Genomic DNA, 144,179 nt, shown 5'->3' with positions numbered 1-144,179 from the left:
TACCCCTACTTTCACCCATTTCCCCTTTCTATTTCTTTTACCCCTATTCCTTCTCTTTAATTATAAGTATGTCTGGTAGGCCACGTCTTGGCAGGATGGGGGAAGAGGCGTTGGGGGGCTTCATCTGGCTGGTGACACATTTTTTGCCGCTCATGATCCAGGCAGGGGGCAGGGTCATACAGGGGTACCCGACAGAGGCGCGCAGAATCCGGTGGGGAAGGTGCTGCATCACCTGCAGCGTGTGTATGCCAGCCATAGGAGTGACCACCAGCTGAAGCACCGGTGGGCTGACCTCATCACCAGGGAGCAGGATCTCTTGGACCACCTGGGAATCACGATTGGTGGCACTGTTGGTGAGTATGACTATTGTTACTGTGCACAAATGAATGCTCTGTAGTGACATCAGTGGATTAGTGCAATGTCTGCCAGCTAACTTGATGACTGTGTGTAATTTTGGGGACATATATGGGGATCATTGATGCACTATGGCAAGGATCACAATTGCTAGCTGTCAGGTAGCACATGCTCAGCAAACTTACAGGTAACTTTACCATGAAGGAAATTGGTGCGGCCTTTCTGTCAGCACAGCTAACAAAATAGGAGCCAATCATGTCTATATGGGGTATTATTGACAGAGAAGTACAGATGTACCAACATTTAGGCGAACTATGTTGATGCAATTGCTAGACTGACTTTAGAATCACTACATGATGCTGAAAATGAGTGCTGCCTTCACGACAATTTATAATAGCAAAGTGGCTCAAACATTGGTCTCATGTGAGTCCGGTGAGTGTGGAAGGAAAGCGTTCATAGAAGTACTATGAATGTGTGGGATTATTGTGTTTCTTAATCTTTTTTGATAAATGTCAGTTCATGATTTGAATACATCGTGTAAAGGTGTAAGGTGCCCTCAGCTAACATCGTAAGATGTTTGTTGGAATCGGTTGAGCCACAATCCAAATGTGCATGGCAGTCCAAGTGTATGCACATGGCTTTACATCTCCATGGTTGGTGCAAATCACCATAGCTGAGCCACATCAATTGACTATACTGTAACAACAGGATGGATTACAGGAGTCCCTACCCCTCCCTCTGTACATTGGGCCTATGTGCAATAAATGTGTCATGGCCACAAGGCATGTTTGACTGGTAATGCAGTCCTCAATTCACCAGGCGTTGGATGTTTCTCTTGGATGCACATGATGAGACGATTACACTCCATATTTTTTTGTGCTCACCAATTATGGGGCAAGTTTGAAACCACATGATAGTTAGGGCCAATGTATGTGTGCAGATATGTGTGCAACTGTCACAGGAGACCCATGCTATGTACAAGTTGGCCGTGAAATATCAGATGCAGTTCCATCATGTCTGAATGGCTGCCATTTACTTATTCAGCCTACACATTGTAAATGATACTGAAAATGTTGCACTGTGCACAGATTTTGAGCACATTTCTTCCCTCCATACCTTACAGGTGGACTGGCGCCCTACACTGTGGGAGAGGTGGCGACATTTGAGGACCCCGACCACTACAGTAAGTGTTGATATGTCTGTTATGTGTTGTGTTTGCTGGTTATGGACTCGTGTGAGTTGGACGCATAGCAAGGTGTGATGCGTTGGGCAAGTTTTTCACTTGTTCCATGAGTGGGAATGCAGTTTTCACATGTTTTGAGTTAGCCAATGCGTATCCAATGGTATCATGTAGGGATTGTAGGACATCCCTGTAGGCCCCACTGTGAGTACAGGGGATAGTCATGTCTCTGACACTTGTATCACCAAGAGTCGCAATGGAAGTCAGACCCTATTTAGTCAGCCTGTCAGACCCACATTCTCTAAGATTGGTGGAGCTAATAGCTTCCCAATAGACATCTGCTTCACTATTTACCTACGTAATTTTGAAACAGTAGGTAGAACCTCCTAGCATCATTTACTTCCACATGTAGTGCATCAAGTCTGTGGAACCTGAGTGTAATGGCCTAGGTGTGCATGCAATTCATGATCATGGGTGTTCTAGCAACTCTGTGTCTGATGTAAGTAAGGCCTCACTGGAAGTATATGTTGTGTACTAAGTTCTGATTTTCCTGACATGTCTGACCCTTTGAGTGCTCTAGGGTTTGCTGACTCCAAAATGTAGATAGACCTTACCTGTGGTGTGTCTGTAGAGACAAACATGTGTGGATTAGCCTATACACTCCTCGGTGTACATGTTGGTGGCAAATTATAGTTGTGTATCCACCGCCCCCCTCAAACACGGCCATGGGTTTGTGAATGGGGTACCTAGTATTGATGCGACCAGTATGTTACACATACCTGTGAAGAAGTGACGGTTTGGTTGCATACTAGTATACAAACTCAGGTTTGGCACTTTGTACCATACTGGAAAGTCCAGTTACAACTTGCAGACCATGTGGGTTTGGTTTAGTTTTGCTTTCCGTACACTGACATTTGTATCCCAGCCCTTGGTGGAGGATATGCAGCATGATTCTTAGATGTTAACTGTCAGAACTCAGATTGCAATTCAAGGCCAGTTGTTACCCATCTTGTGGGTTATGAATGTGCTTTGTGTGATGTGACCTTTGTTGTCTGGCCTGCCATGTACTTCCTCAGGGACATTCGATGCTCTGTATCGTGATATGAGCTGTTAGAAGTACAGTAGATGTATTGTCTGATTAACTTGCTGTGCTGTTTCACACAATGCAGTTACTAATGTGGCATATCTGCATTTGTCTTCACAGCAGCTAACATGACTCCAGACCAGGTTCGTGAATTTCAGCGTCAGGCCATGCGATACCAGCACATCCTGATGGTGGAGTCGGGGTTCCGGAGGATGGCCCGGCGATATCGCCATGAATGTGCCTCCGGGGCATGGCGAGCCTTCCCACAGGGTGGGCCTACTGTGCCCACCACAGCCACCACAGAAACAACCACCAATCTGAGCCAGGTGGCCCCACCCACAGCTGCCTCTGTTGAATCTACATCTGCTGGACTTCCTGGCCCCAGCATTGCCACCGGTGCAGGACAGCCCACACAGACCTCCTCCACCGGTACCCAGACTGCCACTGCTCCAGCTGTTGACCCTGCAGCCATCAATAGACTTGAAAACACGATGGACAAAGTGCTGCGCAAGGTGAGCCACCTGAGCCGGGACGTGCAGCACATTAAACGGCGGGTCAAGGATATCAAGAGGACCCTCCGGAGGGCCAACCTCTAGACAGTTGAATAGATGGACATGATACCCTCCCCTCCCTCCTCTTTCCTTGTTCTTATACTTAGTGGGCTTAGGGGGCTTAGTGTTAGGTTAGTATAGGCTGTTAGTTTAGTCAGTGTTAGTGGGTGGTGGGTAGGGGGTCCTGTTTGTTTCTTTTTGGACTTATTACATATGTGGGTGGGTGGTTTGGGGGGCTATGTTGGGGTTCTTGTGTGTAAAAAAAAAAAAGCAAAAAACATTTTTAAAAAATTTACCGAAAAAAAATATATTTGTATAGGATAGTATAGTATGTGTTTAGGTTAGTATGTGTTGTCCTCCATGTGTTCCGTCTCATAAGGGGGTTGGGGGGTAGATGTTTAGAACGTTTCGTTACATGTGATAAGTAAGTGTAGCTTAGGTTAGTTAGGGACAGTTGTGGGTAATGAATATTCAGGGTAGATTAGAGTAGGTAAGATTTTTCCCTCAGTTTCTTCATCTATGGTTAGCTTTTAATAAATATTTGGCTACCCCTTAATAGAATGTGTTGAATGGTACTTCATCGTGGGTTTGGATTCCGTGTACATCTCTTTTGTACTATAACATCTGTGTCCAATGCTACAAACAAATCCCAACTGAGCCTTACGATTGCCAGCTAACCCAGAGCTACCTTGCAAAGTGTCTACCCTTTGTTGCAACCACCAATCACAGTTAATATGGATGACAATGTGTTTCTGTTGATAAGTGTGTTTTCAAAGTCACTAACAGTGCTTCCAGACTTGATATTGGGGAAACAGTTTTAGGTCTGACTGCAGTGTGATGATCATGCACACCCTTATAAGATGAGTTCTCATTGGCAATCTTGTATTCTTGTCTTCATGACCCTCATACATCATTTGTGACACAGTTCGGCATGATTACCTATTTGTATGTTAACTCAGACACCTTCATTTGTGCAGTTTTTTTAGTGTTTACTTAGATTAGTGTGGCATGCTTATTGTGTTATTTTTGCACGTTGACAACATTTAGCAGGCACTATTTGATGACTTAGTTATCCCCTGAGGAAGCATTCTTCTGTCCAACACAGCATGGTGGTGTATGGTTTCTCACTTCATCAGATTATTCCCTCAGGATGGGCAGAGTATGATGCAATCATGGTCACTGTGCAGATTTCTCTAACTACATAATATCTGGACAGTTGTATTGACAAGCTACGTTATTTGACAGTAGGGACATTTCAATTATCTACTGCACAGTTAATATGTCACATTACCCAGAGACAGATTTGTTGTGTAAGTGCTATTTATTGAAAAGTGCTGTAGTGCTATATGTACATTGTCCATGATTGTGAGTCCATTATAGTGATTTCTTCCATTGTAATCCAACAGAAGGGTTTACCAAAATGCTTTTGTCATGCTGGGTTTGCTGTTTCAGACAGTGCAGAGGGACAGACTTAGCCAATGAGTAGGAGAAAGACAATCACTGGGCTGGGTGACAAGAAATACAGTGGTTTGCAGAACAGTGCTTGAATACAGTTGTTGCAAGACTGGCAAGTTACAAAGCGCAGGACCTTGGTAATTGTTGGCCATGTGGGAGGGACTAGTGCTTCCGGGTACTTTTCCTTGTGAATGTGATCTGTTCCATCTCTTCTTCTTCTGATGTGTGTGTTGCCTGCTTTGTCCTTGTTGTTGTTGGTTGTGAAGGGTCAACACACACCTCAGTGTTAGAAGACATCCCGGTCGCTGCTCCCTGTGAAGGTCTTAAGGGCAGTACTGCTGCAAGGAGGGCCTGCTGGTTCTTGAGAATAGCAGCCACATCACGATGGTAGGCAGCCAGGTCGGCCCTGAAGGGTTCAATGTTGCATTCGTGCACACGTTGACAGAATTGCTGTTGTAGGTGTTGGGTCAACTGTATTACAGCTGTGCTGATTTCCTTCTGGGTTTTCTGCAGTTCCTGCAAGATAGATGTTAGGGCTTGCATAGCTGCTGCCTGATCTGCAGATGACATCATGCACGAACGCACCCCCTCAAGGCTGGCTGCCATATTTTGCATCCCCACCCGCACCTCCTTGGGCAGCTCCCGCTGTACTCCAACTACAGTTCTCTCAAAGCTGGTGCCAGTGTCGTCTGAGTCCTCAGCTGTATTGGAGCTGGTAGGTCTTACAATTGGGGTGGTGGGTGGATCCTCTGCGATGGCTGCTTGTTCTGTGCTCCTCCTTGTGACTGAAGGTGGGGTCTGGAGGGTTTCAAGGACCTTTTGTGTAGTCTCTTGGGGAATGTCTATCGGCTCGTCATCCATGTCATCAGGGAAATCTGGGACAGGCATATCGACAGGAGATCCATCTTCCTCTGCAATGAAACAGGGTATAATTAGTGTGTCTGTGTTGTGACAATTTTGACGTAATGTGCCTGCCTTTTGATGAATTCACTTTGTGATCTTGTTTTGTATTAATATCTGCAGTCCTTCAGATGGGCATTGTTTCAGGCCTATGGCCCACCTTTGTGTCACATGTATGTTATTGAGTTATCAGACTTGTCAGCCTCATCACCTCTAGGTGTTGGTTTATGCCAAATAGAGAATTGCCACCTTCACTGGCTGTGGGTGTTCTGATGGCCCTGGCAGCAGACTTAACTATCAGGACCTGCCCCAATCCCTGATCGTTCACATCGACTTAAATGTAATTGACATGTTGCATATCCTATGCATGGCAATGTTATGATCTGATATGGATGTTGACATTGTTAATCGGTCCTGCTGATGTTGGGTAATGTGTGTTACATTGGATTGCCCTGATAGTCGTATCAGTGTACTATTTCATCCTCTGACTGTGCAGGTGTATTTCAGTGACCAGTTACATGTGTCCCCTCCTCAATGCTGTTGTCTGAGCAGTATGACATTTGTGATGTTGCCTTGTTACCCAGGCACAGGATGGACCCTGACATATGCAGCATGTGTGTGTCCTTAGTGCTGTGTCGCTCCTATTGTTGTTTACTTTGGCTGATGTTTGTGACAACTATGGGCATTGACATTTGAGTGTACTGGGGCCTTTGTCTTGTTTCAGGAGATTGTTGCAGATGTCATCCTCACCCCCTAATTTAGGTATGTATGTTCCATGGGGAGGTTACTGCCATTGGCAACTTGAGCTGCACACAGATCAGAGGCGGTAGTGGCAACTGTTGTCGCAGTTACATTGCAGTTGTCGGTTTGGCTAGAGGATTGCTAATAGGGCCCTAGTTAATGTAGGAGGTATGTTGGCTGACGAGTGCCAAGATGTCAGTTAGACGTAGTGGCCTTCCCTCCTGTCGTGGCTTTCCCTTTGCTCCATCGTTGGCATGACAGCATGCCCCCATGGGACTGTTGTTGGTGTTGTGTAATGGTGTGCCCCAGGTCTTCTCAGAACGGGCCATGCCACTCCATATATATGATGACTTACATGCAATGTGTAGTAGGTATTCCCCCCCCGGTTGCAGTTGACATTATTGCATTATAATTCCCCATGCAACTTACCCTGCATGTGCGTTGTCTCCTGGTAGTCTGCGCTGTCCTGTCCTTGAATCCCTGTGACGATCTCCTCAGGGATGACGGCTGCGACCATCTCCTCCATGTGGTCCAGGGCCTCCTGGTGTGCTGGACTCCCCCTCCAGTCTGCAGTACTGCCTTCCTGTTCCTGGCCATCTTTTCCTTGGTCCTGCGTTTGCAGTCATGCCAGCGTTTCTTGCACTCGATAACTGTTCTGCGTACTTCAGCCACACTGTTAATCTTGTCGACAATTTGTTGCCATATAGCCTCTCTCCTACTGATTGGCAACTTTGATGTGACAAACAGTTGGTGCTGGTGTTCCGTCACCTCTTTAACCAGGATTTCCTGCTCCTCTGCATTGAAGCGACACTTTCTTTTCTTCTTAAAAGTGTCCTGGTTCTTGTGTGGGTCCTCCTGGCTGGTTCCTGGTCTGCTGTCATCTTCCTGGGGTCTGTAGTGGCATCTGGGATCCATTTTGGCTCTCCTCTGGTGAAATGGCTGTGTTCGCTGTGTTTTTTTACGCTATTGCGTCAAAAAAAAGGCGCATATCCGGTTTGCGGTGTTGTAAATCGACCCACAGACATTCCCGCCGCGTTAACGTCGTTTTCCTTTACGACTTGATGCCGCGGTGTGCGTCAAAAATAATGACTCCCACCTGTTGTTTGCGCCGCCGTGCGTCAAAGTATAAATATGACGCCCGCACGGTGCACCAAAATGGCGTTAGCCTGCGGTAATATTTTTGACGCAAAACTGCGCCGGTGCAGTTTTGCGTTAAAAAGTATAAATATGGGACTGAAACGGAAAGGTAGTGGGCCTAACAGACAGGCCTTTGTCAAATGGAGGGGGTGGCCTGAGAAATTTTACAGTTGGGTGCTTGACAGTTCACTGCATGGTGTGTGAGTACTGGGTGGGCTCTCTGAAGGCTGCAATATAGAGACATCATTTTATATTATCTTGCCATCCAACGCTTCGAAGGACATTTTCCCCTACAATAACATTTCTAATTATACTGTCAGGACCCTTTTATCAAACACTGCGCTGAAGATTTTATGCAATGGTTGGGTTGTAATCTCCCAGCAAACCGGACTATGCTAGGTTGTTTCACAATGATTGTTTTATCATTTTTATGGTCGCTTGAGGTAGAGTATTCGTTCTCCAGATCCTTTAGACTTTCAAAATTGATTTTGAAGCTGTTGTTTTCATTTAAGGTGGTACCTTTGACTTTCCTACATACTGCATTGTTAGAAGTTCTGTAAGAATAGGTCTTGGGCCCAGATTACATCAAATGGACTATGTACTCATCCTTTTCTAGCTCCCTGGTTAAATCGCCTAGATAATCACCGAGTTGGGGATCTTCATCCCCTAATTTTCTCACAAAAATAACTTTTTGTCATTGATAAACTCACAGCTGAACACCTGGTAACACAGCGCAAAAAGATATTTAAACAGTTCTTGATCTCTGTTGATGGTCGTGTTTGACAAGTTTGTACACTGTGAGAACTTTCCCCATAAGGAATTAAGGTACAGTTTGGCTAATTGTTGTCTGGCGGGATTGACTTTGATAAACTCAGGTCTTATGCATATACCCTTGTGAGCATAGTAATTATCGATGTATTTTTGCTTTGAGGACTTGTTAATGCACCATTCTGGAAACCCCAATGCCTCCTGCTTGTCTATGAGAAATAAGTGAATATAGTCAGAAAAGAGTTGGGTTGTATGCCTCTCACGAGGCCAAATTACGTGTATTTTTCCAATTCTGTACCCTTTCTCTAGGGCCACCTGCGCCTTAATACTACACCACGTCCCAGTGAGCACCCTCTGCTCCTCAGTGTGTCTGCACTTGCTAGTCTCTTTACTTTCAGTGCACGTTTGAAACAGGGGAAACATTAGCTTATCATTGACTCTGTGTTTTAGTACGGGAAAGTAAAGCCCCCGTGGTGGGTAGACTTGACATTTAACTAACCCAAAGTATTTGTCTATGGCTTTAAATTCCCTAAATATGATGTTGGGGGTAACTAGGGGCAACTAGGGGTTCTAACTTTGTCATGTTTACAAATGGAGAAAGATTTGTGAAATCGTAGTAATTTATCTTATTCACCATCTCCCACCGCCCTGTACAACTATATAGCGCTTGTACGACCCCCAAATAAGGGGTCGCTGGTCTTCAAAGGTTCGGGTAACTCATTGCTCCTAAGGAAGGAGCAGAGTTCTGCATCTGCTGTTAACATATCTAGCCACTCATGCTCCCAGAGGGATATCAGAACAAAACCGCAGTTTTCAACACATTGCACCTTTAAAAGAGTACATCTGTGCAAATGCTCAAATTTGGTACCCAACAGCTTATTAACCTTTGTTTGTAGCAGTGGGAACAACCATAGTAAAAGCAACTATTGTATTCAGAGGCCGTTGGCTTGCCATTAATTACAGCGTACCTATCTAGGAAATAAGGGCCTGCACAGTATTCTCCACCCTGTAAGGTGTGTTGGATGAAGATGTTTTCCTTGTCAAAAATGTACCTGAGCTATTGAATAGAGGGGGTAGAATAACACTTCTGTTTACCATTATAGAGGTCGGTGGCACTAGAGCTATGCTTTCAGGTTATAAAAACATGTGCTTGTAGATAGACATACACAAGGAAGCTAATGTGACACATTGAAAAGGGTCGATGTACTCTATGGATTTTGTCATCCTGGGTTTCAGAACATTTTCTTGTTTTGTCATCTCTACAAGAACATATCTGAAGAGATTGCAAACTTTTTTCAAGATCATTACATCTGCTGACAGCAAGCTTTCATCTCGGTTTGAAAATGAAACTCCTTTACGTGGCTTTCACTATACCACTGTAGAAAACTGTCTTTCTCCTCCAGCATTATATACTCAACACCGTAGCTGTCGGGAGGAGGCATGGGACCCTCCTAATCCTGATTCATCCAAGTGTTAAAAAAGTGGGAGAAATAACCTTTACAACCTGGAAAACCAAAGGCTTTTGGCAACTTGTTCAATTTGATGGGCAGAAAATTCAAAGTATCTATGAACCCTATATGTAAAGGTACAGCCCTTAGCATTTGGAGCCCTGGGTGGTGAGTTCTACAGACATCTTTTCACAAATCATATTTTACAAAATATAGGACGAATCATACGCTTTTGAGTTATGGGCCATCACTGTATACCCTTTAAAAAAAATTCTGATGGAATGTGCTAAGGAATTCATTCACACAAGAACAACCTTCAAACTCCCAGTTTTAATACTCCCAGTTTTAATCAGAAGTTAGATAGTGTGTGAAAATATAGTTGGGCTGGTGTACTCCGGTCTCTTGGGTACACTCTATATCGAACACTATGTAGTCTTCTATTTTGGTCTATGCTGGCCTTTAGTTGTGTAACACATGTGTTCTGTTCCCAGAGGAAAAGACGCCTTACACCAGGGGCATTTCATAGCTTTGCATTCGTGATCGGTGGCTGTGTAGCACCCGCACCCCGCACAGTCTTTTTTAGGGATGCACTGAATAACACCAGTATGTATGTTCAAGCAGTTTTGCGAGCAACGGAACAGATTACATCTAGGACATCTCACCTTCTGATCAGAGACTATGATACAGCTGTCCCTTTGACATGTTTTACAATGCATTGCACACTGATGAGCTGTCTGTGTATTGTAGATGTGATCGCAATGGGTGCACATGTAGTTGGCTCCTAGAAAACCCTTCAGGTTCAAGATACCATGAAAGTAAGAGAAGAGTATAGCGAATGTAAACTTTCTTACTTTTTACAGGCTCTCCAGAAGTGAAGTACTTCCACGATCTGCTGTAGTGAAGAACTTTTACAGTGATGGCAAAATTGTTCTCAAAAAGACCCAGTTCTCCAAAGCCTACCAGTCTGTCTGGAAGTACTTCAAGTGCAGCATGGGCTTCAACTGCTCTAGACAGGATGACTGCGTCGGTAGTGCTGCGATCCATTGGTAACCCAGCAACGCTAGCCGCCAGACACATGTTGGTCGTGGCAGTATTAAAGTTGAGCAACCACCTCTGTATTTTTTTAATAACTTTACTGTAGAACATACTCTTTAATGGTCTGGAAATGCCCCCTTCATGACCCTGAACAAGGAGGGTGAGTATTCTTTAGGTCCCAAATACTGCTATTTCTGCATTACTTTGTAAAACTTTATAGAGATTTTCTAAAATTTTCACAGAGTCAAACACATCGCAGGGCGTTCACCTGGTGAACAAGGGGCTGTCAATAGCATGCCCATGGAAACAGAGCAAAGAGAAATCGTTCAGGCCCAAGTCATGTAACAACTGCTCTAAGAGCATTTGTACAGCCTGGTGAATAGCAAAAAAAACCCTGATCAGATGAGTTTTTGCATTCTAAGTTGACAAACTGTCTGACGCTCTCTAAAGACACCATCTCTGAAGCCTCAGATTGGGGGTTTGCGTTAGATGTTGAACTCTCCAACAAATCATTTTGGAGGGGCTGAGTCTGATTCTGAGGCAGTGTATTTTTAACCCTCCTTGTAGCACAAATTCTGATTTTCTTTAGATTAATGATTAAAAGCCTACGTTGCTTAATGCTATTAGCCCACTTTTGTTTCTTATTGGCCCACCCGTTTATAGACAGCCCCCCGGAGCCATGGTAAACGGTCGTGGGAGTATTTGCTGATGATGCCTTCCCCTATTGCCCAGCTACAGCCTTTACCTCAAGACCGTCGGTGTATCTAGGTCTCTCAGCTTTGATCCGTGAACGCTTGACACACCTGGAGGGCCTGCAACCCTCCTTAAATTTGAGTTTGCGGATCCAGTCTGTGGCATTTTAGGATGCGCTGTCATGGTATTTGGAACTTTTAGGTCCTGTCTGCAGGGTTCTAACTTCTTTGTAGCCCTGCAGACGCGTAAGATCTGTCATGCGTTAGTGAGGATGTCTTCTACCTTCTTTTTATATTTGGAACTTTGGACTGAGTTATTAATAAAGCTGGAAACCCCGTTCTTTAGGGAGCACTGCAGACCTCGTCAAGATGAAAAAACCTCTACATCTGCAACGGCTGATTCACACCTCTCTTCTGCATGTTTGTATCCTCTGGATTATCTCCCTCTGTACATCCCTCAATGGTTGGTTCTCAGTTTCTGTCCTCCACAGTTTTACGGCCTTAGAGTTCACATTGGATTTTAGTTTTCTGACAACCTGGTGCATAATTTTCACATATGAACATAGTACAGCTTTTTGGGCTAAAACCCATATTCCAGGGCATTATCACAGACAGTAGGGGTGGAACGTATATTGCCCTGAATCTCCCCGAGCACCATTCTTGGGCTACCAACACTAACACTGTTCTGAAGGTATGGAATAGAGGGATGGGGGGGTAAAAAGAAGCAGTTCCCAATCTGAACACCCAGCAGAGTATCTGACGCCTTCTCCTGATGATGCCTCACCGCTATACTCTGTTTCAAAGCTTTAATCCTGTATTACTGGAGGGGTATGTTGAGGAGGGTAATGGAGGTTTTACACTTGACGCGGGACTGGTGGGATTGTACGCGCATGGAGGTGTAACCGGTGACACAGGATATGGTGAATTTAAATGTTGCTCATATTAGTACTGTGCAGTCGAGAAGTAGGAAACACTGGGACTGGGAACAGGTGGCTGGAGCCCCTCGGGGTCTACATTAGAAGGAACATTGTGAATGGCTATGGCTCCGGCTGGTATTTCAGAACTCGCTGGCTCCCCTTTCAGACCGTTGAGAAACCCTGAACCTCCATAAGGTGTGTCCATTTGGGAATTCTTTTTTTCAAGCCCTTCATCAACTAGGGTTCGTGAGATCTTTATATGCAGTTGTGGCTCAGCAGTTTGCTCCCTGAGAAGCCCTATACATGCAGAATACTGGTTGGGCTGGGATGATCGTTTTCAAGCCCATCGTCCCAAAGGTTATATGAGATATTTATTGTCCGCTTTGGGGATCTTCTGGGGAGCACCTTGACATTCACCCTCACAGCTGAACACTTACCTGCATGAAGAGTATGGGGACCTGGCTGTGCTGTAACTGTGTTTTTTAGGGATAGCTCTAATGGGACGGTTTGTAGGTCCGGGACCATGGGTTTCTTCTTTTTCTTTAAGGAAAGACAATTTGACTTTGGTTTGTTTAGTGTGAGATTTACCTCCTGGTTTTTACATGTTCCTGGCTGTTGTGTGTCTGCTGCCGGAAGTGTGAGCCCTTTGAGGTCTACACCCCAGCCAAAACTGGCCTTCCTGTATGCATGTTCATTGTATTGCTTGTTGGTTTTGCTGGTAAAGCAGTGTGGGGGTTAGAGTAGCAAGTGTCTCTAGGGCCTGCATTTGCAAAGCCCGTGCACTGTTTGTTATGATGCACTGGGCTCTCTCACCGGTTGCTGGTGTTGGGTCATCTTGACGAAACTTTGTGATGTACTTTGTCGACGTACGCTTAACGTTTTTTTGGTACTCCAGCGCCGGTCTTTTGTGTTGGCTCTATGATAGAAACAAAAAAAAAATACACATTAGAAAAAAAAGCCTAAACAACTCTTTACAACCTTATGATTGTAACCCCCTGTCTAACTATTACTTTACTTTTTTTATAGCCCTTACTAGATGCTAGAGGAACACGCTGCTCGAGACAAAAATACCTTAAGGTTCTTTTGGTGCTATATTTTGTAAAACACACTTTCTTTGCCCCTGTGTGGAATCCCTTTCTTTATAGTCTGTCCGTTTCTAGTCCTAGAAGACTTCCTTTTTTTAATGATATCACAACCTTTCCAGGACTCATTGAGGCACCAGCCAACGCTTTTGCTCAAGGTTCTAACTTTTGCTGAGGTTTGGCATAATTGTGAGATTCCAGGGGCACTGTGAAGAAAAAATTAATCACTGTCACGTTTCCAATTTAATATACCGCTTTAGCACACTTTCAGAGGGCACAAAAGAGTCTTGGAGGGTTTTGGAATGTACAAAACTGTCCCCATTCTTAGGGCTCATGGGATAATTTTGACACATCATTTATACAAGCACCCCCACCCTATTTTTACCTTTACGCTGTCTGACACTGTCTGATGCGTCTTAAGACTCTAAGATTTGTTTTAACATTTCAATACCTATCTGCACTTCCACCTCATAACCTGTAAAAACACACACATAAGAATAGATCTAAAAGAAAAAAGAACTACAATGTTGAGACAACAATGTTAGCAACGGTCTCAGAACTATAGCACTCTAAATATATGTGCATTGCTGAAATTCAACCATTTCCTCGCGGCTCCATGTTAATTCTGGGAGATCCTGTGTGCAGAGCAGACAGATTTGCTTTAAAAACAACTCTAAGAAACAGCACTTCATAGCTGATTGAATAATTAAAAAAAATATTCTAGACATGTTGTTTCACAATATAATAAATCTTGTAAAGTTGTTGGAACTGTCATTCATTGTAGCACAAAGGGCTAATTATGGCAGGGACTTTGAAACTTTGCTAAACACTTCTGGCATCTAAGCACAGGGACTGCGCTAGATCCTTAATTCCAACATTATAGAATTGCTCTAAGCATATTAGAAAGAACTCCGAATCAAAGCTTGCATTAAACACATACTGTTTTTCTACACCTCCTGCCCCCAGGGCCTGCTGCTCAGGGTTTTGGAAAACACATTCAAAGCATGTTGCTGACCTTTAATCCCTGACAAACCCATTGTTTAAACAACAGATTTTATTTGTACATTTTTGTAAAACACAGATTTTCATGTAAGCAATGTAACACAATGAAATAAAAGATGTGGCTCAGCTACTGTGCCCCCAAGGGCCTCTCTGTAAAAAATTTAGACTTTTACATAAGCCATTTACAGAATTGCTCAAAGCATATTAGAAAATCAACACACATTTTACATCAGAGCAATTTGTGCTATTTCACACAGAACATTAAGGGCCTCATTATGGTACCGCCAGTGTATTATGACCTTGTCGCATTAGCCACAGTCATACCGCCGGCCCGTCCAATTGACCGCCAGGCTTCCCCCAGGCAGTCATAATCCCCAACCACCAGCCTGTCCATGGCGGTAAACACCGCCATGGACAGGCTGGCGGTAAGGGGGACTCGGGGTGCCCCTGGGGGCCCCTGCATTGCCCGTGCACTTCGCGCATTTCACTGCCTGAATTTTCTGCAGTGAAATGCACCACGGGTGCTGCTGCACCCACTGCACATCAATATTGCCGCCAGCTCTATTATGTGTTATGTATAGTGTTTCCGTCCGCTGGCCCAGCGGAAAGGTCATATTAGGGAGCCACAAATACCGCCAGCACTGGCGGTAAAGTGGCGCCCGCAGCTTCGGCAGTCTTTTTGTAAGACTGCCGAAGTTGTAATGAGGGCCTAAATATTTACAAGTAAATATTCAACAGCTAGAGTCTTCAGTGCAAAAACCCCTGGCAAACCGTAGTTTAAACAACAGATGCTATTTCATGTGGCCTGCAGCCTCTTAAGCAGATGCAACACAATGAAACAAACAGCATGCTTCAATGACTGTTCCCTCAAGGGCTGCCTTGTCAAAATTTACACTTTTACATAAGCCTGTTACAGAACTGCTCAAAGCATATTAGAAATAACTCCTAATCAAAGCTTGCACTAAACACATATAGTTTTTCTTTCTACACCTCCTGCCCCCAGGAAGATTTTTCCTTGACAGGGACGACATCACAAGTTAAGGCCAACCTCGCTGGAGCCCTTTTTGGATACATGGCGCGGGAGGCCTTGGTCAAGTTTCCTACGTTCAGACTCCTGGGGTGGCAAGCAGATGAGTGCTCCTGTCCAATCCCATGCAGGCCACTCCCCTCTTGAGTGACCACTTCTTAGGAAGTGTGACAAAATCAATCCCAGGGAGCAACATTCCTCCAAAATCCAAGATGGCAAACGATTCCCTTTACACACCCCTTTCCAGGACTTTCCTAATCTAATCAGGGGGCACCTGGTTGTCTGGAGCTGCAGGAAATAGGGGAGGTACAGTTGCTGTCCCAAATGTCCTTCCCTTCTTTGAAGTCCAGTTTTGCTGCTCTCCCCCCATCATGTTCTACCATCTGCTGAGGCAGATCTCCTCCCACCAGATGCTTCCTGTTTTTTCAGCCCAGTCCACTCCACACCTCATCAAGGCAGACTGGCTCAGGCTACTTGAGGCTGGCCAATCAGCGAAGGGGACTACAGGGCCGAAGTTGGTAACTTTTAGCAATAGTTCTAAAACACTTTCCAGGTACAATATATATGAAATTCAACATTGGCACGTTGTTGGATTTATTATACTTTTAATTTTATACTAAACTTGCCATATTTATCTCCTTCCTATAAAAAATAAGACTTTATTGTTTTAAAATAAAGTCTCTCGATGTTAGCCTATGAAGCTCATTCACTACAATGGGGAAATACAAATTTGGCTATTTTTCCCTTACCAGGACATATAAAACATCTTTTATATATTCCCTGCTTATAGTTACACTGCACCCAACCATGGGGACACTGAGGGCTTACCTTAGGGGTGTCATATGTAAAAATAAGGTACCTTAGTACTTTGAAAGTACTTTTACTTTCAAAGTCGATTTGGGTTAACTTTAACTTAAAAGCAGCCAGCAAAGCAGGCCTGCCTTTAAGATGACAAGGGCACCGCAGAAGTGTACCTATCGGTGCACTATCTATGCTGGGGTCCCTAAACCTACATGCCCTACAATATACTAGGGACTTATAGGTAGGTTGATACAGCCAATTATACTTAGCCTAATTTGCATACTCAATTTTACACAAAGCATTGGCCCTGAGACTGGTTAGCAGTGCCCAGGGCACAGTCAGAGTCAGTAACCACCAGTGTCAGTCAAAACATTTTGGAGCGAACAAGGCAAAAAGGAGGGCTTTACTACACTGCCTCACAGATGAAAGGTCATCAGCTAAGTGGAAAAAACTGGAAAGGCCACCTGCATTGGCATGGGTAGACCCAGGTCCACTTTAAAGTCCATCCCCTGTAGGGAAATTGATCACCTCAACAGTTTTGGGTTCTCCCCCTTCATCTGCATGAGCCATCTGAGAGGTCTGTGGTCAGTTTGAACATGGAAGTGCATACCAAACAGGTTTGGCCTCAACTCCTTCAGGGACCAGACCAAAGCAAAGGCCTACCTCTCAATGTAAATGTAAATTAGCACTTGTATAGCGCACTACTCACCCGTTAGGGTCTCAAGGCGCTGTACTCATACCACTATGGAACCCCTCCTGGCTTTTCCCTGTGAGGCGCCCACTCCTGAGCACCCCCAGGGTGAAGCCAGGCATCCAAGCGCTGTTGGGGCCGTTGTGGAGATTAAGCAAGCTATTGCCCAGAGTTGCAGAGTGGGACCCATGAATTAGATTAGGCACCGAGGCGAGAATTATCTGGTCAAGGGGAATTGAGCCCAAGACCTGCCGAAGCGGGACTTGAACCCTGGTCTTGAGCCAGATCTCTGCTTCAGGGTCTGCCGCTCTAACCATTGAGCCACACTTCTGACACTTCAGTTTTGCTCTCTGGGGAGTAGCCACCTGCTGATGAATACAACTGGCTGATCCTGGCCCTCCTCAATCCCTCTACCCACACTGCCCTAATACCTTTCTCTCAAACATCTGTTTGCACAATAAAATGTTTAGCGTAGTCAGGGGCCAGGAGCACTGGTGCTGAACACATAGCCTCCTTCAGAGAGGCAAAGGCCTTCTGACACTCTGGGGTCTGCATAGCTTTCTTAGGCTGCTTATTGGAGGTGAGCTCTGTCAGAGGGGCCACAGTGGTCCCATATTTCTAAACAAACCTTCTGTAATACCCAGGCAGGCCAAGAAAGGCCCTGACCTGAGTCTTGGTTTTAGGAGCCTCCCAATCCAGGATGGTCTGGATTTTGGGCTGGAGTGGTTATACATAGCCTCCACCTACAAGGTGGCCTCTGTACACCACTGAGCTCTTCCCTATTTGGCATTTGCTTGCTTTGATAGTCAGGCATGCCTGGAATAGGGCCTGAAGCACATTTCATAGGTGGACCAGGTGATCCTCCCAGGTGGAACTGAATACAGCTATGTCATCTAGATAAGCTACACTAAAAGATACCAACCCAGACAAGACTCTGTTCAGCAACATTTGGAAGGTGGCAGGAGCATTTTTCAAACAAATCAGCATAACTCTGAACTGAAAGTAGCGCTCTGGGGTGGAAAACACTGACCTCTCCTTAGCTCCTGGATTTAGGGCAATCTGCCAGTACCCTGAGGTCAGATCAAATGTGCTCAGGAACTTAGTAGCCCCCAACCTGTCAATGAGCTCATAAGCTCTATATATGGGGTGAGCATCAGTCTTAGTGACTGCATTCAAACCTCCATAGTCTATACAGAATCTTAACTCCTTCCCACCCTGGGGATTAGGTTTCGGTACCAGACCCCTGGACTGGCCCAAGGACTGTCAGAGGGCCCAATTACCCTTAACTCCAACATTTTAGCTACTGCAGCTTTGACGTTGGCTCTGACCTGGTCTGACAACCTATACAACTTGTTTTTGGCAGGTAAGCTGTCACCAGTGTCAATGTCATGGACACATCAAGTGGTGAGTCCAGGGGTCTTTGAGAACAATCCAGCATACTGCTCCAGCACTTGTCTGCAGTCTTGTTGCTGCTGTGCTCTTAGCTTGGGGGTGAGTACTACTCCCTACATTGACCCATCTTGCACATTGGTAGAGAGGAGGTCCGGCAGAGGTTTACTCTCTTCCTCCTTTCCCTCATCTGTGACCATAAGCAGGGCCATGTCCACCCTGTCTTGGTGTGGTTTAAGTCTGTTGACAGGCAGGATCTGATGGGGATTCCTGGGGGTGGGTGCAAAGGTCCACCAGATAGGAGACCTCATTCTTTTTCTCCAGAATGGGGTAGGGCCAGTCCACTTGGCCTGGAGAGCCCTTGGAGCCAGAGGCTCCAAAACCCACATCAACTGACCTGGATAGTACTCAGGCATAGTAGCCTTTTGGTCATGTCAGACCTTCCAGGTCGCTGCTTGCCTTCTTCTTGTATTCTGCCAATGTGTAACCACAGGCCTAGCACATAGTCAAGCACATTCTCCTTGCGCTCTTTGAGAGGCTTTTCCCAAGACTCTTTCACCAAACATAATGGGCTTCTTACAAGGTGCCCAAACAGTAACTCAAAAGGGCTGATTCCAACCTTCTTCTGGGGTACCTCCCTTTAAGCAAACAGCATGCACTGGAGGAGAACATCCCATCTCCCCCTTTTTGCCAGACAAACCCTATGATCATGCCCTTCAGGGTCTTGTTAAATCTTTCCACCAGACCATTAGTCTGGGGATGAACTTAAAAGTAACACCACATTCATCCCACATTGCTTTCAAAAAGGCCAACGTAAACGTTTTGCCCCTTTCTGAGAACACCTCCTTGGGAAAGCCCACTCTGGTGAACATGCCAAGTTGGACCCAAGCCACTGTGGGAGCTGTGACTCTATAGGAGTACTGCCTCTGGATACCTAGTGGTGTGGTCTACTACCATCAAAATGTATCTATTGCCTGAGGCCGTTGATGGGCGCAGGGGACCAACAATATCAATCCCCGGGGGTGGAGCTAAGATGGTGACGGAGACGGATACTCTTTGAGAGAGCTCCGCCCCGGCCCGCATAATATTCATATTATTTACCCTGCTTCCCCCATGGTTTGAGGGACGCAGATAACTGGCTGAAGGGGATACCATTTGTCACATGTGCTGGAGGGGACTGTGAGGAGCCCCCTTGTTCTTCTGCTGGCTCTGGGGGGTGGATGACTAGCCCCCCCAAAGTACTAAAGCTGTGACTGCATTTGGTGGCAAAGGGCCCTAGAATACTGGTGGGAGCCTGTGGAGGGGACCCCCTTGGCATCTGGTGGACCCAAGCCAGAAGATGCCTGGATTGCGGCAGCCCTCCCCCTCTTTACTTCGGTGGGGCTGTCCTTACCATGTTTGGGGCCTACGATATTGTGCACTCTGGCGAGTCCCAGATTACTGTGGCACTGGCCATCAGGGGAGGCACTGTTGACATTAACGGACTTTCCTGATTAGAAGCAGCTGCTTCTCCTCAGTGGCCTCCCTCTCTGCCCCTGAACCTGCTGGGAACACACTGCTTGTGTGCGAGCCGCACCATGGCTGTCTATGACATCCTCGTGAAGGTCAGTGGCCGCAGCAAAATGGGGAGAGACAAGGAAGCTAAGCCTCCACAGCAGGGAAAAATGGACCACTACACAAAAGCTGTGAGCCCCCCTCTACCCGCTCGGACCCCCTGGGGGTTCCACCCTCCTTTTAACAGTATTCTAGAGAGGCCCGGGAGGGGGGAGTGAGAGAGGTACTTTCAGAGCACTCCCTCCTACACCAAGATCTCTGGAATGTGGCGGAACAGGTCACATCGAAGGAAACACGGATAGCAGATCTTGAAGACGCCATCTGAGGCTTACGACAAGAGATGCTGGAGGCAAAGGTCCTCAATAAAGATATTATGTGGCATCTGGAAGAAGCAGAACACCAGGACCGCAGGAACAATCTACGATTTGTGGGGTTTCCGGAGAGGGCCAAGGGTATGACCAGGCTTCATTTCTTAGATGCATGGTTGCGAGGAGTTTTGCCGCCTGATAAGCTCACTGCCTGTTTTTTTATTGAACCTGGCCATCGGGACCTCCGTCGCACCCTCCCCCCACCCAATACCTGTGATTGCTCGCTTCTTAAATTACCAGGACCGGGATATGATCCTGACAGAGGTACTCAAAATGGGAGAAGTCAAACATGAGAATTCTAATATCCTTATTCTCCCCAGTTAAACAAAGGAGGTTCAAAGGCAGTGTTGCACCTTTGACTCTGTGAAGGCAAAACTCTTCCCAGCTAAATTGAAGGTCCTGTTCTAAGGGAAAGCATTCTTCTTTCTGAGCCCAGAGTAGTGGGCTAAAGACCTCTCGACTCCTGCCAAGACGGTTCATGGGGTTTAGTGCTCACAGGGGCACATGGGGATCAGGGATGGGGGTGGGACTGCCATATGTTGAGGGTTTTTTAGTTCTTCTCATGTTAACGGTTAATGTGGTTGAGCCACAGACACACAAATCAAATAGGAGTCCCTTAATGGGATTTATGGTCTTTATTCTCCCATTCATATCCTAGTGTGCCTCCATCAAAGTGTGCACCACTACTCGCAACTTCTCTCCCTCAGACCAAAGATGATCCCTACAGGTAGCAACAAAGGGTCCCCTCTGGTGGATTCAAAGTCCCTCACCATTTTATATTGGAATGTAAACGGACTGGGTGACAAGGTCAAATGGAGTTTGGTGTCTCAATACATAAAGAGGTTGCACCCAGACACACTGTGTAAATTCCTGGGCAGGGGGCCCTATGTAACGTTGGCACACTCAGGCTTGGTGGGGGGTGGCAATCCTGATCCGCCGGACCCCCACTTCCAAATCCTGAGACAGTGGACAGACCTAGCTAGTAGATACCTGGGGGTGAAGGGGATCTGGGGTAGGCAGGAGGTCATGTCATATACCCCAACTAGGCTTCAGACTCCCTTGCCAGAGAAATTGGTAGAGATTCTGCTGCAGGCAGACTCCCCAATGCATGTTCTAGGGGAATACTTTAACAATGTGATTGCGACAGATCTTGACAGGTCCGAGACGCCCGGGACGTCCTTCCCCCTACTCTGCTCTACTCTTTTGCTGCAGCCCTAGGATTGTTCAATCTGTGGCTGTCTGCTCACCTCACTAACAAGAGGTATTCGTACTTCTCCATGGGTGATAAGGTATTTTCTAGATTGGATTATGTTTTTACCCCACAATAGAGGGTGGGACTATAGACCAGGTGGATTATTTAGCATAAGGGCTGTCTGAACACTCTCCATTAGTGGTGCATCTAGGGAGCCGAGGGGGTGGCGTGCGGGGATGGAGATTGAAGGCCGGAGACCTGCAAGACCGAATAGTGGCACATGGGATCCGGGTGGAAACTGAACTATATTTCAAGAAAAACGTAGTCTCGGTCACAACCAAAGTAGTCCTCTGGGAAGCATACAAAGCAGTGCTTAGGGATAGTGCTCAGAACTTAGTGGCCCAAAAGAGGAGAAATGCGTTGGAAACACTAGAAAAACTAGAGCACCATCTACTGGCACTTGAGGCTGCCTTGGGCCATGAACTGGACCCACCTTCTCTCCAAAAACTGGAATTAAAGAGGGCTGAGTATAGGGAAACTGCAGAGAGGGAGGTGGAGTCTTTTGCATGCTACCCAGCATAGGCTCTTTGAAACAGGAGATAAAGCAGGGAAGCTCCTATCTTGGCTAGGAAAGAGGGAGGTGGACGTGAGGTGGATACACAAGATAGTGAATCCTGAGGGAGCCCGAGTGTCTTCAGACTAGGAGATTGCAGAGGCTTTCGCCTGCTACTACCGTGATCTGTACAGGGCAGGACCACTGAAAGATGCCTTTCTGATTAAGGGATACTTAGAATATCACATCACCTTGGAAGAGGTGAAGGCCGCCAAATTAAGAAGGTCTGGGGGGGTTGGATGGCATATTACTCCTTGAAAGATCAATGCGGAAATATAGACTACTAGGCCATGCTGATGAGAGCAAAAGGTGAGGCACTGAGAGACATATGCTTAGGGTGTTTGTAGATGGGGAGAGACAGTAGTTGTCACAATGCTCACTTTTATGATTAAGGGCCTTGTTACGAGTTAGGCCATCCACTGAACTTCTGACGGGGAGGTTGCCGCCATAGTGACTACCTCCCCGACGGGCCTATTAAGAGTATCCCCCTAGGTCAGTGGGTAGAAACCTGAGTTTCCAAGTGCAAGTGCAGGGCCCCTCCTTTGGGGCCACCTGCAACCGTTCTCCGCCAGCCTTTTCATGGCAGTGTTACTGCCATAAAATCACTGGCGGAGAACAAGGTCATAATCCCCAGGGCAGTGTTTAGGACTAGGACCGCCGCAACCGCCTGACTGCCGGGATCTCTAATCACGACCACAGTGGTCATAGTATGACGGTGAGACCGCATTGGCGGCGGCCCGACCACCACTGTGAGTCTGGTGGTCAAGGAACCGCCAGACTCGTAATTACCCCCTAAGTGTAAGTTGTAATGGGGTGTGGGGGTACTGTTGTTTTTTTCTTTCTACTTTTGACACTATACTTATACTGATTTACCAATATGTGTTGTTTCTATGGTCACGCCATGCTCCTCTTGAAAACCAAATAAAAAGCTTTGATTAAAAATATATATATATATCAATCCCCACCCTCTCAAAGCGAGTCCCAACCCCTTGTAGTGGTATTAAGGGGAGTCTTTGGCTTGCCCCCTGTGTTGCCACTGGCCTGACAGGTGCCACAGGAGCTACAAACTCCTTTAATTTTCCTTTCATATGGAGCCAATAAAAATGGTTAACCAGCCTATTCCAGGTCTTGGTCTGCCCCAAATGTACTGCCAAGGGAATGTCACGGCTTAAAGTGAGGAAGAATTCCCTGCACTTCTGGGGGACCACGACTCTCCCGGTTGCCCCTGGTTTAGCGTCCCTTGCCTCAGTATAAAGGACTCCACCCTCCCAGTAGACCCTGTGGGATCCACTGACATCCACATGTTCGTCCCTGGAGGCAGTCTGCCTCAGGTCCTCAAGAGTGGGACACTCTCTTTGCCCCATCACAACTCTTCTCTGGTGGGTTTACCCGCCTCTTGCAATTCTGCCAAGTCAGGCAGAGCTTGCAGGAGTGGGGTCCCTCCCACAGTGGTCAGATCCTCCCCCTCAGGATTTGATTCCTCCCATACCTCTGAATAAGCAAGACCCTGTACCCTTTCTCTTACTTCTAAAGGCTTGGCCCATTGTTTCAGCGTCCAAGTGTCCAGCACTTCCCTGTTGTGCAGCGTGTGACCTGGTCACAGCACACACCCATTCAGGGAGGTCCAGCATTTTTGCATGGACCTTTCTCTCCACCTCTGTCCATTCAGATGCTTCAGGATCATTTCCCAGTAGACACTCCACTGGGTGGGCAGGAGCTACAACTACCGTTTTAGGGCCAGTCACACCTCTCCATTCAAAGCTTACCATGGCCAAGGGATGGAGCTTGGTCCTGCTGTCTGAATAAGTCACCTGGTGGAATACACCATGCAGGATCTGCTCTTGAGAAACAAGTTTCCCTGTGACCATGGTCATACTGGCTCCTGTATCCCTCAGAGTCTCCACCTCATCCCGTTGACTTTAGGCCTCTACCTGTATAACTCCATGCTTGGAAGCAACGCAGCCCGGGCTGCAACATCCACCCCTCCCATGGACTCTAAGGTGACCTCTGTGTAACCTGAACCCATCCCTGGGCCAACATCTACTCCCATCCCTACACTAGCAATCCCATGGACTACCCAACAGTGGGGGGCTTCTTGGAGCAGACGGCATCTCCTCTTGTGTGTCCAGGCTAGTGACACTCAAAACACTTCCCTATCTTGGCAAGTTCCTATAACTTTTCTGCCTTAACAGGGTCATAATGCTTTCCCAGATACATCTTCCCCCCACCTTAGAAGTAGCACAGCTCTGGGCTCCCCCACATGCAGGTTTTGGGGACTCTTGTGAGGCCTCTTTTGATTTTATATCCTCATTCCCCGTGGACTTTTCGCTCAAAAGGACCGTGTACTCTTTTCTTCTGATCACCCACTGGGGGTTTGTTGGTAACTCTGGGTGTCAACCATTCATCAGCTACCTCCTCCAGGTCCATGGGTTTGGACTACTTAGAGTCTACCAGATACTGGCGTACCTTCTCTGAGACACAATTAGTCAGAAGGTGCTCCTTCATGATTAAATTGTATAGACCCTCATAGGTACTTACCTTGTTACCCTGTATCTAGCCCTGTCTTTAATGAGATGTCCACAAAGTCAACCCAAGACTGAGTATTGTCCTTCTAGGTGTTCCTAAACTTTATACTGTACTGCTCTGGGGTAAGACCAAACTTCTGGGTGAGGCACTTCTTCATGTTGGTATGTGAGTCTGTCTCTTCTTCCCCTAGGGTCAGGAGCCTATCCCTCGCAAATATTGGGGTCAACTCCCATAGGTGTGAACTCCAATAATGAAGCTGACCTCTCCTCATCCTGGGAGCCCTAGCAAAGGCTGTCAGCAACTTGTCTATGTCATCCCCCTCTTAATAAACAGGAACAACCCTCTAAGGCAGCATAGGACAAAACCCACCATGTCTGGACTTCTCAAAGTCTTCTTCGCTGCCACCATTTCTCAGTTCCTCTTTTGCTCACTTACTCTTCTCTAGAGCCAACGTCTCTGCCTCTAGTGCTATATAGGCCATCTGGGCCTCAAGCTCGCTCTCCCTAAGGGACAGGTGGGCCCCTTCTGAAGGGACCTCCTTCTCCCAACTAGTTCTAAGCAGGGCCCTGGTAACTGTGTGAAATGATGACCCTCCTTCCTCCCCATCACTGAGGTATAGGAGGTCCCCCTCCTCTGAGAGGTTGGAACTGGCATTCCCATTCTTCTCACCCACTGGAGCTTCCTCTGAGCCTACCTTCTGGGCCTCTGCCCAGGCTGTCAGGGATTTAATCAGCTCATTCTTTCTAATATTAGTAGCTGCTGGCAATACCCTCCTAGTACACAACTTCCTAAGCTGGACTATAGTGAGTGTGGGCAGGCTAGCCAGATCAAGCCCTGTGGTATTCCTAAGTAGTGAGTCACATAAAAAAAACTTTCTCAAAAATTGAATCAAAAGTTTAGAAAAATCACAAAAATTAATAGATTGAAATGAGTCCAAATTAAAAATTAAAAACAATTTTTGCACTACGAATATTTAGAGGATTTCAATTTGTTTCTCTTAAAACTTTGTTGTGATATCAAACACAAGTAGTGGATCCCACCGCTGCCACCAAAAATGTTGGAAGGTGGATCATTGGTAAGGGCACGTAAGTTCCTACACTTAACAATAGGCCACAAACTCCCACTAGGTCTAGTCAAGTTCTCAATAAATTAATCCTAGCTCAACCCTTAGTAGCTTGGCAACAAGCAATTAGGCTTAACTTAGGAGGCAGGTGTGTAAAGCATTTAATATCAACAAAACAGTAAATAAGTAGCACACAAAACACAATAAAAATCCAACACCAATTTATAACAATGGATTCTATATGGATTCTATTTTTATCTTTAACATGACACTAAAATGACAAAAATCCAATAAAGGAAACTAGAGATATACATTTTTAAAGATTCTGGTGGTCATTATGACATTGGCAGTGTACTGACTGCCACTGTTAAAGTGGCGGTAATACTATCAACAGCCTGGTAGTAATTACCGCCAAATTATGACCATGGCGGTGATACGTCCCATAGACAGCCAATGTACCATACCAACTGCCAGGACGTTAACACCACTGACCACGGCAGTAGCCACCTACAGCCAGGCAGAAGTCAAGGTACCGCCCACCATATTATGACATAGTAAACCGCCAGGATTTCTGGGACGGTACGAACGCCATCAGAAGTCTGGCAGAAACCCAGTACAGAAAACAAAAGGCTCACTACCAGGGACACAGAGGACTCCGCGGCCGCCATGGAACCGGAACTCCAAGTCTTCCCAATGCTCTACCATACCATGGCTGTCCTGGAGCACCAACGCTGACGAAGACGGTGGCGGTGAGTACATTCACCTAGCACACAAGGGAGGGAGGGAGAAAAAGGAGAGTGACACACACATGTACAACACACACCATACACATACACCGCATACACAGAACCTGCTGCAGAGTAAAACGACTGTCACAGGACCCATGACCAAATAATGCAAGGACAATTCTGAAGTCCGAACACTGTAATTTGCTGCCAACAGCCACCATAATGAATCATGAAATCAAAATGCAGACCTCAATATACAGATTGGGCCAATGGCCAGTCCAAAGTACCAAAGGCTACATGGCCACAGGGCGTAGTCCAAGGCCCAACTTGACTCCTGACAACATCCGGACTCCACTGTTCAGGGGCATCATGTTGGAAATGGGCAGGCACCTCAGGGGGAAGGGGAATGGGGGCACCTCAGCTAGAGTTGGTTTCATGCCCCTGGTTCTGGAGGGGGCTCCTTGCCCAACAGTCTCTGGAGGGGAGTGAAAGGCCACAGTCTCTGGAGTGGATAACATGCCCACTGATTCTGGAGGGGGCTCCTTGCCCAACAGTCACTGGAGGGGAGTGAAAGGCCACAGTATCTGGAGTGGGTAACATGCCCAACAGACTCTGGAGGGGAGTGAAAGGCCACAGTCTCTGGAGTGGGTATCATGCCCACTGGTTCTGGAGGGGGCTCCTTACCCAATAGTCTCTGGAGGGAAGTGAAAGGCCACAGTCTCTAGAGGGTGGGCTACATGCCCTCAGATGGTGGTGGGGCTCCTTGGGTTCCCTTGCTGGTGGAGGGGGCTCCTTGGGTTCCTTTGTTGGTGGAGGGGGCTCCTTGCCCTCTGAAGTGGGGGGGCTCCTTGCACTCAGCTGGTAGAGAGGGCTCCTTGGGTTCCTTTGCTGGTGGAGGGGGCTCCATAGGTTCCTTTGCTGGTGGAGGGGGCTCCTTGGGTCCTTTGCTGGTGGAGGGGGCTCCTTGGGTTCCTTTGTTGGTGGAGGGGGCTAGTTGCCCTCAGTTAGTGGAGGGGGCTCTTTGCCCTCAGCTGGTGGGTTTCTTTGGTGGTGGAGGGAGATCCTTGGGTTCCTTTGGTGGTGGAGGGAGATCCTTCTGCTCCCTCTTGTGACTGGCCCCCTTGGCCTTTATCATGTGGCTTGTGTCCTTGCCTCCAGCTCTAGGAAGTGCCTCCACTGACCCCGTCCTCTGTCCCTTAGGTTCCGCCACCTTAGTCCCCCGTTTCTGAGGCGGAGGTGTGGACTTACTGGGAGTGGCTGCTGTCATACTCAGAGGCCCCTTAGTGCCAGCAGCAGGTTTCTTGGTGGAAGCAGTGGCAGACTGTTTGGTTGAGGTGCTAGGCTGGGTCATTGGGACCCTGCACTTACGGGCAGGATGCGGGGTGGAGGGGGAGGGAAGAGGTCAAGATGGGCAAGGAAAAGCTTCTTAGGGACGTTGGGGTCGGATGTGGGAGGAGGGATGGGAGTGGAGGTAGAGGTAGTGGTTGTAGGGGGTGTACATTTATTGGACTTGGGTGCAGGTCCATGGAGAGTGTGCCTGTGTGAGGTGGATGGCTGTTGGGCGTCTGAGTGCGAGCATTTGTGTCTCCTAGGAGGGGGGCAGACAGGGTGGGAGAGGACAAACAGGACGTGTGGATGGATGTTGTTGAGGTGTCTGCAAGTGAGGTGGGTGTGTTGTGTAGCCATTTTAGTTATAGCTCCAGGCACGTTATTTTAGCATACTAGGCCTGCCGCTGTGCACTTTAACCTACATATATTTTATTTGGCTTCATTTTATTATTGTTACAATAGCCACTTTTACGTTCTAGTTTTATTTCTCTCTATCTAACTGTTTTTGCCTAGGCCAGCACTCTGTTCTCAAACAAGACATTCTTGCTCACTCTGTGCTTCTTCCAAGGCTGCAGTAAGATAGGTTGCTGATGAACGTGGTACAAGTTTTGTCTCTGACATTCATAGAAAAACACACATCCTTACGTAGGGACATTTTCTCAGAACATCAGCTGTTTTATTATAAAAACACTTCCCTGTCCCTTACACGTTAGAGGGAGATTCCAGCCAGAGAACCACGACTGTCTGACGATTGCTGAACGCTTTGCTACAGCTGCATATGCAGACATCAGGCCTTTACTCAGGTATGGGTGATGATGTCTTCCCAGGGGAACCTGAAGGGCAGAATTAGAGCTTAACATGCTGTGCTCTACTATAGCCTAGGTAGGAATTAGTCTATTGACTCTAGTGACAATATGGGAGCATTATTTCTATGCTTTGCTCTCCTTGTCACAATTTCAATCTTGTCATGCTGTATAATCCTGGTTATTGCAGCGCATGGTTTTCCATCGAAGATGCAGTCACTTCATTAAAACATTGTTGGAACATATATTGCCTCTGTTTGTCATTGTGTAAGTGAGACTTATGTAACTGAGAGAAACGGAAGAGACCTGAGTGACCCCGGTTTCCCTGAGAAATGTCATGCGCTCGGCTGCCCAATCATCCCGCCCTTGGGTGGAGATGAGGCACTGCTAGTTAGCCTGAGCAAAATCCGGATTGGAACTACAGGTGTCACCTGTAGTGGGTCAGACTCAATCTCCCACACCACAGGTGATTCTGCCACTCAAAATCCAATAGTCTCATTAGAATAATGAGAGCCTACGTGACATGGCACCGCCAACATTTGGGCAGGCTCTAACTTTCAGGTGCTCCTGAGCATCTCTGTCTCACTATATACAAAGACACCTCAGTACTATATACGGAGACATCCATGGTATTGAGGATTTCCTCCTCAGCTAACTAGGGAACACCTAGCTGATGCTGGAGGTTGTTCAAGCTTGAACTCTAAAAGGAAAATACTCATTTGGTGTGCTTACCTCTGAACAACTTTACCATCTACTATGGCAAATCCGGAACAGGTAGCAATTGCAGTCAATATGAGACAACCCCTGACTGCACATTTATTGGCAAATGGCCTAACGGCCCAGGGGGGTCTAGTCACATTTGGGGTGGACGCAGATGCAGCTTATAGAACAGAACTATTTTATTCTTGGGTCACATTTCCAGCAGTTGATGGGAACACAAATACATTCCATCACTATAAACTTGCAAATGTACCTGGACAATACAGAGCATATGCATATTTAGAAATAACCTTTATCTTATCAAGAACATAATAATTGGCTTGATAGCGGACTACCCCACATGATTTTGCCAGTTAGGTTAGGTCCTGTAAGTAATGATGGTCGTACCTGGCCTCTATTGGCCACTTATACACCTCATCCTGCAGTAGCTGAAGTCAGTCGCTTATATACTGAGCTGACGGCAATATACAGACGTTTAGTACAGTTTGTAATGCAAACATTAAATACAAACCCAGCACGTGCTGCTTCAGCGCAACCACATGCAGTAACACCAGGCAGAAATCCTGTAACTGTACATTCGATTATGGGTAAAGTTCCCACCAAACGAGAAGAAATTCCGTTTTGGTTAGCTCAAAAAATAAATGCCCTAGAAGCAGGATAAACATAGAATACTAACAATGTGCTTGCCATTCGGGATTGTTCCCACAGAGGATAACTGTAATACATGGGGCACTGTATTTGCTGCGCTCTATACTACCGCACATGATACACCGACGCTTGCTAACTTACCAGAAGTGTTGAAACAGATTCAAGATGAATACGGGGCTGTGCCGGCCCTAGACTTGGGGATGCATTTAATGGGCAATTTTGCCACTGTTTCCTCAATTATTTTAAGTAACTTGAAAGGAGAAGCGGTCGCACTGGCTCCGGGATGTTCCTCAACAGAATCAAGAACGTGAGCTGCCAAAGATTATCGCAGAGACCTATTCTAGTATTGGTCGAGATAGTCTGGGGGCCAGACCAACAAAACCACAATTTCAGGGTAAATCTAATAAAGATTTTACCAAGAAAGCTCCTGAGGGTAATAAGAAATGCTGGGATAAAAAACAACAAACTCCTGAAAAAGAAAGGGGAGAATCTCCTTGTACGGAGACCCCACAGAATAGATATAGGGGCTGATTCTAACCCCGGCGGTCTTTGACCGCTGGGGCGAGGGTCGGCGGGAGCACCGCCGACAGGCCGGCGGTGCCCCGCAGGGCATTCTGACCGCGGCGCTTTGGCCGCGGTCAGAAAGGGTAAACCGGCGGTCTCCCGCCGGTTTACCGCTGCCCTCAGAATCCCCCATGGCGGCGCAGCTTGCTGCGCCGCCATGGGGGATTCTGACCCCCCCTACCGCCATCCTGTTCATGGCGGGAAAGCCGCCATGAACAGGATGGCGGTAGGGGGGGTCGCGGGGCCCCTGGGGGCCCCTGCCGTGCCCATGCCAATGGCATGGGCACGGCAGGGGCCCCCGTAAGAGGGCCCCGCAAGGTATTTCAGTGTCTGCCTTGCAGACACTGAAATACGCGACGGGTGCTACTGCACCCGTCGCACCTTCCCACTCCGCCGGCTCGATTACGAGCCGGCATCCTCGTGGGAAGGGAGTTTTTCCCTGGGCTGGCGGGCGGTCTTTTGGAGACCGCCCGCCAGCCCAGGGAAAAACTCATAATACCCTCCGCGGTCTTCTGACCGCGGAGCGGTATAATGGGGGCGGAATTCTGGCGGGCGGCCTCCGCCGCCCGCCAGAATCAGAATGACCCCCATAATCTCCGAAATAGAGACAATATAAAAACGCCTGACAGATGTCAATATACTGATATACGCCAATCTCATTCCTTTCAGGACTCATCGGAAAAACGCAGTGAGAGAGGTGGGCGGTCAGAGCGAAGAACAGAGTACGTGAAAATGAGACAGGAATCACAACGCTCAACAGAGGTTTCTGTTAAAAAGGAAGAGAAACCCCCTCAACAAAAACCCCAATTTAAAAAGAAAAATGTGGTAGCAGTTGCAGTTCGACATGCCACTCAAGAAGAGGGTCCTCTTGAAGAAAAGGAAGTAGGCACTAGCGATGATAGACAGCGCGGAAGAGGTCACAATAGTTCGTCAGAATCTTATAGAGCATCTGGAGGTGAAAGCAACTGATGACTCTCTACAAGTGGAAACTGTGGACATTCGTGTCTCCACGCCTGACAGGGTTTATAAAGTAACGCTACAGTTAGAAGGAGACATTGAACGCACAATAGACGCAAACTTTTGGGATTGTGTGTTAAATATATATGATATCCTGTTGGCCGAACAAGACTGGCCACCTTAATTTCTCTGTACCTGCCCATATGGGGAAGATGTTATTAAACCTTCTTTCTCGCCCCCTTGTTATGGAGGAACTCCCAGATTCCTACACCATTGATTGGGCATTGGCACAGGCACCAGCGTTATATCGCAATCACGTTGGATGGGACAAAGATTCCCCCTACCAATTCCTATTAAAAATCAATCCCAACCTCAACCCCAGTATCCAATAAAACATGATGCTAAAGCACCAGTGAGAGAGATTCTCACACAACTGGAGTACCAGGGCGTAATTGAACTCTGTGTCCCCCCAAAGAATAATCCTTCATTCCCAGTAGCTAAACCTGACCATTCATATAGAATAGTTTCAGACCACAGACACTTCAACAGTCATACATGCACATATGCTATACAAAACTCACATAGCACAGCACTGATGAACAACATAGTACGTAAAAAATACAAAACAACACAGACATTTCCAATGGTTTCTTCTGCCAAAATGTAGCGTCTGAGAGTAGAGACTTACCAAGTTTCGGCGCACTATGCTCCCAGAAAAAATTCTGTTGTTTACCCGAGGAGTACAAGAACAGTCTGGGACTGTTCGCAGCTCGTTTGACTGTAATTTTGCACGACATTGACCCTGAAGCATTGTACTCTGTAGATGATATCTATCTTACGGATGATGAATTACTACATTTAAGACAGGTAGCCTGCATTGTTGTGGGATTTTCTGAATTTGGCTACAAATTCAGTTTCAAAAAGACAAAAATAGACTTCCTCAGCCTCCTGTTTCTGGGATATGAGCGATCGAGTGAAGGAAAGAGCCTAACGCCACAATTTTTGAAAAAATGTGCACAATTACAACCTCCAAATACCATTAAAAAACTCCAATCTCTACTGGATTTCCTAAATTTTGGTAGAATTTATATTCCAGACTACGCAACACGCATAAAACCTTTATATGACTTAATAAGTCCTGACTTTTCAAGTAAATTTTGAACAGTGGAACATACACGCATTCTCAGAGACCGGCAAACAGACATTTACACACAAGGGACAACAAATCACATTTGGTCATCAGAGTAATTGCTGGTGCCATTGGGTTCAGCTATGTAACCTTTAATGAAGGTGAGACCGTCCCAATTTAATACAAACCACATTTGTACTCAGCAGCAGAACAACGCTTTGCTCCCACTGAGAACATTCTCACTGCTCTACAGATGGCTGTCATTAAAGAAAGACCTCTAGACCATGGCAAATGCATTATTGTCGTCTCCAATTCCAGTTCTTGAGGCTGTCACAAAAGCCAGAGTCCCAAACGCTAAAGCATTACATCCACGTTGGATACAATGGGCCACGTTTTTGACAGTCACTGATGTAGATTACATTTTTGACCCAAAATTATAAACTCAAGAATTTTTACAATATGAACTAGAATACGCAGTTCCTGCAAATACACTGCCTATTGATCAATATCAAAGAGTCATGTACACCGATGGCTCAGCGCAACCTGCAATTGGCACAAAGCATCAATACTCCGCTGCTTGCGCAGTCGTAAGTGGCTACATTGAGGATAATACATTTTGTCCCCAACATACATACACGCAAACCCTAGGGGATTGCACAACACAACTAGCAGAGCTAAAGGCTCTGGAACATACGGATCCTGCACAGCTGACGCTGGTTGTTTGTGATTCGTACTATTGTGTCTAGTCCTTTAATGAATACCTGCATTACTGGCGCCAGAATGGGTTCGGAGATTCTAAAGGTAACACCTTTAAACACAGACTTTTGTGGGGGAAAGTAGCAGATCTAAAGGAAACGCTATCAAATGTCCATGTTATACATATACTTGGACACCAGTGCATTGGAATACATGTTTCTGGGAATACACTGGCTGATGAAGCCGCAAAGTCAGCAGTAGCTACGGCCAATGTTGCTGCAGTAACCCACTTAGGTGCGAAACCAGGCAACGACATATGGGCTGCCATGAAGGCTACGGCTCAAGGTACGCCCTATCCAAAAGCATTTCCTGCTAAATATTCCTACCGAATGGGAGGCTGCCTAAATGCTGAGATTAAGATACCAGGCGTAGGGGTTCAAATATTCCCAACAAAGATATAAGACCACAGTTGATTAAAGCAGCGCATGAGGGGGTAGCATCTGCCCATGCTGGTGTGGCAGCTACAATATCTTTGCTACAAGCCCGTTATCGGTGGCCAGGCCTATACAAAGAGGCTAAGCAGTATGTCCTTTGTTGTGATATCTACCAAAAAATGAAAGTTTCCACTGCTAAGCGCCCACCGCAGACACCCCTCCTAATTGACAACAAACCTTTACAATGTGTGTATTTGGACCACTGCAGTCCCCTAACACCGGACAGTGCATACAAATACATCTTTGTCTCTGTTGACTCTTGCTCCAGTTTTCTATGGGTGTGGCCGCAACGCTCGGCTGATGATTAGACTGTTACTAAAGATTTGCGAGTCTTTATCGGTACATACGCAGTTGCGGCTTTCCATTCGAACCAGGGCCCTGCTTTCGCCTCAAGGGCATTCAGGGACGCCATGGCTTCATTGGGGGTCCAACTCCAGTACTCGTCTCCATTTCATCCCGAGGGAAATAGTACTGTAGAGCCTTTAAACTGTGATTTAAAGCAATCCTTAACAGCCAGAGTCCTAGGTACGGGTTGTAGTTGTCTTAATCACTTGTATGGCGTCCAGAGAGCACTTAACAATCTGCCTAGAAGGTCTCTGGGGGGTCATACTTCATATGAGTGCCTGTTTGGAACTCAAATGTATGTTCCAGATCTTGATGGTCCTGGCGTGGAGGCAGCAGAAACACCCTTTGACATAAATGAACGTGTCACTGTCTTACAGGAATTGCAACAGTTCTGTGACAACAACTCTTCTGCCAGGGCTGCCTCCACAGGAATTCATGATGTACCTGTTATGCCTACAGGCTGGATTCATAAAGTTGTGGATCTAGTACGTGAAAAGCTTATAGTATTTGCCCCCCCTGTCAGAATGAACAGGTGTTAAGGAATCGTACATCTCCCACCTCACTGCCAAGTATTCTGGGTCAGTACATGATGCCTTTGTCCTGATGAATTGCAGCATCACAAATGTGATGGCCGAACTACAGAGGCACAGGGTGTGGCTAATAAGGGAGCCATAGTCCCCACCCACTGTATATTAGTGTATGCCTTCAGGTTTCATCCCCATAGCACTGTGTGAGGCTAAATGTTGTCCCTCAATACTTGCAGGTGACTCTGGCTACCCAAACCTATCATGGCTGCTAACCGGTGTTGGAAACTGAGGGGGGGCTCTGTGGTGGACTGTGAGTGAGCTGGGGTGACCGACTGTCCAGTGGTCCCTGATGGGCCAGGTTTTTGATCCATATCCTGAAGTCCATATTTACTGTCATCACTGGGGGCATCTTCTGTTGGGGGACTGGATAGTCATGGCACCTCCTCTCCGCTGGGATTGGCTGGGGCACCTATGGGGATGTAAGTGATGTACTATGCTTCATGTCTGTGACATATTGTACATCCCTGGGTTTCCCTCCATTGTTGCTGTTGCCCTGCCACCTTTGTTTGTGTGTAGTGATGTATTGTGGGATTGTTAGTTTCCCTATGCTGTGCATGCTTTAGTGATGGGTGTCCTTGCAGGGCTGGGAGGGCTCTCCATGCATTGGTATGGCATGCAGGATTTGGCATTGGGGTTAGTCATATGTATAGGTGCAGTGTGTGGGATGGAGTGGAGTTATGGGAGTGAGGGGTGTGATTGCATGCAGGTATGGGGGGTGATAAGTGGTAAATGTTGACTTACCAGTGTCCAGTCTTTTGGCTACTCCAGCAAGACCCTTAGTATGCAGTAATGCCAAGACTTGCTCCTCCCATGCTGTGAGCTGTGGGGGAGGAGGTTTGGGTCCACCGCCAGTCTTCTGTATGGCGAGCTAGTGCCTTGCTGCCATGGAATGTACCTTCCCCCGTAGGTTGTTCCACCTCTTCCTGATGTCGTCCTTTCTTCTTGGGAGCTGTCCCACAGCATTCACCCTGTCCACGATTCTACGCCACAGCTCCATCTTCCTGGCAATGGATATCTGCTGTACCTGTGCTCCAAACAGCTGTGGCTCTACCCTGACTATTTCCTCCACCATGATCACGGCGGGAAGCGGGATTTACAGCCAATGTCATGATGAGGGCCTATGTCTTCATCAATAGAGTTCCCGCTTTTCCTCATAATCAAAAACTTTGTGTGGTTAAATGCTTTAAAACCTATGAGGAAAACACTTTGGGTCATCAAATCGATCCCTTTGGCCAGCTGCTATTGTTTGTTCAAAACACCCTTCAAGCCTATGTCAGCAGCTACTTTGGCTGGATGGGTGAGATGGGTCATGGCTGAAGCTGGCATTGATATTTCCAGGTATGATGCTCATTCTGCCAAAGGAGCCATGGCTTCTAAAGCCTTTGTTTTTGGTTCCAGATTGGAAGACATTCTGCGAGCGGCAAATTGGTCAACTGATTAAATGTTTAAACAATTTTATTATAAACCTATTGCCCATGCTTCTTCGGTTGCTGTTAATCAGCTTTAAACTAGTGTAATCCGAGCCTCAGGTCCTGACATAGAATAAACAATTTTCTAGCTTTGTGACAAGAATTTTTGATTCTATTAAGGTCACAGAGGCAAGAATTATCCTGCTGTTTTGAGTACAATCAAATGTTTTTATACAAGACTTTTGTTGAATGCTTCATTCATGATATGACTGAATTTGTCTTTTGGTAATGTTCTGTTCTTACCCGCCCTGGATTAGTAGAATTGCTTTCAGTACTGTGTTTTCATTTAAGGATCAGATCAGAAGCAGGAGTGAGTAGTTCTGACCTCCAGTCTCCAGAAGGAGCTCAATTTTTCTCCAGAACAGATATTGGGGGTCATTCTGACCCTGGCGGTAAAAGGCACTTACCGCCGGTCAGAAGACCGCCATAATCCCACCGTGGCCGCGGTAAACCGCCACGGTCATTCTGACCCACAACTGCCAAACCGCCAAAAACCCGACATCCACTGAAGCCCGCCTCATCAGCGGTCAGCGATAAACTGGAGATGACCAAACCTCCACCGTCACGCCAACACAAACACGCCCATGCCATTACGACCCACCAATCCATGCGGCGGTCTTTCAACCGCGGTATTCCATTGGCGGTACACACCGCCGCGCTCAAAATACCCACACCTTTACAAAACACAGCCACATTGGACAATCCAAAATACACACACCTGATACACATACAAACACCACTCCCACACACCCATCACCATATAAATCACCCACCCACATCACCCACAAACCCCCACAAAGCGAAATTCAGAGACAAGGCGCAATACACAGAGAGAGAGCACAGGGAACGCAAAGCACAACACACACAGGAACCCAACATCATCACCCACATCTACGCACAAAACACCACACGCCACTACACTCATCACCACAAACACCACCCCACACCTCATCCACACCACCCCATGGCACCCCAAAGACACCCAAGGTTCACGGACCAAGAACTCAGGGTCATGGTGGAGGAAATAATCAGGGTAGAGCCCCAGCTCTTCGGCACACAGGTGCAGCACACCACAATAGCCAGGAAGGCGGAGCTATGGCAAAGGATCGTCGACAGGGTCAACGCCGTGGGACAGCATCCCAGAAATCGGGAAGACATCCGAAAGCGCTGGAACGACCTACGGGGGAAGGTGCGGGCGATTGTGTCAAGATACAACATCGCTGTGCAGAAGACTGGCGGCGGACCCCCACCCACTCCACCCGAATTCACCGCATGGGAGCAAGAGGTCTTGAACATCCTGCATCCTGAGGGCCTCGCTGGAGTAGGCGGAGGAATGGACTCTGGTAAGTCTAATCTCAACTACTTCACCCCCCCCAACCACCAGCATGCCAACCCACACCCCCACCCTCACCCCTAACCCCCCAGCACACATACTCCCTGTTAATGTCTCACCAGCACAACCCACCCAACCCAAACCCCTGAATGCCAGCACAAACCATGGACACCCAGCACCTAAGCATGACCACTGCACATACCCATCCCCCCCCACAAACCACCCTCACAACTCCTCCCACATGGGACTGCCAGCACTGGGGGACAAGGGCACCCACAAATCGCATGCCACGGCACAAACAAAATCAATAACGATATTCTTCTACCCCTGAAGGGCCCGAACGCCAACACATCGGCCAGGAGGGTCCAGATTTGTCCATCCCACCCCCAGAACAGGCCCCCAGTGATGACAGCAGCTCTGTCGACCTAGAACCTGATGACCAGCCCGGACCATCGGGGACCTCTGGACAGTCGGTTACCCTCAGGCAGCCCCAGGCCACAGCAGACCTACCCCCCTCAGGAAACACCAGCACAGCACCCACCCAGCGGGCCCATGCTTCTGTCTCCAGGACAGGTCAAGCAGCGGTGTGTCTACCAGTACAGGGCACCCAGGGTAACCCACAACAACAACAGGGACCTGGGGGCACTGGTAGTGGGCACACCGTCCAGGGGACAGAGGCCCAGGAACAAAGAGGAACTGGGAGGGCTACTGTGGGACAGAGGGAGGACAGGCCTAGGGAACCCACTGTCCAAGAGGCCCTCACCACCATCATGGGAGCGTACCACCACTCCCAAGAGACGATGGCGACAGTCCTGGCCAGGTTCCAGGAGATCCAGGCCATGCAGGAGGGCCAGTACATGGGGTTCCGGGAAGAACTGCGCACCATCAGTTCCGCAATGGGTACAATCGTGGTGGCACTCAACCAGATTGTCACCACATTGCGGGACCATGTGGCCCCCCAAAGGGCCCCTGCCACTAGCATGGAGGAAGAACAGCCCACCACCTCCGCCGGCGCTAGTGGTCAGGAGGCCCCGACACAACAGCAACGGCCCTCCCGGACCCCACCCCCTGCAGAACAAGAACCACCCCGCAAGAAAGGCCTGAGATCGAGGAAGAAGACAGAGTAGGATGTCAAGACCCCCGCCATGCACGGATCCCCCCGGATGTCATCCCACTGTCCCACTTGTTTACCCTGTCCAACCTTGAACTGCCCCTGCTCCACCTTCCACAGGCATATGGACAATGGACCTGTAGGAACGACAGTCTGGACACTGCCATGGACATGCCTCCACCATCACCCTGTTTGAACTATGCACCTATCTAAAAACTTCAATAAACACAATTATTGCACATTAACCAACTGGATTCTGCTATCTATTTATTTTAACCAAATGTATTCGATATAACCAACAAAACATTTCTAGTTACATTGTGATGACAACATACCAGTGTCACACAGCGGTAGTCCATGGGGAAGAAAACCAGAGGGCACTCTGTGGGGATCAGATCACTGAAATAGGAAGTGATATACACAACTAAGTTACCATACATTGGGGTGAAAGGTCAGACAGTAGAGAGCCACTACAGTTACAGATATCATACAATGCTGGAGAAGATTATTACCTGTGTGTCACTGGAAATACTGCAGTATCACTCTGTCCCTGTTGTCTGTGTCGTCCTCTTCGTCTTCCTCCTCTTCACTCTCCGCAGGCTCCACAGCGGCCACAACACCACCATCTGGACCATCCTCCTGCAGGAAAGGCACCTGGCGTCGCAAAGCCAGGTTGTGAAGCATGCAGCAGGCCACGATGATATGACACACCTTCCTTGGTGAGTACATTAGGGATCCACCAGTCATATGCAGGCACCTAAACCTGGCCTTCAGGAGGCCGAAGGTCCGCTCAATCACCCTCCTAGTCCGCCCATGGGCCTCATTGTACCGTTGCTCTGCCCTGGTCCTGGGATTCCTCACTGGGGTCAATAGCCAAGGCAGGTTGGGGTAACCAGAGTCACCAATTAGCCACACACGGTGTCTCTGTACCTGTTCCATCACATAAGGGATGCTGCTATTTCGCATGATGTACGCGTCATGCACTGACCCTGGGAACTTGGCATTTAAATGGAGGGAGAGGTACTGGTCAGCCAAACAGACCACCTGGACATTCATCGAATGATCATTTTTACGGTTCCTGTACACCTGCTCATCGTCTTTTGGGGGAACCAAGGCCACATGGGTACCATCAATGGCACCAATGATATTGGGAATGTGTCCAAGGGCATAGAAATCACCCTTCACTTTAGGCAAGTCACACACCTCAGGGAAAATTATGTAGCTCCGCATGTATTTCATCAGGGCAGACAACACTCTGGACAACACCTTTGAAAACATAGGCTGAGACATCCCAGATGAAATGGCCACGGTAGTTTGAAATGATCCACTTGCCAAAAAATGCAGTACTGACAGCACCTGCACTAGAGGCGGAATCCCTGTGGGTTGGCGGATGGGTGACATCAGGTCTGGCTCCAGCTGGGCACACAGTTCCTGTATAGTGGCACGGTTGAGTCTGTAGGTGAGTATGACGTGTCTTTCTTCCATTGTCGACAGGTCCACCAGCGGTCTGTACACGGGAAGATTCCTCCGTCTCCTCGCAAGTCCCAGCGGACGATGCCTAGGAAGGACAACATGGAGCACAGAGTCAAGCAACCCACAGGTAAGTGCCCACAGCATGCCCAGTACACGTATCTCTCGGGATTGAATGGCTAGTATGATTGTCGGTGCAAGGCCTAGCCATGTGTGACGCAGTAGGAATTAAGCCATGTGTGCCCTTGAAATGGCGGCTGCCTGACCTGTGAAGTGTGACAATGTGAAGTGAGGTAATAGCGCAAGCGTGGCACACTGTGGCGGTAGGTGGTCGCAGTCCGCGGCGCAAAGCCGCATTGGACAACATTGAACCCTATGGGTTTCAGGAGCCAATGGCGGTGAGCGCCGGCGGTACGCACCGCTGCGGTACGCATCGCCGCGGCCGTAACCGCCATTTTCTCTCTGCTTGATCACACGAGACCTGAGCATCCACAGGAGAAGACCTATACTGCAAGTGCTGTGGTGACCTCGGTCTGGAAGTGACAATGGCTGCTGCGACTGGGGAAAGGGCCCCCGCCTTCAGTTCCGAGGAGTTGGAGAAGCTCGTGGACGGGGTCCTCCCCCAGTATGCGCTGCTCTACGGGCCTCCAGACCAACAGGTGAGTACACGGGGGGCAATGCATAGTGCCCAATGCTTGGGCTGAGTGGGGAGGATGTACGATGGAGGGGAGGGCAGCGAATGACGAATGCATGGCACGACAGATGAGAGCATGTGCCACATGGCAAGGTTGGGGAGGGGGGGCCACTCACATCGAGCATGCAGAAAAGTGATGATCTTTCTCTTCCCCCCCTGTACATGTCACATAGGTCAGCGCCCATCAGAAGATTGACATTTGGCGTGCCATCGCCAAGGACTTCTGGGCCCTGGGGGTCCACACCAGAAGGGGCACCCACTGCCGCAAGAGGTGGGAGGACATCCGCCGCGGGAGCAGGAAGACTGCGGAGGCTCTGCTGGGGATGGCCTCCCAACCTAGGAGGGGTGCCAGTCGTACCTTGACCCCCCTGATGTCCCGGATCCTGGCGGTGGACTACCCCGATTTAGATGGGCGCTTGAGGACATCACAGCAGACACAAGGGGGTGAGTACCAGCACATTCAGCTATATCGCGCGCAGTGGAGGTGCCTGGGTGGGGGAGGAGGGCTGTGGGTATCCCTAGGCCAAGGCGATTTCTGTAGGATAGGCCCGTCCGTGAAGTATGGTCCTGTGCCCCCGCCCCCCACCTCTGTAGGGTGCCTAGTAACGCGATTCATGGACCAGTGTATACTGTGTGGGCAGTTGTCGCCCATAGGCTTGTAGGGCATGTCCCATTGAATGAGTAGTGTACCCCAAGTGCGCAGCGTAGTGCAGGGGGCTTCTGTGTCTGTCCTCTCCGCCAACGGTGTCCCCAATGCATGCACTCAACTTGTCTTTATGTTTTCCACCCCCCCCATTTTCTTTGTATTTATGTGAATATGAGCATTAGCATCATCAGGCGGAGGAGAAGTGGCATCGGCGCAAGAGGGAGCTGCATCTCACATGGCCCCGGAGGGCCATGCAACGGACTCCGACATGACCAGTGAGACGGAGGGCGAGGGGGGCTCCACCACGGGGACCCGTGGAGACAGCAGCGACACTGACACGTCCTCGGAAGGGAGCTCCCTTGCGGTGGCGGCAAAATCCATGCCCACCGCAGAAACAGGTACAGCCGCCACCCAGCGCACCAGCTCCGCCCTCCCAGCAGCCCCTCGGCCTTCGGCCCGTGCCCGCAAGGCCAGGATGCCAGCCATCTCCTTCGCCCCAGGCACCTCAGGCCCTTCCCCAGTCACCCCTGCTGCCCTCAGTGAGGAGGTCATTGACCTCCTGAGGACCATCATTGTTGGGCAGTCTACCCTTCTGAATGCCATCCAGGGTGTGGAGAGGGAGGTGCATCAAAACAATGCATACCTGGAGGGCCTTCATTCGGGTCAGGCTGCCCATCAACGAACGTTCAACGCTCTGGCCTCAGCACTGACGGCAGCGATTGTCCCTGTCTCCAGCCTCCCTCTTCTGACTCCCTCCACCCAGTCCCAGTCTCCTGTTCCTCTGCCTATCCCATCCACACCTACAGACCAGCCTGCACACACCTCAACACCCAAGGGCAGGTCATCCAGACATAAGCACCACAGGACACACAAGCATTCACCCAAGCAACATCCAGATGCAGACATGCCAACAGCCACTACCTCCTCTGTGTCCCCCACCTCCTCGTCTCCCTCCTCCCTCCCTGTGACGTCTCCACACACACCTGCAAGCACACCACCATCAGCCATTGCACCCATCACCAGCACACCCTTCACACCAGTCCGCACACGTGCAGTCACCACCCCCACTGCCATGTACACGTCCCCTGTGTCCTCTCCCAGTGTGTCTGTCACCCCGGCTTCCCAACCACACAAACGCAGGCAGGCACCCAAACAACAGCCATCCACCTCACGTCAGCCTCCTGCCCAAGCACCTGCACCCAAAGACAGCACACTTGACTCTCCTACAACCACATCCTCTTCCTCCACTCCCATACCCACTCCAGCCACCCTTCCCATGGCTCCAAAGAAAATTTTCCTCTCTAAGGTGGACCTCTTTTCCTCACCTGACCCACCCCCTCCATCCCGTAAGAGTTCCACAAACACCTCAGCCACCACCAGCCCAGCAACTCCAAAGAACATCGTGCCTGGTTTTTGGAGTCCGCCCTTTCCTTGGGCTGGGACATCGTCCAGCAGCAAAGGCACAGCGAGCCCCCCCCCTGGGAAGAGGACCAAAAAACTAAAGGGCAGGCGCGACAGGCCTGATACGCCTGCCCCCAAGGAGGGTAGCCTTGCACCGTCACCTGCCACATCGACTAAGGGAGCCAAGGGCCACGGACAGTCTGCCAAGGAGGGCAAGGGCAGCAAGGAGAATAAGGCAGGGAGCAGCCGACCTGGCCATGAGGGCCCCACCAGCCCCATTCCGGGGGTATCGAAGGAGAGCCAGGGCCCCAGGACTCCATCACAGGAGGGCCCCGCAACAGAAAGGTCCGATGCAGAGTGAGCGGCAAGTATTGGCCAGGTGTGGTTCACTGGAAACACAAGACAGGCACCGCTGAACAGGGCCCCGCCGTGAGGAGCACCGCTGAACAGGGCCCCGCCGGGACAAGAACCGCTGAACAGGGCTCCGACGCGAGGAGCACCGCTGAACAGGGTTCCGCCGTGAGGAGCACCGCTGAACAGGGCCCCGCCGTGAGGAGCACCGCTGAACAGGGCCCCGCCGTGAGGAGCACCGCTGAACAGGGCCCCGCCGGGACAAGAACCGCTGAACAGGGCTCCGCCGTGAGGAGCACCGCTGAACAGGGCCCCGCCGTGAGAAGCACTGCTGAACGGGGCCCCGCCGTGACCAGAACTGCTGAATAGGGCCCCGCCGTGAGGAGCACCGCTGAACAGGGCCCCGCCGTGAGAAGCACCGCTGAACGGGGCCCCGCCGGGACAAGAACCGCTGAACAGGGCCCCGCCGTGAGGAGCACCGCTGAACAGGGCCCCGCCGTGACCAGAACCGCTGAACAGGGCCCCGCCGTGAGGAGCACCGCTGAACAGGGCCCCGCCGTGAGAAGCACCGCTGAACGGGGCCCCGCCGGGACAAGAACCGCTGAACAGGGCCCCGCCAAGAGGAGCACCGCTGAACAGGGCCCCGCCGTGAGGAGCACCGCTGAACAGGGCCCCGCGGGACAAGAACCGCTTAACAGGGCTCCGCTGTGAGGAGCACCGCTGAACAGGGCCCCGCCGTGAGAAGCATCGCTGAACGGTGCCCGCGTGAGGAGCACCGCTGAACAGGGCCCCGCCGTGAGGAGCACCGCTGAACAGGGCCCCGCCGTGACCAGAACCGCTGAACAGGGCCCCGCCGTGAGAAGCACCGCTGAACGGGGCCCCGCCGTGAGATGCACCGCTCCGCTGGGCCCTTCCTGTCAAGCACCGCTCCGCTGGGCCCTTCCTGTCAAGCACCGCTCCGCTGGGCCCTTCATCACAAGCACCGCTCCGCTGGGCCCTTCATCTCAAGCACCGCTCCGCTGGGCCCTTCATCTCAAGCACCGCTCCGCTGGGCCCTTCATCTCAAGCACCGCTCCGTTGGGCCCTTCCTGTCAAGCACTGCTCCGCTGGGCCCTTCCTCTCAAGCACCGCTCCGCTGGGCCCTTCATCTCAAGCACCGCTCCGCTGGGCCCTTCCTGTCAAGCAACGCTCCGCTGGGCCCTTCATCTCAAGCACCGCTCCGCTGGGCCCTTCATCTCAAGCACCGCTCCGCTGGGCCCTTCCTGTCAAGCACCGCTCCGCTGGGCCCTTCATCTCAAGCACCGCTCCGCTGGGTCCTTCATCTCAAGCACCGCTCCACTGGGCCCTTCATCTCAAGCACCGCTCCGCTGGGCCCTTCATCTCAAGCACCGCTCCGCTGGGCCCTTCCTGTCAAGCACCGCTCCGCTGGGCCCTTCATCTCAAGCACCGCTGGCCCATTGGCAGTCCCGGTTCTGTGTCGGGCAGGCCTTCACGACGCACTCTGCCCACCATGCCTCCTCCATGACCAGTGGTCTCTGTAATCCACCTGATGGACTGTGGCTTTGCACTCCCCAGGATGGCACAGTGGGCAATCCACCCACTGTAGAGACTTGTGAGACTGTGGCTTTGCACTCCCCAGGATGGCACAGTGGGCAATCCACCCACTGTAGAGACTTGTGAGACTGTGGCTTTGCACTCCCCAGGATGGCACAGTGGGCAATCCACCCACTGTAGAGACTTGTGAGACTGTGGCTTTGCACTCCCCAGGATGGCACAGTGGGCAACCCACCCACTGCAGAGACTTGAAAGACTGTGGCTTTGCACTCCCCAGGATGGCACAGTGGGCAACCCACCCACTGCAGAAACAGTGGGCAATCCACCCACTGTAGAGACTTGTGAGACTGTGGCTTTGCACTCCCCAGGATGGCACAGTGGGCAATCCACCCACTGTAGAGACTTGTGAGACTGTGGCTTTGCACTCCCCAGGATGGCACAGTGGGCAATCCACCCACTGTAGAGACTTGTGAGACTGTGGCTTTGCACTCCACAGGATGGCACAGTGGGCATGGAGGCCCTTCGTGGATCTGGCGTCAAGGACTCATGTGGCTGAGGTGCCCCCCCTTCCCTTCCCCCTGAGGTGCCTGTCTTTTTAATTTAGTGATGCCCCAGCAGTGTTCTCTCCAATGGACTGGATCTCGTGTGTGGGCTTTGCCCATGTGTTGCTGCACATTGGCCCACGGACCTTTGGACTTTGATTGACTGGGCCGGACTTTTGCTGCTTGTATGGATAGAGTTCTAGATGTGTATTCATTCTTCATATATTGCTAAGGTCGCTATACTTTATTGTTGCAATAATATGGTTCTACTTTTACATTCATTGGCTTTTGTCTTTGTTTGGGGGGGGTTGGGGGTGTCACTCTGACTTTTTTATCTGCATAGGTGTGTTGGTATTTCGGTGGGGGTGAGGGTGGGGGTGGGTTTGTGGCGTATGTGTGTGCCCGTAACCTTTCCTCCTCCCCCCTCCCCTGTGTCGTAGGTGCAGTACTCACCGTTGTCGTCTGCGGCGGGGTTCATGATCCTGGAAGAAGAGCAGGAAGGCAATGGCGGGGAGGATGTGGAGTTCGGGTTCCATGCTGTTCCGATTCCGCGTGGAGTGTGTCGAGGTAAGCGTCTTCCATTGCAGATGTCTGTTTCCGCCGTGTTTTTATCGGCGGGGCTCCCGCCCCGGAAAAGGTGGCGGATTGGTGGGTCGTGATAGGGTGGGCGGTACATTGTCTGCCGCCTGCCTGTTGGCGGTGACCGCCGCGCTGTTTGTTTGTACCGCCGTGGCGGTCGGAGTGTTAAAGCGGCGGCCTGTGTTGGCGCTTCCCGCCAGGGTCAGAATTCATATTTTTCATCCGCCAGCCTGTTTGCGGGTTGGCCGCCGCTTTAACACTGACCGCCAGGGTCAGAATGAGGGCCATAGTTACATGATTAGTGGACTGTGGTTGGGGGGGTGGCATCTTGCATCATGGCAAATGTAGTGTTGTGTTTTTGCTTCTCTCTGTTTTTCATTGACTGCTGTTTGAGTAGTAAAGGAGAAAGCATAATTCTATGTCAGTACCAGAGGTTCAGATAATGCTTCTCTCTCTTTACTGTGTAAAACAGCAGCCAACAACAACATTGAAAAGAAAAACTACAGGCCTCATGAACCCCTAGCCCATGATAGCCCCATGCTCCAATCAATATCCACATCTCCTTATAAGAACTGCCATCTCCATTTTGCACACCTCTTTCTTTGCTGCTTCACAGCCAATTATGTGAATTTGTCTTATTGCTTGGATTAAAAGTGTATTTGTAGCTGAAAATGTGTGTGAGGTTGTGCACCTCTGTCAAGGCCACCCCTCCTCTCCGCCTTGACTGCTACTGCCTATTGTGTGTTTTATTGCCACGCATCTTGTTTGGTCAATGCAGTGCTCTACAGCTACAGTGATTGCCATTTTCATTCCTTGCTTGATCAAGGGGAGTGTGATTGGCCTCCGAGCCCTACAGTAACCTCTGCGGGCTTTCTGGTGGAGTGGGAGCAGAAGCAGGACACAACCGTTCCACCATTTCTTGGCTCTGAGCATACGTGTGCATGCGCAAAGCCACCAAACATCCTTTGAACATGTTGTAAGAAGCTGGCCTGATGTGTGATGGGTACCTATGGTACTTACACCTTATACGAGGTCCAGGTATCCCCTCTTAGTGAAGTGTAGGCAGTGTCTAGAAGCCAGGCTTTCTAGAGATAGCTGTGGATGAGCAGCCAAGGCTTATCTAGGAGACATGCAAAGCTCATGTAATACCACTGTAGTCACACAGCACTTACACACATGAAAGAAAACACTCAGTTGTACAAAAGGTACTTTATTTTTGGAACAAATCACCACAAAATACTAGACAGGTAACCCACCCTTAGGAGGTAAGTAATACACTAAATATATATACACTAATGATCAGAAACAGGCATAGAAAAGGTTAGAAAACAGTGCAAGTAGCAATAACCAATAGTGACCCTAGGGGGAGCACAAACCATATACAAACAAAATGGAATACAAATTAGGTACCCCCACCTAGGTAAGTAAGATGTGTAGAGGGGAGCTGGAAGTACTAGAAAAACACAGAGGTAAGTAGCACAGTACCCCCCAGCGACCATGAATGCAGGAGTAAAACACTGGATTTTCCCCAAACCACCCAAAAGGAGGAAAATAAGAAAAAAAGACACCCAGACAAGACTGCAAGAAAACCAGCAGTGGATTCCTGAAGAAAGAAGACCTGTGGAGAGAGAGGACCAAGTCCAAGAGTCACATTGGAGTCCAGGAGGAGTAGAGGCTACTACCCACCCAGCTGTGGATGCAGGAGTTGGTCAACAGTGATGAAGAACAGGTCAGCACTGCAGCCCTGGAGCCGGAGAAGAGTTCTTGGTGGATGCAGATGAAGCTCCACACTGGAAGGAAGATTGGAGATGGGTGTCAGTGCAGGAATTCCACCAACAAGCCTTGGTAAAGGCAAATTTGCAGTTAGTGGAAAAGAGGTGCTGCCAGGGACCAGCAAGGCCCTTGAGGACTCAACCCAAAAGGGGAAGTCACAGGGGACCCTCAGCGTCACAAAGAGTCCACAGGAGCAGAGGCAGCACCCACATGAGTCCCACAGGATGGGGACACAGGAGTCACAGAAGAAGCCCACGCAGCACTACAAAAGGGGATCCCACGCCACAGGAGAACCATACAGTAGGCTGTGCTTTGCAGGATGGAGTGCTGGGGGCTAGAGCTACATGTCACCTGAAGATCCCTTGGAGGAGATGCAACCAAGCCTTGGCACCTGCAAGAAACACATGCACGGGGGTACTGTCCTGAATGGGACGGTGAAGGCTTACCTCCTCCAAAATTGGACAGCTGGCAGAGAGGACCAAGAGGACTACTCCGGACCACCACCCGTGATGCAGGCTCCACGCAGCTCAAGATTAGCGAAGATCCTCGCAGCCGGTCATCGCTTGTTGTAGGCGCCTGTGGTTGCAGGGAAGTGACTCCTTCACTCCACGGGAGATTCCTTCTTCTTCTTCTTGTGCAGACTGAAGAGTTGCAGTATTCTGAGAATGCACGGCCAGGGAAATGTTGCAAAGCTGGCAGGAGACTTGGAAACAATGTTGCAGAACAGTCTTATTCATTGTAGCAGTGTTTGCCTGTTCCTGGGGGGTCCAGTTGCGGTTTCAGTGGCCAGAAGTCGAAGCAGAGGTTGTAGAGTATCCTGCTGAAATCTTGCAAGCCAAGTCTGTGGACCTACTCATGAGAGATACGCTAAATAGCCGTGAAAGGGGGATTGGTCACCTAACCATGTAAGCACCTATCAGGAGGGGGATCTGACGTCACCTGCCTGGCCTGGCTCTCAGATGCTCCCAGAGTTGCCTGCCAACCTTCGAAACAAGATTGCAGAACCCAGGAACCCTCTGGAGGAGCACTGGGCACCATCCCTGGGGTGGTGATGAGCAGGGGAGTGGTCACTCCTCTTTCCATTGTCCAGTTTGGCACCACAGCAGGGACTGGGGATCCCTGAACCGCTGTGGACTGATTTATGTGTGGAGGGCACCAAATGTGTCCTTTGAAGCAAACCAGGGGCTTGGGGAGGCTATCCCTCCTAAGCCAGTCACATCTATTTCCAAAGGGAGAGGGTGTTACCTCCTTCTCCCAAAGGAAATCCTTTCTTCTGCCTTCCTGGGCTTGATCAGATCAAGTAGTAGGAGAGCAAAACCCTGTCTAAAAGGTGGCAGCAGCTGGGCTGCCCGGAAAACCCTGCGAGACAGGTTGCAGCAATGCTGGGGGTCCTTTAAGGAACATCCAGAGTGCATGGAATCATACGTCCAATACTTGCAACAGTATTGGGGTATGATTCCGACATGTTTTATACCAAACATGCCCAGGTTCGAAGTTACCATTATGTAGCTTGACATAGGTGACCTATGTCCAGTACACCCGTACAATAGCATCCCGCACTCACAAAGTCCAGTAATATGGATCTGGAGTTTGTGGGGGCACCTCTGATAGTGCAGGGGCGCGCTCACACACAGGTGCCTGCAGCCTGCCCTCTGGGCTGAGAGGGCCTACCATAGGGGTGACTTATAGTGACCTGTAGTGAAAACGGGTTCATGCACTCGTTTCACACAGGCTGCAATGGCAGGCCTGCAGAACCCTTTGCATGGGCTTCCTATGGGTGGCAGAGTAACTGTTGCAGCCTATAGGGATCCCCTGGAACTCCAAAGCTCTGGGTACCTAGGTACCATATACTAGGGACTTCTATGGGGGGACCAGTATGCCAATCGTGGGAAGAAAAAAGTACAATTTAGAGGAGAGAGCAAAACTACTGGGGTCCTGATTAGCAAGAACCCAGTAGACACAGTCAAAAATACTGACAATAGGCAGAAAATGAGGGTAACCATATCAAGAAAGAGGGTACTTGCCTGCACATGACGACTGGAATGTAGTAATTACAGGCAAAAACGCTCATGCCAGTTTCAGCCATTTGAGGTTAATCCTGCCATCTTGAGCATCAAGAGTTAAGCGTTTCCTGCTCCCTTCAAGCCCTGGTACATTTGAGTGTGCCCAGGGCTGTAAAATCCTCACAAAGCTCTGCCTAGAGTGCTTGGCAGGCAGCTCCCTTCCCGTTATAAAAGAAATATAAAGCACACTTCGCCTGCTGCGGTGAGCACTCCTCTTTATTGATAGTTAAATACTATTCCATATTGCAGCTTTGTTGCCCTTGATAACCTGTACACCGGACAAAATTATGGCCTAGTACAACCAATATGAGGAGGACTTAGAATATTTGGGCAATGATTTCCCCTCCCTAGAAGAAAACTCGGTTGAACTGCTTGACCATAATACCTACTTATTGGTGAATAAGGCCTTAGCCAAAGCCCTGAAGCCCCCCCATACAACATTTCAATGGTTTTGCCTGTCAATGAGGATGGTTACCTCCAGTCAACCCTTCCAGGTACCCTGAAGCCCCGCCAACTAAACCTAGTAAGGGCAAGAGTGAAGCCAAGAGATGGGCCCACTCTGAGGCGTTTGAGAAACTCTCGGAGACAGTCAGGGAGGTACATGGGTTTAGAGCTACCCAACCTATTCCCTTTCCCCCTGACAAATTGATCAATCCCTCTGATCATTCGGACTCTGACTCCTTGTCCTCTGGGCACAGCAATAGCGACCACGCTAAGTTCCCAGGACCCAGTAAGAGAAAACGATCAGGACAGGAACTGAATCGCAGTCCAAAGTATCAAGAGTCCAAAATTTAAACCCAATGGAGCTTGTCCACCCTCGATCATCCTACTTGACCCCCACTCAAGAGGTGGTGGAGTATGTCCAAAATAATGTTAGACATGCATTTGACAAGGAGGTCCATGCCAGGCTATGCACCGAATGCCCCAGGCCTGACCTGGAGAGCAAGGTAACAAAGACACCCGAAGTAGACCCCAGCATGGTCAATTTTATGAAGAAGTGAACAAAGGATCCCAAGAAAGGTCTTGACAGAGCCTGGCGTAATTGCCAGGATAAGCTCCTCAACATTTCCATACCTTTGACACAAATCCTAGACATAGCCTTCCAGGCTAAAAAATCCAATGAGCCCATAAACCTTGACATCCTTGTAGGATGGATGCAACGAGCAATCTGCCAATTGGGGAATGCGAAGTTGGCCATCTCCAGAGAGAGGCAATAGTCAATCCTCCTACATATAGATCCAAGGCTCACCGACTTAGCTTCCTCAGAAGCGGGAGCAGTGGCCCAAGGGCTTCTATTTGGGGGGATCTTTTGTGAAGGACCTAGCAAAAGTTGGGGGAACTTACAATACGCTGGACAAAGCCCAACTGCCCTTATAAAAGGTCTTCTGCAATACACTTTTCAGCAGGGCTGGACGATATAGGAGCCGCTCGTTAGTCGGAGATTACCCCCAGGACTCCCACAGATATACCTCATTCCATGGCCTGGGGGCAAAACCGAGGTTACTCCAACACCTTCTACTTCACCCGGTCACATGGAGGCTGTCCACGCTTCTGCAGAGGATTCACTAGAGGTCAACAAAGCACCTCCAAGGATACCTGATATGCAGGTGAGGATTATTCCTTTTCCGAGATAACTCTGGGGAGCAGGACATGCCTATTTGCTCACAGTTGGCAGATTTTTTACTAAAGACCCTTGGATAATCTAATCCATCCAGGGCTATAAACTAGAATTTTATTCCACCCCTTTCCAGCCAAATTCTCCTCATGAACTATCTTTTTCCTTACAAGAGCAACATTTCATATCAACAGAAGTTAAGACGCTCTTGTAAAAAGATGCCATCTGCCCTTCAACGCCTCATCCAGGTTTTATGAGCACCATTTTCTTGGTCGACAAAAGAGGGGGTGGCTCTTGACTAGTCTTAAACCTGATAGAATTCATTTCTTGGATCGTAGGTATTCAGACATTGCAAAATGGAGGGTATTCAACTCCTTCGAGACAACCTGAAGAGGAGAGATTGGATGGTGCGAGTGGATCGAAAGGATGCATACTTGGCAATCCCAATATTCTTCCCTCATTGGAGATTCCTCCAGTTCCTTTGGCTAGGGCAATGTTTTGAGTTCAAAGTTCTCCACTTTCGGCTCTCATCTGTTCCATGGTGCTTCGCCAAGTTGATGAGGTCCATTGTGGAAAACTTGCAGACCAAAGGGTTAAGGAGGATCATTTAGCTTGGTGACCTGATTCTGTTGGTGCAAAATCCTCAGGTGGTGTCTCTGCATCTGGACTTGCCAATTCAGCTTCAAAAGACCTGGATTTTGTGAGAAACCAACCGAAGTCTTGTCTGGTTCCCTCCCAACAGTTGGAATTTTAAGGGATTCCAGATTGACTCCGTTCTGCCCCAATTAATTCTTCATATTAAAAAGATTCTTGGTATCAAGAAAGAGCTGAGGTCTCCGTTGTGCAGCATGACAATATAATTGAGATCGGTGGCGCAGATTGTGGATCTCCTGGCAGCCTCATCCAAACCATTTTCCCAGGCCCCTTTGACCACCAGGCCCTACAGAGACTCTAAATTCAACACCTGCAGAAGGGTATTTCCTATGCGGACCAAGTTCATCTCTCCCAGGAGGCCAAAATGGAGATGACTTCGTAGCTCGAACAAATGGATGCCTGGAATGGCAAAGCAATCTTCGGCAGTTCTCTGGATGTCATTCTGGAATCAGAAGCCAGCAAATGGGGTTGGGGAGCAAGATGTAGGTCCCTCTCCAAGGGGGGTCGGTGGTCAGAACCCGAGCTCCAACTCCATATCAATTGTCTGGAGCTCCTGGCAGGCTCCTTTGTGATAGAGTCTGCCCCACAAACAAACGAACTGTTGCTGAAGAGGGACAACATCTCTGTGGTCCAATATGTCATCAAGTTGTAGGGGTGGGGGCTAAATCTCGAATGTTAACAGAAATTGCCAAGGATTTTTGGCACTTTAGAATCGAATTTCGGTCATAGTAGAATACCTTCCCGGGGAGATCAACTCATTGGTAGACTGGAATTCACTGTATCTACGTAACTACAACGATTGTAAGCTGCAGTCCAAGAGTTTCTTCTAAATCAATAGCAAGTGGGGCCCTTGCTCAATAAATCTGTTTGCCTCTCGGCTCAATCAACAAATTCCACAATTTTTCAGTTGGCGTCCAGATCCATAGGCAACAGCCACGGATGCTTTCCTTCAGGATTGGTCCCAGCATCTGGAGTATGCATTCCCCCATTCAGCATGATCCCCAAAGTCCTGTCCCAATTTTGCCATCAGAGGGCAGAGTTAGTCATGGTGACCCTACTCTGGAGGACTCAACCCTGGTTTTCCATGTTCCTGGACTTGTCTTGCGGCACTGCTCTTTTCATTCAATTTACTAAGAACCTGTTGCTGGACCAGTGGGGTTGCAACATCCGCTAATCCTTTCAGTGCAACTGAAATTGATTGCCTGGAGGGTTTCCAGAGGATTTGGCAGGGGCCAGGAATATCTCAGCAAGCTTCCACTTATATCAATCAGGCCTGGGCTACAGGTACCCACAAGCGCTATGTGTCAGCTTGAAGAAGATGGGTACATTGGTGTGGTGAATGGAACTCCGATCAATCTGGAATGGATATACCTCTGGTTATTAATTTCCTTTCCTCCTTGGCAGCTTTGAGTCTGGCCTATAGGTCTGTTAATAACTACTGATCGGCCATTTCTTTCGGACATTGGCCCATAAATGGCAAACCTGATCGAGAACCCCCTGTTGTGTGCAAGCTCATGAGAGATATTTGCATGTGCAATTCACCCCGGGCTAAATATTCATCCTTGTGGGATGTTAATACTGTCCCAAATTTCCTAAGCAACTGGCCTGACAATAAATCTTTCCCGTAAGCAGCAGTCGGCCAAGCTGACCACGTTATTGTGCCTGATCCTGTGTAAGAGAGTATCTGATGTTAAGACATTGAATCTTTCAGGCAGGGTTTTCTCCCCAGACAGAGTTTCCTTTATCATCTCTAGATGGACAAAATGTAACACCAGGTTAGCAGCTTACCTGGCATTTCCTAATAATATAAAACTGTGTGTTGTGCAATGACTTAAAGCTTATGAGGCAGCTACCAGTGAATTCTGAGTTGATCTGGGTGGACAGGTATTAATTGCTCTGCAAAAGCCTCATAAACTGGTAGCAGCAGCTCCATTGGCTAAATGGATGCACTGGTTATTAGCTGAAGCTGGGATTGACATTTCCATTTTTGGAGTACATTCTGTCAGGGGAGTAATGGCCTCAAAGTCTTTTACAGTAGGGTCACACCTAGAAGACATTTTGAAGGCAGCAAAATGGTCATTAGAATCGACCTTTAAGGCTTTTTATTTCAAATTGATTGTGGATGTGTTGTCAGTGGTCGTAGCACAGCTTCAATCAAGCATAACCTGAGCCTCCGGTACTGACACAGACTAAAACAAATTTTAGCTTACCAATGAGAATTTTCAATTCTATTAAGGACACAGAGGAGAGGATTATCCCACTCTGATTGGATTCAAGTCTACATACTGACGTAAGGTATCAGTACATTTCCCTGTATTATTCAATGTTATTGTGTTGAATGTCCCACCCTGTATATCTTTAATGTCTACAATAACCATTGGTGTGGTTATTATGGCTTCTGATTTCTTCATTTCCTTAGGAACAGACCTGAAATGCACTTGAAAAGAACTAGTTCTTAGCCTTCCTGAGGCAGATGTCACCATATTCGTGAAGATGGTTTCGCCCTCACAGACAGTTCGCCTTCTTCATCTTAAGATGTTGTGGGTTGTTGTCTTCTGTTAAGTTTCGGAGAGTTTTGTCTTCATTTGGACATGGTCCATTAAAGAAAGTGGTAATTCCTTTTATTCTGTTACGTTGCAGAGAATAAGGAGTTCAAATTGGAGGTGGCAGTTCTTTTAAGCAAATGTGGAAACAGTTTGAAGCATGTGACTATTATGGACTAGGGGTTCATGGGGAATGTAGTTTTTCTTTTTAATGTTGTAATTGGCTGCTGTTTATGCAGTAAAGAGAGAGAAGCATAATCCTCGCCTCTGTATCCTTAATAGAATCGAAAATTCATATCGCGTAAGCTAGAACATTTTATCTTCACCTCTGTGTCCTTAATAGAATAAAAAGAAATCTAGCATTCGCCCTAAGAATTTTTCAATTCTATTAAGGACACGGAGGCTAGGATTATACTTCTCTCTCTTCACTTTTAATTATTTCAGCAGCCAATTAGAAGTATAATCCACAAAAAACTACAAATCCCATGAAGTAATATATCATGTGACAACCATAGAGAATACTCCTTATATAATGCACGCAGCATAGTATCAACTCCTCTATTTTTGCACGAAGTCAGAACATGAACAAACACCACCTAAGTGGATAAAACAAGACGATAAACCTTGAGAGTCACAGAATTACAATCCCAGAAGAACTTCAAGGAAACAGCCCATCTTGGAAGAAAGGAAGATGCCTGAAGAGCTGGTACACCGGATCCAATCCGAGAGGAAATCTCCTTCCATAATGCAACAGGCTCATTTATCATCATTTCCTTGAAGGAAGACAAATAAATGTCAAGCCATAAAACTGAATCAGAACCACTAAGGGGGTCATTATGACCCCAATGGTGAGTGGTAATGTGGGGGCAGTACCGCCAACAGGCTGGCGGTACGTACCGCCACATTATGAGAATGGAGAGTTGGCTGCAGCCAACCAGCCACTTCTCCACTCATACCGCCATGGCGGTATCAGCCGCCAAGCCGGAGATGTCAATCTCCAGCCCAGTGGCTGGCATAGTACCGCCGGTGGCATTTTGAGCCTGCCTACCACCATGGTTTTCGTGGTGTTAGCAACGCCACGAAAACCATGGCGGTAGGCCCTACCCTGTCACTAGTAGACGGCTCCCCCATCCCCTCAAAACCCACCTGACACCCCCACCCCCATTCAAACTCCCCCCTTCCGATCCTCTCACTCACCCCCATACACCCACACACCCGCAGACACGCACCACGCATACACCCAGTCACTCACACTGGCATACATGCATTCATACACGCATACATCCAGTCATGCTCGCACATATTCTTACACACATTCACACTGACGTGCAGACATGCACTCACTTCACCATTCTTACACGCATTCACTCAGATGCATACATCCACACAAGCTACACCACACATACAGACGCATTCACTCCCACACTCACACATTCATGCACACAACCACAAACACACACACAACACCCTTCACCCCCTCCCCTGTCGGAAGTGAATGGGAAGGGCTACTGCTACCACCAGCAGCACCCGCCAGCAGAACATCGCCAGGCCGTATCACAAGTCATGATACGGCTGGTGGCGTTCAACTGGCACGGCAGTGCTGGTGGTAGCAGTGCCAGCTTACCAGCATCCGCCAGTATGATCACTGCCGGATTTCCACCATTCTTGTGGCAGAAGTCCGGCAGTGATCATAGTATGCCGGACGGATGGCAGCCACAGTGACGGTATTTTGCCAGCCGTCACCGTGGCGGTAGGTGGTTTTTACCGCCAATGACATAAGGAGGGCCTAAGTCTCCAAAAAGAAACAGGAAGGGAAAGTACTATAATCAAACATCAAATACAGCAATATCACAAGATAAGCAATATAGTAAAATAACTATCAAGCAAAGTGTGGGTGGGATAATCCTTGCCCTCGTGTCCTTAATAGAGTTGAAAAACTCTTAGCTGGAATGCTAGAATTTTTTTTATTTAATGTCAGGACAGGAGGCTAGATTATGCTTGTTCAAAGCTGACCCACAACAACAGAAGTGATGTCAACAATAGGTTTACAGTAGAATGATTTAAACATAGATTCCAATGACCAGTCGGCCACCCTTAAATTGTCTTCCATCCTGGAACCTTAGGCAAAGGACTTTGAAATGTCAATGCCAGCCTCACTCAGGAGCCATCAAACCCATCTAGCCAAAGTAGCTGATGCCACCGGATGATATGGCTTTACCAGCAAAATTAACAACAGTCCCCCCATATCAGAACAAAATTCTGCCGTACGTAACTCGTACGCCTTCAGACACTGCACTACACACAACTTAGGGTTGTCAACAAAACAAGGGTGAAACACCAATATGGAGTTGCATTTAGAGCGCCAAGAAATGGAAAAGTCACACTTTTGAGGGGAAAAAAACCCTACTTGCCAAATCTAAAGCTCTTACATGAGAGACTTGTTTGCAAGGTATTAAAGACAAAAGCACAGTGGGCATAGCAGAAAGCTGCTTTCTAGAAAGAAATATGTCAGCTGGCCAGGATTCCAGAAATCTCAAAACTACATTGACATCCCAAAGGGTAGAATAGCAAAGACGAGGGGAATTAGACAACCTAATGTCCTTCAGAAGTTTACAAACAATGGGCAACTCCCCCACCAGTTTACCTTCCACCGGTAAATGCCCCACCGATATAGCTGATCAATAGGTATTGACCTATCTGTAGGCCAGACCAGATGATGCCAGGGAAGATATAAAATTCAAGACCAGACTGCAAACCGCTGAAGAGGGTGTTCCGTGCCTGGCACCAAGAACACCATTGTTCCCAACAGCAGCCGCTGCTGCAAATCTCAGAGGGGCGTGGGGTACGGGGGATAAATAAAAACCAATAATGAAAAAAAGTACCCTTTTCCCTTTGTCGCCGCCTCCTGCATGTTGCTCCTGTGGTCTTCTTATGGTGTTCCAGCGAAAGCAGAGGCTCCCAAGCAATCCTGGTGCTGCTTACATGCTAAACATTGCATGTAAGCAGCGTTAGGATTGATCTGAGTGGTTCGGAGTGCTGCTCAGGCACAGTCCTGCGGTCTGTGCTGTTTCTCCAGCCCAGCTGTGTATACTGCCAGGCTGGAGAAACCTAAGTGTGTATGTGTGTTTTGCCAGCCTGAGACAGACGGCCAAGCACACATGTGCACTTAGTGCACTCTCCCCTCCTCTCCCCTCCCACATCCCACAGCCAAGCCCAGCCCCGCCCCACCCTGAACACACTGCTGGCTGAGCCAGCAGATGAAAGATAAAATGTTAATTAAATATCGTTTTATCTTTCATCTCCTGTCTTAGCCATGGGGGCAACGCTCCTTTGCCATTGCGAAGAAGCCACCCCTGGTTTCCAAGCAGAAGCATATCACTTATGGGTGCTGGATGACCAGGCTTCTGAAATGAAATCGATAGATTCCTGCAAAAGACCTGGTAGACTCCATCTTCCCCTAAAAGTCTCCACGCCACCAGGGAGAGTTGTTCCGTTAAGATCTGAGGAGGAGGAAGGCCCATCGGCTCTAGAAGGAGGTTCCACCTGCGCAGGTTCAGCACAGGAAGAGCGCAGCTTAACTCCAGAGCCTCCAAAGAGGAGTCACCAGAATGAGATCCGCCTGCTGATGACAGACTTGAGCCAACACCCTGGGGATGATCAAAAAGGGGGAAAGGTATAACTCCAAAACGGGGACCAGTCCTGCAGAAATGCATCAGTCGGAAGAGCCTCCGGATCTGATCTCCAACTAAAAAAACTTCTCCAATTGCCGAATGAGATGGGAGGCAAAGAGATCTATTGAGATGGAATGCCACAGAGCTTGGAGAACTCGAAAAACCTTCAGATAAAGTCTCCAATCACTGTATTCCTGAAGATGGAACGATTGCCAATTTGCCACTGAATTTGTCTGCCCCGGCAAATACTCCGCAAACATCGGGATCCGATGTCGAAGACAAAAATGCCAAAAATCCTTGGCAATCTCTGCCAGAATGCGGGACTTCGCCCCACCCAACTTGTTGACATATCCTAACTGCTGAGATATTGTCCATTAGGAGAAGAATACAACAATCCATTTTGATCGGAGACAGGCTTCTGTTTGTGAACGAGCCCACAAAGAGCTGCAAACAATTGATAAAAAGGCCCAACTCTGTCTTGGACGATTGACCCGCTGTGGACACTGGACCGCAGCAAGCTCCCCACCTACAAAAGCTGGCATTGGATTCTTTTACAATCTCCGGAGAGGACCCAAAGATTGCCCTGCTGTTCCAGGCCTCCATATGATCCAGCCACCAGTGCATCTCCATCCGAACCTCCTCCGATAAGGGGATCTGAGCCACATAACTGAGGCCCGTCTGAAGATGGGAAATCTTCAAACGGTACAGGGCCCTGTAGTGAAGGGGACCTGGGAAAACTGCCTGAATCAAGAAAGAGAGCAAGCCCACCATATGGGCAATCGCCCTCAATGATACCGTCTGTCTGCACAACAGTAACCTCAATTCCCTCTTGATGGAATGATCCTTTTAAGGGGGGAAGCAACAGCTGAGCTAGGGAGGAGTCCACCTGAAAACCCAGGAAATCCATTTGTTAAGACGGTATCAAGACCGACTTCTGAGCATTGACAATGAAGCCCAGACCCTAAAGGAGAGAAATGGACCATTCCGGATGAGTGAGAACTAGACGGGGACATTGAGCCATAATGAAAATGTTGCTGAGGTAAATTATCAGACGAAAACCCCTTCCTCAGAGATATTCCGCTACCGGCCACATCACGTCGTGAAGCACCAAGGCGCTGATGAGAGGCCAAAGGGAAGGACTCTGCACTCGTAACCTCACCCGCCCCAAAGGAACTGGAAAAACCGTCAATGAGGAGGAAAAATCAGGATGGTCAACTAAGTATCCTTTAAGTCTAAACGAATCATCCAGTCCCATTCTTGAAGGATGTCTCTTAAGAAGTGAATGCCCTCCATTTTGAAGTGGTAATAAATGAGCCATCCATTGAGTTCTTTGAGGTTCAGAACAAGACGAGAGCCCCGCCCTTCTTGTCTACCAAAAAGATCGGGCTGAGAAAACCCATATGGTGAGGGTAACTCTCGACAATGGCGCCCATGCGTAAGAGCTCAGAAATCTCTGCGAAAAAGAAATCGCGATCTCGAAGGGAAAAATACATTGGAGGCAGAGGGGCCTGTTGGGAGGGAGAACTGTAAAATTCTATTGTGCAACCTTGGATGGTCTCTAGAACCTAAGAATCTTGAGTGATCTTGCACCAAGCATGTAGGAAAGGCCCAGTCCTGCCCCCAAAAATAACTTCTAAACTGGAAATTAGGTTCACCCGCAGATCCTGTGTCCTGGGAATAGACCTGGTTATCTGTGGACCTCCCTTTCTGGAATGTGGAACGAGTGGTCTGCTCTAGAACAAGAAGGGTAGAAGGTGGATAAGGAAGAAGTGGAATCCTGGAAACTCTCTCTGCCCTGCTGATAATAACCTCGTTGAGGGCCCTGGTTGTAATTGTGGAAGAAGGCTCACCCTCTGTTGCGTCCAGCCCCTCAAAAAAGTGGATGCAGCACCTTCTCAATAAAACCCTGGGCCTTGTCCAGATTGGCATAAGTAGCTGAGAAATTTAGAAAGCTCCTTGAGGAAAGGAGAACCACAGAGCAAACCCAGGGCCAAGGTCCAGATTCAGATGAGGCAAGAACCGCTAGTTTGGGATCCCTCTTTATCAATATGGAGTGACTGAGCTCATTAGAAATCGCACGTTTAGTGCTCCATAAGAAACAGAGGGCCCTTTGAGCCCAATCCACAAGGATATCTGGATCAATGGAATTCCTCGATTTTTTCGCCTGAAATCCCCAGCTCTAGGATCTTTTTTAAGGGTCCAGCGACATCCAAAATCTTGTCCTAGCATCCGCGCCACACACAGTCAATGCCCTTCTTGGGATACTTTGAGAATTAACTTTTTTAAGATAAGTGACCAGGGTAGGGTCAAGTTCTCAAGTCTCAGTCACCTTAGAACGAAAATCCAGTCTGGGGTATTCAGACCTTCGAACCTCTTTCTCGAACATATGTTGAATATGGGACTCTACATAATCCACCACTTCAGCAGGAGTAATCCAGAGGGCAGATCTGGGGTGGGTTATGTCTTCTGGCTCAAAGGTACCTTAGGGGGGTTTAGGGGTTCTTCAGAGTGATGCAGCTTCTTCTTACACTTACGGGGAGATCGTCCCCCTGGTCAGAGGTATGGGCGGATGAGGAGGAATCCGATTCCTCATGTGCCTTGGTCTTCGGGGTGGAAGAGGAGGCGTTGTAGTCATGCTATTTGGCCAGAGACCTAATAAGGCTCTCAAATGGAGATTTTTTTATCAACCTTGGGGGCCTGGGAACTGTGAGACAGGAAGGATTCCTTGCTACCTGTGCATTATATAGGGTGTATTCTCTATTCTATGGGTGTCACATGATATGTCACTTCATGGGATTTGTATTTTTTTTTGTGGCTTATACTTCTAATTGGATGCTGGACTAATTAAAAGTGAAGATAGAGAAGCATAATCAGAGCCTCTGGTCCAGACATAGAATTGAAAATACTTGTTGCAGAGCTAGAAAATGTTTTATTCCGTTTTTGTAAAACTACCAGAAATAAGAGTTGATGCCTATCACACACGCTCCGTTCTCCCCCTCCAATAATTACGCCTAACATCTGTGAGAGCAGAGATTTTACTGAAAAAATGTTGAGTTTTTACGTCATTATACTTTCAGATTAATGTGTGAATTAATTAGATAATAATATTATGTTTACGAAAATGTGACTAATTGAATGGCCACCATCTTATCTAAGGCCTATATTTTGTTCATGCTAACTTAAGCTGATGAATTATTCTGTCTTTTCAAGAGAATGTATTTTCAAACTAAAACGAATGGTAGAAAAAATGTGTATTTAATAGCCTGAACTGGACTAAAGAAGAGGCAGATGCAAGGTCATTGTATAATGCAAGCTGTATAAAATGTTTCTAGTGTGTTCCATAGTTTAACTGACTTCATTGTTTGAAGATATGTTCCTAACCTGTATGTCTTTCCTCAAGGGTAAAGAAATGGTAAAGTAACATATTTTGTAATCGTTCTTTCTGTGGCTTCGTATTTCGGTGGAGTGGAAACAAAGGATCCACAGATGAGGTGGAAGAAGAGGAAGTCTAGAATACTAATGTATTAGTTTAAATTTTGTCAATGGAATAACAGCACATAGAAGAGCTTGGAGTAAACTAATTGTATAATTTTTATACTGTTAGTGTTCTGATTGGTCATAACTTTCTCACCTAATGTTTTATCCAATCATTTTCATTTAACAAGTTTAATTTAATGTTCAGTCACCATTGTTTGTGGGTCATTCCTCTTTGGGATTTTCATGTATCCTGAGACCTAGAGATTACATTGCTTTATGAAGAATCTATACTTAAGTGGTTTTGTGTATCTTATATTCCAAGTTCTAAACCATTACTACTGTCCTTATTTCTGTTACTATCCTGATGTTGGTGCCTGATGTTGCTGTCCCACTGACGAAGTAGACATTGTTGCTGATTACTGTAGTAATTTGGTAATGTATAGTTGTGAATTGTTATGTGTCTTTTGTTTTTCAGGTACCAGTTGCAACTGCTAATTTACTGCTTCTTATTTTTGATAGACCCATAGCTAGATGTTTTCTAAATTTGTGTTACTAAAACCTTTACATGAAGAACAACATGTTAATGCTAATTAGTGGTTAGTGAGGCGTTAACCTCACATGCTCATGAATTGTCTTTGATAATTTCTTGTCTTATCATTATTCAGATATATGCAATTTTTCTAGCTCAGATTCTATTGTTATGGTTTTGTGTTATAATCATTGAGATAATTTGTCTTTTTGCGTTGATTAAACTCTGATATATATATATATATATATATATATATATATATATATATATATATATATACGGTGTTCGAATCAGCCTTTATTGTTTCTCTATATGTATCATTTGTGCTTGAGAACTATTTTCAGGACCTTAGCGTTGTTAATATAGAGAAATACATTATTAACTTCTGAATAAACTGGTGTGGTGATTGAGGTTGAATCGATTATCATTTCTTATATGCGATGTTTATGACCTATTTTGGATGACATTTTCTCAAAACAGATTTGGTTTGGTTCATCGACCTAGTGTGTGAAATCAACTATCTAGTCTAAAATATTGCTAGGGTTTCTCCGTGTTAACAGTTTTGGTAGCAGAGTTCGGTTACGTATTTTTTGATGATGTGATTGCTTGCGTCATAAATTGTGAAAATTAATTAGTGTGTTTGATTAAAAAACTTTGAAGATGTTGTTCAAATTTGATACGATGAGTTGCTAAATGCCTAAAGTGACTTTCTCCGGTCCTTGGAGGTTCCTGGGTTGGTGGGTTATGTTTCCAGAAGTCTGTTGTTAGATTGGGTGAGTAGAATATGCGCTTGCACAGCTTTGGGTAATTTGCAGTTGATTGAGTTTTTAGGGGAGCTGGCGTACTCCAGAAGAAGAGAGTTGGCGTACTCTGAAGTATGTGAGTAGGAAAGTCGGCGAACTTCACATACGTGTGGCGCTTGGTGCTTGGGAAAAATTGTCCATGTGGTTGTTGATAAGACGGACCTGACGGAAGAGGTCTAAGACTCCCGAATATATTGAATGTGTAATGAGACACTTGGTTTATGTTGTAATTTGTCTATTTAGTAGACCAATCGGGCGTGGTTGGTAAGTCGAGTTTGCGAGTTAAATTGAGTGTTTGAAATTTTCGACTGAGGTTTGGCGAGTTCTATGTGCACCAGGACTGTCTCCATTGATCAGTTGGGAGTGAAATTTGCAGGTCTAATTTTGCTTGTGAATCTGGGGAACTGTAAAAAAGAATAGCTGCAATAGCGAAAGCTGACAGTGAAATTTAGAAGGTTTCTGAAGCGATTGTGTTACACTACCTTTAGTAAATAGACATATTTGTTTTCTTTGGTTTTGAAGAAGTGCTCGCGATTAATTTTTGCATTCTAGTTTGAGTGTTTTGGGTTTAGGAGGACAAGCCGGAAGACTTTGTCAACCGCTGTGTGTAAGTGTGACGTCAGTTTTGTGCTGCATTGGGAAAGGTCGGTTAGTGAGAAGAGTCGCGGACGGATTGGTGGACAATCTTGTAGTGCGCCTGGACAAGAAGAGTGTTGAAGGGTGTTGGAGAGGATTGTAGTCACTTCCTGATTATTGTTTTTTTAATAGATTTTGTGCAAAATGAAGTTTTTCAAAGCTTTAAAGAGTGCTCTTAGAGGAGATGAGTATATTCCAGGAAGGAGAAATTTGTCTGCCAGAAGGTGCTCCGGCATATATAGTAATTGAGGGGAAAGGTACTCGAACATGTCTTTGGTTGAAACACTGGGTTAGGATCACAAAAAAGGAAGGTTGTTTGCTTTTCCTGAAAATGGCACCTTTAATTTGAGGAGTCAGGAGAATTTGAGACAGAATATGTATGGTCTGAGACCTCTGCCGAGACCAGCTCAGTTTGAAGCCTTAGCAATCTGGGAGCTAGTAGCTATACAGCACCAGTCTTTGAAATTTTAAAGAACAATGAGAAGGGCAGAAAAGTCACTAGCAAAGGCTATATGGGATAGTGAGCAGAGACAGTGGAGTCTCGATAGCTTACAAGGTGTTCAATTGTTTCCAGCAATAGCGAAAGACAATGAAAAGTAGACAAATAAGGTTTTGAAAAAACACTAGAAAGAGTTCGTCAGCAGTCGAGGAACAGACATCAAAAGAGCCTAAGAGGGTTTTGTTCAATGATGGTGAATCAGACGATGATGAGTTTATTACACAGATTTTGGGAAATCGTCCACCACCATATGTGGCTCAAGAGGGTTCTGGTACTAGTGGTATAAATCCCACTGCACCTATACCAGCTGTAGTGTCACAGAGTTCAGTTCAGAGTGATCATAGAACAACTGAGAGTTCTGTACAGGTTAATCCTAACCTGAACCAAAGGTAACTAGGACAGAGTTCACAGAGCTCAGGATACAGGACAGACTAGTCCTTTTGGGCAAATACTGATGCAGAGTAGTTTTAATCACTAAACAGACATTAGACAGCTACCAGAGATTAATGTTCCTGAGATTTATCCAGATGTTCCAATTGTGAAGACAACTACTAATTTAGTGTTATCTTCGAGTCGGAATCCACAAGAGCTGAGAGTGATTCACAATATTATTGCCACAGATCCAGAATATGGGATTAATGCAGCCTTTGAATGTAGAAACCAGAAGCCCAGATGTAATTTCAGAACCAATTACATTTGATCCACCTATGCCTTTATATGTCCAGGGCAACAGGGGTGTAGCGAATCAAGGAGTTCAAAGTCAGAATGGAAACACTGGGCTGATGTCATCTATGGGACAGACCCTAAACAAGTCAAGATCTTTAATAGAGCTCCCTCCTGTGAGAGATTCTAAAATAATTGGATCATGCGGTGACCAGGAGAGGAGATATTTAACTCCCTATTGTGTCAGTTCAGTGCACCAGCAATTACCGAGTGTTCAGCCTGACAATGTTTTATTAAAGGGTCCTACTGCATAGGAAATAACAAATTGTTAGAAGATTTGAGTGTTTCAAAAGTTCCAGAGGATCAAAACAAGGGGGATGAAGTTATAAACAAAAGGAGATTATCAATGAAAGCAGGTGAACTTCTTAAAGGCACAACTGCAGTAGATAGACTTGAATCATATACTGAAGCCCAGTTGAGATACGTGTGTAGATTAATTACAGAGGGAGCAGCTGAAGTACATCAGCAATTACAGGAATTAGCAGACAAATATGAAATAGATCTTACAAAATGAACCTTAAGAGAAGTTATAGATTAAACTTTGACACCGAAGATTTTGAACACATGAGGTCTGCAGGGATGAAAACACACCTTAGAGAATTATTTGAGAGAGTGCAAATTTGGAGAGGATTAGGAAAATGGGAAGGCAGATGGGTCAAGAAAAGAGAAAGGCCGAAGAAAGATTTAGATACTCCTCTTGTAGATATAACGCAGACAAGAGAATCAGTAAAAATGTTGCCAATGAGGGAACTCCAGGAGGGAATTTTGTACATGTACCTTGGAGCAAGAGTGATATTTTGAGTTTTACAAATGATTACCCCAGGTTGAAAGAGAAACCAGTGGAATGGTATCAACAGACAGATAGGTTTGTGAAACTTGGGAGGACTTGAATACTCTCTTTGAGATTGTTGTTCCAGCAGACTTGTGGACTGAGTGAAAAAGGAGATCAGAAAACAAGTGTACCATCTCCTGAAGTAATGAAATATTACTATAAGGTCATTGAGTTCCTGAAGACAAGAATTTCGCCAAAGAAAATTGATTGGCAATGCACAGATAGAACAGCTCAGGAAGGGAAAGAATCGATTCATTCGTACTATGAAAGGTTGTTAAAAACATGTAAACATTACAGTGGTACAGAAACAATTGAGGCAAAAAACATGATTCATTTTGTGTTCAGGTTTGTTGAAGGATTGAGACCAGAGATTAGCCAGATGATTAAGAGTCATTTGATTTGTTGGCAAGCAAAATCGATTGATGAGGTGTTACAGTATGCAAAATACTGTACTGATGAGATTGAATTGAAACAGAGGAAGTTGAAAGAGAAAGTGATTGTGATGCAGATTAAAGCTCCACAGACAGGGATTCAAGGACATTTTCAGCAGCAGCCAAAGGGAAATGGTATGTTTCAGAATCAAGGCAGAGGTAGAAGACGTGGTGGAATGGCACTTCCGGTTGTTAATCGAAGTATGGATTTGAATTCTGTGAGGATGCAAGGAGAGCAGCAGGGAAAAATAATTTTACCTTGTCATGTTTGCGGGGCAATTAGACATTGGAAACGGCAGTGCCCAGTGCTAACACAGGGGGGTGTTATTCAACAGACAAAAATGGTATCAGTACTTTTCAGAGCATGAGAGGACCAAGAATAAGAGGTCAAATTCTAAATTTACAGAATGGTGTAAATCCGATGCAGGGTTTCTAACCCTTACAGACAATGCAGCATGTGCAAAATGTACAACCGCAGGTACAACAAGTACAAATGCCCCAAGTACAGCAGTTACAGCCAAAAGTGCAGATGGTGTCTGCACAACAAATTCAAATGCCTAGATAATTGCAAATGCTGCAGAGTCCTATGGATGAGCAACAGTTGATGCTTTCTCAGGTGGTCACAAATCAGAAATCAAACCAGAGTGACAACGCAGCACATCAATTTCCTTTACATAGCGAGAATGAAATAAACGATGTATGGCTCTCGGCTAGCTCAGATGAGGAGGAGTATGTGATAGATGCATCATTAGAAGTGGATCAGAAAGGTCCTTATGTTAAGGTAAAGATGCATGGTCACAAAGTTTCTTTTCTGGTTGATACTGGCTCTACATGCTCAACAGTGAGATCTGTAGAGGTTTGGGATTTACCCCTGTCAGGGAGGACAGTTCAGATTGTGGGAGTTGCTAACAAACATTTGTCAAATCCTATTACAGAACCAGTTATTGTTAAAATTGGCAGTTTTAAGGGTTTGCATAAGTTTGTGGTTTATGACTCAAGTCCAGTATCACTCCTGGGTAGAGACTGTTGTGTAAAACAAGATGCTCACTTACTTGTACAAACGAGGGGACTGAGATTCTCAAAAACAGTGATGATGAAGTCACAACACTTACTGTCAAGAATGAGACGGTGTCTAAGGAATTTCCCTTGATTAGTTTCAATGAGCCAGAGGTTGAAGAAGCACCTTTGATTAATTTCTTCCCAGGTTTTTAAATAAAAGATCTTCCGGTTAATTTGCAGAAGACTGTTAAGTCTAGAGTTTGGGATCTTTCAGGAGAAGATATTGGGTTGATCAAAGGAGTAGAACCAGTCAGAGTTGCAGTGAAGCTGAATGTGGTTTTCCCTCTGACTCCACAACATCCAGTGACAATTGAGGCAATCGACGGTGTAAGACTTTTGACAGAGCAGTTCATGGAGAAAGGAATTTCGAGAGCAGTGCTGAGTAGCCCATGTAATTCACCAATAATTGAGAAAACCATGTGGGAAAATTTGTCTTGTACAAGATCTGAGGAAAATAAATGACATTGTGATTAGGTTTTGTCCAATTGTGCCAAATCCCGCTGGAATTATGTCTCAGAACCCATGTGATCCTGAATGGTTTACTGTGTTAGACCTGTGTCAAGCATTTTTCTCCATGCCTCTTCATGCGGACAGTAGATATCTCCTTTGTTTTAAATTCTTGAGCAAAGTCTACTGTTAGTGTAGACTTCCACAGGGTTTTTCAGAGTCACCATCTATTTTTAACCAGATCTTAAAATAGAATCTAGAGTCATTGGAGATGCCTTACCAATGAACATTGGTGCAAAACATAGATGATGTGTTAATTGCATCAAAGACAAAAGAAGGGTGTAACTATGATACAATTGCATTGTTGAATTTCCTGGGAGACAATGGTCATAAAGTGTCCCCCACTAAGTTGCAGCATTGTCAGAGAGAGGTGAAATATTTGGGTCATCTAATTGAGAAAGGAACTAGGAGAATTTCAGGAGAGAGAGTTGCGACAATTTTGTACACAAAAAGATGTAAGGATGTTTTGGGGAATGGTTGGTTATTGTCACCAGTGGATTCTGAATTTCTTGGTTATTTCAAAGCCTTTACAGAGACTGACTCATAAAGATGTTTCCGATCCTATAATAATGGATGCAGACTGTATGAAAGCGTTCACTGATCTGAAAGAGAGTTTGTGTCAAGCTCCAGCTTTAGGTATGCCTGATTACACCAAGAGTTTTCTGTTGTTTTGTCATGAACGTGATGCATGTTCTTTGTCTGTTTTGACTCAGACACATGGTGGTGTCAATCGCTCAGCATCATATTTTTCAGCTACTTTGGATCCGGTTGCAGCAGCTTTACCAGGATGCTTGTGGTCAGTTGCAGCAGTAGAGCAGAGTATTGCTCAAAGTGAGAATATTGTTATGGGATACCCTCTTACTGTGATGGTTCCCCATTCAATAGAGATTCTGTTGACTCGTTCAGAGACACAGTATCTAACCAGTTCTAGACTGACCAGATATGAGACCGCAATCTTGGGAATCTCCTAATGTGACGATCAAGAGATGTACAGTGCTTAACCCAGAAACTTTACTTCCGGTTGAAGATGTTGGTTCAGATAAATTGGATGATACTGAACATGATTGTTTGGAAATTACAGAGTTATGCACAAAACCCAGAGTAGATATTAGAGATACCTGCCTGGAAGATAATGATCAAATTATTTTGGTTGATGGTTCCTACTTGAGAGATAATGTGGGCACTTTGAGAGCAGGATATGCAGTATGTACTATCACTGCAATACTGAAAGCTTCATGGCTTCGAGGAGTGTTTTCTGCACAAGTAGCACAGTTGGTGGCTCTTACTAGAGCATACCAAATTTCGAGTCAGATGAAAGTGACGATCTATACAGATAGTCAATATGGATTCGGCATTGTGCATGACTTTGGCAAGATATGGTCACAGAGAGGTTTCTTAACTTCTTCTGGTTCACCAGTAAGGAATGGTGAGAAAGTTCATGAGTTGTTTTTCTCATAAGGTGGAAGCAACCACACTTCAACAATCTCAAGGCCAAGGACACAACCTGAAGGCTGGTGATTGGGTTGTCATTCGTAAGCATGTGAGGAAGTCATGCTTGGAGACAAGATGGAAAGGACCCTACTAGGTGATATTAATAACAACAACAGCTGTGAAGTGTGCAGGACTTGCGAACTGTGTGCATGCAAGCCACACTCGGAAAGTGAACAAATCAACAGAGCTAGAAGAGGAGTTGTTGAGATTACCAGCACTAAACGTATTCCAGGGCAAGAGCGAGAAAGAAAAGAACTGGAGATGGTACCTGGAAGCGTTACAATTGATTTACCTCCTCCTGCATCAGACGAAGTGGAGAGTATCCTGGAAGAGGAGGGTGAATCATCTACGAATTAACTGGTAAAAGAACTGGTCCAAGGAGAACAAGAGAGAGTACCAGCCGAGAGAGACACTGCTCAGAGGAGCGTGTCCTCAGAAGCAAGTGGTCTTACGAACCAGACTGAACAGGTGACTAACCCCAATTGAAAGGGAGTTGAGACAGATCCAAGCCAAGAGGGTTTGACTCCTCCTGAACCAGTTGCGGGAACGTCAAAAGAGAAGACTTTGAAAAGCTCTGGAAAAAGTGTTAACAAGAAGGCCTTTGAAAGGTGACAACTGGCCAGAGAAAAGTTCAGATGCAGGGAAGATAAACGTGGTTTCTCCAATTCAAGAAGAAAACGAGATAAACAAAGGAGAAGATCTCAGTGAAGAAGAAGCTGGAAGTAGTCAAAGAGTGAACATAAAGAGAGTTGCAAATCGGAAATATTCTGGTCCAGAATGGGCATATGTAACTACAAATGAATGGCAAGAAAAGTTTTTGAATTTTTGTTTCGACAGAGACATTCCAAGTTTATATTTTGGTACGTGAAGAAGAAAGGGAAAAAACTATGGTGAGGTTTTGAAAAAGTAAATGAAAAGACTTTGATGAAGTTGTTCCTAAAGAGACTTTGATAACCTGACTAGACAAGCTGCTAAACTGGTGTTGACAAGTTTTTTACCGAATTTTAACAAAGGAGAACCCTGATAGTGTGAATTAACTTTTTTTTTTTAAAAGAGCAAAAATAAGGAGGGATTGTGAAGATTGAAGTTGAAAATTGAAGATTTTTTGAAAAATGTTGTCTTTTGTTTTGTTTTTGTTTTGATTTTTGCTGTGTAGCCATATTTTGTTTACTTCTACTTTTTGATTCTTTACAGACCATGGGAAACTTTAGTAACCAACACACTAAAAATAGTTGTTGTAAATGAATAGGTATTGGCTTGGCAGTTGTTTCTGTAATAGTATGTTTGTTATTGACTGTGAGTGTGATTCTCTTTGAGACGAATGGAGCCAACCATACTATAGAAACACTCACAACTGTTAGTTCTTCAGAGTCAACTACTACTCTTTCAGCAATAGATGTGTTTAAAATAGATGATAAGTACTTATGCGAAGTGAAAGTTCTTTCTCCTCATGTCTTCTATCGCTTATTGCGTGAGCATGTTGATGTAATGAATGCGAAAGATTGTTATGTCTGTAAGCAGATTCCAGCCTCTGTTGAGAAGGGGATTGCTTATCATAGTTTACCGCTCACTTATGCTATAAATTAGAGTCTTTTACTAACACGATTCTATGACTAGGAATATATTCAATTAGTATTTTCTAATTATGAAGTAGTGTTTTCTTTTGTACCTATCAATAGATATTTAAGTAGGATAGCAAAGGAAAATGATATAGGGCCAGATGTAGCAAAAATAAAAATTGCGACTCGCATTTTGCGAGTTGATGCGACTTGCAAAATGCGAGTCGCAAATTGGAATGCCAGAAAAAAAAGCGATCCGATTTTGCGACTCGCAGCCGGACTCGCAACGCTGTGTGCGAGACCGCAGTTTGCGAGGTCGCTGTTTGCGAGTGTGCAAAAACGAACTCGCAATTAGCGAGTGGGTGTCGCAAATTGCGAATACCTTCAAAATTGCTTGCAGATGCAGCAGAACACTCCAGAAAGCATACCAGAACACTCTGGAAACACTTCCTGGCACATGATGATGGCATCACAGCCAGGAAGTTAACAAATACACCTGGGAGGAGGGCTCAACAGTGAGCAGTGTCTCTGCCACTCACAGTAGGGTGCTGAGGAGTGGTAGGCACAGCACCATGGACGCAGCAGGGACCAGCCAGGCTGGCAGGAGGGGCAGGAGATCATAGATAACAGCCAGGACAGATTAATGTGGCACATGGCGTTAATGTGCCACATGACTGGTTGGCATTTTCCTGCCCATGGACAATTTCAACTTGTATATAGTTTCTTCATGACATTAATAAAACAGTTATTTTTGTTCCACTTAACAAATGGTTAATAGGTGAGTATGGTGGGAGTTGACACGTACCGTCCAAAATATTGCGTTGCAATGTGGTCCCGTCTCAGTCTGCCTTGATTAGCTAGACTCCTATCCCCATGATGGCGATGTGGTTGGTCTTGCTCTTCATCATCAGGATCTGGGTCTGCAGGGGTGAGAGGTAGCCCACGTCGGGTGGCTATGTTGTGGAGGATGGCGCATGCGACTACAATTTTGAAAGTGGTAATGGGGGTGTATTGGAGGGCGCCTCCACTGCGGTGGAGGCATCTGAATTTTGCCTTCAGCAGTCCGAAGGTGCGCTCGATCAGGTTCCTGGTCCTCTTATGCGCACTGTTGTATTGCCTCTCTGATTCAGTTCTGGGTGTTAAAAACGGAGTCATGATCCAAGGCCTGAGAGCATATGCACCGTCACCTGTTGGGCACAAAAGTACACTGTTAGGAAGTCCAGATAGTCGTGCACAGTGACCTGTGTGTATGTCTGCAAGTGTCTGTGGCTCTACCTAGGAGGTAACCGTCTCCATATTCCCCACGTTCCAGGCGTTGATGTATCCCACTATGCCTAAAAATGTATGAGTCATGGGTACTGCCAGGAAACTTAGCCACGATGTCCGTGATGACATAATGGGCATCACAAACAACCTGTGTGTTGAGTGAGTGGGTACACTTCCTGTTGCGGAAAATGTGTTCCAGATTAGCAGGGGGGCATATTTGAATGTGTGTCCCATCTACACACCCTATGACATGAGGAAAGTGGGCAATGCGGTAAAAGTCCAGCTTGGTGCTGTTAATTTCTGCCTCATTCCTTGGTAAGTATATGAACTGAGACCTGTGCGCTACTAAGGCATCTAGGAATGCCCTGAGGAACCTTGACACTGCACTTTGGGATACCCCACCTGCCACGGCAATGACCCCCTGATAGCTCCCTGAGGCCAAGAGGTGCAGTGCGCATAGTACTTGCACATGCGTAGGGATGGCGCAGCCACGCAGAGTCTTGTGTTCTAGATGTGGTTTTAGTAATTCTATCAATTCTAGAATGGCAGCGCTGCTAAGGCGGTATTTATCATAGATCTCCTCTTCAGTTTGCTGGAAAAGGGTCTGCCTTGTTCTATATATCTTCTCCTGTCTGTGGCCCCTCCTCCTCCTCTGCTGGGCTGCGTAGACTCTCCTCCTCACTGCTATCAGGTATATGTCCGCCATCTTGAGTAACCCAGATGCCTTCTGGGTCTCCTTTTATACTTTGGTAATGGTTACCACCTGCTCTGAGTTAGTGGTAAATGCGACTTGCAAACTGGGTTTTTTGCGACTAGTCGCAATTTGTGAGTTGCAATTGCATATGGGTTGCGACTCGCAAATTGCGACTCGCAAATTGCGGGTCGCAAAAGGGGGTCGCAACGGATGCGACTCGCAAACGGGTCCCATCGCTTTTTGCGAGTCGGAAATTGGTTTTTTGCATCCCATTTCCGATTTTGCACTGTCGCAAATTGCGATTCGGCCCGTTTGCGAGTCGCAAACGTTTGCTACATCTGGCCCATAGTTTTGGTAAGGGGTTTCTTCTAACCTACATTAACCTTTGGAACAGCCTTTGCTCACATGAATAATCTCACCTTTTTACTTTCACCTGTAGAAAATAAGTTTTTAGATAACCCAGAAGACAGGAGAAGAGCAATCAAAGCTAAGATAGATAAGGGAGGAGTTTACCGTAGACGTGGAATTGATCATTCTTACACTGACAATACTAAACAAGGGAAGCTAGCATTAGATGCACAACATGTAGGGAAGCTTTGTATAGATAGGCCATAAAGTTGCTTTGATAGAATATATGTGGGTACGAGTGAATGTGTTTTTGTTTCAGAGTAAATAGAATTTTATGCTGAATGGTCAGGATCCTCTAGTGCCTGGTGTATATTACATTTGTGGGAAGAATGTTTATTATAGTCTTCCTAGAGGATGGTATGGCACATGTTATTTGGGAATAGTCTTTCCGAAAATGTACCAGCTGGAAGACCTAAGTAAATTTCTCAAAGTTACTGAAATTCAAACGAGACACAAACGAGAATCAGTTTCTGGCATTGTGGGAGACATATTTGGAGCAATATTTCCTTCAGTGGGAGTTGTTCTGAATTCAATAAAATACATAAGTTGTCTACAGTTGTGGATAACATGTTAAAGGATTATTCACGAGCAATTCTCCTCTTAGATACTGAAATAGTTGCTACAAGAGCTATGGCCCTTCAGAACCGCCTTGTATTAGACATTCTTTTAGCAAAAGACGGCAGAGTTTGCAAATTACTTGGTCCGCGTCACTGTTGTTCACACATATGGACAATACTAAGTTAGTTAGAGGTTTGATTAACAATTTAACAAAAGATAAAACAGGACTAAAAGAATGAACTGAAACTACTGTCTGGGGAAAGGCTGGCAAAGGAATTGATTCAGTGGGAAATTGGCTTGGCAACTTGGGAGAAGGTATTATATTAAAATGAGTCAAATGGATTTCGATTATTGTGTTTTGTCTAATTGGAATTTGGGGAATATATAAAACATTTTGAAGAATTAAAAGAAGAAGATTTGAAAAGAATCGGAAGAGGGTAGCTGTTCAAATGGAATGATTTTATGGGAGAAATTCAAGGAGAAAGAACATTTATAAAAAGGTGAATCTACATTCTTAATTTTGAAATGACATAAATAAATGTACTTTGAGTGTTTGTGTGATGACATTTATAGTCATCAGAGGAGGGATTGTGAGAGCAGAGATTTTACTGATAAAATGTTGAGTCTTTACGTGGTTATACTTACAGATTAATGTGTGAATTAATTAGATAATAATATTATGTTTACGAAAATGTGACGAATTGAATGGCCACCATCTTATGTAAGGCTTATATTTTGTTCGTGCTAACTTAAGCTGATGAATTATTCTGTCTTTACAAGACAGTGTGTTTCCAAACTAAAACGAATGATAGAAATAAATGTGTATTTAGTGGCCTCTGCTGGACTGAAGTAGAAGCAGAGAAACTGTATAAAATGTTTCTAGTGTGTACCGTAATTTAACTGACTTCATTGTTTGAAGATATGTTTCTAACCTGTGTGTCATTCCTAGAGGGTAAAAAAATGGTGAAGTAACATTTTGTAATCGTTCTTCCTGTGACTTCGTATTTCGGTGGAGTGGAAACAAAAGATCCACAGATGAGGCGGAAGAAGATGAAGTCTAGGATACTAATGTATTAGTTTCAATTTTCGTAATGGAATAACAGCAAATAGAAGAGCTTGGAGTAAACTAATTGTATAATTTTGATATCTGTTAATGTTCTGATTGGTCATAACTTTCTCACCTCATGTTTTATCCAATCATTTTCATTTAACAAGTTTAACTTAATGTTCAGTCACCATTGTTTGTGGGTCATCCCTCGTTGGGATATTTGTGTATCCTGAGACCGAGCGATTCCATTGCTTTATGAAGAACCTATACTTAAATGGTTTAGTCCAAATTCTAAACCATTACTCCTGTCCTTATTTCTGTTCCTATCCTGATGTTGGTGCCTGATGTTGCTGTCCCACTGACGAACTAGACGTTGTTGCTGATTACTGTAGTAATTTAGTAATGTACAGTTGTGAGTTGTTATTTGTCTTTTGTTTTTCAGGTACCAGCTGCAATTGCTTATTTACTGCTGCTTATTTTTGATAGCGCCATAGCTTGTGTTACTAAAACTTTTAATTGAAGCCCAACATGTTAATGCTAATTAGTGGTTAGTGAGGCGTTACTCATGTACTCATAAATTGTCTTGGATCATTTATTGTCTTATCATTATTGAGATGTATTTCAATTTCTCTTGCTCAGATTCTATTGTTATGGTTTTGTGTTATAACCATTGAGATAATTTTTATTTTTGTGTTGATTAAACTCAGATATATACAGCATTCGAATCAGCCTTTATTGTTTCTCTATATGTATCATTTTTACTTGAGAATTATTTTTGTGACCTTAGCATTGTAAATACAGGGAAATAAATGATTAACTTCTTAACAAACTGGTGTGGTTATTGAGGTTGAATAGATTATTATTTGTTATATGTGATGTTTAGGATGTATTTCGAATGACATTTTCTCAAAACGGAATTGATTATCATTTGTTATATGTGATGTTCATGATGTATTTCGAATGACATGTTCACAAAACAGATTCGGTTCGGTTCATCAACCTAGTGAGTGAAATCCACTATCTAGTCTAAAATATAGCTAGGTCTTCTCCGCGTTAACGCATCAAAAGCTAACACTTTGTCTTAATTCTTGGAAGGGAAAATATGGAGCATGTGAGGGGTCTCCACACTTTATCTTTGGCAGTTTTACATAGCACAAACAAAAACACAGTTAAGAACTCTGTCTTTGTTTGCGCTATGTTATTAAACCGCCAAAAATGAAATGGTGGCTAGCTGTCACCATACATACTAATAATTCCGATTTAGGCACATTGCCTCTGCGTCAATACAAGTCAGTGGGGAAAATACGTTCCCCCGACTTTTTGTGGCAAAAATAAAATATAAATCCCAGAACGCATATTGCTCTGCGAATTAAAAAAGAGCAACGTGGAAGGTGTTACGTATATTATGTGGCCCACACGGTACTTATATGTGTCTTTCTGTATATTTAAACAATGCTCGCGCGCCCCGAACGCACACACTAGGCAACACGGTCGTGACGTAGCACACAGGTCGGGTGGCTATGGTCGGCAGAAGCCTGTGCACCGCCCTGCGACTTAGACACCGAAGCAGCACTGATGCAGCTTTGGGGGCGCTGAGTACCACCCGGTCTGTACTAGCGTCATAACTACGTCACCTCCTGCCTCTTTACTCCGCAACTTCTTGCCTTGTATCAGACTTTCTCCCGCTGTGGGTCTCGCCTCATTCCCCCTTCTACCCGGTACCGCTACCCAGTAATTAGTGTGTGAAGGCAAGCTCCCGTGCCTGTTCGACCTCGCTTCCAGCATAGATTGGCGCCCGGTGCAAGTCTGCATATTAGTGCGGTAAGTTTATTATGTGTCTCCACGCTTGGGCACCACACCCGCAAAATCCCAGGATGGGACTTGGAAGATTGTGTTTTAAACGGATTCAGCTGCCATGTTATTCCATGGAAATGTATTTGGCATACAGGGTCCTACTTACCTGCTAAATTGTGCTCACGTGCATTGTTCCATTTAAAAGTTTGTCTTGGAAAAGTGGTTTAACTTTGTAGTTTTAGCTGTGTTTTATACATTTACACAAGTCGTAGTGTCATTCACAAATATAGTATTTTCTGTCTACTTGTACTATAGTTTGAGATGTGTTTAGTTTAGACTACCTGCATTTAGGTTCTTTAATTTCTTATAATACATGATAATACCATCTCCGTTCCAACAAAGCCCTTACGTTTTAATGCGTAGCTCTTTAATAAAAAAGATAGCATATTTGCAAACATTAAGTATAAAGGTAGTTTCCAGTGCAAACTTAAACACATCAAAAAGCTGTTACATATTTGTTGCAAACAAGAGAGTCTTTCTTTTCTTTTGGACTGTCAGCAGCAGGCATTGTAGCATCAGAACTCAACTGTAATACATTATTAAAGTTGAACGGCTACATTATTTCTTTGTACTAGGTGACTGGGTGCATCACAAGTCGCCGTTTTAAAGAAATGTAGTAGTCGTTCTTATACAGGGGTTGTAGAATCCTATGCATTATAGTCGTATGGCACCATCGGTGCTGCCCACACACCTCATGTTGACAGTTTTAATCTTAAAACTTGGTTGTGCTAGTACTCATGTTGCTGTGGCGTTTTCAGTCTATACTGTGGGTTTCTGTGACGAGGCAACACCCTAAAATTCCATCTTCCTTCATTTCCAAGATTACATTGTTGCCTCTGGATATATATTTGGGGTAATCTGATAGCAAATCGGAGAACGTGTCTGTGGCTGAAAAAAATGATTGGCTTTGGCATAGCCTTAGTTCACAAAAGAGAGGCTTAACCTGCCTAGATCATGCTTAATGTGCACATGCTAGGTCATACGGAATATGGAAAGTTGTACCGAATGTTGGGTCGGCTAATAATGGAAACAGAACACAGAGAGAGAACGCAGACCTATCAGAGATACTTTATATCGCCTGAGTGTCTTGTGTACAGAATAGAAATGTGTTGTGGGCAGAAAACGTTAATATTGTGGTCTGGGCCTCCCCTAAGCTACTAACATTGCCCTTTCTATGGCAGAGTTGAGGACTCGGTCAGGGGAATATTGCTAGCAGATGCAACTTCCTCTGCTAGGCAGACTTGTTACTCCCTGGTGACTCAGGATTGCAGTGTCGCTAACCATTACAGATGGTTGTTGAAGTGAGGTATGTAAGCACACATAGGGGGTGAAGCCAGTGGTGATGGCTGAAGAAAATGGAAGGTGCAGTTAATATCTAAAGACCTGCAGAAGAAACCAAACATATGATATGAATTTTGAAGATTGTGCCACCTTCAGAGGCTGTAATATATCCCTTCATGTACTACCACTGTTTAGCACAGAGGGTATTGAGAGCAGTGACCCGCGAGCACTAGTTATTGGATAATATGCAGTATGCGTTGGTCTGCGTATATTTACACTTTGCAGCTCGTAGTGTATAGTGTGCTGCAGTAAGTGCGTAGAGTATTAAGCACTAAGCAGTGTGGAATTCCAGAATGGTAGAGGTGATGATCGAAAGCAGAACTGTAGTAGGCTGCATGTCAGATGGCAGGTGCAGTCTCCAAGATGTGTCCTCAAATGAAGGTCTTTAGCTTGTGTTCAGAGTGAAACACCTTTCTGAACACAAAGTCTATCTAGGCTGACAGCATTTCAGTCTTTTGTGGAAAAAAAGAGGCTGCTGATTTGGAAGTTGTCTTTGTCACTATCTAAACAGGAAGGAGTCTCATTAGAATAAATCAGTTTCGTTGTGGAGGTAGAATGGTATGCAGAATGATAGCCTGAAAACTGGCAAACAAGTAGGCTTGCATTGAAGGATACAACTGGTAATATTCCTGACAGGGAGTTAATCTGAGCCCCTCTGTTTGCCTACCTTGGAAAGCTGCCTTGATCATCTGCATTGCTATGCGCTAGCTGTTTCTTGGGGGGGATGACCCTCCCACCTTGACCTTATCAGGGACTGTCATGCTGGCAGCTGAGATGTAGGCATCGTCTTGAGGGTCTGCCACTAGATATACTCTCTATCTCCCCAGGAAGGATTACTATTTTGCATGGTTTCCAGCTTCTGTTTGTCTGAATAGCTGGACTAGTAGCAGCCCAGATCTTTGGGAGTTGGTGCCATAGTTGTGGTTCGAGTTGTCTCCACTGTGGCTTCACCCTGGTACGTGGATGATGATGTTACAGCCTGGATTAAGTTTGGAGCCTGGAATGCAGTTTCCTGTCCCCTGAGGTCTTTTGCTCAACTGTTCTGTCCAGTTGAATTCAGCCTTGTCCCCATCAAGTTTCTGTTGGAAGCTCTACTGGAGAGACCTGAGTGTGCAAATAGTGGCCTGTATACTTGACACTGCTGTGCATGCGGGGAGAGGAGATTGAACAGAGAATCTTGACGTGTAACACAATCTTTGGGGATATGTGAGGGCAGGCCTCTGGCTCCTTTAACTGCTGACTGACCTGAAACCCTAAAGACCATCCCAACTCCTCTCCTCCCCACAAAACACTGCATGATCTCATTGTTCTTCACTTACCATTCTGGGACTGCTTTCTTGATGTAGCATAGTTCCTGCTCAAATATAGGCCTCGTGCTCTTTTGTAAGCAGAGTGGTTGCACTTCTGTCTGTTGTGAGTGCTAGAGTCAACTGACCTTTTAACTTGAATGATCTGTGTACCAGTTCTGCTCTACCTCTGCATGGTTAGTGAACACAGCACCACAAACAACACTTAAGTACAGCTGACATAGCTGGTGGCAGGATACAGGGGTAGACCTGACTTTTCTTTGCCTTGCGCATGTAGCTCATCCTGCTCAATCATCATGTGCGAAGCAACAGTGTTAAAAATCGGAAACAATGTATTCTGACCGCAAGAGAATGAACAGCTGCAGAAAGGGAGCCAGTCCTGGACTCTGACTCGCAACCTGAACAACACATTGATTTTCAGTGTGGATAGGATGTAGAAACTTATTTGGATATGCAAAGCAGTTTCCACCACCATAGTCGAAATAAGATCCCTGACAATCACTTGAATTGCATAAAGGGAAAATTAGATAGACACGCAATTCATATTGACATGGCTTAGCAGAGGATGTCTGATGTAGATTATCGTAATGCTCAGTATGAAAAAGTGCTGGAGATGAAAACATCCCTTAAGTGAGCCATGCAAAAAAACAAGGGCCAAATCCAACCCAGTAATTTTAGTTTGGTGGGATTCCCAGTATCGAATATAGTGAAAGCCTCTGTAGAATATAGTGTTATGTTCCCATTGATAAAACAAAGTATTCTGTCTTGTCTGTCATTGAAAGAGCTCATTGCACTCTGGTCCTTCGATCGAGTCCTGGTCCAACTTTCAGGCCCATCATTGTGGATTTTTTTAAAACCAGTGATTGGGATACCACACTTTGCTTCTACAACACACAGATTGTTGTACCATGGTGATACTCTTTTCTCCAGACTTCACGGTAGCTGTCCAGGAGACAAAAAGATTCTTTACAGGAGATAAGAAGCTATGATGTATCCTGTCTGACTCAATGTCGCCTCTAAGCAAAACGCTTACTTGTATCAAGCTGCAAATCAGTGGCAATAGGAAGAACATTGTAGTGTCCTGGACAGAAGCACCAGCCCCCAGTCTTAAAGAGCATAAATTATGTCACTCTTGGAGCACTCAGGCCCACTATCTGACATTTGTTGAAGTATCATGGAGTGCCCGTCACCGAAGGAGTTTTCTGTGTTTTTTTTTTTTGTGTGTGTTTTTTTAAATACCTTGCCATTGGTTCAGTGTTCATAGTTGGTGACTAACCCCCAAGACCAAATGAGTGCGTGAAGGAGAGCACAGTTTTTTAACAAGGTTCTACCAGCTTCCTTTCATTTTTTGCTGTGCTGAGAAGGGGTGTCTCCCCAGTTTTGAATCGTGACAATTGAAAATTCATGTAGGTTCAATGTTTTAGGTGATTTTCCCCATAACACCGGGCCTTCTAATTTGTAAATCACACTTCTTCTTGAATGTGATGGAATCTGCTGAGTATTCGAGATCACTGTTGAATTACTCATGCAGCATGTCTATTCTGAATGCCATATTTGTTTATCCTAAAGCCCTATTTCTTTATACACTCCTGGCAAGTCAAAACATGTGGGACTGGATGTATCTACTCTTCCTGAAATAAAGCATCACAAAAAGGCCACCTCTTTAGTGTATGCTTTGTGTCGTGGAGCTTTTGTCACTTATCACAAGGATTGGACTGGGTGAATTCATGAGGGAAATGTTACTGCTTGGATCTTATCCCACCTGACTGGGTGGGCTCTTTTGGTAGTTGCCATTTAGCGGCCCATTTGTCCATTCCTTGAGTCTTTGTACCTAGTATGCTCTACTGTCAGTTCCGACCCAGTTAATGCACTTAAACTCTTCAGTGCTCCGCAGATCATGAAAAATATATTTTGGAACGTTACCCTCTGCCAAAAGTGATAGCTTAAATCCAAACTCCAGACTGAGTGGAACCAGGAGTAAAGTGCTGCATAAAGTGACACACAGAACAAAATCAGCCACACTGAGTCAATCTAAAACCGAGTAAATTTTAAAGAGAGAGTTCGTCACAGAGCACTAGCAGTCTGACAGCTAAAATGTGACAGATATCCTGCGCAAAAATTGAGTTCTAGTTGAACTTGGCATGTTGTTTTAATTTACTTTGATGTGCATTTATTTAATGTTTGATATCAGGCCCGATATGATTACTGTTTATTTGTGCCAGATTAAAGTGTGCACTGGAAGTGAAGTATTTCTGATTTAAAATCAGTCTAGACTTCACAAGCAAGATCCTAGTTTTAAATTGTGTTCCCTCATGTGCACGATTTCAAACTCTGGCGACTCAGCTTTTTGGTTCAGCTATGCATGCTTTTTGTGTGTTGTGCCTCGTCTTCTTTTCTTTACCCCTTCTTCTGCTTTGCTCCTGATTGGTATTCAGAAGTCAAAACGGATGAATCAGAGTGCATCTGAATGACTTGCTTTTGGATGGTTTCTGGCCCCAGATGCACTTGTCAGCCTTGAATGACATTGCCGTTGTTTCTGTTTAATGCAGCTACATACAGTATCTATGCTTTGTATATGCTTTTCAGCCTGTGCTCTATATCTACTAGAAGAAAATATAATAGTCAGAGTCATGGAATTTAACCACAACCTGCAAAGATTCTTAAATAGTAAGTAAGAACATGTGACTCCAGAATCAGGTAAGGCAACTTTGCAGGCTGGTGCAAGTTTGCACTAATCTATTGTGTGCCAAAAGTACATGCCTCCGGGAACAGCACTGAAGTAAGTTGCTTCTGTTACCTTCATGAAGCTATTTATTTGTTAAGAAAATATCTATTGTGCGTTGTGAAGAAATAGGAACATCATATAGACATTGGCCACATGCATTTGACAAAATTATACTTTTTTCACAGAGAGAACTCACCATTTGAGTTTCTCACTGTTTGTGATAAGATATGGTTGCAGTTGTGCATATGATTCATCTAGTGTAACATAACTGCAAAAGTACGTAATTTCGTACATGCCTTATTGCAGCCAAGCCAATTTTGAAAATGCAGCAGAACAATGTTCAAACCCGTGTTGACAATGTCAGGCGTTTGTAGATTTTGTACAGTGAAAAGGATTTTCTACCCTTTTTGTGTGATGCAGGCAAAACTGGTATTCTTGCACATCTCCAGTACAAGCTTCCCATACTCATAAAGATTGGGTTGTGGAGGAAGTTTTATGTTCACACCAAGTCTCTCTCCTTCACCCTGGTATCATCTGGGCATCAGTAGGGTACGCAAGCCCGATCCACACGCTTAACAAATAAGTACCTTGTAGGCAGCAGTAGTGCAAGCTACTTACACACATCCTAAGTTAACGCAAACCTAACACCACATGGTACAAAGTAATTGTAATTTTCTTGAATAAACGCAGGATCCCCACAACCACCCTCGCTACAGTTCCATGCTCAGCAGTCAGTTTGGTGTGGAACAGTCACCCCCCCTACAACCCTCACACCACAATCTCTCACCTAAACAGCTGACACATGAATGGGGGGATGCATGATAGGTTTTAGTAAGGTGTCTGCTTCATCTTGAGCAGTTCGGCGGAGGAAATCACAATGAAAGAGATTGAAGGAGTGGCGTGTTATCATTTATTTAGTTTTTGGTCTCTGAGTTTTGGATCTACTGTAACCAGTACGAAGAGTGTTGTGTCCAATTTCGGGCAGTGGTACTACAGGTTAAATTGCCATTTCTGTATAAAGTAGAAGGGCTTAAAAACTTGAGAACAGAAGTTGCTAGAGACTGGCCTATTCTTGGATCTTAGAGTTCGAAGAGGCTGCACTGTGCTGGAATGGTCCTCCAGGTTCACTGCTTGCATTGATCAGAAAGTGTAGGTGGGGGCATTCTCACTCCCCTATTGAAGGAATATTGAGGTATGTCACTGTAATGGTGAGTGGAGATACGTTCCATTGGCGGGATCCTCAATCAGGATAGACAGAGTAGCCGTGAGCAACAATCCATTCTTGCACTTGTTATATGGTGGGGAAAACGAGGGCTATTCTGACAGCCAACGTCTTTGCGATCAAACCTAGAAATGGCCGTTTAGGTTTGAAAAGGTAAGTTTGTGAAAAAGACCTTTTCATGGGTGGGTGAGACTTCAGGAGATGTGGACAGACTAGATTCAGTAGATGGGCTTTATAAGATGTATCAAAGCTAGGACATCTAGTGGGCAGAATGGCCAGTAATCTTAGGATCAGCTTTGACTTAAACAAAGGAGTGATGTCCCTACAAATCCATGCTCTAATATCAGTGCTCTATTGTGTAACATCTGGATGAGGGAAATACCAAACTATTCTCATTTGAAAGCTAGGGAGTTCACTGAGTTCGCCATATTTTATTTATATATATATATCAGCAAATCTAGAGTGTCGCTGGTGTTGCAGGGTGCTCCTTACTAGAGCAGCTCTCCACCTAAAATTGGGAACTTCCCAGAGTTCTCCTTTGTTTTTTGCATAATTTATGCGTCACTCTAACCCTTAAAGGGCCTTGGTTTGACTTGTACTGGGTGCTCCCTTGTGTCTGGACAAAGCTATACCCCTCTGAAGAGCTCTAATGAGAGCGAAACACGTGTCAGGGGTTGCTTTACTCATTCCAGGTTGGCTTGGACGGTATTTGACCAGCCCAAAGCTGTAATACCGTGCCTGGAGTGGTAAATGGCTTTTGTCATTTTACAGCTCGGCGAGGATGACACTATGTCAATCCTATGTTTAAAGATTTTGCTGTACAAATGGCAAAAGACTTTGTCACTATCTAGCTCGGCGAGGATAGCTCTGTGCTGATCCTATGCTTAAAAACTTTGCTAGATAAGCAGACATTTGAGGTGAGCAAATCTAGAGTGCCGCTGGTGTTGCAGGGTGCTCCTTACTAGAGCAGCTCTCCACCTAAAATTGGGAACTTCCCAGAGTTCTCCTTTGTTTTTTGCATAATTTATGTGTCACTCTAACCCTGAAGGGGTCTTGGTTTGATATATAATATATATTCTCTTAAAAATACAGCACACTCTCTAAAGTATCTTTTGAGAAGGAATCGGAAACAGTAAATATCACACATTGGGAAGACATTGTGATGGACTCTTGGGAATTTAGCCATTAAAACATACTTAAGTGTGCCACAACTGGTAGCATTACACAGCATGTATTCTACCCAAATTAGGCCATATACCATGTAGCTATTTACATGTCTCATATAAAAATAACTGAACCTTTTATATGCTGTAAAAATTTGATGTGATCCCAGTTTACTGGAGAAAAGTAGTGAACTACTCCTCTGCTGTATTGACGAGGGGAATTAATGTGACAAATGCTTTCCTTAGATATATAAAGGGGACATGATCTACTGAAACACTTCCAAATGTTACATGTCTTTTGTTTAATGACCCAGAAATGAGAGACAGCCCATAAAAGGGGGAGCACCAAAGCAACACATCTAGAGACAAGGAGCTAGGGTATATTTGCCAATACTTCACTATTACTATGAACTTTTCCTTTAAATTGGTCTTGAATCAGCTTTGTTTCCTAAAGGTGATTTGCAACATGACCGAACCCCGTGCAACTACTCTGCATGCTTCCCATAGAGTGAGTGGACTGTATTTTCTGAGACATATTGGGTTGTGGCAATCTTCAAATTTTGCACCAAATAAGTGTTGTTCAACTTCAAGGCGTCTAGCTGCGATATCTTCCCATCATTGTACTGTATCCACCGAAGAAACATCAATGACAATTTGTCTGATATACCTCTGGCCAGAAATTCACCTGATCTAGCCATATGGGCATGTTTCACTGGTATTTAAAAAAAGAAAAAAAAATTGGAATAGTTTGGAATTGATGAAGTCACATTGTGGTTATTAAAAGGTGTGTTTCAGCAGTGATTCAAATCACTTCACACACATAGTGCCAGAGGCACCAAGCGTTTTGTTTGATAATGAGCATTCTTTAATGGATACAGCTTATATGTAACTTATAGTTTTCAGCTTTTACGTTGTCGCTGTTTTGGTTCCTTATGCTCTAATTTTGAACATATGGTGTCTTCTGCTTGAGTGCCGGTGAGCTGTTGTTAGTCTCCCTGGGCCATCCCAGTTTTCCTCTTCAACTCCATTGTCTGCTCAGTGGGATTTGTCTTTTTCTTTCCGGATTGTACATCTGAGTAATCAGTTCCAGTGGTGTAGTTCTACAGTTCACATGTAGGGTTTCTTAGAGGGAAAGAGTACAATGTGAACTTTTTTGTCCCTGTTTTCCCCATCCCTCTTACCAATCTGATGCTTTCTTGGGTGCTCAGACCTTCTGTTTTCCTGAAAACATCATAATATACTCCACCCCCATGCTGTGTATTTTTTCTCTTCACTGTTTCTGCTGATAAACCTCCTGATATGGTTCAGTTTTTAGGTTGCGCGTAAGCGTACGCCCTCTTGTATTCTTACTTGTGTGAGCTCAAAGCCATTTCATTTGTTCCTTTCAGTGTCATTTAAAAATGCTTGCTAGTCATGCCCCTTTGTCCCTCCTTTTTCTTTTTCAGAGTAGGGACCAACTACTCTATAATTATGCTTTGCTGTTTTTATCTGGTCTTTGTGAGGACTTATTTTTTTTTGTTTTCCTGCTTCTGTGAGCTTGCAATGCTGAGCTTGTGGGCACTGTTAATGCGACCTACTGCTTTGTCCATAGCGCTTAAATCGCACTCCCCTGCGCCGTATTCTTGCTTGTCTGGCCACCCAATCACCCTCCTCCTGATGTTGCTTGCTAACTCCTCTGCCACCGTGGCTGCTTACACCGCACTCTTTTTTGTTTTCTTTTGCCTCACCACTTTCCGCTCATGGCAGTATGTTGTTTCTTCCTCATCCGTGTTTTCGGGTATCTTGCGGTTTTGTTTGCAATGTCTGCAGGGTCTTTTTTTTTTTTTTTTTTTTTTTTTTTTTTTTTGCAGTTTTATATAGCGGAACTCGATGCAAAGGTATTACAGCGCTGTACATGAGCACTAGTTACATTACACTAGAACACATTTATTTTTGGTAGGATGGGGAGATTAAGTGATTTGCTGAGAATCACAGGATGCTGAAACGGTGCTGAGGCTCAAACCGTTTTCCCCAGCTTCAAAGTTGTCAGCTCTGGCCCTTACGCCACATCCTCTCCCCTAGGGTTCTTTGTCTAGTGCGTGTTGGGGCAGTCTGTGAATAACTGGTATGTATGTGTATATATGTGTGTGTGTGTGTATATATATATATGTATGTATGTTCCCTGCAAAGCATGTGCTATTCTTAAAAAAAATCACAAATTCATTTGCATTGACTTTGCGGAGATGAAGAGGTGAAAAAGCTATTTCAGGATGTGACATTCTTGTTCTGTCGGGATCTCTGCAGTGGGTGCAATACCCAACTGACTTGAGTAGAGCTTAACACTAGGCGATAGCACGTGCTCCTGATATCTTCTGGTGGGTCACCACCCAAGCACATAGGTTAGTTCTAGGCAAGAAGATGGCAAAAAGTGTTGTCTTGAAAATGGTGGAAAAGGAGTCGTAGCTCCAGACCCAAACAATTCACGGCCTCAAGCTTGATAGCAAAAAACAACTAGCCTTTCGATGTAAACTGGGCCTCTTCAAATAGAGTTCAGTTAGTAGAGGCAGCCATTTTCCTACTGTGTAACACAAAGAAGCTAACACGAGGGTGCCACAGTGAGAGGAGCACAAAAATGGAACAAACACCATCACTTCCTCCTCTCAGAATTCACTGGTGTGAAGGCTTAGATGACAGTCCCCTCACAGCTATTGCAACCTTGCAGATGCCACTTCCAGAAGCACGGTCTAAAACAGCGCTCGAATAACACTGCTTCCTGTCTGAAGAGCGCTTTCCCATCATCTTCTGGACTCCTGTGTATAATGATCCACGCATCATCTGTCACAGTCCAGTAATGTTTAACCTGCTTTCCTCTCCTCCAATCCCAGGCTTCATGTAACCACTCCACTAAGTTCCCATGCATCATTTTATGTAAACCTTATGCATTATTTCTGATTATCCATGTACTTGGTCACCACGGCAATCAATGTCAATAAAATATCTTTCTGACCCTATCAAGTGGCCCTTCTTTCACTCCTGCTTCTGTTGGTATTCCTCCGAGTGCTCCACCGCACCTCCCTATGTCTATAGGAATATGTGTTTGTTTATATGTGTATACACCCCTAGGACTACATCTTTGTCAATCCTGGACAATAACAGTAAAGACTCCATGGGCAGGAGATGTTTTAAAAAGGAGAACTCTTGTTTCACAAACTGTGGCCACCAGGAGCAGCCACTGCATTTACTTACCTAACCCAAATGTGACTGAAGTGTATTTTTTTGTATAAGACAGCAAACCGACAGGATCCATGCAAGGCGTGCAGGGTAACCACTGTGTAAATAAGTTCAATGTAAATTATTTTTACGTAATTTATCCTATGTGGGTATCAAGAAACTCTAACATGGTTCTGGAACTACCTTGGATTCCCAAAAAAACATACATTTGAATCCTTTTCATAGCCCCAAAAAATGGCAATTAACTAGCCATGTAGGAGCTTCCACTGGGCACCACTGGTTTAGGTGAAAAAACACTCTTATTGTCCAAACCCAGGCTTCCCGCTCTATTCCGAGTGGTCCAGATGGCAAATCCAAGACTTCAAAGTTTGAGTAGCCACCCCAACAGAGATAATTCTCACTTCAGAACCATCAGCCACTGCACAAATGTATGCGCCCAAAAGGCACCATCAGAGCCCTGGAGATTCAGGTACACGTATCTGTTCTACAGAGTCCAGTCCTGAGCTGAGGGCTGTAATAAGACTGTTAACCCAAGGCAGTGCTTTAAATGAATACAGAGTACCTGCCCTTCTGTCAAGGTCACAGATGTCGCACCTCTGGAACCTATCCTGATGCCCATCTACTACTTAAGCTCGGTTTCACCAATCTGCACACATTTGAAGCCTCCTGTTCAGTTAAGCCGCCTCTTCTGTTATTCTCTTTGTATACAGTCAATGTTTTTAAAAGTTTGGCTAGTATTGCCAATGTAGAGGAATAAAACACACAGAAATATATGGCTTTCCCCTTTTCTTTTCTCCTAACTCTTTTGACCCCCTCATTCTCCAGGTTAAATTCCACAAAGGTACCTCTTTGTGGCTTGTTTGGTGCTAAACAAGTTTAGATAAACACACCTGAAAGGGTTGCATCTCTAGGGTATCACAGCCAGTCTGTAGGAATGAGGCAAAAACGCTACCAAGATGGTGGCCTTGTTGTGTCCTCTTTTCTGCAGCGACAGGCCTGGGAGGATTGCTGTGGCACCTGGCATACATCCACTACACTCCAACCCTAAAACACAAGGGTAAAATACATTGTCACTTACAGCACCAATAGCTCTAACTCTCATAAATGTGAGACCTATTGCATTGAAAATGCTTCTTTTATCCTGTTGCAAGATAGCATCTCTATCACTTTTATTTAGGAATTTTGCTATTATAGCACCTTGGAGGTGTTGTAGTGGGGGGGGTGTCTTGAGGGAAAAGGTCATCAGGTTTCATGGTGGTCTAAACACTATTCTGTGAACAGTTCTATATTTGGACCCGCCTCTCTTTCTGGTATTCCCACAAATTTCCATTGTTTCTCCTGGACCTCCCTCTGCATCTTTGACTCATAAATAGTAATAGTTTGAAAGCAGTAAAAATCTTAATTAGAAATGCTTGATGTCATGTGATCTCTTTCAGGTTAAGTTTAAGGTCTATATTTATGAAGTTGATTTTCTGTTCAAGTGCATTTCTGATGCTGGTAAATGCTTATAAAACCTGACCAGTTCCAAGGCATCTGGGTCTATTGGTTGAGACCCAGACCCTTTCTTCTCCACCAGCACATAATCAAGCAGCCATCTTGCTGTGGGTTCACATGCCCCCTCAAAGAGATGCTTCACTCTGGTGCCTACTGGTACAAAGTTGATGGGTCTTCAGAGATGTGAGACATGATTCTTTGTACATAGTCCAAACAAATAAGCAAATAGTTATATCTTAGTCTGTTCAGTTGCCACTGTCTGAAATCCATTTCACAGTCTCGTTTTTGTTGCCTGAGAGTCCTCTGCTGCTGCGTAGGATACAGGTGGAATCTGCAGACATGGACTCCTGGTGCGAGCTAATTCAGTTTAGGGACCTTTGTGGATGAACTTCTGGGAAGTCCAATACCAGGAATGGAGCTGGAAAGTGACTTAGAAGGAAGATGTCAGTGGCAGGAATATCTTTCTTCTGAAGTAGATGGCCTGACTGAAGGAAGCCTAGGTTTGTACGTTCAGCTGGCCCTTCCAAGACCACAAATTCAGTTTTATCCAAGTTGAAAAAATAAAAAATAAATAAAAGGTACAGTGGCTCAGTAAAGTGCCCATAGTGTTTAACTTGCTGTAGCTGAACAGTCTGTATGCAGGAATTGCACTGTGATTCAACCAGCTTCTTAATGATATGGACACCAGATTACAAATGTAGGCTCTTTTGTTTCATGTGTCACAGGTCCACTAGGATCCAAATGTTTGATTCTGTGTGCCACAGTTGTATTGGAAAATCTGCCAAAACAGAGCAGCAGATTATTGCTTGGAGAGTAGACGGACACCTATCTCACTGATAAATATACATGGCACGTGCATAATTAACAAGCATTTGCAATGCAATGGGTCTCGCATTTGTTCAACAGAGAGCTATTAATGTTGTAAAGTCTTAACCAGACTTTTATTGCAACATAATATTAACATGAAAAGTAAAACAGTTTCACATAAGCCGGTTTAAAGCGCCACGGCGTAAGCGTGAACCACGAAGAGGAGACAGAAAAGGAAACAGAAGTTTGTTTGCAGTCAAACCTATTGGCAGTTATGCAAATATCCATGTAACAGGGTCGATGTCATGCAAAGCGCTCGACTTCTGCCCAGTGAGATTGCGCAGCGTAGGAAAAAAAAAAAAAAAAGTAGTCCAGAAACCATATGGAAAACATGCAGCCTCGTATGTTTTCAATAGTTGGTCGGTGCACTCGAGGAGGGCTAAACACCAGAAAAGGCATGACGTATGCATACCGTTCACTAATGAAATCAAGTGAATTTCAAAAGGCAAGCCCACGGACCAACAAAACGGATGGGCGGTGCTCATGGTTAAAAGCCCATAGAGAGATTACAGCAGGCTTGTGCGCTGGACCCTAAAAGGGGCAGCAGGAAAGAGCATCAAGCTTAGTTAATATGCCCTTTTGCCTGTAGGTGCACATGAAGATCCTACTTTAGTTTCCAGCAGTCTCTGGTTTTCACCCAACTGTTATGTCCACTTCCGTGCTGCAGATCTTTAAAATATATATATTGTAGCTTTGGATTTTCATATAGGAACCATTTTTTACTCTTGACATCATGCTTTCACGTTTCCAAATGCCTTGGGAGCAAATCTCCTTTCTTTTCTGGATGAGTTCTCTTTGGGTTCCTGTTCTGTAGCTGTTGCAGTGTCTGTGGAGGTGGGTGGATGATGCTGTGAAGGTGAGGCAGGTGGCAACCGGAAGGACCAACTAAGTATGGGAAAATTAAGCCATCTCAGTTGCAACCATATCCCTCAATCGCTGTCAATATCTAAGGTTTTTGTAGTTCCAGAAAATCAAATTTCTTTCTTTGAGCAAATTGTTGCTGCATGAGCAAATCCACCCCCCTCTCTACGGATTTTGCTTCTTTCCGTGGCCTTTTGACCTGTGGTAGAAAACAAGTTTTGTGAGGAAACTACACTTGAGCTGCCTCTGTCTGCAGTGCGTTAAATGTTACATTACTTGCACTGCTCCTTTTGGCAAAGCCTTAACTGGAAAGAGATGGAATTCATGTAAAGGATCTATATATTCATTCATATTTCATATTCTTTCATTTCCTCTTTGATTCCTTGTTTTCACCGCCCAGGCCACACATAGAGTAGAGGGAGAAGGACCTCTTCATTCACTCAACTTCTGCAACCTAAGATGCCTTTGAAGGACGGCACAGGGCAGCCCATCAAAAGCCAGTGCTTCTACCACACATTAGGAAGATTCACTAAATAACTACCATACACAATATACTTCAGGTGTCGAAGTTGGCTGGGTTGAGAGTTTCGTTATTGGGCAGCAATATTGAGGCCATGCCTGCGTCTTTCAGTGACAGACCATTGTTACCATCTAACATTCTTAAGTCTCGCACACAAAACATTTTAGCTGTCTGTCGTTGAAGACCTGTTGTATGCAATACCAATATTTATAGCAGGTTTTGGGTCAGCCCATTTCATACCATTAGGTGGTTTGTCAATCTCATTTACCTCCTTCCTATTCAGTGGCTTTCCTTTCCCTTCTTGTTTGCCCCCTCCCTCCAGCCCTCCCACCCCACTGTACGTTTTCTCTCTCTAAAAGACACCCCTCCCTCACCCTTTGCACACTGCTCCACTGTTGACTAATCACCCCAACAACACACACCCTCCCCCACCTGTTGTTCACTGGTCACTCCCCCTTGCAGACTTTTTAGGGTCAAGCCTGCGTCGAATGCGCTTGCTCATGCGTATCGCTTGCGAGACGTTTTAGGAGTTAGAAAAGGATTAGGAAGCCACGTCCACATCAAGTCAGTGCTTTTCATTGATTCGTGGGCTTGCCTGTTAAAATCTGCTTGCTTTCATTAGTGGCAGGCACGCATACGTCATGCCTTTTCCACTGGTTAGCCCTCCTCGAGCGCAGCAACCAAGTACAGAAAACATGCGAGGCTCGCTGTTTCCCGTCAGGTTTGTGGACTACTTTTTCTCTATTTTCGCGGTGTGATCTCGCTTGGCAGAAGTTGAGCGCTTTGCATAATATCGACCCTCTTACATAGTTAATTGCACTTTTGTCGGTTACGTACATAATTGCACTTTTTCATTACGAGTGAACTGTAGCAGCACGATCGCGCTGTTTTTTTTTTCTTTCAACGTGGCAAGAAAAATCCGGTTGGGAGTTTACAACTGGCAATAGCTATAACTCAGACAAATGCGACACCCTAGTACATTGCAAATGCTTGATTAAAAAAGTTTATTCCACAGCGCTGCGAAAACACTGTTGGCAGCCTGGGCACTATTGGCAGCCTGGTCCCAGCTCCCTTCGACGATCGCGCGCTGGTTGGCTGGCGGCAGATTTGCCAAGGCCCAGGGTCCTGCCTGAGAAGCAGCGGGCAGAGACCAGGGACAAAGTGAGGAAAGAGAATCTTCAATCTTGCGGACACTAAGGCTTGCGACCAAGTTGGTTTTGTGTAATATTTGGTATCCCCTAACACCGGGTATCTGCTGGAGTCTAGGCACGTTGGTCCACCTCACAGTGCTACGGAGCCTCAGCAGCCGGGGGTGTCAGAACAAGGTGCAGGTGAGTGACCGCTCTTTGCCTGTGGGAGGCGTGTATGTCCTAGTGCAGTGCCAGTTGGCATTTGGTGCTGGTAGGTGCAAGAGGCGCCCCTGACACTACCCCTGCAGATATTACCTAACCAGTGGCCCTCCCTGTTGTCTCTTCTCCAGCGATGTGCAAATTGACCCCTTTTCCTGCCCCTTCACTTCTTTCGACCCTCTCCCCTATCCAGTGGCGTAGCAAGGGTGCCCTGGGAGGGACCCTGGTACGAAAGCAGAAAATGCTCCCTTATGTTTGGCGGGCGGATAGTAAAGTACAACAAAAATGGAATTTGTCCCTCTAAGAACAGTGCACCTGCCTCGCTACTGAGAGCCACGCTTCTGTTTCCCCACTTGCACGTCCAACCCCCTTCCCTCCCCGCCTCCTAGCTTAGAGTGTCCACGGTGCTCCCCACTCTCTATTCAACACTTGCTCATACTCTACTACCTCTGACCCAGGCCCACGATTCCTTTCTTCGACACATCTGAAGCTCCCACGGCTCCGTGCCCGGAAAGTGCAATAGCACACCTGAAGGAAATATTGTCCAGTTAGACTCAGCTGCGAGCTGTTGAAGATATAATGGGCTCAAATTCCTGGCACGGCATAGGTTAAAATAATGAACCTGTTCTGTTAAAATTCCAAGTCAATATTATTTTAAATCCCGTGCTTCCACTATTTTAATGTGTAGTTACCCTTTGTGCATTGCAAACACTTTTGTTTTTTCAACATTACACTATATAAGAAAAAATGTAACTCCGTTTTATTGTATGCATTTTGTCACCTACTGGAACTAAAACACGCCAACAACAAAATAATTCTTCATAAAATGCCCGCAAGTCACAATGCACAACACAAATCTGGATTTGATGTGCTATTCGCCTAGGAAACTTACGACTTTTGTGGGTCATGTTTTTTCATTTATCTGTGGTCGAGTCATGACCTTTTTATGCATATATTGGCATTTGTATAGTAGAGACTGAATAGGAGCCTGTTTTAAAGTGTGACACGTGCCACAGCATATTGCATAATGGTGGCACTTAAGTCAATGTGGACTTGTATGAAAATCATCCCACATATGCCCAGCGGAAGTCTCCAGATGCGATCCATTCATAACTGTGCAGAAGAAAGCATTGGCAAAGAAAACAGGCATGGCTTGTGAAGCTTATTTGATGGGTAGTTTTTTTTTTCATCACAATTCTATGCCATAAAAAGAATAACTCATGTCTAAATATGATGTAGACTTTTAATGGAACATTGTAGCTGCTTCACAACAGGCAGATGACCTTCAAACAGGCATTGAAACCATTTTAATTGTAGTACGTATTACAGGAAAAGAAGATTCTTGTTGGCACAAACAAAAGGGTACTAATGGCTTTGAATTACTGCAACCTGGAGGCACATAAGGGTGGCTAAAATACCAAAAGGCAAAGAATGGAAACAAAAAACATTTGCAAAGTAATGTATTGGCCTATCTTCCATGACCCAGAGTGCACGTTTTAGGTAGATGTGTACCTAATTAGGAAAAACGCAGTCACTCAGTACAAGAGAACCTGTGCATGAAGTAGGCGCCTGAGCTCTATGCTGTGGTGAGTGGAAGCAACATGTGAATGACAGTTGAACAGACTGATGGAAGAAGGACCGTGGTCCAACTCCTTTTTAGGTTGAGCATAGCAGCGTGCAAGCACTGCTTTTCTGACGTGTTAGTATGTATCTGCACTTCTAACCACACCCACTGCACGCCCATCACTATCACTCGTTCTTGTAGTTGCCTTTCAAAAATCCTTTGTTTTCATTGGCAACTGACTTAAATTTGTCCCTCCTTAGGGCGGTTTTGTTACCGCCTTGGCCATGGACCCAGTTACATGGATGATTGCACTTTTGCAGATAACTTTGTCTGGGAGTGAACTTCTTTTTCCTTTTGTCTCTCTCTTCGCGCTCACGGCGGCGCTTTGAATAGGCTCGCTATATCAACTGTTTTTTACTTTTTATTTTCAGTTTGTGTGGCAAGTAAAGTCCAGTTAGGAATTTACCTGGCTAATAGCTCTATCTCGTGCAAACGCGAGACCCATTGCTTTGTAACTGCTTGCTTTTATTGGAGGGCCAAGGAGGAGCAGCTTGGTATCGGGCCATTCCTTTCTCTTTAATGTGGTTTCGCACATTTTATTTTTTAATTCACGGCTGCCATCTTGGATTAGTAAACTAAAAGTTAACAATAGAAAAAATGTCTGAGGGTTCATAGCGTGCATGCCTAATGCTTTTTTTGTCATCGTGCTGCATCTTTTTTGAGGAGGGTGGTAGGGCGGGAGATGGTGCTGGTTATAATTTTTTTTTCTCTGACGAAACACATTGGCAACACCATTGGCAAAGCTAAAAGATTTTGTTGCGTCGTTGAAGGAGAGACCTTTTGGTATTTCGTATGCCGGTTAATGGCTGTGCTAAAAGTTACGGTGTGTCCAACTAGCACGCTAAAGTGTCACACTCACTCAACAACTAATAAGCCTTCCGTCTTAAAAGTTCTGTGCCCTGCCCTAAAAGTAGTATAAGCTTCTTAACATTGCTTTTCTGTAAATTGTCCAGTATCTTGATAGTATGAGGGACTTTTTTTTGTATAAGATCAAAGCGTTTTCAAGGACTGGTACATGTGTAGTGAAAATGCTGGATAAGTGGCAAAACAAGTGTATCTGTCCTGCTAGTCTAAGGATGTGTTATTGTTGAAGTAGCAACCAAAAAAAAGCAAGATATTCAGATAATCCAGTAAAGCACATGATAGCACCATAAGCAAAAGAAAGTATGCAAATGTCCAAATAATTTGCCTGAGAAACATCAAAGTAAGCATGGTAAAGGAATAATACCTCAATGCATTAGATTAGATTAGAACAAGGAAATGTACCATAGTCTAGAAATAGGGGGCTGGTAATACATGATTAAAGATACATTTATTCCAGACCACAGAGTGTGAGGAACATGAGATAGAGACACCTTCCTTCTCTGTTCTGTCACCCTAAGTGTTCACTCGCAAGTCACCCGATCTAGGATCTCCCGCTAGTGTGAAGATTCTTTTGGCTTCTGCATGACCAACTGAGTTGTGCTTGTGGACCCCACAAAACGTGACATAGTACCATATTTAAGGACTTTCTAGGGGTTAGTAATATAGACACTATGTCGTTGGAATCCTGCAATGGCATGCAACCAATGTATTGATCCATAAGAAAAATATATGGACAGTGGGTTTTATTGTATGTATGTTTCTGAGGGCTTTTCTCTTTCTTATTGCAGATTGGAATCATGTTCTGCCTGTTTTACAACTCCGTTTATTTACAATGAGCAGCAACTCTACGGATGGAGAGGAACTGACAAATCATACCTCAGAAGAAGATGATGCTGTTATAGTCACAGAGTCAATTGCCATCATAATTATTTCTGTCCTAGTCTGTCTGGGTAATCTTGTGATTACTGTCACCCTGTACAAGAAATCCTACCTGCTGACTCTAAGCAATAAGTTTGTGTTCAGTTTAACGTTGTCAAACTGTCTGTTGTCTGTCTTGGTGCTTCCTTTTGTTGTCACTAGCTCCATCCGAAGAACATGGATTTTTGGGGTAGTCTGGTGCAACTTCTCTGCACTTCTCTACATGCTGATCAGCTCTGCAAGCATGCTTACTCTAGGACTGATTGCTATCGATCGGTAAGTTGCCCAGTCTTTTTTTTCTTTCTTGACATCTTCGTGTTAAAAGCTCATCAAGTAGTATTTAAAAATACTAATGTACAGAAAAATAATATATGTATCTTTCGTTTTTGATCAAGATTTGTTGCAGCTTAACGTAGAAATCTGTAATAGTATTCTTACCCACATTTTCTACTAGTTTTGGGTTTCAAGAATTGATCATGGGGAGCAAATGCAAGCAATTTAGACTGCATGTCCGCAAAAGCAGATTTTACTCTGAAATCCTTAGACTTTCAGCAGGTTCTTCTGGATTGCCACATGAAACATGCATGTCTAGCATTTGTGTGCAGAATCACGTATTTGTACTCGTGTGTCATCTTTTCTAGGGTGTAGAATATTCCATCTTTTTCTTTCTTAGGCTTAATGTTGGATTTCAAGCTTGCAGGGCCTCAGACTCCACAAATAGAATATGTTTCCTTCTTGGTTTGAAATGGTTTCAGAACACTCCTAGGAAAAAGTACTCACTGGGGTTGAACTGTACCCCGATGACCTTAAAACCAGAGAAGCAGCTGTTATGATGCAAGTTATCAAGGCATCACCACTAAAAAACGCCTCATCAGATTTATTTTTTCCACCTCGAGCTGCTAGATCGTATGAGAATGGTTGATGGGGTGTGGACACTTTACTTGACATGGAAAATACCCATTTACATTTTTGTCAGTCCTATAATACCAGATGTGCCTAGAAGGTTCCACAGCGAAGTCTAAACGTAATATGTGTTTACTCCTGACATCACACCAAAGTTCTACCATGTGCAAAGCTTTTTGGTGTTAAAAGGTGATTCTGCTTCAGAAAATTGTGAAATCTAATTTAATTGCTAGCTGTTGGTAATCGTGCTGAGCACAGTATAATTAATTTGTTTATACGCACTGGTTGGCTGCCTAAATAATGAACTTTTGCCAGAAATTATTCCTCATGGACATATGGTACTTTAGTATTTCAGTAATTCAGCAGATTCAGTAATTAAAGAATTGCTGCATAAAGATTAACCTGATTTGCATCCCTCTCTGCGCGTAATTTAAGAGTGTGTTTCTATTTACAGACATTCTCAGATGTACTTCTAGAATGCTACACCAGATGCAGGTTTCGAGACCTATTTCTAGAATTGTTGTCTGACTTTTCCATGGGGCTCCTATTCCCGGCTCGCAGAGTTCTCCCTAATGAAGAACTCCTAGGAGGAGGAATGGCACCCCCTCTGGAAATTAACATTTTCATCACATCGTCAGCTAGTCTGAGCATTCCCCCTTTCCATCCTCTTACCGCTTCCAAGATGCAAAGGGATCCGAGAGAAGTTTGCAAATGCCTATACTGTATAGGTTTGTGGGCTTTCGCAGACTTTAGAGACATACCAAACCGAAAAACACCCACATCACACCTCTTGATTTACTAGTGCTCTATTTCTCTGCACTTGTGGTGGAAACATCAGCACTAGTAAATGCCTTTACACCTCCCAGGAATCCCTTTGTTCATATCTGGAGGGTGTAGGAAAGAAAGCAATTGCGTTTGTGACTAGGCCTCTAATAGACGTTTGTAGATCTAGGCTAGGCATTATTCATTGGTGAGAGTTGACACTGAAATGGCATCTGCTAAAGTAGTATGGGGATATTTACATATAGTGTTTAGAAGCATTAACTTGGGGAATCAGTCTGCAATTATCGAATTTGTTTATATGAAAGTTCCAAAATTTGAATTAATACAGTTGTCTGGAAGAAGTGGCTTTTAAAGGGAAAAAAGGTTCTAAACAGGAATACCCCTTTTGTTCAGTTTTGCACTTTTCGCTGATAGAAATAAAAAAGCAATTAAATGTATTATCAAAGGTCCATATAAATATAAACATTGACTTTTTTTAGACAATCTGTTGTTAACAGTTTATGAACCCATGCTTTCCTTCCCAATTCTTCTACATCTTGTGAAAAATGATTGGAACAAACTTTCACGGATTTAGCTGGGATGCCATCTGCAAACCAGTCTTTTCCCTCGGAAAACGTAAAATTCCAATCTTCCCAAGGAGGATTTGGTTTTTCTGGTCTTCACAATTGGAGTATGATGTTTAGCCTGCGTGAACCTGCCTGCAAGTCTCCACCTGCGTGTCTCTTTATTTGTTTTTATTATAATTTTTTTTTATTATTATTATTTTGTTTAAAAGAGGCCTCCTCTTGTTTGTGTTTACACTCAATATTAACAGCTAATTAGGTCTAAGTTGCAATTTCAGGTTACAGCTGGGGCCACTTGCCCCATATTACATGATGTATATGCAAAGCTTAAGGTGAACTCCATACTAGCCATGCTTTGCGAGTAAGAAATTAAACCGGCAAGCATGTGTACCCATCATACGCAGTGTGTGTACCCATCATATGCAGTGTGTGGTTCAATCAGACAATTCAGTGTTTATAGTTAAGACTTATTATCTCCTAATGAGTGAAGTAAGAAGCTATATAATTTTGGAGAAAAGTCCTAACACCACTAACATAGAAGGCCTGAGGCCAGATTGACAAAATTTCCAAAATAACGTTTTACTGCAATAGGGGAATACGTTCGCTAATGAGAAAATACAACTTCACGTGTCTTTGCTTAGTAAAAAAAACTGTGCTCTAACTGAATTAGGCCACCCCATATTCCCCTGTCTCTTGTTTTGGAAGAGCAGCTCTAAATCTTTTATTTCTCTCGCCATGCCATCAAAATAGTGATTTTTCTCTTATGACGTTGCTAAACATTGTTTTCCTGTTTCTAGGACTAGATATATATTTTCCTCTACTTGTTTTGTATAGCACGTTTACTTCTTTAAGTGTAAAACCTATTGAGAGACGTGTTTAACCGTAATTGTATTCTATCTTTCTCTTTTAGGTATTATGCTGTTCTATATCCAATGGTTTATCCCATGAAGATAACTGGAAACCGAGCCGTTTTTGCCATTGTCTATGTATGGCTACATTCCCTCGTTGGATGCCTTCCTCCGCTTTTCGGGTGGTCATCATTGGAATTTGATCATTTCAAATGGATGTGTGTGGCTGCATGGCACAAGAATGTTGGATACACCGTTTTTTGGCAGATTTGGTGTGCTTTACTGCCGTTTCTCATTATGGTACTTTGCTATGGATTTATCTTTCGTGTTGCTCGAATTAAAGCACGGAAGGTTCACTGTGGTACTGTGGTCATCGTGCAAGAAGATTCCCAAAAGAATGGGAGAAAAAATTCAAACACTTCTACCTCTTCGTCTGGAAGCAAAAGGAGTGCCTTTCCGCATATTGTCTATTCTGCCAATCAATGCAAAGCACTTATTACTATCTTAGTTGTGATTGGTGCTTTTGTTCTCACATGGGGACCTTATATGGTTGTAATAAGCACCGAAGCCCTTTGGGGAAAAGACAGTATTTCACCTGCTCTTGAGACTTTAGCTACTTGGCTCTCTTTCACAAGTGCAATTTGCCATCCACTTATTTATGGACTGTGGAATAAAACTGTTCGAAAGGAGTTATTAGGAATGTGCTTTGGAGACCGATACTACAGAGAGTCTTTTGTTCAGCGCCATAGGACATCCAGGATGTTCAGCATTTCCAATAGGATCACAGGTAATGGCTATATTCCCAATGTTTTACTGGGTGTTTTAAAAACCTGCACATATTTTCTTCAATTCAGTGTTAATATGACACATTAACAAATATAACAAACAACCTTTGTTAATATCAAATACACCCATTCTGAAGTAGCTGTAGCTAACTGCAGACGGTTTCTTTAAAATGAAAATAAGTGTCTTAAATAGTGCACACATACATTTTAAGAAAAATTTATACATATATTCGTTTTACAAATATTACTAGTAGCAGTAGCTGTTGACTATTGGAGAAGTCTAATTGATTATGGATTCCTTATTAAGTTTGGTTATTTGCGTTTGTAGGAAAGGGTTGCCATGCTAGTCCGAGGAATGGAGTAATGTTTTGTACAGCTAGTGACTGCGATGGCAAGAAAGTGAATGTGGACCATGTTGCATTAAACCACATGTAAGTGGAAAAAATATGCACACAAGTGCATGGTTAGGGTAGGAACATTTCAGAGATGTGGTTGCTGGAATCTAGGTGTCCGTATTTTGTGGTAGTCAGTTCAGAAGCTAGTGGCTGGATAAACATTGCTTTAATTATGTAGAGCATGGGTGTATTAAGTGCACTTGTCATGTTAAATAGTTATCGTGCTAGCATTTATTCACACTCAGTGGGAGTTTAGGCAGTGGGTTTGGAAGTGGGTGGAAATGTCACTTATTTTTTCATAAAGGGAATACATGTGATGTACGTGGAATTACGTTGTATGGAAGGGGCAAAGGACATTGAGCAGTATGGAATTTATGAAGACTAGAAGTTGGCAGTATGTTTAAGATGTAGATAGAAAAATATGAATTGTAGAACAGAATCAATGTTGTTTCACCCAAGAATTCAGGGGTGTGGAATTCCTATTGCCTGACGCCCAGGACATATTGTTTTGGGTCAAGGACAACACATTTTCATGTTTATTTTGTCCTTGGGACAAGTAGACCCATCCCCCTGCAGCACAAACCCTTTGGCTGCCAGTTTACAGGGAAGGGAGCTGTCTGCAGTTTAGGTAATATTTGTGTCCGTGTGTTAATGCTCTGAACTTGGATTTATGGTTCATTAATGCAAAGCCTTTATTATTAGGGTGAGCGTTCTAAATAAAAGTTATAAGATCCACACTGCACTACTGACAGTGGTTCCAGTAAACAAAACAAGCCTTTACAATGCAACGGGTCTCGCGTTTGCTCGTGGTAGAGCTGATAGCGTTGTAAACTCCTAACCCGACTTTTCACTGGTAATGAAACCTATCGCCAAAAGTGCATTTATGTATGTAACCCGAAAAAGTGCAATTATCTGTGTAGCAGGGCCGATATTATGTAAAGTGCTCGACTTCTGCCAAGCGAGATCAAGCTGGGAAAATAGAGAAAAAGTAGTCCACGAGCCAGACAGAAAACAGCGAGCCTCGCATGTTTTCTGTACTTGGTCGATGCGCTCGAGGAGGGCTATCTACCGGAAAAGGCATGACGTGCATGCCTTCCACTAATGAAATCAAGCACATTCTAACAGGCAAGCCGACAAGCCAATGACGGACACTGACGTGACGTGACGTGGACAGGGCTCCGAGCCCTTTTTAATTACTAAAGTGTCTCGCTTAGCGAAACGCATGCGCAAGCACATGCGACGCAGACTCAACCCTAAAAAAAGTGTACACATGCTTGAAAAGTTTAACAATATGAGGATATGTATAATGATCCCAGAATGCTCTCTAATAACAAGACACGCATTGACAATACCAAAAGACTGACAACTAATGCCGGATCAGTTGACTTTGCCAGTGTTGGTTTATTTTCTTGCTTGCCATAATCTTTTTGAAAATTGTTACACTAATTTTCCATTAGGAATATTTTTTGGAACTACTAGCATGCATCAACACAGTTTATTAAATGACGCGTCAAAGAAATAGCACCAAAAATGTCATAGTAGTGAAACGTGTTTTTTACATACTTGCTTTATTTTCTGAACATTTTACTTTGAAAACAAAGAATCATTATTCTCGCTTACAAGCTTCAGCAAAAATTTGCATCTAATGATAGAGCATTCTTGGAGCATTATACTTAGCCTCATATTGTTAAACTTTTCAAACGTGTGGACACGCATGTTACCTGAACTGCAGACCATTCCCTTCTCTTTAAATTGACAACCAAAGGGTTTGTGCTGATGAGGGTTTGGCCTACTTGTCCCAGGGACAAAATAAACATGAAAACTTGTTGCCCTTGACCCCAAACAATATGTCCCGGCCGTCAGGCGATAGGAATTCTACATCCCTGCCTATACCAGTCCTTATTTGGGAGTTTTGCACCCTTAAATTGTAGATACTTTGCTAACACTGCCTTAAACAAAATGAACTTGGTGACCTGTAAACTGAGAGAGTGCAAAAGACTGATTTGGAGCTAGTTACTATAGCTTGCTTTAGAAGTACTTGTATCATTGTGAACTTTAACACTTTTGACTCTGATACTTCAGAAACACAAAAAGATAAAGAAAGTTGTTAAAAAAAATAAAAAAAAAGACTTTTTTAAAGAGGTTAATGATGTTCTTAGATATATGCAGCAGGAGAATCTTGACTTATATCAAGAATTGTGTGATGATCATAATGATGTACAGCTAGCCACTGCAAGCTCAGATTCGTAGCTGGGGATTATCCTTGTGTAGCAGTTTATGGCTAAGAAATTGAATATCGCAGTTCTTCATAATGAGATATTGTGTAATATTCAAAGACTTTTGACTAGCTTCGCTTATGTGCGAAATGTGAAGACACTTCTACTGCAAAACAATTGCTACATAGAGAAGCAATTTTCTTATTATTATCATGTCTTAATACAATTGATGCTAGACTTATTTGTTCTTGTCTTCTTATTAGTGAATATTACTAGTTGGTGATTGAGTTGTTTGAAGTCTTCTCTGTACCCACATATTACAAGTTCTAAGGAAAAAATGAATATTTGTATCCAATTAACAAATGACACAGGCAGTGGCATCACAATTCATTTGTCATGACCTTTAAATAGTACTTACTTAAAAGATCAAGGGCCTATTTTACAGAATGAACATATTAACACAATCATAGGAAAAATATAGTTGTTTTGACTTCACCTTTGCTAAATCACATTTAGTTTTGCATATATCAAAGGTCTGAGAGCTTCAAAATGGCTGAAAGTGACAATATATTTTAAACAGACGTGGAACTTGTAAATTCAATTTTTTCAAGCATCTGTTAGTGAGCAAAAACATGCTCTATGTAATTAACCTTGTTTTTAAGGAGTGTTTGTTTCATGCTGGTGTTTTTTAAATGCAAACAGACACACATGATGGATGGAATGTATAGCCAATCAAACATTCACCCCCAGTCACAGATCAGGGTTTAATCCATCAATTATTTTGTGCACCATTCCATTCCAGTTTGGATCCAGCCATATGCAAATCAGTCTTGACACTGTTCCCCATGGGAACAGTCCTGCCCGAACTTCCAGGTCAGGTCCTCCCTGGACTGGAAACAAGCATCCTATGACCGGTTTCAGGGTATCACCCTTCATCAGCCAGGCTAGCTTGAATCCAGTGGCATAGTGAGCCCAGGAATGTGGAACCAATCAAACATGTGTTTTTTATATATCTTCAAAGCAAAAAATGCTTCACATTTACAGTTTGGTAAACAGAAGGCTTAATGGTGTGAAGTTCTCTAATACTCAACTAAAAGGTTTAAACTATCACACCAACAACGAGGATGCTGCAAGCAGCAGAGATGTTTGCAAACATCCCTACGTCAAGTTATACACAAAATGTTTTTTTTGGGGGGGCGGGGTTGCTCCATGCACCTGTGTCCCCCCTCGACTTGCACCCTGTGTAACCAGTTAGCGCGTACATTATTTTGTCAGTGACACTGTCCCTTTAATGATGTAGGTTGTAACTTTTGAGACCCAACTTTCAAATATCTTCTGGCCTCGTCTGTGTTTGATGTGGTGATAAGGAATTTTATCTGCCCATAGCTATAATAACCTAGTTATGACTCATTAGTCAACAGCACATATCGTGCTGAGATTTTGGATCCCAATTTTATAATGTAAAAAGTAAAACTACCAAGTCCTGTAAACCAGAGTGCTGGTGGCCGAAAATCCCTAACCGGATGAAGAAAACACATGTCATGGAACACCTGGTCAGCACTGTAGTCACCTCTCGTTCACAAAAAGCCAGTTGGGTTGGATATAGGTCAGCCCGTTATAATTTTGTCTCCGAAAGACTGGTGGGGCTTGATAAGAGTTAGTCACATGTCTGACTAGTGACTAAAAGATTAGTACTGCTGGACAAAATCATACACATTTTTGTATCACTTCTGAAAGGCTGGGAGGCTGCAACAGGACCAGTCAAATGTCAGTTGCATCTTAAGCATTGCTGAATTAATTTTAAAGTCATTTTGACAGAATCAAGAGCTCCATTCGGGATCTCGGATAGCAACTCGGGAAAAAGTAATCGATGTAGGCTTACTTGATCTCCTGCAATTAATTAAGTCAGTTTGCGACCTGCAACACAAACAGGAATACGAGGATTTAAAACAGAAAAGCAGAGACAGGAAACAACAAACAGCCCTGAGACTCTACGCCCCACAGGACTGGAAGAAAGGAGAGACTAAGAAAGGAGGAGGAGCCAAGAAGAGAGTAGAGCCTGGAAGACAAGTGGGAGATGCTGCAGGTCTGGCTTGACAGAGAAATTTTTGTGTGGAGGGGGAGACCAATAATATGGAATGTACTGCGCTTACGGAAGATCTCCTGGAGATAAACCCCTTCTGGAGCAGCCCTCGGTCCCGCCCCACTCCTGGAGGAGCATGACTAGCCCAAGTGCTTGGCAGGATACAAGGATGGAAACCCGAGACAAAAAAGAAATACTAAAGAACTATTAAGGTTAAATAAGACAGTCCAGTGAGGATAATTGTAGTTGAGATTTTTTGTTGTTTGGTTTTGCTCATTGAGTGTGTTAGACCTGTCAGCCCTGGGGTAGTCTTCTCCCATACTTATTGACTGCTGACCTCGAATTTTTCTGAATTTGGTTTTGTTGGCCTTAGGACTCTGCACTTTACCAGTACTAGAGTGCTTGTGCGGTCCGGAAAACATGATTGGATTGGCATATACCACATTGGCAGATTGAATTTACTTATAAGCTCCTACTAAAGTGAGCTATGTGTCCCCAGGGCCTGTAAATAAAATGCTACTAGTTGGCATGTAGCACTAATTGTTGTACCCACTTAAGTAGCTCTTCAAACATGTTTTAGGCCGCCATTGCAAGGTCTGTGAGTGCATTTAAACTGCCATGTCGACCTGACAAAATAAACCTTTTGCCAGGCCCAAAACGTCCTCTTTTAATACATATGTCACCCTTGGATCGGCCGGGACTGCCCAGAGGGCAGGGGGAAATGTATTCATGTACGCATGTACTTTTTTAAGTTTTACATGTCCTTGTAGTGAAAAACTCTTAAATTGGTTTTTCACTACTACAAGATCTATTTCTCCCATAGGATAACATTGGAGATGGAAACAGATGACCCTTTCATGTTGGGTGTCTGTGGAGTCACAATTTAAATCCTAACTTATGGTGAAGTTGGATTTTAAATTGCTGTTCTGAAAATGCCACTTTTAGAAAGTTAGCATTTTCTTGCCTCAGTTATTTAGTGCCTCCAGCCTGTCTCTGGTCCCATGACTGGGTTTAGTTGGTAGGTGGGCTTTGTGTATTTCTCCTAGACAGCCATACCCAATGGGAGTGTAGCTGTGACTTAATGGGTCATCCTTGGCAGGCTGGGAGGGAGGAGCTGGATACAGTCTCACTTACCCCGGAATAGGCTGTGTCCTGTCCACACACAAAGGGCTTAACAGCACTGTCACTCCAGGCAGCTTGAAGCCAGAGGAGTGAAGGGATTTGTTGCTCCTCAAAGACAATGCTTTGAAGCTTCTTCCATCTTCTAGAACCAGGGCACCAAAGTATCATTACTGGACCATAGACACCACCACTTAAGTACACTTCTGGACCTGTTTAAACTCTGCCAGGAAGAAAAGTGGCTTTGCTGCTTTAAGGACTGCCACTATGATGGGCTACTCGTTTGCTGTGTTGGCCTGCTACCCTCTTGCCTGGGAGTGAGAAGGACTGGACCCACATCGCTCCACAGCAGAACCCATAGTGACTCAAAGGGCCAGACCAGATGACTGGTCTCCTGATCTGAAGTCTCAGGGACACAAAATGCTTCCAACCAACCTAATACTGCAACTGGGCTCTTCTAGCTGTGAGCCTTACTTGCCAAATGGTGGCTTCTCAGTACTGGGTCCTTAAAAGTAGATCTGAGGTGCTGCTTCAGAAGAGCCACTGCATCTCTGCGGTTGCTTGGGCAGAACCGGTGCATCTCTGCCATTGCTTTACCAGAACTGGCACATCGTATTCAAAACAAACACTGCAGTGTTTTCTTCATCGCAAAGTCCCTGCATCCCCATCGTGTACCACCCCAACAACAGAGTGTTTTTTTCCAATCTGTTCCATGCACCCCTCAAACACCACTCCATAAAATGAAATATTTTATTCCAATGGCAAGAAAAGAAGGCTGAATGGAAACCTTATGAGTCCTGTTACTTCATTACACTAGTTTCTGTGGGGATGAACATGGCAAGTGACTGCCTCCCACCTCCTCTGCTGTGTACCTTGTTAAAACTACATTCTGGCATAATTCTGTTGCCCATGGGAAGCATGCAACCCCTCGCATGCCAGAGAACAGTTCATTTCTCTGAGGTATTGACTCCTGAGCGTAAGGGTGTAGTACCTTTCTGCAGTATTGCAGGGTGAATGCAGCCATTGCAGCTGGAGACACATGACTGAAACATGAAGTACTTCTGGTACTCAAATGCAAAACCCAACAAACATGTTGTCCGTTGCTGTGGGACAAAGTGAACAACAGGCAGGGTAAATTGTGTGAACTGGCATCCTTAGTGTGGATTATCTGCTGCAGCCCAGTGTACTGATCATGTATACCTCACTTGGAGCCTCGGAGAGAGTGAGCTGTGTGGCCAGGTCATCAAAATGTTTGGTTATTCAAACATCCTTGGAATAGACTTTCCTTTGCCGCATTGCACTGATGGTCCATACCTGGCCTGGAACCAGTGAAGGAAGTATGCACTACACCCAAGCACCTTGTTTGCTGAGAATGAGGCAACATGCTGGTCGACCTCCAGTAAGGGGGAGAGGCCTGTACCTCAGCAGTTGATTGCTGAATCTACAAGGTGAATTAGCTCTCCCTGTCCTTCTCTACCCCAAAGAAAGGCAGTATGTGACAAACCAAAATGTAAGTGCTGAGATTACAGTGTTGCAGGATGGTCAATGGATTTCAACCTGTGCCTCCTTTTTCCTCTCTCCTGCACTGATCTGGTTAACAATAGGATTTAATCCATAATGCTGTAATTTGCACAATATCGCTTTAAAAGATACCAGTGTGAAAGGATCTGTTGGAGACCTTGGGGGACAGCCGTTACTCTTAAACAGCAAATGGAAGCTGTACTGGGGCCCATGGAACTCTTTGAATACAGAGCCAAGGAAGCAGAAAGCTGCTTAAGGTGCCACCATAGTAAGGTGGTGTGACTGCCAGAGCAGGGCTGTCTTCCTTGAAGATTGTTAGAATCTGAGGGCCTGATTATGACCTTGGTGGAGGGGATCACTCCGTCCCAAACATGACAGATATCCCGCCTGCCGTATTACAATTTCCATTATATTCTATTGAACTTGTAAAATGGCGGGCAGGATATCAGTCACGTTTGGGACTGAGTAATCCCCTCTGCCAAGTTTGTAATCTCACCCTAAGTCTCTAGTTGGCAATGGTATGCACCCTGTCCAAATATAGACCACGGCTCTAGTCAGGGCGAGTGAGTGACACATCACAAATTAGCCTGTGCTCACCCTGTGGTAGCTTGGCACAGAGCAGGCAGGCCTAACTTAGGAGGCAATGTGCAAAGCACTTTGCTACACACACATACACCACAGAAAAAGATTTCACACGGGTGCATAGAAAAATAGAGCTTATTTATCAGTTCAGTAAGATGCAGAGATACTTAGGTTTGTAGGCCAAAGGTAGTAAGATTTATGTGCAAGAAGAGGGTAATAGGTCAAAACGATGATGCTGGTGACTCCTCTGCACCAGTGTCCAATGTCTGTGGTCGTGCTGCTACCAGGAGCACGGGGTACGGCTATGCAGGCCAGATCCGCCTGGGCTGAAGTTGATGAGGTGCGAGCAGCAAAGCTGTGTAGAAGCCCCTTAGGTGAAGTTGAAGAGGTGCGAGTGGCAAAGCAGGGCAAAAGGCCACTCGGGTCAATTTGAAGGGATGCGAGTGGTGAAGCAGGGCAGAGGCCAGTCGGGTGAAAGTCTGAGTGTTACGATGAGAGCGGCGAAGCAGGACAAGAGGTCACTTGAGTGAAGCTGGAGATGCGAGCATTTAATAAGGGCATAATCCACTCAGATTAAGTTGATGCGCTGAGAGCAACAAAGCTGATTAGAAGCTACTGGGATGAGGTTGATGCGATGAGAGCAGCAAAGCAGGGCAGATGTCGCTCTGGTGAAAGTCAGAGTTGTGATGCGAGCGGTAAGGGAAAGAAGGACCGCTCAGTGTCACTCTGGGATTGAAGGTCGAGTGTTGGGTTACTGGGCAAGGATCAGCAGGCTGCAGAGCAGCACAACCAAGCAGGGTAGCAGTTCCTGGGAGCAGTCAGTCCTGGCAGAGTGGCAATCCTTACACACTGCAGTCTTTACTCCAGCAGTCTGTCTTGAGTGCAGAAGTGTACTGTCTTGAGTGCGTCATGGACCCAATATATATATCAAAAAGGGCCTTTGTGTGGGTTGACTTCAAAGAGTTGTTGTGAAGTGCACATATCCCCCTTTCAGGTTAGCCTCAGCTCCAGACTATCAGTGGGAGGTAATCAGCCCCTTTGTGTGGACCCCAGCCACTACCCCTCTGAAGTGTAAATGTGAGCCCTTCCCAACCTCTTCTCGAAGAAGAAGCAGTATGCAGATGCATGCAAATGCAGTTGAGTATCCTGTGTTGTGGGTGTTTGAAGGGAATGCACAAGTGTAACTGTCACCTAACCCAAGCCAGATGTGTATTGGAGATGGGCAGTGGGCACACAGGGCAGTGAGTGTCGAGAAATGCCTAATATCTAAAAGTGGCATTTCTAAAATAGTCATGATAAATCCAACCTTAGAAGGAGACAGGATGTATTATTACCATTTCAGTGGTGCTATAAATGATGCAGCTACTTCTTTCAGATCAGGAATTACAGCTTAACGGTAATATAAGGAATTCCCAATGCTGGCCTATGAGAGGGGCAGGCCTCATTCTAATGAAAAACAACATTGTGGAGTTTTCCATTACCAGGACATGAGAACTTGTATGTCCTGCCTTTTGCTTACATTACACCCTGCCCTATGGGCTACCTATAGCCCACATAAGGGGGTGAATTAAGTGTAAGAAAAGTGGAGATTAAGGCTTGGTAGAGGTTTTAAGTGCTAAGTCACTGTGGCAGTTACACTGAGCACACAAGCTTCACGGTGGCAGTCTTAAGACATGTTTTCATAGCTACTCAAGTCGGTGGTCCAGTCAGTGCTGCTAGTAGCATTTAATTTACATGCCCTGGGTATATGGTATACCAGCCTACAAGGGACGTTTATGTAAATTAAATCTGCACATTGTGGATACACCAATGTTACCATGTTTTAGGGGAGAAGCACATGCACTTAAGCACTGATCAGCAGTGGTAAAGTACCCTTAGTCCTAAGGCCAACAAAACGATACAGCAACAAAACAGAAAGCAAAGGCAAAAAATCTGGGGATGAACCTCCCTAGTGGATGCCAGGTTCAACAAAGATCCTTCGTGGAGGATGTTCATAGAGCCCCAAAAATGCCTGGACCTTACCCAGACTTGGGGCCCCTTCACATGGCATTATTACCTGTCCTTTGAATAACTCGGATCCTAGTCATTTTCTATAAATGTCAAGATACTGTGGTTGCATACACCACCAGATCATCTGTGTTTATCTTCCTCCTCCTGCAACAGTAGCACTAAGATTCTGTTGACAGCATTAAAAGGAAACTGAAGAGTTTGGAAGTAAAGTTCCTGTTGAACTGCCCGACAAAGCTGAAGATGGTTGCTGGTGATAAGAAACTTTGGGTCATAAATCTGAAGTCCACCTGGGATTGGACTGCCAGGTTGGAGGAGAAGAGTATCAAACCTAGACCAGACTGGGAGTTGGAGTTTCTTAAACTTGGAACAGAAAGAATGAACCAGGTATGCCCAAGGCAACAACTAAAAAAGAGAAAGTTAAGCATGCTGATAAGGTTGCCAGGTTTGGCGTTTTTTTTCAGAGACAATTGGGGAGATATTACTGCCTCATCCACAGCAACACTAATCTATATTCTGGGCACTTGTCAGAGGACCTGGATGCTGAGGTGAGTGGACCTTCAAGTATGCAAACATGGTGGCTGGTCCCATGAGTGCAATAAGCAGCAACTACCTGGGATATTACGCTTGCTGTATGTGACAAGACGCCAGGCTAGAACTCCCAATACAGTATGGTGACCAGGGTCGAAGTTTGTAGCATCATTTAGAATTAGGTCATTATCTATAGGATAGCGCTTATGCAAATGCAGTTCTCTTGAATAGGAATTTCCTCCACCAAAAGGTGGTGGAGTCCCACGCAGGATCCTCCTCAGCTCTTATTGGACTTGGAAAGGTCCATAGAGGTGCATTGTGTTTCAGTTTATATTTTCACGATTATTTTGTGATGTCATTAAGATCTCTGAATGCTACACCTTGTGATTTGCCCTGCCATTCCTGTAGCTACGCAATAAGGAAAGGGCACAGCTGACCAAATGGGAAGGACTGTTGGCATACGAGATGACAGTTTCTCATAATGCCCCCTTGAAATCGGTGTATTTTAATTATTTGTGTCACACGTTTCTGGCACCTTCATGGTCAGTGAATGTCTGCCACAGATTTCACTCAGAAAAGTTGTTTGTTCCATTACATATGGGTTGAGTATGCCCTGTGGTTGATTTGTTTTTTATAACTATGGAAGGGAAATCGAAGTTTACCTCGTCTGAGGTTGGGTGAATCAAGTCCCCACATATATTATTGTAACTGGGCTTCCACATGAAACACCCAAAGCGTAGTCTCTTTATACTTAATGGAAAACTGACTTAAGCTTTGGAAACAAATGTATCTGAAATCAGTGCCACTCCCACAGATTAAAAGACCTGGCGTTCCTCCCTTTAACATGTAGGACTGGGAGGAGCCCGTGAGCAGAGTACCGGCAAATAGCCATGAAGGTAGTTGTTTGCATGCGCTCCAAAACCCCTCAGAAAGCTGGCTGCATGGCTTTTCTCAAATGCGCATACCTAAGATCTCTCTTTTCTCCCTGTCATGGTAGACTGCACTAAATAATGACCCGTCTCCTCCCCGGGCCCAATGTTGCATAGCCTTTCCCCTTCTGAAGTAGTCTTTCATTTACAGTGACTTTAAAGAGGGTCCCATCGCAATGCCTTATTCTCCCAAAAAAGGCTTCTCTGTTTTTTTCAGTCACTGCAATATTTTTCTTCTGTGTTTTAAGGGCCACTGATCTGAATTGTTTCAGTAATCTCTGCAATACCTGACAGACTGCGAACATCTATTTTAAAACGTAGTCACACCTCACTTGGATCTCCAGCATGCGCAACTCCCAAAGAGTCTCTCTTGATTTATAGGGGCATGTAATCACGCTTCTCGAAGTGCTTTAGCTAGTGTGGCAATTTTAACTATATCACAACAGTGTTGTGAATATATGCTACTTTTAATAACCCGGCTAGTGTCCACAGAAAAAAGGCAATTATGTTGCTGTATATGAGACACACAAAGGGTGCGTTACATACATTCTGCATGATAAACGCAAAGGGAGTAGTACATGTAGTACACAAAGATAAATTAATAACTTCATCCTTGCTTCACAGGGTGCACCAATATGTTTTAGAATAACTGACTTGTCAGTATTGTGTACGTCTGTTTGTTAATATTCACCATCTGCTTTATCTTATAGGATATATCTATCAACTTCCCAGATTAAGTAAATCATTGCATTAACACAAAAATGTTCCAATGGCATTGTCCATTCAGAACTGTTAAGATCTGATACATAGAGGTCCTGAGGAAAGCCACCAACCTAACCAGGTGCAAGTAGGCTGAAACATGTCAACCATTTGATGTGAAGGACATGTGATTTGTTCCCACCATATCACACTGTTTTTAACTTTACCCCATCCCATTCTTAATAAATATCACTTTTCTGGGATAAGAGATACTTTTATTTCACTTTCACTGCACTTTTCACAGATCCCACCATGTCTCCACATCCAGAGATGTTTTCCTCCTGGTGGAGGAAAGACCTTATGATGAAGCTGCTGGGTACTAGTACATCAGTGGAGACAATGTCCCACTGATAGAAGCTAGCTATTGAGGGTCTCAATCTCCACAAGACTCTGGTTCGTTATATGGTGAGATTTCACTTGCCTTAAAATCTAGTTGCATACAAATGTGTCACAGTAGAAGGCTTGGTATTGAAGATGGTTTCTCATACAATAGGTTTACTTTAAATCGCAAAAGCGTAGGCCACCTTGCTAGTTGAACTGACAAACTGCAGTCAGTAAACTCAATCAGTTATGTTCATGTGAGTTCGGCGAATGCTGTAGTCCTTTCACTAATGTTACAAGGGGGGCAATATTTAACAATCTGTTGTATTGTGTGGACTGACTCATCACTGTGTTTTCGGAACGTATACCGCCTCATTCTTTCATGCTCGCCTCATAGTTCAGTTTCATTATAAGGGGTAGGGGGTGAGTGAGTGTCAGCTTTAAGGCATGTTGCCAGAATTGAAGGGTTACATCATGGGTATCCAGACAGGACCTCTATCTGGTTTCTCTAAAAGACTAGTTAATTTTCATTCAAGAGGTGTTAGATACTTAAACTCAATTCTTACAAAGCTAGAGTTATGAATTATTGTGAGTTATTTTAAGGTCTAGGGATACTTCTTTCTTGAGCATCGTATTGTAGGTAAATCCTGATTGTAAGGGCATAATGTTTAGAATATTTAACTGAATGGCTCTCAGTGACAGTAACAATGATTACTCTCTAACAGTAAAAAAATATCTACTCATATGCACTAATGGGTGCTTGCAGAAGCATCTGTGCACGAGATCTCCCTCCTAGATGTGTATGGAGAGCAGTACTACAACTGGCTTTGATCTCCATACTTCACTGGACGATCTAAATATTAATGGATTTATTGGAACATTTTGAAATTTAGAATTCCAAGATCCTTATCCTTTGATTTGTGGTAATTTCTGAGGGAGGTGGGGTGAGTTGGAAAAGGGTGGACTGAGCCTTTGTTCCTAAAGGGGCAGAACTCTGCTTGATTTTGTCTCCTACTCTTGCCTGCAGTTTTGAAGAGAAATTGCACAACCATGCCTGGTCTTTCAGTAGTGTACAGATTCACAAAGCGTTTATAGAGAGATACAATTTGAGCAGCAACACAAATTTCAAAACCACTATTTCATTCACCATTAAGGGTAACTGTTTATTCCATCTCATAAGATTGAGTGATGTATGTGATAACTCTTACTATGTCCCCCTCATTGAACTCCTCATTAGAATGTGCACTAGTGGTATCCAAGTACCAGAATAAGGTGACAACCCATTTAAAATGCCATTTATCAGCAATCGTACCAGTGGAACTTCCATCAAAAGATGTACCCGTCTAAGTACCTGCTTGGCAACCCTTGCAGATCCAGTGTAGGGAATACTGGAATAAATTTGGTAAAAAGTACTGTGGACATATTTTTCACATCTGTTAGAAATGGGGTCTTTGGTTGGCAGTCAGGTTACCCACTGTCCAAGCAAGGACCCTCACTCTAATCAGGGTAAGTCACACACCATCCAAATCATCCTGTGCCCACCCTCTGGTAGCTTGGCACTGAGCAGTCAGGCTTAACTTAGAAGGCAATGTGTAAAGTATTTGTGTAATAAATCATACAATAACACAATCTAGCACCACAAAAAAACACCACACAGTGTATATATATAATATTTATCTGGATATTTGCAGGTCAAAACGATAAAAGATGCAATAAGAAAATGTAAAGATATCACTGAAAAGTGATGTAAAGTGTCTTAAGTCTTTTAAAAGCAAACAAAGTCTCTTTCAAGCACAAAGTACCTGGTTCACGTGAAAAATCTCCGCAAGGGGCCGCAGAGGAGGAGAAGCGGGGAAACTAAGGGGTGTGCGTCAATTTCTCGGGCCGCACACGGTTGATGCGTTGTTTAGTTTCCACGCAGGGATGGCTGTGCGTCGATTTCCGGCGCTCGGTCGTGGATCCTCTTCGGGTTGCAGGGTTTTCAGACGCCCCGGGGTCTGTGCATGGACTCCTGGGCTTGTCACACACTGCATCGTTCCGGTGGGCGGCGTGGGGAAATCTCTCCCGCACGGCAGGCACCGCGTCGATTTCTCCTCTGGAGGTCGGGCTGCGTCATCCCACGTTGGCTGTGTGTCGATCTGGTGGGCCGTGCGTTGAAGTTCCGGTCGCACCGCAGGCTCCACGTCGATCTTTTTCCTTGCGAAGTCGAGCAGCGTCGTTCCGGTTCGGCGTGAAGTGAATTTTTCACTGCGGGACAGGCTGTGTGTCATTTTTGGCAAGCTGTGTGTCGAATTTTCACCGCACAAGGAGTCCATTTGCAAGAGAGAAGTCTTTTTGGTCCTCTATCCAAGCCCTTGGAGAGCACTTCTTCACCACAACCAGGGAGCAGCAAGGCAGCAGGGCAACAGCAAGGCAGCAGTCCTTCACAGAAAGCAGTCAGGTGAGTCCTTTGGGCAGCCAGGCAGTTCTTCTTGGCAGGATGCAGGTTCTGGTTACAAATTTCTTCACCAGGAAGTGTCTGAGGTGGTAGGGCGGAGGCCCTGATTTTATACCCAAATGTGCCTCTGAAGTGGGGGCGACCCCAGAGAGTGGCTTAGAAGTGCACCAGGTCCCCTTTCAGTTCAATCCTGTCTGCCAGGGTCCCAGTAGGGGGTGTGGCAGTCCTTTGTGTGAGAGCAGGCCCTCCACCCTCCCAGCCCAGGAAGACCCATTCAAAATGCAGATGTATGCAAGTGAGGCTGAGTATCCTGTGTTTGGGGTGTGTCTGAGTGAATGCACAAGGAGATGTCCACTAAACCGAGCCAGACGTGGATTGTAAGGCACAGAAAGATTTAAGTGCAGAGAAATGCTCGCTTTCTAAAAGTGCCATTTCTAAAATAGTAATATTAAATCCATCTTCACAAGTCAGCAGGATTTTGTATTAAATAAGACCTTCCTACTCCTTTCAGATCAGCAGCTACCACTCCAACAATGTATGAGGGCAGTCCCAATGTTAGCCTAGGAAGGGTGGAGGCCTCACAGTAGTGTAAAAACAAATGTAGGAGTTTTACACTACCAGGACATGTAAACTACACAGGTACATGTCCTGCCTTTTACCCACACAGCACCCTGCCCTAGGGGTTACCTAGGGCACACATTAGGGGTGATTTATATGTAGAAAAAGGGGAGTTTTAGGCTTGGCAAATACTTGTAAATGCCAAGTCGAATTGACAGTTAAACTACACACACAGGCCTTGCAATGGCAGGCCTGAGACAAGGTTAAGGGGCTTCTTAAGTGGGTGGCACAATCCGTGCTGCAGGCCCACTAGTAGCATTTAATCTACAAGCCCTGGGCACATATAGTGCCTTCTACTAGGGACTTATAAGTAAATTAAATAGTCCAATTGGGTATGATCCAATGTTACCATGTTTAAAGGGAGAGAGCATATGCACTTTACCACTGGTTAGCAGTGGTAAAGTGCGCAGAGTCTAAAAAGCAGAAAAACAGTGTCCAAAAAGTGGAGGGAGGCAGGCAAAAAGTTAGGGGTGACCACCCTAAGGCTGTCAGGGCTAACAACATCACAGTGCAATAACAAGAGGGGTGTGTGAGGAGTATGCTTGGAAAGCTCGGTCATTGGGGTGTGTCTGATCGAGGCAGGTTCCCAACAGCCAAACCCTCCCTGCGAAGTGAGCTGTGTAAAATATCTTAATTCCCACTAAAGTTCCACCCTGATACCATTGTTGCCCCGCTCCCTCCCTGAGGCTATGCCCTTAATAACCACCAGCATGTCCTAGTCTCCTGCCTGTTCAGGCTTGTTAAATTTACATTAAACCAATAGTGTGTCTATGCATAGTGACCTTAAGTGGATTAGCTGTATAAAGGTGTAGTACTCATGAATTACTTAATAAATCCATGCAACATCAGTAGTGATGCTACCATCCAATGACAGCACAGGTATTAAAGCATAGCTGGAAAGTGGCAACACTAGTTCAGTTTAGCTGTACTCGATCCTCTGTACCGCCGAAATTCCCTCTTGTAAATGTGTACTTGGTGCATACGCATTTATTTATATATGAGAGAGAGAGCACAATACATCTGAGATATGTTTGTTAAAGACTGTATATTCCTTCTCATTCACTACCCACTATGTTTTAAATCCTCAAAACTTCTTGTCTATAAAAGACTCTGTTTTTGTACTATATTCATTTCAACTATGTGCTGGATTTCTTGGGGAAAGGTCCTCGTGTACCGAGAAGTAAGGATGGTGTTGAAATTAGAGTTGCCTGCTTATACGACTGATATTTTGCCACAAGACGTAATCACCCTTCTTCATTCGTCTCTTGGTGCATTTTCCCTATCCCCCCTCTTCAGCTGTTGCTATATTTCAGGTATCGTGCCTGTGTGCAATATTTGTACTAGAGCATTTTCAACATGTGAGAATACCTAACGTACCGCAATGCCGGTTCTGGAATTTCAGGCAACTGTAATCTTGAATCCTATTCTTGCTATCTTCTTATTTGGTATACTGTGTATGCTAACTTACCCTCTGGACAAGTACCACGTGTTTGGTTGTTATATGTTACATAATTGACAATTTAATGTCATTTTCATGGTAAAATGAACTTGCGCCCGGACCGGAACAGACGTTGATCATCAGATTATGATATATCCATGTGAGCCAAGTGTACCTTTTTGTACTCACTGTGTAAAAGACATTTCTTTGAAACTATAAATGTTATTCTGTTCTAAGGGCAGTGTGCACATTGTGTTTTTTTCCAGATTTGGGATTGTCGCCGCATCTCACTGCTATCATGGCAAGTTCACAGCCTGCTGGTTATAGCAGCAGCACTGGGGACACTGGCTTCAGTTGTTCACAAGAATCCGGTAAATATAGCATTTTTGTTACATTTATATAGAAACCGAAGGCTGGTAGATTTGCTTGTAGTCGCTTCTAAAGCTTTAGCTCTGGTAATAATTTTAATGTAAAGGTTTAATACAAGTAGTGGTACTTGTCAATGTCAATCATGCCATCTTTTTAGCTATAACTGTTTACTAACATTTTAGATCACACAGTTCCGTCTGTTTCTTAGCTGTTCTCTATGTTTCAGGTACTGATGTTATGCTGCTTGAGGAATGTTCTGACAGTGCACACCAACCTGAGTATATTTATCCTAGCCGAAGGAGAAGTTTGGTTACCTTTGAAGATGAGGTTGAGCAACTTAAAGGTGGGTTTCAGTTGATGATGACTGGTTATGTTTCAGAAATGTAATGAATGTATGCACCATTTATCAATTCTACAAAGTAAATCATTGTTACCTTTGATATAAGATGTTTGTGTTCGATTTGTCCAAAAGGCCTACATTTAAATCAATATATTTCTAAGTGCTAAGGATTCTACTTCAGTTCAGTATTGTTGACCCCAAGATTAGCAACTGAGGATAGCAAGTCATTGAAGCATTTTTTCATTGGTGTGTCCTTGGGTATTTATGAAATATTCCAAAACCTCTTTGGTGCCATCCAGTAGCATCCTGTTCATACGGTTCAATCCTGGACTCTTTACATTTGAATTAGTTTTGTGCTCCATAGAGTGCGACGGCATTCACTTATATGTTGGGTCCTTTATTATCCTGATAGTTTGAGGGCCTTGTTGAACTACAGACGTCTTGCAAGGGTTTTAAAAACGTATTTAGCAGTGATTGCAGCATGCCTGGGCAGCAGCACCATTCGTGTCTTAAGTATCTGGATGATTAGCAGATAAAGCTCACCAGTGCCTAGCACACATTTAGACAGCTGTGCCACTTTTACATAGGTTAGGTTTCACAATCTATGGCAGTTTCATTTCTCCCCACAGAGGATACAGTCGTTTTTAGGTGTGGTATTAAACAGTCACAGGCAAAGTCCATCTCAGCCAGTAGAGAGAAGGTATTCCAGAGGCTGTTCCAACTTTGTCGGGTGCCATTTCCTGTAACAGTGAGAATAATCGTGAATTTTTTGGGGAGGATGCCCTTTTGCATTGTGGTAGTGCTGCATGCTCAACTCCACTTTCGTCCAACACAGTAGCGTCTGGCAAGAAAATGGTCACAAGCTACAGATCAATCTAATGCTGGTAGAGTTCAGCACAATCTCAAATGGTGGAACCACAAGAAATAGTTACTGGGCATATTGTTTGTCTTTCCTCAGCTACAGATGCCGCAATCTCAGGTCAGGATGCAAATCTAGGCAAACTGACAGTTCAAGCACCTGGACACAACAGCAGCAAAACATTCACAGCAATTTCGTAGAGCTAACAGCAATTCAGTTGGAACTCAAAGTATTTTACTTGGTGATTCGCAGGGAAACAGTCCTGGTGCAAACAAACGTGACTGTAATGTATGACGTTCAGAAACGAGCGTCACTCACCTCAGCTGTCAGCATTGGCATAATCAATAGGGCACTGAGCCAGTCGTCTCCAAAAGAATTGCTTAAGGTAGAGCATCTCCTGGAGTGGCCACTGAATTTGTAGACTTGTTAAAGGCACATATCAACAAGTACACAAGTGGGAAATTAATCTCCAAGTACTTTAAAAGTTCTTCAGGCAATGGTGGATGTCCACAATTGATCTGTTGGCAACAGCAGAAAACTCCAAGTTCCCAAACTTCGCCTCCAGGTACCCCCACCAACTGTCAATGGGCAGTGCACAATGGATGGACTGGTCAGGGGTAGTTGTCTATGCTTTTCCTCCTCTACTTCTGATTAGACTACAAATGCCAAATGGATATCATTGCTACACTATGCATGAAGCCCAACCTCCATCCAATGTTTAGGCCTTGACCTCGAGGGTAAAGGCACATCTGTTACTTTTTCAAGGCAGAAAAGTTTTAGATAAATGCCATCGCCTATATGGTTTACCTCTCTGCGTTTTTCTAAATACTATCTTTTAGGATTCTTCACAGAGTAATGTACAATTTTGCCAGAAGGTTCTTTGCTGCGATTTGCCTAAACTGCAAAGAAAAACAAGCTGATCTAACAGGTACAGAAGTAGTTTATGGTCTTTCCAGTAGGTGGCAGGGAACCACAAGATCATAATCGGAAAAGGCCTTCAGCTCCAAAGGACTAAGAGTAAGGCCAGTGGAATTATGTAGCAAGAAAGGACCAAATCATGCACCAGGGTTGATTAAATTATTCCGAAAAGAAAGCCAAATTATGCAGTTTAATTCCTGCACAGTTTGTGGCCGTGTTACTTCATTATTTGATTGTTTTTACACATTTTAACTCTGTTTGGGCAAGGTTTTACTTCATTAGTATCACTTTAACACCTAAATACAGCAATCCGCAAAGGAAAGGTTACAAATTAACCTTTGCAAAGGGCCTGCCACTGTGCTGCAAGACACGTGCAAGCATTCTTAGTAACATTTAATTTATTTGCGCTAGAAATGCTTTTTGTTAAAGTCTACAATTAATCAGCAGATGATGGATTCATGAATGTTCGGAAAAGTTGGTGCCACAGAATCACAATTCCACTGACCCCAAGACTTTTAGTCCCATTATATCTTTATCCTGTCATTCTTTTATTTACTAACTTTATAATTTTTTTTCATTGCTGATACCCCTTACTCATACAAATCGGCTGTTTGCTCAACTTTCTACCACAAACACAATAACTTTGTAGCTTTTGAAAGACCGTGCTGTATCAATGTGATATCTATCTGTACTTGAAAGTACCTCAAAGATCTTGCACTCTGATTGTGAGGGAAAATCGTAACTATCCTATTTCAGATTTATTACATGTCTATCTAGACTTTACCCTGTTCCTGCAACTTCAGTGGCATAGAGCCATATGAGAGCCCTTCAGGTCAGGTCAGATTGTATTTTGCCTTTCAGAAAAAAATGCCTTAACAAAATAGTACAAATATATACAAAATACATAGGGGGTTATTACAACTTTGGAGGAGGTGTTAATCCGTCCCAAAAGTGACGGTAACGTGACGGATATACCACCAGCCGTATTACGAGTCCATTATATCCTATGGAACTCGTAATACGGCTGGTGGTATATCCATCACTTTACCGTCACTTTTGAGACTGATTAACACCTCCTCCAAAGTTGTAATAACCCCCATAGTCTTAAAGAACCTACAAGCTAATGAATCTGGAAAATGACATGATGATTAAACTGAGCAAAGCAGTGCTTTCAAGCTACTTGTACAGTGGTCATAATTGCCATGGGTTCGCTGCTAAAATCGTGATGGTTTAGCCATGTTTATAAATACCAACGCTCCCTTGTCTAGGCCAATGGCCATCTTCATTCAGTACAAGATGCATTGTGTGAAGCTTAAATGTGTTTTTGCAAAACATTTGGTGTTTCAAAAACAAACCAATTTGTTGGTGGCCCCTACTTTCTCTCCATGTTTACGTATTACAGTCAACCTGATAGAGACTTATAGCTGCTGATTCCTTACCTTTGAATTACCCAGGCATCAGACTGGATCCAGAAGGGTCTCATAAGCAGTACCCCTACGGACCATCATGTAGCATTGATCGGTTCCACGTGCGTCGTCCACTCTGGAATTAACGTCATGGTACACATATAGGCACGACCCAGGCACACCGAAGTCCATTCTTTTCTTTCTCCATTTTTTTTGCGGCTGTTTTCAATGTTTTGTCGAATTTTTGAGGATTTGCTCCTGGTATGTAGATCGTGTCATCTAGGAAGACAGGATACAAGCCCTGCATATCCGATCATTGGCCGAGGTCTGTGACAGACCTGAACCTTCTCTGCCTGTGGTGTCTAGAGCTTTACAACAACTCAGTTGTGCTCCGATCGCCACGCCCATGCACCCAAAGGCTTTGAGGGAGCAGTCCATAAAGCGAATGATGAGCCAGCATGCAACTTTGTGCAAATCGAGATCCCAGTTGAGAGGAAGGCCTCGGGACTGGCCACGGAGCCCGAAGTTGTCATCGTCCCACTCCAGGTCCTTGGGACGATCTGGTAAGTCAAGGCACAAGAAGAAGAGCAAGAAGTCGAAGAGGTATCAACTTCGCCCACCCATCCGCCCACAAGGGAGTGTTGACATTCAAGGCCTGGTTCCTCAAAGCCTATGCCAACTTTGCGCCACCTTAACTTTCTGGCAGCACCCCTGCCAAACTGAAAGAGTTTTATGAGGCCATGCTCCTCATGTTTGGGTGGTGTGACCTCCTCCCATGTGCCTCGAGGTTAGAGGGGGCCCCATCTGGTTCCGTGCCAGCGGCTTTGGCCTCTGCTCCAGTAGGCCTCTAGGATCCATTCTTGGATCTTGACTGGCACCAATCATACCACCTCGACCTTCCATGGCGCCGGTCCCAGTGTTGGCGGCATTCCCATTGTAATCTCCAAATCGACATGGGGCCAGAGGGGCGTCACAAGGCGCCGCATCTGACGTCAGCAGGAACCTTGCTTCCTAGAGTGGTGCCTGAGCCCTACATTCTCTTGGGCTAGGGTTCGGGAGGAATGGGAGGGAGTTGCTGGACCCTGCAGAGCAGACCCAACCATGGACTGGTGTGAGGACCTGGTTGAGGTCAGTCTCCAGATACGGGGCTGCTTTCTCCCTCTAGTGCAGCTACAGAGAAGGGAGCATCATATGCAGTGGTAGTGCGAAGGGCGGATGATGTCCTTATCCTTCAGTTGCCTTGGTGGCAGTCAAGACTATCATCTTGATAGAGGTGTTGGAACCAGGAGTTTCCATTTCAGAACCCCTACTTCCGTTCAGTGACACCCTTACTGACATCCTGTTGGGGCCTTGGTCCAAACCCAGCACGGCAGCTCCTGTGAATAGGAAGTTAGCCCACTGCCCTACCCCAGGAGACCCGTACTTCCTCACCTAACCCCTTACCCTGGAGAGGTGGGTGGTTGAAGCCCCAACATCCCAAGGTGCATTCCCTACCACACCCACACCCTTACTCGGATAGGGAATCCAAAAGGCTGGACTCTTTGGGAGAGAAGTTGTTGTTGTGACACAAGTTGCCATGTATAAATACACAGACGCCAGTAGATTGAGAGAGGGTTTATTGTAAGTTGAATGGATAAATACATGACCCTAGCAATGTAGTTAGATGCTCAGCCCTGGTGTGTCTGGCTCAACTGCCCTTCAGAGAATCCTCATAACATTAACATTCCATGACATTGTGTAACCTAACAAGCTGGATACCACAAATCCTCCCTCCTCTTAAAACACAAATGCCTCTCACCTTAAACACATTGATAAAACATTGATAAAACAGACTACAAAAACACCAGACTGCAGCATTTTCACATCATCATCAAATGGTCCATGTGAAAAAGACACCACAGAACATTCCACTAATATAACCACAACCAAACTACACCAGTTGGTCAGATGAGCATAACTCAGTGGTAGACACAAAGCAACCAGGAAACAACAAAAACTTAGAAACAGGTATGTGGTATATTTCAAACCAGACACATCTCCTGGATGAAAATCTTGTGTTTTAACAATAAGAATCTTTCACCCGACACACTCATCCAGTGAGGGCATCCAGTGTTTTAGCAACAGTATCTTACACACACACACACACGCACACTTTGCAAAAGTTATCTTCGGTCAACACACACACACACACACTTTGTAAAAGTTATCTTCAGTCAACACACACGCACACACTTTGCAAAGGTTATCTTCAGTCAACACACACGCACACACTTTGCAAAAGTTATCTTCAGTCAACACACACACATCCCCTGTAAGGGCATCTTGTATTTTAGCAATGGGAAATGATTCCCCCACCACAGTCATCCCCTGTAAGGGAGTCTTGGGTTTTAGCAATGGGGTTCAGTACCACTGAGGGATAATCACACGGAACAGGGTTCAGCACAATCAAATCACTTCCCTACCACAAAGGGGAATCACGTGAAACCGGATTCAACACAACCAAAGCACCACCCTGCCACTCAGGGAGAATCATGTGAAACAGGATTCAGCACAACCCAAGCACCTCTTGACCACTGAGAGAGAATCACATGAAACAGGGTTCCTAACAGCTACACATCCACAATATTCTCATACACTGAGAACAAACAGCAAATAGGTCACACCACAGTACTTGCAACATACCAATAGAACGGGGTACTAAATTTCCATGTGCAACAGGGAAGAGACTCCAATCAAAACTGAATAGAAGTAAAGTGAAATGTAAGTGCCTTATGCACACTCGTGTAGTACAATAAAAACATTCACTAATTCATCCCAAAATCCTACACCAGCTGCATTGTGGAATAAACTATCAACATAAAAGAACCACATAACATTATGAAATACCGTAATAAGTAACTGCAAATCAAATGTTAGTGTGTGTGTCTGTGACTTCTTCCTTATTCCAATTTGTTTTTTGAACATGTCAAATGCAAAAATGTGGATGCTGTAACATGAGATGCAAAACCACTCCAACATTAAATTGCACTCATTCACAAAAATATGTGCCTTTAGATTTTGAAAATGATTAAATGACAACTAACATCAAAATATTATCTTAAACTATGTATAGAAACACACACATTTTTGAATCACTTTACATATTCAAATCATTAATAAAACAGAAATACAAAACGTGTGCAGGAAGCTTCTTCTTAACAATGGTGATGCTTTGATACAATTGGATTGACTTGCCATTAGACAAGCCCCAGAAAAATAATTCATTAGGAGCACAGTGAGAGGTCAGTGATGCTCAACTCCTTCCGATAAATGTAACTTGGAATCCTTTAAGTACTATAGCAGTTTGGTAGAAGTCAAACACCATCAGTGGGAAAAGATAATCGATTTCCAACACCTTATCGCTGGATGATGCAGGTTCCACTGAGTGAAAGTGAAAAGAAAGAAAATAGCAGAAACGTTTTCTTTTACATTTCTTTTGTGCCAAACTAGCTTCATGAGTTACCGTAGTCTCAATATGCAATGTCTCCAAGACCATAAATAAGACTTGTAGATTCATGCGCAAATAAGACGTAATGAGGTTGAGCACATCCTTTTTGCATCTCACAGGAGACGCAATCGGACAGCCAGCACTTGGTGAGGAAAGAAGAGAGATCGCACACTGATGATAGAGTGAGCGCACACTTTGAAAATGCAGTCTTGCAGAGTCAACTCTAACTTTAGTATATGACATGACATATTGCTGACTGCCCACTACAGAGATACCTCAAGGTGCTCTCTGAGTGCAATCTCCATGAGATATTTTACTGACAGAAGTGTAGCAGAGCTGTAACACACCATAGTGTTCTGAAATGGTATTCACCTCTGTTGTGAGCTTCTTATGGGCTTGATCATACAACTGAAGCATATCTTCTGGTTTAAAAAAAAAACTCTCATAGAACAATCACCACTGTGAAGTGGCACACAGCAGTGTTACCTTGGGCAGAATTCCTCTAAGGAAAAAGCTCTTATTGAAACCACTTCCCACCGAATATGAAGGTAGCACTGATGTAATCTCAAACAACCCTGAGATCTTGGGTACCTTTCTCACTGGAGCTCTCATGCAGGAATAGTTTCCAGTTCAACATCTTAGCAATAACGTAGCCTTCCATGGTATTAGGGTGACCATAGTCTAACCTCCTAACAATTAAAGACCACGATGAAAATGTCACTCCCAAAAGCAGGTTTCTATTTTTGCGAGGCTACTTAATTATCATAGGGCTGCCTGTTAGAAAGGCACTGGTTGGGTCATAATTACCCTTTTTTAAGTTATGAAGAGTAGGTTCTTTTCTCTTACCCTCCGAGTCCACATAGAAGAGATCAGCTTTACACATTGAAGGATTCTTTGAATCTTGTTGTCATTGTTGTGATGCAAGTTGGCATGTAGAAATACACAGACCCTGGTAGATTAGGAGAGGGGTTATTGTAAGTTGAATGGATACATAAATGACCCTAGCAGGAGTAGATGTAATTAGATGCTCAGCCCTAGTCTGTGTGGCTCAACTGCCTTTCAGAGAACCCTCATCAGCCTAACATTCCATGACATCATTGTGTAACCTGACAAGTAGGATTCCACATTTGTTTTCTCCTGCCAGCCTTGCATTGCAGTCAGTAAACACCGGTTGCCTTTTGGGCCGATACTCCCACACTTAGTGGGACACAGTTGTGCAAGTGCTGCCACAGGTCCCAGAGGAGGCCCGGGCCGTACTCTTTTAGGCTGTTGCCAAATGAAGAGAAGTAGCAAGGTTCACAGTACTATGTGGAGTCGACCGACCCACTGGGCAGAGCGTTTTCATCAATGGTGGCCCTGAGGCGCAACGCTTGGTTGAGGACGCCTGGCTTTTCGGTGGATGTCCAAGCTTCCCCGATGGACATGCCCTTCGATGGTGCACCCGTCTCTTCGGAGACGAGGCAGAATCTGAGCTGGAGTGCTTTAAGGACTCTTGGGCTGCAGCCAAGTCCTTTGGCCTCTCAGCCCCCCGGTCATCCATATTCTGCCTTTCACTCCTTTCGTGGCTACAGAAGGGGCTTCAAACCGTGCCAGTTCCCTCCCAGACACCGAGCCGTGCATGCTCCCCAGGCTTTGCGTGGCCAAGGGTACAGTATCTATAAACCTCATGGGTCAGGTAGCCAGCGGTGTAGTCACTCCACCCCTGACCCAAGGCAGCTGCAGCCTCCAAGCCTTCCTAATCTGCCGGTTTACTATCCTGTGCACCCAGTTGGTTGCAGGATTTGCCCTCACTTGCCCCACTGGCAGTCCTTAACATCGGACAGGTGGGTGATGCAGATTGTCTGAAGGGGCTACTCCCTTCCCTCCGAGCCTACCCATCCCTCCATGCCACTATCTCTTGCCTGGCTGATGGCAGATCACCTGTCCCTTCTCCGTGAGGAACTCGCACCTCTCTTGGCCAAGGGAACGATAGAGAGGGTTCTGGTGCCAGAAGTAGGCTGTGCTTCTTTCTGGTTCCCAGAAGGGACAAGGGCCTTTGACCTGTTTTAGATCTCTGAACCCTCAATCTCTTCCTCAAGTAGGAGAAATTCAAAATGCTCATGTTGGGTGAGGTCTTGTCTGCCCTCGACCCAGAAGACTGGATGGTAGCGTTGGACTTGCAGGATGCATACTTCCACATTCCTCTCCTGCCTGCTTACAGGTGTTACCTGTAGTTTACGGTAGGCCACGAGCACTAACAGTTCATCTTCTTCCCTTTGGCCTTACCGGCGCCCCTTGGGTGTTCACCAAAGTGATGGCTGTGGTGATCAGGGGTGCCAGTCTTCCCCTGTCTCGACCACTGGCTGTTGAAGGCGAGCTCTCCCCAGGATGTCATCTTCCATCGCCAGATTATGGCATTTGCTGGAGTTCACGAGCAACATGCCTGAGTCACTCTTTCATACGCTCCCCTCTTCAGTGGAGCTGTTCTGGACACAGTACACTTTCAGGCATATCCTTCCGAGGGCCGAGTCCAGGATACTCGGGCTATGCCACTGATGTTTCAGCCTCTGTCTTGGATTTCAGTGAGACCGTGCCCAGCGCCTGTCCCCCTGGTCCTCGCTCCTCTGACCCCCAACCCCCCTCCCCCTCCCCCTGAAGCAACACTACTTCTCCACAGAACTCCTTGCTCTCAACCCAGGCCCGCATCCTGCTTGCGCCCAGGCCAACCCCAAACACACACACAGACATTTCTCATGCCACTCATGCCATTTCTCCGGCATTCACACCAACACCAGCAACACCAACAAGCACCACAACATCTGACCACGCAACCACCTCAACTGCACCTCCTTAACACCCGCTCCATCCACAAGCACGCCATCACATTTTGGGACCTACTCACCACAAACTCCCCTGACATCGCCTTCCTCACTGAAACATAGATGAACTCCTCATCAGAACCCTACATCGCCATAGCCATCCCAGAGGGTTACAAAATCACCCATAGAGACCGCACCAACAAACCAGGAGGAGGGATCGCCATAATACACAAAAACTCCATCAAAATCTCCACCAACACCAACGACTCCCTAAACAACGCAGAACACCTACACTTTCAAATACACATAACGCTAACACCACCCTTAGAGGAACCCTCATCTACAGACCACCAGGACCCCGCCCCCCGTTCTGTGATACCATTGCCGATACCATCAGCTCCCACGCCCTCTCCTCCACAGACTACATACTCCTCGGTGACCTCAGCTTTCACCTTGAAAGCACCTACGACTGCAACACCACAGCCCTGCTGGACAACCTCACAAACCTCAGCCTCAAGCAACTGGTCACCTCACCCACCCACTCAGCGGGACACACGCTAGACGCCATCTTCACCTCCAGCAACCACATCACCTTCACTCACACCACCGAACTCCACTCGACTGACCACCACTGCGTCCATTTCTCCTTCATGAAACCCACCACCAACAACACATCACACCCTACCGCAAGTGGAACAAGATCTCCAAGGAACACCTGATCTCCAACCTCTGACAAGCTCCACCGCCCATCACCAACGACCCCCAACACCGCCGCCCTCAACCTCACACGATGGCTAGAAACCTGCGCAGACTCCCTCACTCCTTTGAAAACAAACAACAACACCCGCACCACCAAGACCACCCCCTGGTTCACCACAGAACTTCAATCTTCTAAACGAGAATGCCAAAAAACTTGCGTCAAGAGCCCTCCATGAACAACTTCTCCGCCCTCAAAACAGCCATGCGCAAACACCACCAACTCATCCGGACCACTAAACGATCATTCTACAAAGAACGCATAGACAACAACACACACAACAACAAGGAATTCTTTGCCATCATCAAAGAACTCACCAAACCCAAATCCTGCACCATCGACCCCCACACTCCCAAGACCTCTGCAACTCCCTCTTCAACTACTTCCACCGCAAAATCGCAGACATAAACAACAGCTTCTCATCATCAGCACCCACCAACACAACCAACACTACAACACACTGCCGCACCACCCGACTGAACACCTGGACCCCCACCAACGATGACGGCAAAACCATGAACTCCATCCACTCAGGCTCCCCAACAGACCCGTGCCCCCACCACATTTTCAACCAGGCCAGCCAAATCATCGCTCCCCAGCTCCGTGCCGTCATCAACAGTTCCTTCGACACTGCAACCTTCCCAGATATTTGGAAGCACGCCGAAGTCAATGCTCTTCTCAAAAAACCCAAAGCAGACCCGGAAGGCCTCACAAACTACCGACCCATTTCTCTTCTCCTCTTCCCCACAGAGGTCGCCGAGAAGATAGTCAACGCACAACTATCTTGCTTCCTTGAAGAAAACAATATACTCAACGCCTCACAATCTGGATTCCGAAAGAACCACAGTACTGAGACCGCCCTCATCGCCTGCTCAGACGACATCAGGACCAGAGTGTACAAGGGCGAGACCTTCGCCCTCATCCTTCTAGACCTCTCTGCAGATTTTGACACTGTATGCCACCAAACCCTCCGCAGAAGCCTGTTGAACGCTGGAATTCGCCACAAGGCGCTGGACTGGCTGACCTCCTTATTCTCCGAAAGAACTCAGAGTTCGCCTCCCTCCTTTCTGGTCTACAGCCACCAAGATCATCTGTGGGGTCCCCCAAGGATCCTCCCTCAGCCCCACCCTCTTCAACATCTACATGGATCCTCTCTCCAGAATCTTCCGGCCCACGGCATCACCATCATTTCTTACACTGATGACAACCAGCTCTTCATCTCCCTCATCAGGAACCCAGCCACCGCCAAGATTAACCTGCATGCTGGACTCCTCGACACCGCCAAATGGATGACAACAAGCCACCTCAAATTGAACTCAAACAAAACAGAGATCATCATCTTCGGCCCCAACAAGACAGCATGGAACGACTCCTGGTGGCCCCCACCCTCGGACCACCCCCACACCCACCACCCACTCACGCAACCTTGGCATCATACTGGACTCATCCCTCTCCATGACCCAGCAAATCAACGCCATATCATCCTCCAGCTTCAACACCCTTTGCATGCTACGCAAGACTTTCAAATGGATACCCTTAGAAACAAGAACAGTCACCAACGCCCTCATCAGCAGCAGACTGGACTACGGCAACGATCTCTACGGAGGGACCACAGCCAAACTTCAAAGTAAACTCCAGCGGATCCAGACCGCAGCCGCACAACTCATCCTCAACCTCCCTTGCCACAAACACATATCCACCCACCTCAGATCACTACACTGGTTGCCCATCAACAAAAGGATATTTTTCAAGGTCCTCGTCCACACTCACAAAGCCCTCCACGACACTGGACCGGCCTACCTCAATGAACGAGTAAGCTTCCACATACCAACTCGCCAGCTCTGCTCTGCCGACCTCGCCACAGTCCCCCGCATCCAGCGCAGCACCTCCGGCGGCAGATCCTACTCCCACCTCGCAGCCAAGACCTGGAACTCCCTCCCCACCAACCTACGCAAGACCCAAGACCTACTAACCGTCAGAAAGCACCTAAAAACATGGCTCTTCTAGCAGTAACCGGCCCCTTCCTCCACCCACCCACCCCCCCCCCCCAGCGCCTTGAGACCCTACAGGGTGAGTAGTGCACTAAAGAAATTATTTGATTGATTGATTGATTGAGGATGCTTGGCCTCATGGCCTCCTGCATCTTGCTAGTGACACATGCTTGCTGGCATATGTGGGATCTGCAGTGGGACCTGAAGTTACGGTAAGCGCTGCATCAGTGGAATCCCTCTGACATGGTCCATATCTTGGAGGGAACAATGAAAGCCCTGTAGTGGTGCCTAATGAACTGCAATTGGGTCAGAGGCAGACCCCTATCCCTTCCCCGGCCAGATCTCAGTGTTGAGATGCGTCACTCCTGGATTGAGGCAGCCATCTGAGAGAGGTGGAGATCAGAGGACTCTGGTTTCTAGCGGAAGCAGGGCTCCACATCAATATGCTGGAACTCTGAGTGATCAAACTGGTATTGAAAGCCTTTCTACCCTCCCTCAAGGAAAAGCTAGTGCAGATGTTCACAGACATCTCCACCGTCGAGAGGTACTGCAACACTCTGGGCAGGATGGGGCGGTGGACCCTCTGTCAAGAGGCCCTTTGTCCCTGGACTTGGCTGGAAAAACAGAGCATTTCCCTGGTAGCTCAACACCTCACGGGTTTTCTGAACACCAGTGCAGATGAACTTAGCTGCTGATGCCTAGCGTAACACAAATGGCGTCTCCAGAGGTGGCGCAGGGTCCCTTTCAGCAGTGGGAAGAGCCTTGGTTAGATTTGTTTGCCTCTGCTGAGAACCTAAAATGTCAGCAGTTTTGCGTGGTGGAGTTTGCAAGATAGCTCTCAATCAGAGACGCTTTTTGTCTCGAGTGATGCTTAGGCGTCCTGTATGCCTTTTCGTCCAAACCACTCCTGCCCAGAGCTCTGAGATCACGAATGACTGGGCACAGTCATTTTTGTGGCTCTGTACTAGGCACGGAGAGGCTAGAAACCAGAGCTACTGAGCATGGCTGTCGATCTTCTAATCAGGCTGCTCCTTCGGGTGGATATTCTGTTGCAGCAGCAGGGGAAGGTTCTTCACTTGAACCTCTCCACTCTCCGCCTTCTTACGTGGAGATTGAGTGGCGGCAGTTGACAGCTTTTGACCTTCCTCCCGAAGTCTGTCAAGTTATTTTGGCAGCCAGGCATTCCTCCACCAAGATGGTATATGGCTGCTGTTGAAAGACATTTGTGGCGTTGTGTGCAGAGAAACATATTGATCCTCTTTCTGCCCCCTCTCTTTCTGAAGTCTTGCTCTTTATTCTTTCTCTTGCTCAGCAGGGCTCTTCTCTGTGAGCACTGAAGAGTTATCTCTCTGCGGCTGCCTGACCAACCTTCCTTATTCAGGTTCCCTATTATACATAGGTTTTTTAAGGGTTTTGTTTATCTTTTCCCTCCTACACCATTTAATGCCTCAATGGGATCTCAATCTGGTCTTAACATTCTTAATGTGTGGTCCCTTCGAGCCCCTCCATAATTGTCCACTCAGGCTTTTGACACTGAAAACAGCCTTCCTTATGGCGGTTACATCTACCTGCAAAGTGAGTGAGCTGCAAGCCTTATCATCTAAGCCACTTACCTCTCCGTCTACCCTGGTACTTCGCAGAAGGGCCTCTTTTCTGCTGAAAGTCGTCACCCCATTTCATGTAGGCCAATCAATCACACTGCCTACCTTTTTCGCTCCTTCACATCCCTCAAAAGAAGAGAAGCGACTCCACCATCTGGATCCAAAAAAGTGTTGTTGTTCTACCTTGACTGCACATGAGAGTTCCGGGCAGACGACCAACTCTTCCTGGGGTATGTTGGTGTGCAGAAAGGTTGTGCGGTGCAGAAGCAGACCATATCTAGATGGGTTGTGCTCTGCATTAAAATCTGCTACATAATAACTAAGAAGCAACCTCCTGACGGCTTGCAAGCTCCTTCCACTGCTACTACTGTGCTAGCATGCAGGGGTCCGGTCCTGGACATCTGCCAGGCAGCAACGTGGGCATCTCTGCACACGTTTACCAAACACTACAGTCTGGACTGTCAGGCTATTGGGATGGCCAAATTGCCCATTCAGTCCTGCAGGACTTCATTTTTTAAAATTGGCCCTTACACCCACGTCTGAGGAGATATTGCTTGGGTATCTATTCAAAGGTAAAGAATCTGCAGCTATCAGATTGGTAATGCCTTATCTGGTAGAGACTATGGAGGTCATTTTGACCTGGGTGGTCTTTTTCCAAGACTGCAGAGGGACTGCCGTGCGGAAGACCGCCAGTGGTGGCGGTTTGCCACTCTGCCTATTATGACCATTGGCAGCTCTCCGTCCTTTTACGGACGGAGAGCCGCCAACAGCCATACTGGCGGGCGGCGGGGAAGTGGAGGTTGCTCCACCGCCACGCCAACAGAACACCGCCCAGCGAATCACGCCCTGTGATTCGCGGTGGCGGTGTTCTGTTGACGGTGTGGTGTTGGCGGAGCAGCCCCATGGCTCCCGTCCCCTCCCGGAGGATCATCGTACCAGGTAAGTCGATCGTCCGTGAGGGGGGGGATGGTGTTGTGTGCGTGCATGGGGGTGTGCGTGTGTGTATGTAGAGTGGGTGTGTGAGTGCCTGTATGCTTGCGGGGGTGTTGTGTGTTTGGGAATGAGTGCGTGTATGTCTGTAGGTATGTCTGTATGGATGTGTATGTTTGAATTTGGGTGTGCGTGTCTGACTGTGTGTGTGGATGTTGGCATGTATGTCGGTGTGTGTGCGTGTATGTGTGTTGGTGGTGCCTGCGTGCGTGTCGTGTGTGTATGAGTGATGTTATGTTGGGGGTGGGGAGGGGGGTCCTGTCACCTTTGGGGGGTGGTGGGGGGTAGGGGAGGGAGTCTGGTGGGGGAGACCCCTATCAGTGTCAGGGAAGGAATTCCCTGGCACTGATAGTGCTCACCGCCATGGATTTTATGGCGGTTTCAAACCGCATGAAATCCATGGCGGTCAGCCGGGTCCAAATACCGCCGGCGGTATAGTGACGGCTGCCGGGCTGGAGACCAAGGTCTCCAGCCCAGCGGTCGTCTCTGCCCTGGCGGGTGGAATGGAGAAGCGGAGGATGACCATGGCGGTAACCGACATGGTCATAATACAAAAAAAAAGACCGCCAGCTTGTTGCCGGTCTTACCGCCGCTTCTCCGCCTTCCGCCAGGGTCATAATGACCCCCTATATCTAGCTGTAGGTTCCTTACCAATCCACCCATCCTTTCCGCTCTTTTAATGGATTTCTAGACATAGGGCTGACCCCTTTAAGTGCCCTAGTTGTTCACACCAGTGGTCAGTGCACTTCTTGGCTCCGTGGATTCTGGCGTGTAAAGTCGTGAAAAGTCACTGATGTCAGCTCACCTGGGTGGCACTTATATAGGTACTGCTAAAATCACTGCCAGTGATGCACGCAGAGCTGATCAACGCCACCTGACCGTGTGCAGGGGTACTGCTCACAATATTCTTCCGGATCCAGTCTGACGCCTAGGAAATTCAAAGGTGAGGAATCTACAGTTCAATATAGTCTCTTCCAGATAAGGCGTTACCAAAGTTAAGTAACTTATTTGTTAATTGCACTTTGTTTTTAACATTATGTGTATCTTAATTTATTCCAGAATCAGCTAAAAAATCAATTGTCCATGTCAACGCTGAAGTCCATACATCTTTGGACAGCTTCGCTGCCAGTCTTGCAAAAACTATCGAAACGGATGCTAAAATCAGTTTGTTTGGGGAAGAGGCCATTCAAGGTGCTTCTTTTGCAGCTCGAACAACTCCAGGAAGCATCAATACACGAAAATGCACCAAAAGCCACAGTGGTCAAAGACTTCACCTGCAGAGTATTGACGAAGGGAATGTTTAACAGTGGAGAAAGAGAAGAGAACAAATCCACCAACTTTTGCTAAGTTCATTCCTTTTTTTGTGATAACTGAAGCGATACACACTTGAAAGCATTTACTTTGAAGCACATGGATGTCAATCCTTTCACTGTGCTGAACCTTTCTGATCAACGGTTACGGTCCACAGACACATAGGAAAGTTTGCAAAATTGTAGGGACTGCCACTCCTTTTTGACAGTTAGTCTGTGCAGCTATCATAAGATATGTTTGCAGTCGTGCCAAAGGGGTATACAAAGTAATCTAGATTTCGTTGCTGGTGCTGAAGTATAGTGTTAATAAATAGCTATAGTATTCATAGACACCTTAAATTCCCAAGCAGCAGTTAGTGCTTAAAAAAGTAAAAATGCTCACTTTCGGCTGTTAAGGTCTGACCTCAGAATGGGTGTCATAACTGAATATGGAAACTATCTGCTGTAGTGGCACAAATGATCCAAAATGTTATCTGAAAAGAGAATAGATCGGAGGTAGACAATCACACACTGTATATTTCATAGTTGCTTTCTTTGGTTTTTGTACCTGCATCCAGACTCCTCCCTCTAAAAAATTTCAGGGCAGTTGAGGGGACCCAGGAGAAGGAGGCATGTTACATATAAATTAAAGCAAGAGTACCAGCAGCAGCCATTGCCCAATCATGCTCTTGGTCTGTCCCAATCTTGTGTCGGAATTTCACAGATGGATCCATTGGAATCGAAATTCCATATTCTGGGTGGTTAGCGTTTCACTGCCAGACACCAGTGAGGACCAAGAAAATCTGGGTCATCTGAACTGGGCCTTTGGGCATTTTACACAATGAAAGTATTTGCTGTGAAGTACTAAGAAAGATGCTAACGCTAAAAGTATAATAAAGAGGTTTATATTGTAGTTACTGTTATGAGTAAAAGAAGAAACCTGGAGCACGTGCAAAGTAGAAGGCAAGGTTAAAGACAGTGATCCATACTGTAAAATTATAGAGTGTGTGTTATAATGATAACACGGTCCTTGAGTCGTATTAATTTTGTATTAAAGGATATTTCACGAAATATGAATTTCGAAAAATAGCTCCAATGGTCTAAATTATATAATGCCAGGATTTTTGTTTCTGTCCTTTTAATTGTGCCTATACCCCATGTATTACATAAACATATGTATTTGCTGATCTGATGAGAAAAACATTTCTCAATGACTCTTCTAGTTAATTCACAGCCTGTCATGGTTAATGGGTCTGCATACTTTTTTGTCGCGGGGTGCATATTTTTTTGTTGCAGTTACCTGCTTACAGTCAAGTGGAAAACAGGGTTTAAAGTAAAAAAAACTCGGAAGTGCCTGTCCTGGCAGTATTTGGTCTTGCCTAGAGATGCATTATCTACTTTAGATAATTAAATCTAGACATATAGGGGTTCTTTTCCTATGCATACATGCATAAGTAAGTGTTCGCTTCAGTGACATCTTATTCCACAATAGCACTATGTTTTCATAATGTTTTTTTTTGTTGGTTTTTACTGCCAAATATAGATAAAATCTGCATTGAATTCCGATTTGTTTCTTTAAATTATGGTACTCTCCCCTAAACTCTGAGAGTTCATCTGCTGTTTACCTGCCAGGTGAGGGTGAGGATGAAAGTTTGAAAATTAGGAAATGCTTACAAATGTTTTACACTTTTATTTTGCAAGGGGTTAAATCAGCTGACGTTAGTAATCAATGGCAATATATAAGTACTTTTGTTATGTATAATACATTTTTGCAATTTCAATCATTTCAAAGTGTCCATGAACACAAACGTTACAAAATTGCAAAAAAAGTACACACGGAGAATGACTGCAGAAAACAAGTAGCTGATTGTTTCCCCATAAGTCAATTTGTGGCTTTTATGTTTATTTTCTGTAAGGAATAGCATCACTGGCTTGAATTGTTTCAGAGAAACCGAAAAGCTTGGCTCAGAGGATTTCTTTGTCTAGCGAATGTCAGGGGCTCGAATGTGCTAAGACTGTCCAAAATATTACATTTACAAACACATCATCTATTTGGAACTTATTTATAATAAATGGCTGTCTAGGTATTGTAGCACAGACCTATAGGCGCCCTGCTCCACTGATGTACATTGGATAGTCTTGGACCAAATCAACCAAAATACCTTTTGTTAAAAGGTCAAGTATGTGGTAGCTACTTTTCCTTTACCTTAAATAGCTGTTGTGATGTTAGCTCTGATGGTAGACCAACCTTAAATTAGTCTTATTTATAGGTACACTAAAAGGTAAACAGACAGTTTGGGGATGTATAGAACTGTTTGGTTCAATACTTATACCGTCTTAAACAGGAACCTAAGGATCTATTTCTGAAAATGCATTTTTTTCTACAAAATGCACTACATAATTTTTAGTGGAGTTTTGTTTTTTCCCTTTTTTGTAGCTGGAACTTAAAGCATGGAACTTCTGTTTTTTAAATGTATCCAGTCCTTTCAAATGTGTTTATTCCACAGCCTTCCATTGACCATTCCAAAAATGCCACAGCAAGCCAACATACCTCACTTTCCCAAATACATTGAATATATAACTTCACAGTTTTATAAAATCCTCTGTTCCTTAAGTTTTTTTGGTGTTTTGTCTATTTACCTGCCAGTGTATTTTCAGAATGCAAGGACAGCAGAGTACATGGTTCTTTATACAGAAATAATTCTGCTCTGTTTATGGTTTAGTGTGCCCTGTCGACCCATATTTAACTTATGGAAGCCTGCAATTGAGAATCTAGCTGTTTTCATCACCCTCAAGTTGTGAAAACAACAAGTGTGTGGTCTTTCTGTTACCGAAAGTGTTAAAAGTGCCCTCACCACTGAAAATTTGATGTTTTGGGGTGATATTCACAATATTGCAAACCTAAGCAGAACCAGGCTTAACTTTTGCTTTTATTTCTAGATTTCTAGAAACAAGACATTATTAAGAGCACGTTTACAAAAGCAAAACTGTTTAAAAAAAATCAATTAAAAAAACTGCTCAAAATTACTTTTTTATGAACACCATTCACAAATCGTATTGCACAACACACAAAGGGTCACTGTACTTCTCATGCAAAACAGGCACTTCATGCAATGGGACATTAATCATTTTTATGGCCTACAAACTGAATAAAATGCTTCAAATGCAGTCATATTGTTTCAAATAAAAGTTTTAGTATAAGTAGTTGATGAATTGTCAAAAGTACCACCCGTTTTGTTTACCATTTGCCTTTCCTTCGATGCACTATTCTTAAGCCTGTGTTACATTTCGACTAATTGGAGAACAATTTGCTTTCCAGTTCTAAAATCTCCAAAAAGTGTTACTGGAAGTAAAATCACTTCATGTTTTTTAAAATGGTAAACATTTTAGTTACACACAGAGGAGGGAAAATTCATTTAAAAAAGTGCTTTTCAGTTCTCAGTTCTGCTTTGAGAATTTTAGAGCACTTTTGTATGATTCTCAGGACTGAAGCATCTTAATCCAGCCTTTGAAAAATAAGACCAAATTGTTTTTTTTAGGTCCTTTTCTGTCCAAAGACTGCCCACTAATGTACTCTTAGTAAGGAGTACTGACAAATTCTAGTGTGGCCTTATGTTGGAAAAGTTACCTATTACTTAACAAATCAAAAAACAAGAAGCTTTACAATATAATTTGCAGCAATTATTCTTTCACAAGCCTATTGGTAACTATGTTCCTTGCTTAATGCAACTTAAATAAGTGATCTTACCTAAAAAAGGTGCTAGTTACAAATTAACTTTACCCAAAACATTTTTTTAATAGCTGTGGGTTGATTTTGTGACCATTGTTAAAGTGTAATCTCCCAAGTGAGAGTGCAACTGTAGTAAGTCACTAATAGTGTTTCTCACAAATAGTATTATCCCTACACAACATGCTTTGACAAGATTGAATACAGTGTAAACATAAAATGTCTTATGATGTGCACACTGATTAAAGCTTTTTCGTGATGTTGAATTTACACATTCATAAGCAAAGGTGTAACGGCACAATGAAAAATAGCTTCAGACAGTTGCAAATAGAGAGCTCAGATTTTTATTCAGTATTTGTGGGTGTGCACACTGCTTCTTAAAAATGTTGCCCATTGTTGAATTGTCAGTATAAAATATTCGAGTAGCTTTTGTATTCAAGCTTTGTGCAAACATTTCAGTCCTAAAAAGCAACAGTAAACTAGATTCCCCCTAAGGACCAGAAAGAAGGAGATTGTGGGTGAGAGGGATAGGTGAAGTAGTTGTGGTAAACACTGAAAAGAAAACCATGATTTCAGATATTGATTTATTGCTGCAGGGATCGATATTACGCAGGCTCCTTGCGACTAGAATTAATTACAAATGTGCCTCTTTTGGTATTGTAGTGCGCAGAATCCCCATAATAAACAGAAAATTTACAGCTCTACTTTTTTTTTTTTTTTAAACCCATCTTATTTTGATTTGTTGACTAGATTAGTAGCTGAGTAATGTATGCATATGTTGTGGCCTTCCTGAACAAGACTTGTTTCATTATAGGGCACCCGTTAGTCACTTAGAGTGATCAGAAACTTAATATGGTTGAGGGACTCCTGTGAAATATAAGAGTTCATTGACTAATTGTCCCTTTGCACCAAAATGTTCCTTCTCAACCAACATTAACTTGGAAGTTGTATTTTGAAATTAATGTTAATACTTAGATTCTAGAATGTTTTATTTTGATCATTTGATGTGGACAGGGTCCTTCAGGCGGAGGCATACAAATTTAAAGTTTCCCCCCAGTTGTCAATATAAACCTTCTAGAATTCCTATGTGTGACTGTATAAGGTTTCAATATGGAGCTAAAGGAGACTATGGTTTTAAAACCAAATCAACTTTAAATGTCTTAGTTTGTACTAACCGACTAAACTCTCATTGATATTACAATCATATTGTAAGCGGGAGGTGAGGTATGCCTTGAAATATATTTCCATTGACGTGAAAATGTAAACTGTCTAGCATCTGACAAACTTCTGTAGCTATTTAGAATGAAGTGGTTCCACAGTTAAACATTAATGAAAGACAAGTGGATGGTTTGAAAAATCATGCCAAATAAAATGTACCTGAATCTGATGTCTTTACAACATGCAAAATTCTGCATGTATGATTTTATCCTCTTCGAGCAGACAATTTAATTTGTTTTCGTGCAGCATCCTACTACCCTTTAATGTATCATTATTATGACAAAAAAAATGGTTCAGTATTTGTTATTTACTTGTTATAATGAACTTTATGTCTGCAACTTAATGTATTTCTTTGCTTGTCTGAAGAGTTGGTGAGTTTCATAAATATGAGTATTCTGAATGGAAATATTTTACATTTTACTTTTTCAGTTTGTATTTATATCACGTGATGTCAAAGCACTCAAATTTTTCAAGTATTTAAATATGCACACCCTTTGAAGACAACTTAAGTAAGTTGTTCTCATGCCTTTACAACTAAACATGAATTTTGAGCAAGTTCAACATATGTAATTTAATCATGTTTTCAAATCTGAGGGCTATCGTTCTCTTACAAATCTCCTTTTTATAGCATTTTAAAGCAACATAAGGAAAAAGTTCACAAGATCTCAACCTTCACTCCACTTTAAATATTGTTTTGGGCTATGTTTTCAACCTAAAATGCACTTTCATAGGAGCAACCCCTTCTCACTCGCTCCCTCACAACTTCTGACCCCACAGCTTGCCACTTTTCTTTTTCTAAATAATTAAAATTCTGCCTCTCACCAGTGTTTTGATTGCATGCAGGTGTAATAAGCCATGGTGAGTTTCTGTGTAGAGCTTTAAAAGCATATGTTAGAAAATATGCTTGTTAAACTGCACAGGTAATCCAGAAAGAAGACTTTTAAATCTGCATGCAGATAAAAGGCAGTAGACTGAGTGGTGAATTCCTTAGAGCATACAGTAGGAAGAAAGGGGCATCAGACTGAGGTCAGATTTCATGCTTTGTATTCCTCTGGAGTGTTTGGTTAGTTGCAACTCCTCAACTCAAAAACAGGGATTGTTTTGTTTTAAAACTATGAAAGTACATACTAAGGTTCTCAGATGCTGGCATCTCTCCTCCTTTGATAAATAAATCATTAATGGCAGATTAGAAATGTACAATGTCCCCATCTTCTCTAATGGAAACCTTTTGTGAAAAAGAGTGAAGTGAAATGACTTTCCACATTGTATATGTCACATTGCGCAAGTCAGGGATGCAACAATTCCCACTTGTGGTGTCTTGTTGGCAACACATTGTAAAAGTAGAAGCCTTGTATCCAATGAAATATCTGCATTCAAATTCATCTTGATTATTGTAAATATGTTTGTAGGCTACATTTAGTCAGCCATGAGTACTTTATGCGTCTGTATGTGGGTACGTTTTCATACACCAGTTTAGCATACACTTGGTAAGATGTTGCCCATTTGAGAAAGTACAGTAACATCAACAGACTTGCCACTTAATAATAGTACAAACACTAGGGACATGCAGTTGGTCTAAACTACATTAAACGATGGAGAAGGTTTCTTCTCTTGTGGACACAGAAAGCTGTGCTGTGCTGTGCTGTCCTGTCCTCTGTGTATACATTGTTTCCTCGTTAGGTGGAGCAAACAATGTAATTACTTATCTTCATTCATTGATGGTGGTCTCTCTGGATTGTGATAACATTGACACTAAAATCTGTCCAAAACAATTAAAAGGAGAATGAATGTTTTGCAGATACTATCACATGGGCCATTGTGGCAACTTTTTAAACATTGGTTGACCAAAGATTTGACACTGGCATTTATCTGCATCTAGGTTCTGCCAAATTGGATGCTATGCCTACTAATTATTAAAACTGTGTCATCAGTTGACTACATGCAAGAGTACTTTGCATACGTCTTCAAATCCTATAGACATTTTCTGACTTTTTTCAAGGCAATTATAAGTGGTTTTATAAAGGTACATACACAATAGCTATAGTCTGACAAAATAGTTATGGTGAACTTCCTCTTTTGGGATAGGAAGGACAATGAATCTTGTTTACTGCTGTCTTTGATTCACACACTTGGTACCTTTGAGGGAGTCACATCTGCATTTAGATGTAAAAACTACAGATCAATGTTTCTTTTGGTTTAGGGATCCTAGCTGAAAGTTTGCAATTCAGGGAGCATCTCAGAACAATATATGGAGACCAGCTCCTAAGGGATCTGTCCACACATTACATTCTGTACCAGCCAAGTTGCATAACGTAGCATGTATGTTTTTGAACTGTATGCTTAATGCAGTGCATCCTGCAATTCTGAAAGCACAAGTGTCATCATTTTTAAAACCAGTGTTATAATAAATTGTAGTAGAATTAGAATTGTCCATGATAAATGTCCAACAGAAGTGATATTTTAATTGAGATTAGAAGTGCCATTTTGTACACCTGGTTGTCAGAACCTTCTACAATCCTTGATTTGTAATGTTGGATCACGGTTATTATTGACAATGAGAGCAAAAACAAACTGATAAATTCATCAGAAGTGTAATTGTTTACAGTTCCATTATTTCACTCAAAATTGTAAGTTCACACCTGATACAAACGCAGGGTACTAAACTACTGCCTGGATTGTTGAATACATAGTTGGTGCTGAATATGACAAGTGACTTTTCTTGACTGATATTTTGAGAAGAGGAAAATGTTAAAAGGGCTCACTTTTCTTAATGTTTTGATTTACTATATGTAGTAGGCAGTAAGAAAAGGTATTTTAGCTGTTTTTCTTTTATTTTGTAATTTTTTAATAAAATGTTAAACTGTATATTTAATTTCTGTTTGCGTTTCTGATCAGATGAGTACACGAAATGTCTGTTCTTGATTTCTATACCAGAGTCTATTGTTTCTATCACACTGATAAATACGAGGAACAGCACTGCTATCATATCACAACTGTACTGTTATCAGACATATATAATCAGTGTGTTAATATTTTTAGTAAGGAGTAGCGTCCAGTGACATAAACCCCTGCCTCATTCCAAGGACTTCAGTGCAACAGAGTCCACAATCACATTATCATTCACTTGATCTTAGGACCCCTACAAACTCAGAGAATAGGCAACATCACTAGGGGAAGCAAGAGTCACAGTTATTTGTTTTGACTGGGTGTTTGTACATGTGAAGTTTGTGATAGACATTGTATGGACCACTTGGAACACACTGCACAAAAACTGAAGAGGGAAAACAGCAGTGCAGATGGCAAGGTTAACCATATTTCACCACCTTCACCAGAAATCCCATGGAAGTTTTATTAATGACTGCAGTTAGGAGTGTCCGGGAAAAGAAGTTAATTGATCCTGAGGGCAGATAAGTGTATGTATATAGGTGGGAAGCTGGACTGGAAAATGTAAATTCAGGCAAGGTTAGGCAACACACTTCGAAAAAATACCCTACATATTAATGACCATCCCTAATGAACTAGTACTGCTAGCAGGGGATTTTAACTATTATAAACATGGGCATTGATTGATTACACCCTTCTTTGCTAACCACATCTGCAACGAAGCTTGCTGCAAAATTCTCCTTCTTAAAGAGTATTGTGACAATCAGTCCATTGTGACAAATGTTATAGCAGAGTGTCCCACAAATGATTGCCCAGAGGTTGCTTGCAAAGCCTAATGATGTGTGAAGATGAAATTAGTGGGATGAGGGCTGGCCCTTGACCTAACTGCACCATGCTTAATTTGTAAAATATGTTCCAGGGCCCTTGTTAGTAGGCCACTGTGGCTTGCACCACCCCTGTCAATGCTCCTAATTACACGACCAAACCAATTACTAACCATCGCACTCGTACTTGTGTGACAGTACAGACTGTTGCATGCCCCTAAACCTATAAGAAAGGCTGACGGCTAATAATCATTTTTCATTTATATTGAATTAATAAACAACTGTTGTGATTGTTTCTAAATTAGGCAGCCAGCACCACTGTTGCAGACAATTTGAAGTACTGGTGTTAACAATTAAGTGCCAGTGCCTAGCACCGGAAACCACCGGCTCAAATTAAGCACCTTCTTCAATACCATCCTCACACAGCTCCAGAACACGATCACATACACCGGTGTCCACTACATAAAGCATTTGGCTTCCCCTTGCTGTCCAAGAGCTCAGATTGATACTGTAGCATGCACTGCACTGTATGGGCCTGGAATGAGTTCTGGTGTATGGCCCGAGTTGAGTTACTGTTTACCCCATCTATTCCTCTCCTGGAGAATCCCTCCATGCTTATCACTGGTGATGCGGACACCGGCACTAGGCTGAGAGCATTACTGCTGACCTCAATTGGGGCGCTTTACCCAGATGGTACCTTTTATAGAGCCCGAGCAGGCCTTCCAGAGCCCCACTGAAGCATGCTTGCCTATTACTTAGCTACTACCAACTGCGAGCAGCGGTTCGCTCGCAGCATAGTACTTTTCTGAAAGCTCCAGAGACGCTCTGGAGATGATGCTGACTATGTTCTTCTTGCGTCAAATTACGAAATTGTATGGTGCCAGGGTGTCAGTCTACGTCTCGGGCGGGTTGGGATTCTGATTTAGCTCATCACATTAAGGATGATCAATGGCTGTACTGCTGTGCGCAATCACGAGCCCTCTCTCCCAATTATAGGCTGCACCCGATCCTGTTCAAAGTTCTGCATAGATTGTATTATTCACATGTGTGGCTGCATAGAATTGGACTGCGCGAAAATGACTTTCTGCCCTTAGCTTGGGGCTGCCCTGGAGTTTAGAACTATTGGACAGAGATTATTGTCTCTGTTGTGGTTATCGTGGGGCATAGTATTGAATGCGTGCTGCTGACTGCATTGCTAGGGTATGTCAAAATTGTCCAGGAGAACAGATGGGTGTGAATGTCGCTTCTCTTGGTGCAACAGTAAGTTGCGATGTGCTGGGGGGAGGTATCAACTGCTGCTTAAGACTAACTAGCTGTGCGGCTTACTGCCAAGAACAACTGCAGGCCTACTGGGACCTAATGCCGACTGACTTCCATCCTCAAGCTGTGAGCTCTGCTGCTATTGTACCTGAGTGTGACTGCCGCAAACTCATCCAAAAGCACCACGCCTCCCGGGTCTGGTGGGTAAATTTGTACTGCCGGCGTTAGATATGTATTTTTTTCTATTCTGTACTACTTCAGGGGGTGCATGACCTCTGTTGTTCTGCTCACTTGTTTATTGTGACATATCGACGGAGTATCTTGTTGCCCCCCATCTTCCCTAACGATTCCTTCCCTCCTCACCCCGCAAATCCCTTCCCTCCACCCCATTCACTTCTTTCACTGGTGGAGATTGCTTGGTTGCTTAGTTTTAGTAATGACAACATTGTGTGGTTGACTGCTCTCGTCAGCGCTTGTTTTTCTGCTCTGCAGTTTTGTTACTGTATGTTCTTTAAGCAAAATGTAATACTAAAAAAAACTGCACCTTCTTTAGACAGCTGAAAGCTATTTGCCTCCTTGTTTGTGTAAAATGAGGCTCAACACAGGACACTTAGTTAAAGTTGAGCTATAGTTACATTTGCTCATAAAACCCCCAAATACCATGAAAAAGTCATATATGGAATAGTTACAATGCAAAACCCCTGAAATAACTTGGTTATAATAAGCCTCAGAAACTGTAACTCCTA

At 44.9% G+C, this 144,179-nt stretch overlaps 1 protein-coding gene across 1 annotated transcript; it reads left to right on the top strand.

The window, feature by feature from the left end:
• Positions 1-76,206: 76,206 nt before the first annotated feature.
• Positions 76,207-136,514, top strand: GPR161 (G protein-coupled receptor 161). The gene is made up of 6 exons (XM_069204160.1): positions 76,207-76,380; positions 95,749-96,154; positions 99,038-99,762; positions 116,983-117,087; positions 117,312-117,428; positions 133,292-136,514. The coding sequence occupies exons 2-6, from the start codon at positions 95,793-95,795 to the stop codon at positions 133,534-133,536; spliced, it is 1,554 nt and encodes a 517-aa protein (XP_069060261.1). The 5' UTR covers positions 76,207-76,380; positions 95,749-95,792; the 3' UTR covers positions 133,537-136,514.
• Positions 136,515-144,179: the final 7,665 nt, after the last annotated feature.

The sequence above is a fragment of the Pleurodeles waltl genome, chromosome 8, assembly GCF_031143425.1.
Source record: "Pleurodeles waltl isolate 20211129_DDA chromosome 8, aPleWal1.hap1.20221129, whole genome shotgun sequence".
Classification (NCBI taxonomy): domain Eukaryota; kingdom Metazoa; phylum Chordata; class Amphibia; order Caudata; family Salamandridae; genus Pleurodeles; species Pleurodeles waltl.
Note: the sequence above shows the minus strand (reverse complement) of the source record. Positions and strands in the feature narration are given on the sequence as shown.

Bases quoted from the DNA above. Each gene is read 5' to 3' on its own strand.
- GPR161 (XM_069204160.1), top strand. From the start codon at position 95,793: ATGAGCAGCAACTCTACGGATGGAGAGGAACTGACAAATCATACCTCA. The intron at 96,155-99,037 runs GTAAGTTGCCCA...TTTCTCTTTTAG, and splicing joins GGACTGATTGCTATCGATCG to GTATTATGCTGTTCTATATC. The intron at 117,429-133,291 runs GTGGGTTTCAGT...AATTTATTCCAG, and splicing joins TGAGGTTGAGCAACTTAAAG to AATCAGCTAAAAAATCAATT.